This window comes from Ostrea edulis, chromosome 3 (genome assembly GCF_947568905.1).
Source record: "Ostrea edulis chromosome 3, xbOstEdul1.1, whole genome shotgun sequence".
Classification (NCBI taxonomy): Eukaryota; Metazoa; Mollusca; class Bivalvia; order Ostreida; family Ostreidae; genus Ostrea; species Ostrea edulis.
In genome coordinates this window covers 97,123,578-97,267,756 of record NC_079166.1, presented here as the reverse complement: position 1 = coordinate 97,267,756, position 144,179 = coordinate 97,123,578, and the positions used below count along the sequence as shown (strand labels likewise).

General features: G+C 35.3%; 5 protein-coding genes and 1 long non-coding RNA gene across 9 annotated transcripts in view; 4 read left to right on the top strand and 2 right to left on the bottom strand.

Moving 5' to 3' along the window:
* The first annotated feature begins 6,091 nt into the window (after positions 1 to 6,091).
* Positions 6,092 to 25,365, top strand: LOC125677545 (caspase-3-like). Of its 2 annotated transcripts, XM_048915654.2 has the most exons (10): positions 6,092 to 6,137; positions 7,708 to 7,743; positions 10,619 to 10,642; positions 10,795 to 10,815; positions 14,865 to 14,894; positions 15,109 to 15,201; positions 17,871 to 17,942; positions 21,220 to 21,482; positions 22,133 to 22,325; positions 24,550 to 25,365. In XM_048915654.2, exons 1-9 carry the CDS (start codon positions 6,125 to 6,127, stop codon positions 22,271 to 22,273), a joined length of 693 nt encoding a protein of 230 aa, XP_048771611.1. In that variant the 5' UTR covers positions 6,092 to 6,124; the 3' UTR covers positions 22,274 to 22,325; positions 24,550 to 25,365. The 2 variants fall into 2 exon arrangements, with proteins under 2 accessions (XP_048771611.1, XP_048771612.1); XM_048915655.2 differs by lacking the exon at positions 17,871 to 17,942.
* A 17,892-nt stretch (positions 25,366 to 43,257) lies between these two features.
* Positions 43,258 to 89,633, top strand: LOC125676074 (leucine-rich repeat-containing protein 15-like). 3 transcript variants are annotated; one of them, XM_056159663.1, is made up of 12 exons: positions 43,258 to 43,435; positions 49,937 to 50,008; positions 52,209 to 52,280; positions 54,904 to 54,975; positions 61,141 to 61,212; positions 63,168 to 63,239; positions 65,409 to 65,480; positions 75,928 to 75,999; positions 77,581 to 77,652; positions 85,414 to 85,577; positions 87,516 to 87,643; positions 89,039 to 89,633. In XM_056159663.1, exons 1-12 carry the CDS (start codon positions 43,284 to 43,286, stop codon positions 89,066 to 89,068), a joined length of 1,050 nt encoding a protein of 349 aa, XP_056015638.1. In that variant the 5' UTR covers positions 43,258 to 43,283; the 3' UTR covers positions 89,069 to 89,633. The 3 variants fall into 3 exon arrangements, with proteins under 3 accessions (XP_056015638.1, XP_056015636.1, XP_056015635.1); XM_056159661.1 differs by having other exon boundaries at positions 87,516 to 87,655; XM_056159660.1 differs by having other exon boundaries at positions 87,516 to 89,633.
* A 2,155-nt stretch (positions 89,634 to 91,788) lies between these two features.
* On the bottom strand, positions 91,789 to 96,774 carry LOC130053071 (uncharacterized). The gene is made up of 2 exons (XM_056159652.1): positions 96,128 to 96,774; positions 91,789 to 93,524 (listed from the first exon to the last, which is right to left on the bottom strand). Exon 2 carries the CDS (start codon positions 93,503 to 93,505, stop codon positions 91,844 to 91,846), a length of 1,662 nt encoding a protein of 553 aa, XP_056015627.1. The 5' UTR covers positions 93,506 to 93,524; positions 96,128 to 96,774; the 3' UTR covers positions 91,789 to 91,843.
* A 9,670-nt stretch (positions 96,775 to 106,444) lies between these two features.
* Positions 106,445 to 114,765, bottom strand: LOC125675254 (uncharacterized). The gene is made up of 2 exons (XM_056159653.1): positions 114,690 to 114,765; positions 106,445 to 108,183 (listed from the first exon to the last, which is right to left on the bottom strand). Exon 2 carries the CDS (start codon positions 108,162 to 108,164, stop codon positions 106,515 to 106,517), a length of 1,650 nt encoding a protein of 549 aa, XP_056015628.1. The 5' UTR covers positions 108,165 to 108,183; positions 114,690 to 114,765; the 3' UTR covers positions 106,445 to 106,514.
* Positions 114,766 to 130,007: 15,242 nt separating this feature from the next.
* LOC130053075 (uncharacterized) lies at positions 130,008 to 135,973 on the top strand. The gene is made up of 2 exons (XR_008801535.1): positions 130,008 to 130,265; positions 133,541 to 135,973. It is a non-coding gene; the product is annotated as an uncharacterized LOC130053075 (long non-coding RNA).
* A 5,180-nt stretch (positions 135,974 to 141,153) lies between these two features.
* LOC125675256 (uncharacterized) overlaps positions 141,154 to 144,179 on the top strand; it is a 4,004-nt gene continuing 978 nt past the window's right edge. Inside the window, exons 1-4 of the mRNA XM_056159666.1 lie at positions 141,154 to 141,436; positions 141,643 to 141,715; positions 143,498 to 143,710; positions 143,776 to 144,179. The exon at positions 143,776 to 144,179 is cut by the window's right edge and continues 978 nt beyond it. Coding sequence (XP_056015641.1) covers positions 143,517 to 143,710; positions 143,776 to 144,179 — 598 coding nt within the window. The 5' untranslated portion in view covers positions 141,154 to 141,436; positions 141,643 to 141,715; positions 143,498 to 143,516. The remainder of the gene's footprint in view (positions 141,437 to 141,642; positions 141,716 to 143,497; positions 143,711 to 143,775) is intronic.

Genomic DNA, 144,179 nt, shown 5'->3' with positions numbered 1-144,179 from the left:
GCTTTCTACCTTTCTGTGGAAAGTCCGATTGTTATTGTTCTGTTTATTAGGGCTTTCCACCTTTCTGTGGAAAGTCCTATTGTTATTGTTCTGTTTATTATTATTATTAGGGATTTCCACCTTTCTGTGGAAAGTCCTATTGTTATTGTTCTGTTTATTATTAGGTCTTTCCACCTTTCTGTGGAAAGACATTTTGTTATTGTTCTGTTTTTTATTATTATTATTATTAGGTCTTTCCACCTTTCTGTGGAAAGACCTTTTGTTATTGTTCTGTTTTTTATTATTATTATTATTATTATTTGTCTTCTTTTCTTTCCGCCGCGAGAAGCTCTTGACGTTTTAAGACTTATCGAAAAACAATGTAGACCATCATATTTGACATCTCGAAACATGCTCAGATCTCACCCTGCGTATTTGATCTTTGACCCCTAACGAACTTATGGGACTTTACACAAAAAACCCTTGTTATCGGATCACCTCGATAACCGCAAATGATAAGAGCATGAAACTTTCACTAAATTCTTTAGTCCATCAAGCTGAAGCGTTGTAGTGTTTACTTTTAAGTTTTCGGTGATCCCTAAAGGGAGTTAATGGCCCCGAAAGTTTACGATTTTTACGGAAAAATTCAAAACTCCTAAAATATAAGTCGTATAAAGACGGAACCAACTGGAATGGAATACTTGACCTTTGACCTTGAAAATCAGGTCAAAGGTCAAAGCTCAAGGTCATCTGGAAACTTTAAAAATAAGCACTTTTCATACAGTCTAAAGCATAGATAGTACAGATAAAGTGTTGTATGCACAAGTAGTCACAAACCAACTTATTCCAACGCATTGCATTACCACTCTGAACTTTGACCTTTCTTGAATTTACAGCGATTTGCGTAAAAACCATTGTTATCACTACAGTATGGAAACCGTAAATTGTACGAACACGAAATGTTCACTAAACTTATTGCCTGATCAATTGTAAAAGATGACTTCCGGTTTTTGATGGTTTCTCGATCTGTAACGGGAATTAATGCCCTTGAAAGTTTTCGATTTCGCGTAGAAATTTACAACTCCTAAAGTATTTGTCGTAGGAAGAGAGGACCAACTGAAGTGACATTCCTGACCTTTGACCTTGAAAATTAGGTCAAGGTCAAAGGTCAAGGTCATCTAGAAACTTTGAAAATAAGCAATTTTCACACCGTCTAAAGCATATAAAGTACAGATAAGGTATAATAGGCACAAGTAGTCAAGAAACAATTTAAGTCAACGCATATCATTACGACTCTGAACTTTGACCTTTGTTCGATTTACAGCGACTTGCGTAAAAACCATTGTTATCACTACAGTATGGAAACCGTAAATGGTACGAACACGAAATGTTCACTAAACTTATTGCCTGATCAATTGTAAAAGATGACTTCCTGTTTTTGATGATTCGTTGATCCCTAACGGGAATTAATGCCCTTAAAAATTTGAAATTTAGCGTAGAAATTTACAACTCCTAAAGTATTTGTTGTAGGAAGACAGGAACAACTGAAGTGACATCCCTGACCTTTGACCTTGAAAATTAGGTCAAGGTCAAAGGTCAAGATCATCTAGAAACTTTGAAAATAAGCAATTTTTATACCGTTTAAAGTATATAAAGTACACATTTTTTTGTATTCAGAGACATTGTTTGAATGTCTGAAAAGGTGGAAAGACCTCTAATTGTTCGCGAACAATTAGGATTACTAGTTATTATTATTATTTGTCTTCTTTTCTTTCCGCCGAGAGAAGCTCTTGACGTTTTAAGACTTATCGAAAAACAATGTAGACCATCATATTTGACATCTCGAAACATGCTCAGATCTCACCCTGCGTATTTGATCTTTGACCCCTAACGAACTTATGGGACTTTACACAAAAAACCCTTGTTATCGGATCACCTCGATAACCGCAAATGATAAGAGCATGAAATTTTCACTAAATTCTTTAGTCCATCAAGCTGAAGCGTTGTAGTGTTTACTTTTAAGTTTTCGGTGATCCCTAAAGGGAGTTAATGGCCCCGAAAGTTTACGATTTTTACGGAAAAATTCAAAACTCCTAAAATATAAGTCGTAGAAAGACGGAACCAACTGGAATGGAATACTTGACCTTTGACCTTGAAAATCAGGTCAAGGTCAAAGGTCAAGGTCATCTGGAAACTTTAAAAATAAACACTTTTCATACAGTCTAAAGCATAGATAGTACAGATAATGTGTTGTATGCACAAGTAGTCACAAACCAACTTATTCCAACGCATTGCATTACGACTCTGAACTTTGACCTTTCTTGAATTTACAGCGACTTGCGTAAAAACCATTGTTATCACTACAGTATGGAAACCGTAAATGGTACGAACACGAAATGTTCACTAAACTTATTGCCTGATCAATTGTAAAAGATGACTTCCTGTTTTTGATGGTTTCTCGATCCGTAACGGGAATTAATGCCCTTGAAAGTTTTCGATTTCGCGTAGAAATTTACAACTCCTAAAGTATTTGTCGTAGGAAGACAGGACCAACTGAAGTGACATCCCTGACCTTTGACCTTGAAAATTAGGTAAAGGTCAAAGGTCAAGGTCATCTAGAAACTTTGAAAATAAGCAATTTTCATACCGTCTAAAGCATATAAAGTACAGATAAGGTATACTATGCACAAGTAGTCAAGAACCAACTTAAGTCAACGCATATCATTACCATTCTGAACTTTGACCTTTGTTCGATTTACAGCGACTTGCGTAAAAACCATTGTTATCACTACAGTATGGAAACCGTATATGGGATGAACACGAAATGTTGACTAAACTTATTGCCTGATCAATTGTAAAAGATGACTTCCTGTTTTTGATGATTCGTTGATCCCTAACGGGAATTAATGCCCTTAAAAATTTGAAATTTAGCGTAGAAATTTACAACTCCTAAAGTATTTGTTGTAGGAAGACAGGACCAACTGAAGTGACATCCCTGACCTTTGACCTTGAAAATTAGGTCAAGGTCAAAGGTCAAGGTCATCTAGAAACTTTGAAAATAAGCAATTTTTATACCATCTAAAGCATATAAAGTACACATTTTTTTGTATTTAGAGACATTGTTTGAATGTCTGAAAAGGTGGAAAGACCTCTAATTGTTCGCGAACAATTAGGATTACTAGTTATTATTATTATTTTCCTGCCGTCAAAAAAAAATTTCGTCTTAAGATTTATCGAAAAACTTTAGAGTCCATCCTATAGCACTTCTTGAGAAACGAATACTTTTCACCCTGCGTCATGGAACTTTGACCCCTTACAGAGTTATCGGACCTTTTAGCAGAAATCATTGTTATCGCTACTCCTTTTTAACCGTAAAGGATAAGAGGATGAAACCTTTGCTGAAGCATAGAGGTCAATTAGTAGAAGCGAAGAATTTCAAATGAAGGGATTCGGTGTCCCCTAAAGGGAGTTAATGCCCCATCATGTTTTACGATTTGTACCCAACAAATTGACGACTCCTAAATTATTCGTCGCAGAGAGACGGAACCCCCTGGAACGGGTTGGGTGACCTTGACCTTGAAAAAGTAGGTCAAGGTCAAAGGTCAAGGTAATCCAGAATGGTAAGAAAATGGCACTTTTTATACGCTCTTTCCCGCTTCAGATAGCATCGAAATATCACATGGGTCAGCATGGAATTCTGGACTGGTCTCGGAATCACGAATTACAACTCTGAACTTTGACCACTCTGCGAATGTCGGCGACTAAGGTCGAAAACCCCGTTATCGCTACTCCTACTAGACCGCAAGTCGTGGAGACGCGAGACCTTCGCCGACGAATTCACGATAAACCCCCCTTGCACCGAGAAGTTGACCGAGGGAAATCGAAAACCCTTGAGCACAGTTCCCGCCCCCTAAAGTATCCGACGTCGTCCTTCGGGCCCATAACTTTTTCATGGATGTAGATAGAGACGCAGGACCACTTGCACGAAGCCCCGTGACCTCTCCGACCTTCGAAATGAGGTCAAGGTCAAAGGTCAAGGTCACACTTTCTCTCCCATAGGGTTTTTGATATTTGACTTTGAAAGTAGGTCAATGTCAAAGGTCAAGGTCACGCATCGAGGGGCGAGTCTCCACGAGTAAGGGAAACCCACTCATCACGCCTGTCGTCTCCAAGGAAGAAATTTCCCCACCCTTCAAGTTATCTGTCTGTGATCAGCTGTTTATATGTACACTATTTTGACCGGTCTCATGCCCAACAACAGGATTCTAGCTAATCTGACCTACACCTACACATCTGACCTACAGCAATTTCTTCCATTTCTTGACTTCCTTGTAAATCAAACATTAATTGCATTTGCATTCAAGAAAAGACATCAATGTCTGCCAGCATCAAAACAAAGATTAAGTTCAGTTTTTTTTTTTTTTTACGACAATGATGATGCAACTTTACTCGACAGTTGAACTCATTTACATTCCATCCCGACTGTCATTGTTAACAAATAAACACTTACCTGCAGGATCAGATGGGATGCAGTACTCCTATTCTCCGTTCAGATATCCTACATGCACTCAGAAACTTTCTAATTCACCGGCCGCCATTTTGGTTGTTTGTTGTCAAAGCCTAAATCCGTATATGCATGCCTCCTTGGGTGAAATGACTGAAAGACATTGTCTCCGTGAATTAGAACACATAGGATGAGCATTTACAAATTGTATATTAAATTCCACAATCCACAACACACACGGTAAAATCCAGTGCACAGACTCCTACCATCTTCTCAACATCAACATGAAGCTTAGACTCCCAGCATGCATGAGCAATCTCTGAAAATGTAACATCCGGTTTCTTTGCACCTCCAAATATCATATCTCCTACAAGCAATAAAAAATAGATTGTTGGGCAAACACGGACCCCTGGACACACCAGAAGTGGGATCAGGTGCCCAAGAGGAGTAAGCATCCCCTGTCGACCGCTCAAATGCTGTCTGATGTGTTTCATACCAATTGTTAGATGTTAGTGACACTGATTTTCACTACGGGTAACTCTGTTTACCTGATCAAGATATAGTGCTCATGGTGAGTGACCGGTCGATAGCGGATGGTTACTCCTCCTAAGCACCTGATCCCACCTCTGGTGTGTGCAGGGGTCCGTGTTTGCCTGAGTATCTATTTTGTATTGCTCATGGAATTTATGAGATTGATCTCTGTTCGTTATCTTCACCTTTTATTGAAACATTGATTCAATTATGAATTAGGAAATACATGTAGTCTAATTAAATTTTATTTAAAGCTTTGATTCTTACATGAACCAATGCGGTGGTTCAGAAATTGTTTTAATAACAATAGTGTTCATTAACCCAACAAGCAGATCTTCATTTGATTTTTATACGATGCGACTGAAGTTATAAGACTTGCTGAATAAAGGCTTTATGAACTGTCAATTTTGAGTAAAAAGTGACCGCTTCTCCTGGGCACCTGATCCAATCTCAAGGGTGTTTGCTCTATTCTTAATTTTGTACTCTTTATGGGAGTTATGAGATTGATCACTGTTCATTATCTTCATTTTTTACGAAGAAGTGAATTGAAAGATGACGTGAATATTTGAAGGTATATTTCTTGTATTTTAAGTTTCAAAATGGAAAATGGTGGGGATATTGAACAGATTAATGTATAAGTTCTACATTATGACCCCTGGGTCGAGGCCTCTGCTGGTGGACTGTTAGTCCCCGAGGGTCTCTACAGCCCAGTAGCTAAGTACTTCGTTACTAGTTTGAAAATACGGATGTATATTGAATTGCTGTTATAAAATTTAGAAATTCATTTCAAAATTAAGGATTATCTCCCTCATGCATAGCTCTTATCCTTGGACGAATTTGGCTCCACTTGTTTGGCACGCTGTTTTTGGCTATATTTAGATCTAAAACTTCATAGTTATTTCGGATTTCAAACATTTCGGTTGAGCATCACTGAAGAGACATTATGTGTCAAAATACGCATCTGGTGCATCAAAATTGGTACCGTATAAGTTTTACATTAATGTCATAAATCATGTAAAGAATAGAAAATTGCGATATTGGAAAGTTCAAAATCATTCAAAGTTATTTTTCCCTTACAGGGTTTAAAGTTTGGATGAACAGTGCTATGCAATGGCGAGAGGAGGTAAAAATAAGTAATAATAGTTTGAAGTACGTAAAATGAGTTAATGTTGAATAACGTTAAAGTTAACGTTAATGTGGCTTAACTTTAAGACTTCCAATATGCAAATGCAATCAATTTATCGCTTTTGTAAATTGCACATTTTAGAATTTTGTATCTTTGGGAAACACCACAATACTGGTAGTCTGGAGACAGTAAATTAACTACCAACGTATTGCATGTTTATGATTATGATAGAGATAAACAATCGTACTTTATATTCAGTTGGCTGAAATATCAAGACAAGGAAATGCAGAACGAATTGTAAAGCATGATGATTAGATGGGGGCATTGTTTATTAATGGCATCATATTTTTTTATTACTTGCTATTTCTATAGGTCTAGCTGAATTTCAAATTGCAAGTTTCAAACGTTTGTAGTTCATCATAACATCAACACGATAAATATCGTATGTACAGTAGTATATCCTGCTGTAACTAGAATTTAATATAGTTTATGCATTGAGGCACATTGTAGGATTACTGCAACAATGACTTTGTTACATGTATTTAATTAAAGTTTATTTTTAAATAAGTCGATATATAAGTTTTTATCAGTGATTCAGACCCTACCCGAGGTTAGAAAGAACTAAACAGGATAATCCTGGATCAACAATTACATTTTGAAGTCATATATTGTAAAAAATTTCGCAATTTTGCTAACCTTATTTTTTTTTTTTTTAGATAAAAAGTAGAATCCATTAGTAAATGATTATTAACTTCGATACTAATGTTAATTGAATAATTGCTTTTGAATTCAACATATTTTGATCAGGGGATAGTATAATATGTTCCTTGAAACCGCGCTTTAAAACGTCATATATTTCAAAATGGTTATAGATATCAATGAATAACCATTTCATATGTCAAATTACTTTATGTTAATGAAAAAATAGGGTTAATCTTCATTTCTCACACTTTAATCTCATTTGGAATTGCTCACAGGGTGAACATTTTTCTTTGTTTTGGTCTGTAAACATATGTTCCCCCGTGAAACACCAAACGTTTTCGTGTAAATATGCTAAATAACAATTTGTAATACCTGCAAAAAGGAATTTGTGTTCACAGGAGGGAAATATGCTTTTAAAATACTTTCCGTTTTCCAATGATTCCTATAGTGAAATTGCGGTACATAAATCGACAGTACGCTCTACTGTTGTTACTGAGAAGTCCTAATGAATGCTGTGACTATCAATGGCTTTGCAGGGGGCATGATAAAGGAAGATTTTTTTCACGTCAGGTATGATCGGTCAACAGGGATTGCTTACTTCTCCTAGGCAATTGACCCCATCTCTGGTATGTCCAGGGTCCATGTTTACACTATTCTTTATTTTGTATTCCTTGTGGAATTTAATGAGATTGATCACAGTTCGTTATTTCTGTTCTTGGCAAACTTATTGTCTTCACTTAATTCTGAGCAATATTTTAATTCTTGCTTTCTTCTACATACTAACTTAATTTTTGTTACGTTGTTCAGAGAATCCCACAAAAACGTCATTGCTAAAAGTGGTTTTTTTGTTGTTGCTTTTTTAAAGGCATTTTAAACTGGACTATCATGGATGATTCAGATGGTATGTATCAAATTTGCTTCCTACATAATCATTTAATTTTACATGTCACACACCTTTTCATTGGTTGAAAAATTATTGAAATATCGTGTCCAACGAAAAAAAAAATGACCGGAACTACTTTCTTTTGGAATGTTAGAGATTCCTCCGGATGCTTCGTATTTATATATAGATTAAGGAATCCTGAAAACAAAAACTTAACAGTTCTATCGATCTATATAAATTTATTATTGCAAGAGCTTGTTCTGGGTATAGTCAGTTTTTAAATCGAGGTAATCTACTGACAAACAAGTTGGTGGTACAGGGATTTCGACAGTCTCGATTGAAGTCAGCATTTCGCAAATTCTATGGTCGTTATAACGATCTAGTTCGTCAATACAACCTCTCATTGGGTCAAATGCTGTCTGACGTATTTCATACCGATTGTTAAGCCGTTCTTGGCACACTGATTTTGACTGCGGATAACTCCGTTTACCTGATCAGGATATGGGGCTCACGGCGGGTGTGACCGGTCAACATGGGATGCTTACTACTCCTAGGCACCTGATCCCACCTCTGGTGTGTCCAAGGGTCCGTGTTTGCCCAACTATCTATTTTGTATTGCCTGTATGAGTTATGAGATTGATCACTGTTCGTTATCTTCACCTTGCATTAAACAAAAGCAAATATGAAATATGAATAAAAATTAATTATGCAAAATGAAATAAGCATGGCTATTGGAGCCCCCCCCCCCCCCCCCACCAATATAACAACACACGTCTGCTTCTACAAATCCGGGCTGAAAGTTAAATGTATTCAACCGGGGGTGACAATAGTCCAAACCCTACATGGCATCCCACATCATGATTTCCGCGCATGTTCCACGCTTTCCTTTAGTACCGACATCGAACTTTGCACTTAATTCCAGTTCTACTCAACACAAGTCCAGCAATTTTCTCGCAACAAGACTTATCTCTAACTCATCCTTTTAAAACTGCATTCTTCAGTCCACAAGAAACCCGTTTGCTCAACAGTAAACAACAGTTCGTGGAAGTCGCTTTTAGGCCTAACGGATTTAGTTTTTTTTTTTTAAAGTTGTGTATTCACAGATTACTACGCAGATCTCGAAATGAAATAGAATGTAATCCAAGAATAATTCGTTAATTCAACCCAAATTATATGTTTTATGATATAAACTCAATGTTTTAAAATGTTAAATGATAAGGAATAAATTCATTATTTGGATGGAGGTATACCACGAAAAACAAAAGACGGAAAAGTTTTGCATCCTTAAATAAATGGTTATTACGACAGACTATCCGTATGCAGGGGTTTGTCTTGTGGAATTTTAAATATTTTACCCGATTGTGCAATGTTACTAATCACTGGTATTTAAAAAATCTAATTTGAAGACAAAACATTGAGTATTCACGATTAAACTATCCAGAAGTGAGAGTATAGAGTAAAAAAGATATATCGCATGGTAAGCAATGCTTGATTTAAACAAGTTATTTCATATAAAGAGATGTACAGTCTAAAAAATCTTAAAATCTATATGCGCTTCAATATAATGTCATACGATGACTGTTATAAATAGTTCACGAATGTTACCTTCATATGATATTATGTTGTGCAATACTTGATTGACAACGGCACACCTGTTTGCAATGTTTGTTAGAGTTCAATAGAAATATGATGGTATGTTGACCTTAACACAGTATGTTCTAGAAGAGGATTTTCTAGAATATCGCAGTGTAAATAGACTGTATTGTTTGGTAATAAACATTCTGCAGAATTGTTGATTCTATCAGGGGATTGGGCTGCATTGGAATTAACACTTAAAATGTTTGTATTATTATTACTACTGAAAAACCAGATGATGGTGCAAGGGTTTCAACAGTCTCATTTAAAGTCAGCATTTCGCATAATATATGTTCATTATAACGATGTAGTTCGTCAATACAACCTGCCATTGGTTCAAATGCTGTCTGATGTGTTTCATACCAATTGTTAGACTGTTTTTGAACACTGATTTCGATTACGGATTACTCGATTTACCTGATCAAGATATAGGGCTCACGGCGAGTATACCGGTCGATAGGGGATGCTTACTTCTCTTATGCCCCTAATATCACCTCTGGCATAACCAGGGGTCGGTGTTTGCCCAATTTAATTTTTATATTCACTGTTCGGAAATCGTCACATATTCATGTCCCAGTAAATTCTCTTTGGATCAATGGAAAAACAAGCGTAACACTGCCCCAGGTTTTAACTTTGACGCAACATGGGACCTCCGTTTTTCAGGTCATATCCAAAATATCCGTGATTCTCACTTCTAAATGTCGGGCGTTTGACGAAAAATCAATGAATACCAAGCTTTACGATTTAGGTTTGACGAAATTTCTGATCGAATGGGGTTCAAACTTACGACCTTCCAGTCACAAACCTAAAGCTCTTAGTACTGAAACATTGTGACGCCGTATTGACAAATATTGATAGATGAGGAAGAAATACATTGTGTTATAATGTATAACTTATACGGAACCAATTTTCATTCACCAGATGCGCATTTCGACAAATAATGTCTCTTCAGTGATGCTCAACCGAAATGTTTGAAATCCGAAATAACAATATACGTGTTAGAGCTAGGTGAAAACAGAGTGCCAAAAAGTGGAGCACATGTGTATAAGCACAGTTACGGCATGTGTTTTTCAAAAGTATATCCATATATATGGAGATAAAGTTATGCATTCTTCTTTACCACAAAAAGCTGCATTATATAAAATTGTAAAAGAAAATTCTGTATTTAAATCGCTGGACATTTTGCGATTATTTGGGGAAAATAGATATGTATACAGAAAATGATGGATAATTAAGATGCATATTCATTGTATTTCAGAGGACGATTCTTACTCGTACTCGGGTATGTTTTTGTTAAGCATTTTATTCAATAATTTAACCGGGTATTATACTTTTATTCGCAAGCAATTAATGAACAAAATTTCAGTAATACATTTATACCAAATTGATAAAAGATTATATTAAATTCTAATAGAAATGTTTTCTTTATTACAGTTAGTGAGGACATGTACGAAGGTGAGATAGTATCCATTTTCGTTGCATAAAAATAATGATCTGGTACACAACATAATAAAAAATATTGTTTGAATGTTTCCTTTATATTCGATGTTTTACTTATTTAACATATGATGACGACTTATCAGATGTCGACGATGGTATGTTATATCTATCATTATCGGTCGCATGTGTGTATGTGAGTTTGTGCGTGCGCGCATGTGTGCGTCCTTACATCCTTGATTGCATGCGGGTGTGGGTGTGTAACACATGTGTAATCTAGCTTCATCAGTTAGATAAAATATAAGCTTTAAATATCAAAGATTTGCTAAGTTTCGCCTATCTACGAATAAAAGGGAATACATATGACATTACCTATGTTAAATTATTTTGCAAGGAAGAGTTTCCAACAGCCGACGTCTAAAAGTAATTTTATCCTCAGGAAGCCTTGCATCCGGATTTAGTTTTTCATATCATAAATTTCCACAGTATTTCGTAGTGCCGCTTTCCATTGAACAGTTTGGTGAAGGATATTCATGGGTGTAAAAATGTCTATATATAATCTTCAGAACATCTGGGGTTATCGTGGTATCTATTCTCAGAAAAAGTCAAGTGTCAAGATAATTAATGAATATTTTCCTGTTTTTGCAACTTCTTTGAAGAAAGATAACTCATGATATTGAAGACAGAAATGTTTTTCATACATATTGGTTATATTACTGGATAGAACGCAATGCAACCCTCTCTCTCTCTCCTCTCTCTCCCTCCCTCTATCTCTCTCATCTATCTCTGCTCTGATCTCTCTCTCTCTGCTCTGATCTCTCTCTCTCTGCTCTGATATCTCTCTCTCTCTCTCTCTCTCTCTCTCTCTCTCTCTCTCTCTCTCTCTCTCTCTCTCTCTCTCTCTCTCCATATTTGCTGTGCAGAAACATCAGCAATCATAGTATGACAAATAAGCAGGTGAAACTGATGTAACCTGGAAATTTTTTCACTCGCTTTTAATAAATAATCAACAATCTCATAATATTACCGGGATAGATTGTTACAAAAGGATTAATTCATTATCAATACATATACTGCAGAAAACCCCCCATACATTTTCATGTCGTCACCTGAGGAACGAAGTACCCTATCTTTAAGGTCGCTCATGACACAAACATTTCTTTGATGACTCGCTAAAGCACATCGTATGACGCATGATCTTACAATCGAAAGAATGATACAAGCCCTGGGCCATTTTTAATGAATGTTTTCTTTTCTATTTCCGGACCGCCGCGGTGACCTAGAGCTTAGAGCGTTCACCCCGTATGCGGAAGGCAGGGGTTCGAATCCCGGCCGCGAGAGACCTAAGTCGTTAAAACAGGTAGTGACCGTTTCATCGACAAACGCTCGGCATCAGGTGTGAATGTCACGGGTCTTTAGAGATGACCTTTCAAACGGATGTCTCGTGTCACAGTAGATGTGGCACGCTAAAGAACCCTCACTGCTCAATGGCCGTAAGCGCCGAGTAAAGGTCTGAATTTATAGCCCTTCATCGGTCTTGGTGACTTCACCATATGGGTGAAAAATTCTCGAGAGAGACGTTAAAGAAGATACAATCAATCAATCAATCAATCAATCAGTCAACCTTTTTCCGAAAAGATAAAGTGGTTTGTTTGCTATCAAGAAAACATTATATTCAAAAGTTCGTTTTGGTTTGATGCCTGATATAATTATCTTATAAAACCTGCTAAGAACACTCATGTAAATGTTCTAATTATTTAAACAAAACAAATATTGATGGAAATAAAAAATTTTTTTTAGTAGTACGGGCTTAAATTTTCCAGAAACATGCCATTTGGAAAATGGATATCTTCACCTTTCATATTGTAAAACTTATACGGTACCAATTTTGATGCACCAGATGAGCATTTCGACAAATAATGTCTCTTCAGTGATGCTCAACCGAAATGTTTGAAATCCGAAAGAACAATGAAGTTTTAGAGCTATTATAGGGGAAAATAGTGTGCCAGAAAACAATGAAGTTTTAGAGTTATTATAGGGGAAAACAGTGTGCCAGAAAAGTGGATTCAAATTCGTCTAAGAATAAGAGATATGCGTGAGGGAGATAATCCTTAATTTTGAAATGAATTTATAAATTTTATAACAGCAATTCAATATACATCCGTATTTTCAAGCTAGTAACGAAGTACTTAGCTACTGGGCTATAGAAACCCTCGGAGACTAACATTCCACCAGCATAGGCCTCGACCCAGGGGTCATAATGTAAAACTTATACGGTACCAATTTTGATGCACCAGATGCGCATTTCGACAAATAATATCTCTTCAGTGATACTCATCCGAATATACATCTTCTCAAGAATATATCATACAATTATATATTTTAAAATAAATTGATAGAAATCAAAATTTTCTACAAATACCTATATTTCCTGGAACCAAACCAGAGAAAACAACGTACCGATTATAATCAAAATTTACAGAAATTACTAAAATTATAAAATTGTTGCTATTTTATGCACTTTTAATTAGGAAATTAGATTTCTTGATAAACTTATTTAATTTGTTAACTATTCTTAATCAAGGAAATGCTGTTTTCTGATTACATTGTTCTCTATAACCACTATGTGGCTCATCTGAGCCTAGAGCTCGTTTGAGGTATTCTGATCACTTTTTGTCTGTTTCTTCTATCCGTAAACTTTTCTTCACAGTATCCTCTTCTCTGGAACCACTGGGATATTTTCAATCAAACTTGGTAAAACTCATCCTCGGGTAAAGATGAATAAAGTTTTTCTCAAATAAAGGATAATATCTCCTACAAAGGGGATATAATCACGGAAATAGCACAAAAATGGATGGGGTCATTTAAAAATCTTCTCAAGAACTACTTGGTCAGAAAAGATCACAGGACCTCCCCACTTTAGCTGTAGCTTGTGTTCCATTTCTACCATCCTCTTTTCAAAGAAAAAAAACAAAACAAAACGATTTGTCAATTATATTTCTCGGTATATATTAAACACTGATCTCTCTCTATTAAGTGATACAGTATGGTGAAGATAACGAAAAGTGATCAATCTCATAACTCCTATAAGCAATACAAAATAGATAGTTGCGCAAACACGGACCCTTGGACACACCAGAGGTGGGATCAGGTGCCTAGGAGGAGTAAGCATCCCCTGTTCACCGGTCACACCTGCCGTGAGCCCTATATCCATGGAATATTGGAAGATAAGGGTAGAAAACTAAGTTTTAAATAGTCACCCTTAGTCTGAAAAGAACCAAATTACTACCAAAGGCCAATACAGGTAAATGAGGTATCAAACGTATCGTTTTTGTAGATTTTCAATGCATTTATTTTATGAATTTCATCACCAGCACACATTATCCTGTCTTGGCTTTTGGATATAATTCATTTTATTATAAAAACGACTTATAATAGAAAGGAGAAATCTGGACAACTTTGTGCTCGATATAAACAAAGGATTCAAAACCCGGTCATTCGATGAATATCAATAGAGATTTAACAATAACAGAAGACAAACTCAGCTTCAAAAGACGTCATAGCTCTTAATGTTAACGAAATTTTCAGTAAAATGAAATGCAAAACCTTTAAGTGTAGGTATTAATGCACTTCTTGGAACATCATAAATTAATTCGAACTTTGATGTTTTACTACTTCTTAGAACTATATATTTTTTCATATTCCTTTCAAAAAACAATCTAAAACATAACTAATTAAGGTAACCCTGCTTCTTGTTTGTTTTAATTCACATGCTAAGGGATATCAATATCTATCAGGGAATATTCAGTTTAAAATGGGTCTTTCGGATATGACATTTGTAGTCGGGGTAGGCGTTAAGGGACCCTCAGAAATTCTCGACGGGACGTAAAACAACTAACCAAACGTTTCAACCTCAATTCCCTATCAGTATGAGTATTATTTCACAAATGTCATTACTGGAAAATTAATGGAAAATTAAGATCTAGCAAAGTGTCGAATAAAGTAAATTATAAAGTGATACTAGTACTGGATTGTGGAAATTTGCAGTTTACCTTTCTCAATCTTAGATTTCAGGACCACAAAAGCGAAGAAAAAAGGTTTGTAATATTTATATAGTTTTAGATTTGTGAGAATAAGTCACATTTTTAAAATTCAGAATGCAGTTTTTCTTTCGCTATTATTTTACTGATATATTGTAGGGCACTTTCAAGCATACTGTCATTATTTTTAATGCGATCGTGCAAATGGGCAGATACATTGTGAGAAATTGTATATCATTCTGATTTGACAGTCTTTTTTTGCAAATATTAGAGACACAAACTCAACTTCATCATCAGGAAGAATATGAAGTGAACAACAGATTGCGGGATCTAAGAATGTGCGATGGTCCCTCCATGAACAGAGGTGAATTGATTTATTCGAACATTAACTATTGCATTTTCAAATAATGAAGTAAATGCTGTATACATTTTGAATGATGATGTATGGTTTTTCAGCAGTACACGACCATTCCTTACGATGAATTAAGGACAAGACATTTTGACATTAAAGACAGTTGCTTTTTCAACAAAAAATGGAAAAAGGAAATATTCACATGTAGTGATCAATTAAACACCACTCTGATTCTATGCACACTAAATACTCTGAAATTGATATCAATTTATCAATTGAATCAATTTATCAATATCAATAGATGCTTACTCCTCCTAGGCACCTGATCCCACCTCTGGTGTTTCCAGGGGTCCGTGTTTGCCCAACTATCTATTTTGTATTGCTTGTAGGAGTTATGAGATTGATCACTGTTCGTTATCTTCACCTTGCATCAAATCGATGCAGGAATTCATCAATGAAAGTGTCTTCGTACTATGTTAGAATTTCCATGGGCACAAACTGTACTCCTTTATTATCTGATCTGTTTTTATATTCTCACTAGACGCAATTTATTGAAAAGCTTCTACATGAGACACAAAAATAGTTTACTGTGGCTTCAACTTGACATTTAGATAGATTGACGTTACAGAAATAATTTTCATTCACAGGTCAGTTCAATATATCCTAATGAATGGCATGCTATAAGGTCCTTCACCTTTGTTTCATATTTAGACATTTCATTGAACATAGAACTTTGTTAACGGCAAACTAACAACTGAACTTTATGACAAACGGGGTTAGTTCAGCTTCTCCATCGTAAACTTCCAATATATTTGTAACAATGTTCTGTTATCACTTGCATACGATGTTTATATCTCTCAACTGATTCGATACGCAAGGACTTGGTTTTTAGTTCTGCCAACTGATTTGATTCAAGATCCAAGAACTTGTTCTGTGTATGAGCAGTTATTAAATCGAGACAGCTTACTTACACATAATTTGATATTTCATGGTTTCAACATTCTATGAATTCTTTAGATTGATCACTGTTTATTATCTTTACCATTTTAATATTCTTCATTGCATACATCTTCAAACATTGACATTTTTTTTTCTCGAGTACAGAAGGCCATCATTAGTCATACTGATATGCAAGGTAATGCAGTTTCAAGTATGTTCCAATACGGAACTTTCGGGATATGCCGTAACGACCGATTATATTTGACGTTTATACACCACGGTCACGTTATAATAACCAATTGTAGGGCAAAGTTGATATCGATACATATGGTGTTTCGCTAACAGACGGTCCGTAAAGAGCTATGTGCAGTCCCACGATGACGATCCAAGTCATTATTGGTGCTTAGTACCTAGGTGTAAATTAGATGGAAGGGAAAAGGCGCATTTAGACGCGTACCATTGGATGCAAGGCGTGAAGTTTTACCGATATCTTCAAGATATTCCCTAGATTTATTTCCCGCGCCAACTCACATAATATAATCAATTGTATTATCTTATAATATGGTTGTAGTGATTCCTTTCTTTCAAAGATAGCATTTAAATACAGGAAATTGATAGCAATTGAAATATTCCATGTTTGTTTACGTTGTTGTTATTGTAATCCGGAAGTGACATTCCCTACAATTACGTTCAACGCGCGATAAAAGTCAGAGTGGATCCGTATCTCGAAAGTCCCGTATTGTGATCGCAAGGGATAGGAAGAGGTCACAAAAGGGTATAAATCAATTATAGGGGAATACATGGATACTTAAATATTCTATTGAAAATACATATCAAAGGCAAACTCACAATCAAATTGATGGCAATTTATTAACCCTGAAATTAGGACGGAATATAATGTAATGCATGCATACAGGAAATAAACTATTTCGAGAATTCTTAAGAACAACAAGATCATGTTATCGATATTGGCATTGATGCACCCCCATTTTGTGTGAATTCAAATTCAATTATAACGTAACTATTGGGGCTAGGCTATGCGAGAAAATGGGTCCAGATTTTTCACGAGAGTAAATATTGCAAAACATCTTTTACAAATCATAACATGGCTATGGGGACGTAGCTGGACCATTGTCCACTTGTACAATTTACAACAGTTATTGCTATTGTACATTTATCACGTTAAGTAAGTAATATCAAATCTCCATTTCTGGTACAGAAAGCTGTTTTTGAGCTTTAGGCAATAATTGATGAAAGGTGGAGGTAACGAACAGTGTTCAATCTCATAATTCCTTTAAGCAATACAAAAAGACCTGGGCAAACATGGATCCCTAGGTATACCAGAGTGGGTTCAAGTGCCTAGGAAAGTTATCATCCCCTGTCCATCGTTCACAGCCGCCATGAGCCCTTAATATTGATCCGTAGTCAAAATTAGTGTGCCAAGAACTTCCTAACAATCGGCCTGAAAAACGTCAGATAACTTTTGACCCAATGATAGGATGTATTGGCAAACTAGATTGTTATAAAGACCACATAATTTGCGAATGCCTAACCGTAACCCTAACCCTAAATATGATTGAATAATTCATCTTAAAACAACATATATTTCAAGTTTGTGTGATAATTCATACTGAATTTTCATCCATGTGTTGCATCCAAAACATAGAAAATGCAATCAAATACAATTTGTGCATCAAGAACACGATAAACTGTATCCTTGTTATGTCTGTCTTGATTTGCAGGATATGTCTTGATAATCATCAACTATAGATTTCCAAACAAAGAACATAATCTTCCTAAAGGAAATGATATCCGTAAGTATCAATTATTTTCTATGAAGTGAAAAGATATAGTAAATCATATATCAAAGGGATTTCTTCCGAAATCCTATGATAGCTTCTTTTTGTAGAATAAACACAGTTTGATGTTTTTATTATTTTCCATGTTGCTAAACTTTATTTTAAGCAAAACTAATTATTTGTATGCCAAACTTACTTTAAATGTGTTTTAATAAAATATTTTGCTTATTTTTCAAACTTGAAAGCGACGAAATTCAAATTTCCCTATGCATGTTTACTTTCGATAATTTACGCGCTATTGTGTGTGACGTTATATTTGACCTCGATGGAGACGAATTGAACAGAGCCATTTCAGATGAGATCTTCACATTTTCATTTGATCGACAAACAAACCAATTACGTTCATGGCTCGAAGAAAGCAACGTATTAAGAAAATGACCGCTCGTACTTTGTGATTAAATAATGAGCTGATAATAACATATATAAGAAATTCTCAATCACCTGTGCCCAATCCTACAAAGTCACAAATTCGTAAGTTTATATAAAAAGAAAATGGTTAAAATAAGAAGAAATCAAATTTTCACAATGACAATAATAATAATGTAAAAGTTATACGGTGCCAATTTTGATGCATCAGATGCACATTTCGACAAATAATGTCTCTTCAGTGATGCTCAACCGAAATATTGGAAATTCGAAATACAATTTTTAGAGCTATTATAGCGAAAAACAGTGGGCCAAAAAAGTGGACTCCAATTCGTCTAAGGATAAGAGCTATGCGTGAGAGAGATAATCCTTAATTTCGAAATGAATTTCTAAATTTTATAACAGCAATTCAATATACATCCGTATTTTCAAGCTAGTAACGAAGTACTACTGGGCTGAAGAGACCCTCGGGAACTAACAGTCCACCAGCAGAGGCCTCGACCCAGGGGTAATAATGTAAAACTTATACGGTACCAATTTTGTTGCACCAGATGCGCATTTCGACAAATAATGTTTCTTCAGTGATGCTCAACCGAAATGTTTGAAATCCGAAATAACTATGAAGTATTAGAGCTAAATATAGCCAAAAACAGCGTGCCAAAAAAGGGAAGCCAAATTCGTCCAAGGATAAGAGCTATGCATGAGGGAGATAATCCTTAATTTTGAAATGAATTTCGGTATAGACACCACAATGTAAACTAGTTTATACAACTAATTGTACAATCTTCTGCTTCATACTTAGATGTTTATTGAAAGTATACATTAACGGCAAACTGACAACTCAACTGTATGACAAACGAGATGATTTCAGCTTCTCCATCGTCAACTTCCCATATTTATGTAGCAATATGCTATTATCACCTGCATATGGTCTTTATTTATCACAACTGATTCGATATGCAAGAGCTTGTTCTGCATATAGTCAGTTTTTAAATTGAGGTAAGCTACTGACAAACAAGTTGATGGTACAGGGGTTTCAACAGTCTCGATTGAAGTCAGCATTTCGCAAATTCTATGGTCGTTATAGCGACCTAGTTAGTCAGTGCAACCTATCATTGGGTGAAATGTTGTCTGACGTGTTTCATACCGATTGTTAAGCCGTTTTTCGAACACTGATTTTGACTGCGGATAACCCCGTTTACCTGATAAAGATATAGGGCTCACGGCCGGTGTGACCGGTCAACAGGGGATGCTTACTACTCCTAGGTACCTGATTCCACCTCTGTTGTGTCCAAGGGACCGTGTTTGCCCAGCTCTCTATTTTGTATTGTTTATTATGAGTTATGAGATTGATCACTGTTCGTTATCTTCACCTTTCCTTGTAAAGCTTCTAACGATTTGATATGAAACACCGAACTTTTACGAAATGTTTTCTTGTTTCTTTCCTTATTTTTATATGTAATATACCGACTACTGTGGATTTGGATATATATTGTTGGCTGACAACGTATTGATCCGTTTACCTGATCAAGATATGTGGCTCATGATTATTGTTAAAGGACGTATGGCCTATTTCCAAAGAATACGAAATTGTATGCATTTTGCCTTTTTTATGCTTATAGTAATTTGTTTTAATAGTTCACCGAAATATTGCGATGGCTAGCCATGATACGGATTTAAAGCCAATCCCCGATTTCAAAGTCTCCTTAATTAGTTAGGTAGTCACATGGTACAGTGACATTACATGCACCCTTCTTCGATTAACTGATTGTGAAAGCAGTGCGATATATTATTAAAAGTCAGCTTTTGGGGTCTTAATTCATTCACCGCGTAAAACATTTAAATAGATGTTGACAGATTTTGAAGTCTTATATGTTTTAGCCAGCAGGGCATACAAACAGTGTTGTAAATACCCAAAATGAAAGGTGAAGATAACGAACAGTGACCAATCTCATAACTCAAATATAACGAGGAAAGCGAGTAAGAAATCGGCAATATTGCGAGTAAATATGGGTCATTGTCTACACGCTATTCCTTTATACATCTGTAATTGGCGCTGTTTTTCTAAAATATAATCTATTTTTAGATTTGACAAATTCTGATACATTACATTGTTGACTACAAGTTTTAGCTCATATCACGGGTGCATTTCAGGAAGAAAGAAAAAAAAACCCAAATCAAAATAAAAAATAAAATTTGAAGTGGAAATCACAATACCTTATTTTAATAAATCAATCTTATTATTTTTGAATTCTGATCTGGACATCATTAGAAAGTGCGAGCATAGTGTTTAAATTTACCATCGTCTACTTAATGCACTTTGACGACTTATCGGCCATACATCCTGTGAAAAACCACTTTGCTAAAGCCTAATGTCATCGTCTAGCAGTAGGTACAATTCTGCATGACAAAAATGCACATCTGGTGCATCAAAATTGGTACCGTATAAGTTTTACATTATTACCCCTGGGTCGAGGCCTCTGCTGGTGGACTGTTAGTCCCCGAGGGTCTTTACAGCCCAATAGCTAAGTACTTTGTTACTAGCTTGAAAATACGGATTTATATTTAATTGCTGCGATAATATTTAGAAATTCATTTCAAAATTAAGGATTATCTCCCTCACGCATAGCTCTTATCCTTAGACGAATTGGAGTCCACTTTTTGGCACATTGTTTTTCCTTATAATAGCTCTAAATTTCATTGTTATTTCGGATTTCAAACATTTCGGTTGAACATCACTGAAGAGAATAATTTTGTCGAAATGCGCATCTCGTGCATCAAAATTGGTACCGTATAAGATTTACATTACACGATTCAGCAATGTATCTTTGTAATGATATTTTTTATATGATAGTTTTTTTTCCAGAGGAAATAAAACACATTTTCCGCAAATATGGATACGAGGTTAGGAGCTTTACTAATCTTACTCCTGACAGAATACTGGAGATAGTAAAGTGGTATGCCAGTAAGACGGATTCAAAAAGTTTCGTGTGCTTTCTTAGCAGTCACGGAGATTCAACTTCATTGTTGGGTGCTGATGGAAATGATGTCAAAATCAAAGACATTTTTGCAGCCGCTAACACGAAACAACTTAAGAAAAGGCCCAAAACATTTTTTTTGATGCCTATCGTAAGTGAAATAAAACTGTAATTTACAAATGAATTTCGAAATGAAATTCTAGAATTTGGTTACAAAAATCTCCACATTTTCAAAAGAAAACAAAAACTGTATTATTGATAATGAATGTAAAACAAACTAATACATTTTTTAATGAAAAGTATGAATATGAAACGCAGTAATTAATCTCATAAATCCTATAAAGAATATGGTTGAAATTGATAAGAACATAAATCAGAAACACTTGAGTTTTTAAAGAAAAAGAATCGGTGTATGAAAGGCTAAATCAACGTATATTCAAATATTTGTACCTATCTTCGAATAAAATAAATCAATACATCTTTAATTGACTTCTATTTTCATATACATGTATCGTCAATGTATTTGGAAATAAGTTCAACCATTTGAAGCTATGTACAAAAATGTGAAGAAAGGAACAATTATTTAAAGATAAGTACAGACAATTGAAGACAGGTACAAAGATTTGACTAAATTCTAATTTATTGTTCCATAATGGTGACCACTGGAAATTCATTTTCAAACATTTGGTTAAGTTACATGGAAAGGCGAACCATCTATTATCATGTTATCATAAAGGGTTTGACACATAGCATGACGTTTTAAAAATATGAAGGATTTACTAATTAATATTATTTTGATAGGTTCAAGTCAACGTAGAAGAATCAGAGATAATCATCTTCCGGATCTCCCAGCAGAATGCTTTTTTGTTGGATTTTCATGTCTGGCCTCCAAAACTAGTAAGACGGGAAACAATAGCTGTGGGGCTTATTTCGAATCACTGATAGCGGTGTTCCAGGAAAGTTTTGAATTTCCGCCAACAGACAAAAACAAAAGGTTAGCGAACACCGTCAGTACAAACATGTAATTTGTTCCTTTGAAAGAACTCTTGAGATCCTTCAAACCAAAGTATTCCTAAATTATTTTCAATACATTAACTCTAATAGAAATACGAAAAATATCATAAATCCTATTACGAACACAAACTTGAGAGCAAATTAACACAGCATGCTGGAAGCACGCACAGAGATCGGGATATGAAATGGTATAATCTCTTTTATTTTCAAGTTATATAATGCACCTTTTTGATATTATTCTATACTTTTCACCAATTTTGGCAAATTCTCAAAGTGGAGATAACGAGCTGTGATCAATCGTTGGGTAAACATGGATATATATGAGATTGATCACTATTCGTTATCTTCACCTTGCATATACCACAGGTGGAATCAGGTGTCTAGGGAGAGTAAGCATTCCTTGTCGATCGGTCATACCCGCCTGTCCTCTAGGAACTCCAGCCATGAGCCCTATACCTTGATCAGGTAAACGGAGTAATATGTAGTCAAACTTAATGTATCAAGAACAGCCGAACAATTGGTATGAAACACATCAAACAGCATTTGACCCAATGATAGGTTGTATTGGCAAACTAGATCGTTATAATGGCCAAAAATTTGCGAAATGCTAACTTTAAACAAAACTGTTTAAACCCCTGTAACGTCAACTTGTTTGACGGTAGATTGCCTCAATTTAAAAACAGATCATATGCAGAAGAAGCTATTGTGTATCGAATCAGTTGAGAGACAGAGACACAATATGTAGGTGATAATGGAATATTACTACACATACATGTACATAGATATGGGAAGTTGGCGTTGCCGTTAACATACATGTTGAATAAAATATCTACATGTGAAGCAGATGTGGGGAACTCTGTGGCGTACTTTATTTAGAATTCACTGGGATATATCGAATCAACATACATGTTTCATACTTAGATATTTTTTTGAAAGTAGATATTAATTGAGAACTAACAACTCAACTTTATGACAAACGTGATGATTTCAACTCCTACATCGCCAACTTCGTATATCCATGTAGCAATATTCCATCATCACCTGCATATAGTGTTTCTATTTCATCACTGATTCTATACGCAAGGAGCTTGCTCAGCATATGGTTAGTTTTAAATCAAGTCAGACTACTGAGAAACAAGTTGCTGATGCAGGGGTTTCAACAGTCTCGTTTAAAGTCAACATTTTGCAAATTATATGGTCGTTATAACGATTTAGTTTACCAATACCACCTATATTTGGGTCAAATGCTGTCTGACGTGTTTCATACCGATTGTTAGACCGGTCGTGGCACACTGGTTTTGACTACGGATAACTCCGTTAACCCGATCAAGATCCCACATCTTGCATATCCAGGGGTTCGTGTTTGCTCAACGCTCTATTTGGTATTGTTTATAGAAGTTATGAGATTGATCACTGTTCGTTATCTGCACTTTTCATGTGTGAATGAAAATGATAATTGTTAATAGATAATTGTTTGTCGACGTCGTCGATTTATTTAAATGTCAAGTAGAAGGTCAGTCAGAGATTTGATGTAAATATTTTCCAAAACGGTACAATTGGATGAAAGTATACGCAAAGAAAGTTTCATAAATCTACTATAGTGAAAGAGCTTTGATAGTGCCGCAAGAAGTTTACAGATATGTATAAAGAAAGAAAGGGCTATATTTTGAGATTTCGTAATGAAGCATTGGCATTTTTTCATGATTTTGTAAAAACGTTATATAACTCATGTTTTTAATATTTTACCAATTGTTCAACCACTCATGACACACTGCTTTTGACTACGGATTACTCCGTTTACTCGATCAAGACAGACGGCTCACAGAGAGTGTGACCAAACGACAGGGGATGTTTACTCATCCTATGGGGCTGACCCCACCTATGGCTTGGAGTTCTCGAACATTCTCAAACTTAAATTTAATTTTTCTTTTATTTGAGCAGCAAATATTTGAGGAAAATCTCAGACTTGGGTCCAAATTTCGACTTCACTTTATTTCGAGAAATCCAGGTCTAGTGTGACCAGGAATCCGTTTTTGCCAGACTCTTTGTTTTGTATTCCTTATAGGAGATTGGTCATTATTCGTTATCTTTACCTTTCACTGTATATGAAAATGTTCAGGCATTCTATTCTCCTCACAATTCTTGAATATATTATATATTGATGATTAGTATTTTTATAGTATATTGTTTGCGTTACATTTTAGGCGAAATATCACCTACCTTGTTCAGAAGGCGAATATTCGAGTAAGGAGAGACACGGGACAACAACCTGAAATGAGATCATCCATGGCAGGAGAATATTTTCTGCAAGGAGAGAAAAAATAAAACAAGCAAATCAGGAGAGAGAAAAAAATGAACAATAAAAATTCAAAGTCGTGATACATAATATGTGTTTTGCAAATGTTGACTTTTTGTGATTTAGATGGTTCATAGCGATCCTAAATTCTAATCAAATTATTTTCGTATATTAGTATATGTAAGCAGATTTTTGTAAATAGTCCTGTTACATCACAAGTTTAATTCTTATGCGCATATAAGAAAATCTGAGCTGGGTATCTCTATAGAATTGTTTTAGCCTGATGTATATATTATATTGAGTTATTATTCATCAAAATAGATTTGAGTCTCTGAATCTTTTTGGGTCTTTTCATCTGTTTTGAGATGAATAACGGAAGCGGTCAAAATGGCTGTGATAGTGATTGTTACAGTTTTACACTTTTCAGTCATTTTGAGCTATTACGGACTTCGGTTTATGAATTGTGGTAAGAATTTCAATTTAAAAATGATATCCAATAATTTTGTTCTATGTAATTACCTGTTTGTTTTGTGGTTCTTTGTCATGGCCAAGGTTAATTTAGACTTACAAATAATAGGCATTTTTCTTAATTCGTTTCGGCATATATTGGGAAGTAAACAGAATTTTGGATGAACTCTGATGGTACTGTAGATTGCTTATGTAGAAATAAAACAGTATGCACAATGTATGAATATTCTAGAATATATAATAAAATTGTATACCATTTCGTTTTTTTTTTTCATCGCCAAATGTGGTAGTCCTATATTTAGAGCTCTATACCATTACTATTTGCTAATAAATTGGAGACAAAGTGACATATTTGCCTATGGGAGTGATGGCAAAGCCGATCTTAAAAAGGCAGCGAAATGGGCATAACTTGCGCTTCGCCGATTATAAAGCGTAAACTGACACAAACCAGGTAAATCGTGGTATATTATTATTATTATTATTATTTTATTCATTTATAAAGCGCAAAATTACATACAGTTTCTATGCGCTGTGCAATGTTTGCGCTAATAATCATTGATAATATACTAATAAAAGACCTGCAAGAGCTATAAAGTAAATGCTAAAACAATAGAAAGAATTAAAATGAAACATGGCAGTAAAATGATGAAGTGGTTGACTTTGACTTGACAAGATACACTTGGTATACAGGTATTGGTATGCTAGATCAAAATTCAATTTGCAAGAGCTTGCACATGGAATCCTTGATATTGCCCTGAATTTTACAGTCACATGGCATATTCATGCTTGAACAAGAGTGTTTTAGGTTCTTGCGGAATGCTCCATGTGCTTCAATCTCTCAAAGTTCCAATGACAATTTCTATGATCGTTATAACGATCTAGTTATTCAATACAACCTCGCATTGGGTCAAATGCTGTCTGACGTGTTTTATACCGATTGTTAAGCCGTTCTTGGCATACTGATTTGACTGCGGATAATTCCGTTTACCTGATCAGGATATGGGGCTCACGGCGGGTGTGACCGGTCAACAGGGGGTGCTTACTTCTCCTAGGGACCTGATCCCACCTCTGGTGTGTTCAGGGGTCCGTGTTTGCCCAACTATCTATTTTGTATTGCTTGCAGGAGTTATGAGATTGATCACTGTTCGTTATCTTCACCTTGCATTCCACAATGTGCACTTAATGTTTTCATGGCTCTTGCACCGTATTTGTTTGGTGATTTCTTCACTACCAGTTTCCATTGGCCGGATGCTGATCGTAAGGTCCTAAGTGGCTGGTAAACAGGACATATCTCTCATGTATGCTGGTGCTCAGAAAGAGTGTAGTGACTTATGTATGTCTGTCAGCTCTTTAAACACAACACGACAGTCAGTGTAGTTGTTGAAGTACCGGCGAAATATGTTGTTTGTAGCATGTTCTTGTGAGACAACGTGCAGCGTTGTTCTGAGCCACTTGTAGTCGGTGCATGGGGCGATCGGTCATGCCAAGCATGAGGGCATTGCGATAGTCATGCTGGGGTATGACTGTTGCATTGATATGTCCCAAATTAAAGTTCTGTTCTTAAATGCAAGCACTCCCACAAAGTCTTACATGGTAATAGGTAGGGAAAATATTTTTCTCAAGACCGACAGGACCATAAATAGTCGTATTAATATATGGAAACATCGTCAGGCATTGCAGATTTAAGTTTGTTCAAATCATGGCCCATGTGGGTAGATAGAGCCTCAATAGATTATCAAAGTCTGACAGAATTATATCTGGTAGAACATTTCTTTTCAAATCCAGCAAGACCTTGGATGTATTTTCAATAAAATCGAAAGGAGAAATATCCGTATGTAGTGATTAGTACATTCAAATATTCCACACACAAGTATTTGTATTTTAAAGTTGAGATAAAGTATGCTGGAGTTCCTCATTGAGAATATTTTGATATTCTTTGGTGATCAGGTCTTCCAATAGTCTGTTGGAATCCCGAAAGGCACGAATCGTGCTCCTTTAGCAGCTGTGTAATGTAGCGTGTATATGGAACTGAGACAACTACAAAAATGAATTTATACGGAAACTATCTTTCATTGAGCGCAACACCTATTATTTACCATTCAAGTAGAGATTGTAAACAATATTAAGAGTAATTATAAAAGAACCAGAGCCACAAAGTACTAAAATGGCCCTTTCGCCAAAATAAATGAGACTTTCACAGTTGATGTTCTAGGATTTATAGGTTATAGAACAATTTTTTTTATAACTATATCTTTTCTAGTTTTCGTTTCACGGTCGTTTAAACTTTGTGGTGTTTTTCAACAGAAAAACTATATCACGTCATGATGTTGACGTTATGAGAATCACAGTGTAATATACACACAAAAAATGGACGCATAGGTTAATATGTATTTTTTGGACTTATTCTGATTGTAAATCACAACTGTTAAAATACTAGGAACTTGTATATTTTCTATTACGATGTTTAAATTTGTGTTATATTGTCCCCCCCCCCCTTCCCCACTACATAACACTTTACAATTTTTTCCCGCTATATTGGACATAATTGAAAAATCGTGATCAAAAATTAAAATTCCATGCAGTGAAAGGACCACAGCATATAATATTGTTTCACCGTCTATCTCAAATACGAGTTTATATTTTCAAGTTGCATATATCTATTAGTATCAATTTCCATTAAATTTATAATTGATATTAATTGACGATAAAAAGAGAGACAACTGTATAATTTTGGTTAAACTTGAGTAATTATAGTAACTAATTAGAAAAATGGATTTTTTAAACATCCGCCTCGTAAAGTAATTTTTAAAAAAATAAAACACGATGGACCTTTAAAATTGTCGGCACCTCTGAAGTCTTAATTTTCTAAGCGAGGTAGACCTTTAAGTCTACGGATGATCTCCGTGGATATCTGACATCTGTGCCTCCTTTGTACCACCGTGCACCTTCGTGTGATAAAACAAGGAAATAAATACTAAGCGAAATATTAGTGGGTGAAAATTAAAACGTATAAAACGGCGACTTTCATATATTCATATCATTTAATGATATTATACAATTATTGCTGTTTTTGAGGTCAATACGATGATTTAGACACCTTCGAAGTACAATATTCACCGAGCCCTCAGGTGTCTAAATCATCGTATTGACCTAAAAAACCCAGCAATAATTGTTTTATTATATGATTAAATGATTAAAAAAAACCTTAAAGATTATTCTTTGCTTTAATTGTAAGTTTCAACGACCTATTTTTGGTCCTATGTGGAAAAAATAATTCCTTATGTTCACCTGGAAGGTCACGTGCAGGTAAACATAACGTAGTATGATTTCTACATTGTTGGATCTCAGCCAATTAGAGAGCTAGGAATTATTCAATCATGTAATAAATATTATTGTAAATTTATAATAGTAATTTAACTTTAAAAATGTACCTTCACTGTCTATATTTAAAGAATTATACTGATTTGATAACTTACTTAAATTGTTTACATGTTGGAGTTTGCTATTCGTAACAATCCATCTTAACTACCCTTAACTTATGACGCCCGTTATGTATTAATTGTTTGAAGCAGATAAATTGTCTTTAAAACCCCCAGAAATAAAGTTAACTTATGACGTCCGTTCTGTATTAACTTTCCACGTTTATATGTTTGAAGCAGATATAGAGTGGACAGTGTCGGTAAATGGATTGTAATTATATCTAAGTAGAAACCTCAACATGTTTGTAAATCGGGATTATTTCTTGTATATAGATATATCAAGATATTGATATATATCCGTATGTAGACTTCCCCGCAGACGTTCACACCTTTATGAAACGCCCAAATTCTCGACATCCCGTACACAATCACCTGTATGTTTTAGTCGGCACATTGTTTCACAGCACGAGTTCACCAAACAGGAGAAGGGTCATTTGACTTTGAAAATGAACAAACGAATATCACATGGTATAATGTATACCAATTATTTCAATTTGATAAATAGCATGAATTATACCAGCTCAAAGAAATGGAACCATGCAATGACAAATAAAAGCATTGTTTTATTTGTGCGACTATTTTAAAAGATTGACATTTATATTAGTGCACCACATGTCTTTTAGTGTATAATTTTTATTGTAATTAAGAATATTAGATGATTTAGATCCGCTGTCTACATGTTTACAGGTAGTGTAGAAATATAAAAAAAAAGGTACCGTTGACAACGATTGAAATAAGAAAGCGGACGATTTTTGTTTATTCAGTGACTCACAAACTTACCCGTCTTCTGAATGAAAGTTGTAAAACAAACATACTATTTTTTGGTCAGTATAACACCCGAAAACGGTGGTAAAAATCATCTTCGCTTGCCATGGGTTTTGGGTCCATTGAACTCTTCGTGGACTGAATACATTTTGCTATCGAAGATGGAAAAATAATTTTTAAAATGCCTAGATTGTCCGCTTACATAAACATGTATTACGGTGGTAAAAAAATCTAGTAAATGCAAGGTGAAGATAACGAACAGTGATCAATCTCATAACTCCTACAAGCAATACAAAATATATAGTTGGGCAAACACGGACCCCTGGACACACCAGAGGTGGGATCAGGTGCCTAGGAGGAGTAAGCATCCCCTATTGACCGGTCACACCCGCCGTGAGCCAAATGTCCTGATCAGGTAAGTTGTAGTAATACATTCATTTGATTTTTGACTGAAAGGGCGTTAGATAGCTAGGCACGTAACATCGGTTTAAGAAAGGTAGGGGGTGGGGGGGGGGGGGTGGGGGGGGCAGTCCTAACTCGCGCCAGCCGAATAATTTAACACGGAAAAAAGGGAAACCAAATAAATATATCAAAATAAATTGGAATGGCTAATTAATAAGTAGAATATTGTACATTTTAAGATTTGATTAAACTCCAGGTACCTGTACAGTACTGTTGTATAGCGTGCATGAATAGAAGCAACTAAAATGCAAATCGTCAAATCATTTTTTTGTATATTTTTTGTGTGAACCAGTTGCATTTGACACCGAGATTTTAAAACATCCTTACAGTAGACTTGGATGGGTCCATGTGGCGACCTATCCACTGCACACTTAAAGAAATTGAATTCGGGAGGGGGATTGGGACAGTTTGAGTGGATGAAGACCACCACCTACCACCGCCACCACACACATGTACACAATTTAAGGTTCTGAAGATTGGACAATTTAAGCACAATTTCCTGTTGCTATTGTAGGCCGGATTATTAAATTAAGATATGTTTATTGGCACAACACATGTCCAGTTTATTAATTGGCAAAACACATATATAATATAGCGTTCAGTCCGTCTGTCATCATTTAATTTTACTTGTAACACGCAATTTGATTTGTTGAGCACGCTGAAAAAAATATTTGTTTATATTGTATAAATGTAACTTGGTATGGGGACATACCTCCTTGACAACCAAGACGACACTATTTTTCCTTTTCTAATTTTACATTGGACAATGGAACACTGATACGTTGATGGGCCTTCGAACTAGGCCTATGAAAAAGAAAATCAACGGAATTAAACATGCACAATGTATTGTTTTACCCCCCCCCCCCCCCAAGCAAAACGCACAGACTTTGTTTACAAGTAAAGTAATAAGAGTTTTTTGTTAATTTTTTTGCTAGTGAATGAAACTAAAATTCCATATTATTTTACACTGAAACCGCCGCGGTGGCCGAGAGGTTAGAGCGTTCGCCCAGCACGCGGGAGGCCGGGTTCGAATCCCGGCCGCGACAAACCTAAGTCATGAAAAGCAGGTAGTGACAGTTCCATCGCCAAAGGCTCGGCATCAAGTGTGTATGTCACGGATCCTCGGAGATGACCTTAAAAACGAATGGCCCGTGTCACAGTAGGTTTGGCACGCTAAAGAAATCTCACTGCTCAATGGCCGTAAGCGCGGAACATAGGCCTAAATTTGAAGCCCTTCACCGGTCTTGGTGACGTCTCCATATGAGTGTCTCGTTAAGCAAGATACAATCAATCAATCAATACACTCAATATTTCTACAATGTATATAATGGATTTTCATCATTTATGACACTTCAAAGTAAGTTTTCTTTTGTTCTTAAATATATTTGGGTTAGTAAAGATAATCTAAGTGACATATACTTTAAGTAGGTATTACTATGTAGTATTGTTGATATATCGCATCTTAATCAATATATTGATACTTATATAAATGATGTTTGAAATATATGGTCTGTGGATTTTGAAACCTTAACAGATATTGGAAATATTCATTCTTGAGTATAATTATACTTACTCTGATTACAAATACACCATTCATTAATCATGCTTCTTCATTTCATTTTTTCGGTACGAGTATTTAAATGTGTGACTATATTAAATATCTTAAAAATCAGGTTTCTTTTGTAGCTGTAACATTAGTACTAAGATGGGGGGGGGGGAGCTAAATCATACTGCTAAATTTAAGAATTTTAAACTTTATAACAATCTATATTGTTATAAAACTGTATAACAATCTGTATTGTTATAGAAAGTCTAGATTTCTTTAATTCTAAACTTTTCAGGTAACAAAATTTAACAGTACAATTGTTTAAAGTTGATCTGCCCAGCCCAAAATGTAGAAACCGCAAAAGGATTTTGTATTACTTATAAACTTGTAGATTCACATCTTAACACCACATAATATTTCTTTTTCATTCGAGAATTTGTAGTTAAAAGGTAAAAAAAAAAAACCAACAACCGATTATCATATAATCGAAGTTTTTTCACCTTTTATGTGCAGCGTGATCGCGATCTTCTTTTTTTCCTTTGACATGCTAATACTATCTGGGCCCTCAATGATGATCAGAGGGGTTAAAGGCTAAGACTAACTGTATACCATGCCCGAGTCTCCAGAATACACATAAAATTCCATAGGGTTCTTTACCAAAAATAGATACAGTTTATGAAGTAAAAAGTAAATGAATACAGTATGTTGCTTTCATTGTACACAGTATACTTTGAACCGATGGACCGAAAAAGTACACACAATAAAAGCGGAATTACTTCAATAATTGATGAATCTTCTTTTTCTTTCAATTTTTCACAAGTTCAACTCTCATATCAATTTCTTGTACATTGATTTAAAAAATCTCTGAAGGTTAGTTCATGAAAACATTAACAGTAGCTATACATTCAAATAACTTAAATTATTACTTTTGAAACTTTTTTTCTTACTCTCATGCATAACCTGAATTCTCCTTCATAACTGTTGGATCGCTTGCATAGGCTACGTCATTTTCATCGTATATTTGCTAAATAAGACACAAATCAAAGTCCAAATTTTGTATTCCTTATAGGAGTTATGAAATTGATTCTTGTTCGTTATCTTCATCTTTCATGTAATTTATCATTTTCACCGATGGCAGTAGCTATGTGTTACAGCGTTCGCGTCGTAACCGGGAGTTGGTGCGTTCGATCCCCGCTGATGCCATAGCCTCGTCAAACAGTAGGCTGTGACGTCATAGCCACGTCAAACCTCAGACGTCAAAATAGGTAGTGATTCCTGCATCGCCAAATGCGTGGCGATTTGAATACAATCTCAAAAACAGAGGTCCCGTGTCTTGACAGGCATTTGCATGATAACGAATCCTCACTGACATGGCCCTGAGGGCTAAACATCGGTCTAAATTTGTGGTACTTTACCGATAGCTGGTTACGTCTCAATATGAGGGGAAAATTCTCTAGAGGACGTAAAACAGAACAAACAATCAATCAGAGTTAACATGTGATTTTCAGGGCTTCTTACAGTAGTATATCACCCCTCAATTCCTTGTGGTTTTGCTTACAATAAAACTACATATGCAATGTGAATCATATATATATATATATATATATATATATATATATATATATATATATATGTTATATGTTGTAATTGCCTACTTCAATTGACAAAAAGCAAAGGTGTTATTTTTATCAGTTTTAACTCTTGATAGCCGACATTGTTGCCCCCCCCCCAACTTTTTGTATTAAAAATTTAACCATTATCAATATTCTACTAATTTATATTTGCAACCAAATTCCCTATAACATGCATTAGAAAAATACAGGTTCGACAATTATACCAAATTTGATATCAATTATAGCATATTAAGGTAACTATACCTATTTTGGTGCAAATAAGTGACATATGATAAAATGTCAGCATTTTCATCATTTTAAAACTTTTATGTTTTTATGCTCTGGGTACTGGTTGTTTATGTCAATGTCTCCATAATATCGTGCAATAAGTAGGTTTCATTCCATTGAAACTCAAGGATTTTGCAAAAAACCAAAAAGAATAGTAGTTTGTCTGATCTTTTATTTGATGTAGATCTAAAAATAGAAAGGGGAAAACAAGTGTTACTCATTGCCATGGTTACCCATGGAATGGAACAAAAATCATCATCATCAAGTTTCATATCCATTAATGATTATATCGTTAACAACCTCTTAATATTCTTAACGATGACATGCGTATTCTAACTTTAGTCCATTGTACGTTTCATCTGTAAATGTTATGCCTGTTTTAAATATTTTGCTTTGCTGTAAGGTTCCTTAGTGTAATGTTGCTAAAATGGGCGTTACACATGGCGTTGTAAGTATTCAGTAAACTTTTTAAGTGTAGGCAGAGTATAAAGATAAAGCACTGTATCGTATTGTATACAGACAGTGGTGAAACAATACTTACAGAGACAAGGACGGATGTACGAATAGTGCATCTCTCATTTTCGCTGGTCTATTTCCGGTAGCTATATATTTACTTATATATCCACTTAAGGAATAAATATAAAACTTATCAGACAAGGAAGATGATTAAGATTTTAAAAGTCTGCGGATCCCACACTTTCATTCCTTTAAACAACACAAAATGGATAGCAACATTTCTCACGGTGAAAACTTCTCGTATGTCAATTACGATCTAAACATAGTGCTTGCCAGAGACTACGTCTACGTAACGGTGGTAATCATTCTTCTCCTGATATGCGGGGTGATTGGAAATGCTATCGTGATGAAGATCTACTATTTCAACATAAAGGTAGATCCCCGGAGCGGCCGTGCCTTTATTCCTGCTCTAGCTTTTATGGACCTCTTCGCCTGTATGACTGGATCCCTCATTTACTTGATACAGAATATGCAAGCAGCTGCGTTCTCCGGAGATGTGCTCTGTAAGTTATATTACGTGCTGGCGTATTCCTGTACAATGGGAGCGTCGTTCATGTTAGTAATTATTTCTATTCATCGATACAGGAAAGTCTGTACCCCTTTCAAAAGACAATTTCCGTTATATGCGGTCAAGTTATCGCCCTTGGTCACTGGAGCAGCAGGTCTCATCTTAACTCTTCCTATGATACCTGTAGTTGGAGAATACAAGTATTTCCACCATTTCTATGGACAGCATGGCCAAAAGTGTACCGTTTTATATCTGACACACCTGGATATTTATTTCTGGATTTATTTTGTTGTTGTTGCCTCCGTCTTCTTTGCTACCTGTGTCGTGATAAGCGTTCTAAGCTATCTGATACACAAAACAATAGTAAGACAAATTAACTTCCGGCGGAACAGTTCTTTTAACAAATCAGAAACTAGCTTCCCTCTTAATTCACAACCATCATGTACAGAGGAATCGGAGTCCCAGTCAACATCCCAAAACAGCAGAGCTCAAAGAAGTGCGAAGGATAATATTGAAGGAACAGTGAATGGTACTTTACAAAAGACGTCAGCAAAAGCTCGACCAAAGCGAGAAAAACGAGAGTACGCCATTATGTTCCTTGCGATATCTGTCGTCTATGTCATCACGTGGCTACCAACCCTTGTTGTGAATGGGGTGAAGGTGCTTTTGAAAGGGGTAGAGGAGAAATCCACTCCCCCGGAATTCACGATTCTGAGGCTCTTCAATAGTTTGTTTACATTGAACAACATCGTCAATCCACTTATTTACTTTAAATTTGATAAGGATTTTCGTCGGCATCTTCTTTCTATGTTTCATTGTGCGGAAAAATAAAATTAAACAAAACAGAGCACAAAATCAATCTATTTTTGGCGTACATTTCTTGTGTAGCGAAACAATCCTCTTTATAATTGCAAAATCAGTTAATCATTTTGGACATGTTTAAGTTAAATGAAATTCTGTCACGTTGCGGATGAGGAAAATAATAACACTTGTGTTTTGTAAAAATGTCTTCGGATCAGGAAGTTATCTCAATATCGTGACAACATAGATGTCGCGGAAAAAAATAAATCATTTTCCTGGTATTAACGATGGAGAGGACATGGCAATTAAGAATACATATTAACTGTACTTTTACGAATAATTGATACGAGGGGGGGGGGGGGGTTAGAATGTTTTAGTTAGTATTAACGGCAAACTAACAACTCAGCTTTGTGATAAATGGGGTTACTTCCGCTTTTTCATCATATAAAAATTGTTAAAATTACTAATTAGTTCAAAATAATTCAAACCTTTAGCAATTCTTTTCAATAGATAACCGATATCAAACTGTCTTTCAATCATCATCGTCGTCATCATCGATTCTTTTTTTAATTATTCAGGCCTGTTTTCAATCCTTTTGCAAGGGTAAGGCCTGGTTATCCTGTCGAGATCGAAGTCTTTATCTCCATGCTTGGCGATCATGGATTCATAACACCCAATCCTCTAGATTCTAGGTCTCGTTTCACGATAGCCTTGGTCTGCCTATAGCTCGATATCCAGAGACAATCAATAAACAAACGTGTGATATTCACCTTGTCCTGCGTTCAACATGGCCTAACCATCGTAGCCTACATGTTTTAAGAACATCAGCGATGTTTCTGATGTCAAGTTGAGTAATAAAAGACTCAAAGACATTCACATCAGGATTCACAACACACATTCCTCTTATCATCGCTTTGTCATTGTGTATCAGTTTACCTAGATTAATGGCTGTTAATGACTATGTTTCAGAACCATATAGCAACACAGGTGAAATGAAGTTTGAATATAAACAGCCCCTGGTTGTGACTGCCAAATGTTTGTTCGTTAGGATTGGAAGAAGCTCTCTGAATTTCTTCCAAGCAGACGTACGTCGTGTTCTCACTACAGGTTCATATCCTCCCACCCCTTCCCCCCTGATGACCATCAATAGGTCGAGCGAGTAGATGGCAGTGCGACACTTGTATCTTGGATCATGTTTAAGAGAACAATTAATTCCATCACATTTCTTATGTACCCATGATGCGCAGCAAACAATTCCCGATCATCGTGTTTTGTTTTTTTTGATTTTGTCCTTTTGTTCCCAATAAAATTATATTTATTTTTTATTAAGAGCTTTGGTAGTTTGATCGGTTTAGAAGTTGTATACATGTATAGCAAGATTATCAGTTATTCACACTCTCCCAAAAGTAGTCAATTTTCTCTTCCTTTCATTATTTAAATAGCCTTTCTTCATCATTTATATTTTTTCCAGTTATTTTTATAAAATATACCTGTGGCATGCCCAATATATAACTCCGTTTACCTGATTAAGATATAGGGCTCACGGCGAATGTGACCGGTCAATAGGGGATGCTTGCTCCTCCTAGGTACATGATCCCACCTCTGGTATATCAATGGGTCCGTGTTTGCCCAACTCTATTTTGTATTGCTTATAAGTGTTAAGAGATCGATCACTGTTCGTTATCTTCACCTTTCATACATGTATTAGCGGATAAAAAAAAATATCTAGTTCAGTAATTTTATTTGCAGATTAATATACAAATTAGTGTGTTGCATTGTGTATATCATGTTTTAATGTATTGCATTGTACTTGAATTCAAAAATATCAAATCATACATTGTGTTCATTATGGTTGATACGAACAGCGACTGAAAATGAAGGGGGTTGCAATTTTAAAAAAACGTTTAATAGCGTTTATGACTGCGATTTGAACATATACATTCTTCACTCTTGCGACGTATTGAACGAATCGGGTTATACGGATATATTGAAATCACAAATCGCATTTTCCTTTATGAACCAACCAATATTGTTGCGCGACACAATCCATTCATATTGACTATGGACAAATTATGAAACAGTTGAAAGTACGCGAATGAGAGAGCGTAATGAGTTGAAAAAATACAACATCTGTTACAAAGATCTCGCAAGTCACACCTTTGGATTAAGATTGTGAACTTACGTGGATTCTCATCCCGATCTTGCGGTCTCCTACCTCCAAAATGCAGTGCACCTTGCAATGTTGATAAAAGGCAGGGTGAGACTAAGTGTGACGTCACGTCTATGGGTTGACGTACGTCACAATACGACTATGACAGAGGCGAGGGGTTCGTTTTATGCAACAAAATAAAAACAATGTAAACAAACGGTGTTGTACTAAATGAATATAAGTATAAGAATTGAACAGCACTTTTGCTGTTGCGATTCACAGAATTTGCCTCAAATCCAAATCCGTTCATATTGACCATGAACAGCTCAAATGTACTGTTTATTTCTTAAATGTCTTTGGAATGTTGGCCATATACACAAGAAGGAACGACGCAAAATGTCCAACGTATAGTTTTTTTTTTTACAGGCGATGAATCTGGTAACATCGCAGGCCAGAGTAACACATTTACGTTTTGCTGCTGTAAATAGTCAGTAACGAAGCTTGCGGTGTGCGATCGGGCGTTGTCCTGTCGCAGAGGGACGCTAAGATGGTTGTTTTGAATGAATTGAATGACATGTTCACGCAAAATATCGTCATGGTAACGTACGCCGGTTAAATTGTCCTCCATTATTACCAAAGGGGTCCCCCATGTGTTGTAATTTTACCCCAGACCATAACGCTCCTCTCCGACAAATTGGTGGTGCTGAATAACGCAGGTGTCAATGTAACGTTCTCTGGCACGACGGCAAGCCCGAACACGACCGTCACTGCTGTGGAGAGGAAGTGTCGACTCGTCCGTAAACAGAGCGTTTGCCTACTGAAGGGTGAATATAACGAACAGTTATCAGTCTCGTAACTCCTATAAGCAATACAAAATAGATAGTTGAGCAAATACGGACCCTTGGATATACCAGATGACATATTGCTCCCAAGGTAACAGGCGTCGGTTACAATTTCAAACTTCTCACCATTTTTACCCCTGTCATATGCCTACTATCAAAAGGAAAAAAAAATATTTTAAAATACTGAGGAGGTTAGTAATTTGTTAAAATAATTCTTTAGGGGTTGCCTGGAATACTAGAAGCTTCTTTTAATACCCTAGGTTAATAAAATATGGACCAAATATCAAGACAACAAATGGTATATTTTGTCTCCGCTCTAGAGATCTGTATGTTTCATGTATAGGGTTTGCTTCAGATTAAACACTACGATGAAAGGTTAGGGTTATTATGATGCCATTAAACACGACGATTAATCGTCTACTTTAGTCTGTTTAGAGAAATAGAGGTAGAATATTATTAATTTTTCGAAATCATTATCGTAACACCGTTATATTTTATGGGTGGAATGCCGATGTGAGAAGGATTTTTATTTGTAAGAGAATTCATTGATTTCCACCAGTTAGTAGAAATCTGCTGAGTCAGTAGGTTTTTTCTGACATTTTGTTCGGATAATTATCTCTCGATTTCCTTACAGATGCAACGCATGGAAGCTGAATATATCGAACAATGCTCCGTATTTTTCTAAAAATAGACCTTGCTTTGGCATTATCTGTTTTTAGTGTACGCGTGCAACCGTTTACAATGATGAACTAGTTGTCTGTCCAGGGTTGACTGCTTGTCTTCTAGTTAGTGTTTTGTTCGGGATGCTAGATTTATCATGTTTAAAAATTGTTTCATTGAATTATATGACATGCACATGTATCTACATCGAGGAAATCGTTCCACTGTACATTACATAATTTTCTCTTCATTTATTATAGTTTCCATCACCAAATAACCATATACTTAGTATTACAGTCCGTGCTTCTGAGAATATTCTAGAATTAGGACAACAGCATTTGTGTTATCCCTATTACTATAAGGAGAACTTCCTTGCCACTGAAATGATCCGGAACACATATAGCTGTGTAAACACTGCGGAAACATCTTCTTATGTAATAACAGAGTAACACCAGTGTTGTGCGCGTGTTTGTCAAGCATCGATGTTTGTCAATGAGTACATTGTTCAATAAACACGAAATGGGTTCTGGTTCCCGGAAATTAAATTTATCTTTGTTGCTCGATGAAACCTTTGTTTTGGATATGACATAATATATTTTGACAATTTTAGTGCAGGCATATGTACTTAAATAACGAATCGCGTATATGTGTTTATACCATAACTACAGGGCGATTTTTATCACTGTTACATGTAATATAGGAGACGGGTTTACATTCGCACTTGTTTCCGAATCATATTGCACTTAAAGACCCAACAATAATACCACACGGTTTCTTCATAGATCACTGGATGTGGGCGGAGCTCATCTATGGTCATTGTTATTTAGCTGGAATTACCTGACCAAAAGATCAGGGTGTTATGTATACTTTTGATATACACAGGACATGTCTCAGGGGCATCTGCAGAGTTTCAGTGCTGATAATGTTTGTATAATGGTTGTATCTCTAACGGTAGCTGGCACACAGTCTACACCCGCCACCCCTTTTCTCTCTCTTTCTCTTACTCTCATTCATTGGCTGAATGAATCCTTTTTATTTTATAAATATAGAGCTATCATAAATTGATAATATAAACAGATGTTGCGTGCTACTCAGGACAAGGTAAACTTCTGTTTCTATCACCCTGGAGTGATTTTTTTTTTATTTTCTTCTGGATAGAATATAGAATTCACTCTTGATTACAAATCAAAGTAAAATGAAATGTTGATGTACTCTCGATACAAATGATATAAATTTGAATAGGTAAATGCCGGTGATTTTGGACGGCCAGGAAATTCGGACGAAATATTTATAAGCCCCCATTAGATATATTAGTCCCTCTATCACTTGCGTTGTTTTCTTAATTTCGTTCCTTTCTTTTCGAAAAATGCAGAGAAGTCTCGAAAATGACACATTCGTGATCCTATAAATAGTAATATCTCACTAAGGACACCATATCGGTCTTTCCCCTCAAAAGCTACGAGCCTTGGAAAAGTTGACTACCTATCACAGTCATAGAAAACTTGTATTTGCAAGAAAACTAATTTTTTGAAATATTTGAAAAAATGGTTTATGATAAATTAGAATGTACCAGAATGCATTTGTTACATACAAACAAAACTTCACACAGGATGATGAATAAAATACACTTTGCTTACTCCTACTCGGCACCTGATCCCACCTCTGGTGTGTCCAGGGGTCCGTATTTGCCCAACTATCTATTTTGTATTGCTTGTAGGAGTTATGAGATTGATCACCGTTCGTTATCTTCCACTTTGACTTTAAAGTGTCTGAATTTACCAGAAAAAAATTTCTCATGATAATTTAAATACGGACACCCGTAAAGGTGTGAAATAAATCACTCCTTCAGGCATGTATGCAAATATTCAGATATATATGATTACGTTTGAACATTCCCATATCATATATATTGCTTTGTGTGAATTGGGGGTGTTGGGGGGGTTTCGAGTATAGAAGTTTAAAATAAATATTCACGGAAATCATGACCAGGATCAACGTAAACCTCTTTATTTCTTTTCTTTATCACATGGAATATATTGTTATCATACTTCGGAATTCTATAGATTTTTCAAAGTCTGTGTATTGTTGATGAGAATTACGTAGTCAATGGAAATGACTGAAGCATGATGATCAAAAATAATACGCAACCATGGAATATAGGAATACTTGTCTCGTGACAAATAATGTTCAGCCCAACATTTTTATTCATTGCGTCAGAAATGTGTTGCATACAATTCGCAAAAGTCATGTGGATATATTGTTTGAAAAAGCTATAATATCTAGCTACATATACATGCACATTCCTGAGGCATGATGTACAAATACAATTGTATTATTGAAGAAATCTTAACGAGTGTACTTTAACAAGCGTATTTTTGCACTTCAGTCGAAAACTTTGGTCTTAAGAATTAAGGAAGCGAGGTAATGTTGTGTACACCTTCCACTCAATTGACACCTGTGACCTATATTGTTTTAAAGCTTATGTTTACCTCTTCAGTAGAAAGATGACGTAATTGTTGCATCATTGGCTTTCAAGGTTGTACAAGAGAATTCATTCTTAATTTAACTTCACTGTGCGTGTTTATGGAAAAAAAACTCTTGTAAAACAAATTCTTTTAGCATGTTTTGTATTATTTTTCATAACTGGGGACTAAGATTTTGGAATTTACTATTTTGGGTGTGTATATTAAGTTCAACACGGATTTCTTTTTATATTTATGTTTCAACTATCGTAAGTTAGCATTTTACTATTGTTAGAATTTTTTTTTTAAATTATAAATTAATCTTAATATTTGTTTAATTGTTCTTTGCTAGTAAATCATGCTGCTCTATCATCAATGGTAATTTTGACCCATAACAGTGTACACCAACATAGATTTTAGCTGTTGTGTATCAATTTAAACGCATGTGTGTGTGTGTCAAGGGACCTGTGTTTGCCTAACTCTTAATTGTGTATTTTTATGGAATGATAAGGTTGATCGCTCTCTTCGCTGTTTGAGTAACCCTCGTTTAAGTAGAAAAAAAGGTTGATTTCATTATTTTAACTTTATATGCAGACCCCCCCCCCTAAAATATACATATTTAAAATTGTCCCCTAAAAACAATCAGTACTGATACACAGACATATGGAATTATTGAAGATCTGGAATACAACGCGTGTTGATGAGAGTTCAGTCAATTTCCCTTTAGTTTGTAAGTGCTGGTGTCCTGGGTTTGCATGACATTAAGTGTCCTCTTGTAACACATCTTAACGAATAGAAATCTTGTTATTGTGAAATTCCGCTTTTACAAATGACAGTCAGTCAAACATTTATACAAAGTCAATCTAATGCAAGTTTACTAAACAATTGCAGGGGTGTACATTTTCGATTTATGAGATTCCTGCATATTTACATGATAGGTAAACGGTTTAAAGTTTGCTCTTAAAACAATACAAATCATCTTATGAGGAAAATGGCCGTCAATGAATGATTTGTTGAAAAAAGATGTGTTTTTTAAGAAAGACCACAAAGCATGTTTGGAAGAAGTACATTTGACTTTCAAGACTAGCACAAAGCGTTTTGAGTATTTTGAATGATCAATTAAACTCAGATTCTAGAAATATTGTTAACATCCTTTCTTTTTCATAGCGTTACTTATTTTTTGACAAGATCTTCACAAATGATTCGTTTCCTCTACCACAAGGAAATCGACAAGGAAATCGACTATACCATTGATACACAAAAACACTCATGTTTGACTTATTAGTCTCTTCCTTCAGCATATTAAAAGTTTCTATTTGAAATTTCCGGGGTGCGACAATTTTTTATGGCCAATTGTTTCTCCGTGATCTCCCGCGTCATTTATTAACTTCCCGAAAGAGAACAACCTGCCTCATTTAATCGATATCCATTAAACGCCGTGATATATTACATCAAAACTTGCTTACGAACGAAAATAACAAAACTTCACCATCCGCTGTAACCTCATTTAAGTTTTTTTTTTATTTTGAAAATATTTTCTGATATATCGTAACATATCTGAAGTTTCTTCAGTATAATTAAAATCATTTTTTGTCTTCTTATATCTACCAATTAATTCTGGATATAATAAAAGGTGAATATAACGAACATTGACCAAACTCATAACTCCTATAAGCAATACAAAAAATAGAGTTGAGAAAACACGGACCCCTGGATATACCAGATGTGGGATCAGGTGCCTAGGAGGAGTAAGCATCCCCTGTCGACCGGTCACACCCGCCGTGAGTCGTATATCTTGGTCAGGTAAACGGAGTTATCCGTACTCAAAATCAGTGTGCCAAGAACGGCTTAACAATCGGTATGAAACACGTCAGACAGCATTTGACCCATTAGTAGGTTGTATTGGCAAACTAAATCATTACAACGACCATAGAATTTGCGAACATGAGATCAAGTGCAAGGGTCAAGTCGTTAGAAGGATAATTGAGTTCTTGCTTACAAAGAGAGATATTTGTATTTAGTGTAGAGTAGCAGCACTCTCCTTCACATAATGATGATGTTACTGGTGGTTTGGTTGTCTGTCATGCTCTCCGTGCTTTACAGCCAGGGGACGGTGGCTTGTCCTGACAAGTGTAGGTGTAGCAGATCACCTATCTGTAACGGGACTTATGTGGATTGTTCTTTGGGAAGTCTGAGCGGAGTACCGACTAACATCCCCACGGACACTTGTAAACTGTAAGTTATTCTAAACCTATCACAGTATACCCGGTGTATGATAAACCAAATACAAAGAAACGAGAACGGAGGTAATCATCTTATAAACCCGTGTCGTTCAACATTAATTACGCTATTTCCGCTGAAGCAATGTGTTTCAATGTCCATCTAGATTAAAATTTAAAGATTGCACGTTCACATCTAATGTGAAGAAACTGAAGAAAGGTGTATCGGAATGTGACGATTGTTAATAATAATAAATCTCATAAATTATAGAAAGTATACAAAATGAAATGAAAAGTAGTGGAAACCATAGGAACACTTACACCTGGACTTATTTTTCCTCATATTTTTTCTGGAAGCGATTTCTCGACGATCGATTTTGGAGAAATTCTAAGGGATGATGGATATTCACCTGAATTCGAGACATGTGTTTCCGATTTTTATTACGTCTCTTATTAGGCAAGATATTGACTTTTTTCAATTTTAAAGGGTCAGTTTGTCCTTAAGTGTTCTCAGAAACTATGTATGATATCAGATTGATATTTTCAGCAATTGGATAATTTAATTGAATTCGTAGATGCTATTAATTGCATTTAAATTCCCCTAATGTGAAAAGCACCGCTACCGGGGCTCAGAAAGGCTAGAATAACTCCACAACTGTTAGATGCAGAGTACTAAGTAATGACATTTAGGAAGATGTCTTGCATTGATGCAACACATTAGCAAAGAAAAACAAAATTTTCAGAAACAAATATATTTACAAAACAATTAAAATGATTCACTATTAAGCAACGATATGATAAGTATTATTTGAGTTATTTTTATTTTTGCCATATTAGGATATTTCAGTCAACTCTAATCGAAAGTTCTCAGACTCTAAAACTCCTAAAGGTAAAAAGAAATAAAACATCCCATATTCTATACTCACGGGGCACACCCCAGAAATAAAATATCCCATATCCTATACTCACGGAGTACACTACAGAAAGAAAACACTGCATATCCTATACTTACTGAGTACACTACATAAATAAAACATCACATATCCTATACTCACTGAGTACACTATATAAATAAAACATCACATATCCTATACTCACTGAGTACACTATATAAATAAAACATCACATATCCTATACTTACTGAGTACACTACATAAATAAAACATCACATATCCTATACTCACTGAGTACACTATATAAATAAAACATCACATATCCCATACTCACTGAGTACACTATATAAATAAAACATCACATATCCTATACTTACTGAGTACACTATATAAATAAAACATCCTATATCCCATACTCACTGAGTACACTATATAAATAAAACATCACATATCCCATACTCACTGAGTACACTACAAAAATAAAACATCACATATCATATACTTACTGAATACACTACATAAATAAAACATCACATATCCCATACTCACTGAGTACACTACAAAAATAAAACATCACATATCCTATACTCACTGAGTACACTATATAAATAAAACATCCCATATACTCACTGAGTACACTACATAAATAAAACATCACATATCCTATACTCACTGAGTACACTATATAAATAAAACATCACATATCCTATACTTACTGAGTACACTACATAAATAAAATATCACATATCCTATACTCACTGAGTACACTATATAAATAAAACATCACATATCCTATACTCACTGAGTACACTATATAAATAAAACATCCTATATCCCATACTCACTGAGTACACTATATAAATAAAACATCACATATCTCATACTCACTGAGTACACTACAAAAATAAAACATCACATATCCCATACTCACTGAGTACACTATATAAATAAAACATCACATATCCTATACTCACTGAGTACACTACATAAATAAAACATCACATATCCTATACTCACTGAATACACTATATAAATAAAACATCACATATCCTATACTCACTGAGTACACTATATAAATAAAACATCACATATCCCATACTCACTGAGTACACTACAAAAATAAAACATCACATATCCTATACTCACTGAATACACTATATAAATAAAACATCACATATCCTATACTCACTGAATACACTATATAAATAAAACATCACATATCCTATACTCACTGAATACACTATATAAATAAAACATCACATATCCTATACTTACTGAATACACTACATAAATAAAACATCACATATCCTATACTCACTGAATACACTATATAAATAAAACATCAGATATCCTATACTCACTGAGTACACTATATAAATAAAACATCACATATCCCATACTCACTGAGTACACTATATAAATAAAACATCACATATCCTATACTCACTGAGTACACTATATAAATAAAACATCACATATCCTATACTCACTGAGTACACTACATAAATAAAACATCACATATCCCATACTCACTGAGTACACTACATAAATAAAACATCACATATCCTATACTTACTGAATACACTATATAAATAAAACATCACATATCCTATACTTACTGAATACACTACATAAATAAAACATCACATATCCTATACTCACTGAATACACTATATAAATAAAACATCACATATCCTATACTCACTGAGTACACTATATAAATAAAACATCACATATCCCATACTCACTGAGTACACTACAAAAATAAAACATCAGATATCCTATACTCACTGAATACACTATATAAATAAAACATCACATATTCTATACTCACTGAATACACTATATAAATAAAACATCACATATCCTATACTTACTGAATACACTACATAAATAAAACATCACATATCCTATACTCACTGAATACACTATATAAATAAAACATCAGATATCCTATACTCACTGAGTACACTATATAAATAAAACATCACATATCCCATACTCACTGAGTACACTACAAAAATAAAACATCACATATCCTATACTCACTGAATACACTATATAAATAAAACATCACATATCCTATACTCACTGAATACACTATATAAATAAAACATCACATATCCTATACTTACTGAATACACTACATAAATAAAACATCACATATCCTATACTCACTGAATACACTATATAAATAAAACATCAGATATCCTATACTCACTGAGTACACTATATAAATAAAACATCACATATCCCATACTCACTGAGTACACTATATAAATAAAACATCACATATCCTATACTCACTGAATACACTACATAAATAAAACATCCCATATCCTATACTCACTGAGTACACTATATAAATAAAACATCACATATCCTATACTCACTGAATACACTATATAAATAAAACATCAGATATCCTATACTCACTGAGTACACTACATAAATAAAACATCACATATCCTATACTCACTGAGTACACTACATAAATAAAACATCACATATCCTATACTTACTGAGTACACTATATAAATAAAACATCCTATATCCCATACTCACTGAGTACACTATATAAATAAAACATCACATATCCCATACTCACTGAGTACACTACAAAAATAAAACATCACATATCCCATACTCACTGAGTACACTACATAAATAAAACATCACATATCCTATACTCACGGGGTACGCCCCAGAAGATTTAGAAAAGTTAGGGACAGCAACAAAATATGGAGAAAAAAATATGAGGAATGCTTTCTCCTATATTGCAAAAATAGTAAAGGGTATAATGTATGTATTTTGTGCTTAAGGTAAAGGTTGGTCGATCTGTTTTCAAACTTGGATTAAAGATGTAACTTGTATGTGGATTATTATTATAAACTAGTTTAAATACATTTTAGCATTACGTAAGCATCGAAACGTGAATGGTTACTGACCATGAAGTATATAAAAAGTTAATATATTGTAAAATTAAGCTAAGTGTATTATTACTTACACAGTTAGTTAGTGACCAGACACGGAAAAATACATGGTGTAAAAAAACGCGCACTGTCTCGCCCGATATGAGTTTTCTTTTCACACCATGTTTTTTATTTACGTATCAGGTCACTGACTAATTGCGTAGCGAATTTATCACGTCTAAGACCTTTAACTGTATATACGGGGATCTATATCATACAATTTATAGCTTCGCCAGCTGCAAGTCATACCCGACAATAAATTACTCGCTCAACACGGATTTTTCTCGCATTATACGTTTTTTTCAAGGCGTCATGTAACCAAGATCTGATCAATTATATTTCAACAATATTATCTAAGGCATGATAGGTGTTTATACAAACTAAAATGAAAGCATTTGACACCTTGTTGAATGTGATCCAACTTACACGGTACCAATTTTGATGCACCAGATGTGCATTTCGACAAATAATGTCTCTTCAGTGATGCTCAACCGAAATTGTTGAAATCCGAAATAACAGGAAACTTGTAGGCCCTAAGGGCTATTTTAGGGGAAAACATTGTGTACAAATTGTGGGGCGCACCAAAATGTTTTTATCTTATGTAGCGATATTGATAACGTATCAAAATGAATTGATACATTTTGAAATCGGAAAATAAAACTTATTGAATGAAGGGCTGAGGCATTTGATCATGAAAAATGAAAATCGAAGTGTAGGATAACTATGTATAAAACAGATATTATGATATAAAAAGATGAAAACGGAAATAAGAAACTCTTCAATAAAAGAAGTAAAATTAAAGAAAAGTGATTAAAGTCATCAATGGTATGAAGAATGCAAAATGTAAACACTAACATTTCTAAACACCACATCTGGGACTTGGTGTTGTCGAGAATAGTAAGCGTCATATCCTCCATTAACCCTAATCAGTCGCCAAAATCAGTATGAAAAGGTCACACTTACTAATCCGTCGTCATGATCAGTATGAAAAGGTCACACTTATACATTCGACTTAAGGACAGCTTCTATTCGCAAATAAGATCATTATCAAGAATAAACACTCTGCAAATCTCTGAATCTAAACGAGACGTTTATATTTCATCAGAATGTTATTCAGCATTGTGATGGAATTGAACAACAGACTATAATACTATGATTGTTTTCTATAGGGCAATCAATATACACATACAATTGGAGACGCTTTGAAGTAAAAAGTACACAATCATTTTTCATATAACAAAGAGAGAAAAAATGTTAATATTACTATTAAATGTAATCAAATAAGAGTTAAGAATAATCAATTTTCGAAAGAAATCGAAAACATAGATAACAAAATAAAAAAATAAAAATACATACGAATAAAGATAGCAGAAAATGGCCATTGCCTATCAACCTGACAATAAATCATGGAGACAAAAAATTGTTCAATTAAGTATATATATCAAAACGCAAAATCCCGAAAATTCAAGCAAGGGTTTAAAGAATGACAAAAATGAAAAGTGTAAATTAACTGAGGATTCACAGCTTAATGTCTATTTTGGGCATCCGAAGAGCACACCAGATCCGAAACAGAGAACCAGGTCAAAGATTTAAAAGGTCGTTCTCGGATAAGTACAGATCCGAAACAAAGAACCAGGTCAAATATTTAAAAGGTCGTTCTCGGATAAGAACAGATCCGAAACAGAGAACCAGGTCAAAGATTTAAAAGGTCGTTCTCGGATAAGTACAGATCCGAAATAGAGAACCAGGTCAAAGATTTAAAAGGCCGTTCTCGGATAAGTACAGATCCGAAACAGAGAACCAGGTCAAAGATTTAAAAGGTCGTTCTCGGATAAGAACAGAATGTTCATCCTCATGTGATAGTGTGCAATGTTTACAACAGAAACGTATCTGTTCAATGGCTGATTTCCTGTGATAATACATATGTGTTAAACTGTACAAGTGGAATGGCATGCCTAAATATGAAATGTTAGAAGTAAAGAGTTATCTTTTAGTTAACGAACGTTGCTTGCCGTAATTGTTCATTTTCTCTTATAAGTTGATAAGATGGAAAATTCTTACACGAAATTATCATCAGGCAAAATAATATATGATATTATATATATATATATATATATATATATATATATTGGATTTTATTTTTTGACTTCATATATATATATATATATATATATATATATATATATATGAAGTCAAAAAATAAAATCCAATACTCAAACTTTTATCTATAGCGTTTCACCCTGCGGGTTCGTCAGGAGATTTTTTTTAATTCAAAAAATTTACTGACGAGCCCGCGGGGCGAAAGCTCTATCGATACAAGTTTGAGTATTGTATTTTATTGTTTGACTTTATTCTACCCCGATACCAAGAAAAAAGAATTTTTTGAATATATATATATATAGATATGGATATGTTTATTATACTTGTATATGTACCTCCGCTCTATCTATCAAATTCTAATCATGTCATGACTTATTCCGTGTACAATTGTATAATGGCTATCTATCGTGAGGGAATTTACCTCCCACATCCCGAAATATTAGATGATAAGTATTCAAGATATTCGTGAGACCAATATTCTATACGTTACAATGAATATACACATTTCAGTGTTCATGAATTCAGATTAATCAAGATGTCTTTATTATTCAGGAATCTGGAATATAATCAAATAACAACACTACGGAATGGAATCCTTGACAATTTGGCGAATTTACAGCATCTGTATGTATATCTAAACGACTCATATTTACTGTACGGTAACATAATGATATCAATATGAAAGGAGAAGAAAACGATCAGTGATCAATCTCAATACTTGTATAGGGAATACAAAATTGAGAGTTGGGCAAACCAGATATAGGATCAAGTGCCTAGAGGGAGTACCGATAACAATTTCAGGAAATATGTGATCAAGAACTGTTTGGTGTGAAAATATATGGTCTGTAGCAAAGCACAATATAAGAGACACAAACTCTATATTAACTCTATCTTTATCTCACCCCATCTCTCTATCACTATATAATTACCTCAAGAGACTCCGTAAATGAAATCGTCTCTTTTCTAAAAAAAAAAAAAATATGATTGCTTGATTATTGTGCTTCACATCATTGATACTATAGCTGACAAAATGTTTTGTAAAAGGAAAGTTTGAGTTCAACTTCGCTGAGGGTTTCGTCATACAAGCTCATACTCTGATATTTATAATTCATTGCGTACTATCACTATGTGAAAAGTGAAGCTAATGAAGAGAAACCGATCTCACAACTCCTAGAAGAAATACAAAATAGAGAGTTGTTTATCAAAATTGCATCAACTCCACTTTTGGTAATCACTTATACTCCAACTACCCTTTCAAAAGATAAAATTCTTCCAAAACAATGATTCAGTTTTAGACACATTTGATATCCCAGTCAATGTGTTGGATGAATATGAGTTACCGTACCTATACTGGATTCCTAAACATCATAACTAGCCTTACGAAGAAAGATACATTGCTAGAACCTGTAAGTGCTCTATCAAGCCGCTATCTTTGCTCCTCACGAAAATATTAACATATGTGAAGAAGAAACTTCAAACGTACTGTGCGACTAGATATGCAAGAATTGGTGTAAATCAAATGCAAACTCTAAAACATTCTGAAGAACTGTTAGTAAACTTGAAATGGCAAACATTTTCTCAAATCAAAAACATTAACAAGGATGCGTTTTGACTACCTTAAACGAACATTCCTCATAATATATTAAAAACTAGATTTTATTTAACACACCATAGGTAGTTGCTTATTCAGTAAAAAAGTGGAAGTGGAAATATTCATATATAATGATTAGTCATCCCCAAAATTGCTATGATACAACACACAAATACTCTGACGTTCAAATGAAAATATGCTGGAGTTCCTCATTGACAATATATTCTTAGTCTTTGGTTATCAGGTCTTCTGAAGGTCTGCTGGAATTCCCATGTGCACGAATTATGCTCCTTTGTTAGCCAACCAGTTTTTGTATTCCTACGAAGCAGAATTTATTCAAAAAGTTCTACGTGAGAAGAATAAATATCTTGCTGTGGAGTTCAATGCAACATTTAATTATATCGACGACGTTTTATCTATTAACAATAACGTCCATTGATGTGTCGATCGATATATATTTATGTGAACTCAAATTAAAAGACACCACAGAGTCGTCCACTTCTGCTTCATACTTGGATATTTTAATGAAAATATATATTAACGGCAAACTAACAGCTCAGCTTTATGATAAATTGGATGATTTCAGCTTCTCCATCGTCAGCTTCCCATATTTATATAGCAATATTCCATTATCACCTGCATATGGTGTTTATGTCTCTCAACTGATTCCATACGCAAGAGGTTGTTTTGTGTATGATCAACTTTTTAATCAAGTCAGGCTACTGACAAACAAGTCGGTGGTGCAGGGGTATCAACATATTCGATTAAAGTCAGCATTTCGCAAATTCTTTCATCGTAATTATGATTTTTTTGCCAATTCAATTGGGTGAAATGCTGTCTGAGGTATTTCATACCAACTGTTCAGCCGTTCGTGGCACATTGATTTTGAATAGGATTGCTCCGTTTATCTGATCAAGATATATAGCTCACGGTTGGTGTGGCTGGTCGACAGGGGAAGTTTACTCCTCCTAGGTACCTGTTATCACCTCTGGTATGTCCAAGGGGTCCATGTTTACCCAACTCTCTATTTTGTATTCCTCGCAGGAGTTATGATAATGATCACAGTTTATCTTCACCTTTTCATAGATAAAGTCGATCTCACACTTTGGATAATGTGGTAAAAGTATTAAAGATACAACTGGAAACAAGATTTTAAAGTTTTATACGTAACAACGAATTTTATCAATTCAGTGTTTTTGTATTTAGGTTAATCATGCTATCTTTATCATTCAGAAATCTGAGACGGAATAAACTGACAACCATTCCAGAGTTAATTTTTGAAACTTTGGTGAATTTACAGTTTTTGTAAGTATTTCTTAATAACTCATATTTAGTGTTCATCGTTAAACGTCAGCATTTTGCAAATTCTATGGTCGTTATAACGGTTTAGTTTGCCAATACAGCCTATCGTTGGGTTAAATGCTATCTAGCGTGTTTCATACCGATTGCATGGCTGTTCGTGAAAATATGCAAATAATCGAAAGAAAACAGTTCATTATAAAACCACCAAGCAGAGCAAAATCCGATACCATTTTATCACCCTGGGTATTTCTAACAAGTGCAGAGACACGGATATCCCTGTCCTCGTTCTTTTTTTCTTTTTTTTTGGGGGGGGGGGTATATCGGAATAATTTATTTGTCTTGTTACATTTGTATGATCAAGTTTCTCTTTTTGAATAAAAAAACCTATTTCATCCAAATTCTTTATCGGAACTGTCTGCGTAATGCAAAGACCAAACTGTGTATAACTTGCATATTCTAAGCAAATTCCAGGGTACTTTTACCACAGTAGAGGTAAGCTAATCTGGGTATTTGAAATAAAGATTTGTACAAGTGTGGAAATCGTCGGGGGCAATTGAAATATGACAAAAGAGTTGTTTACATCTTTTGTCTCTCAAAAGTAAATGCAGTTTTCTATAGCTTTAAGACTAAGGCAAATGCAACAACCTAATTAAAATTGGATGTTAGATTCATTGTTGATTATTACTGGATTTAGTAATTATTTGCTTTATCTATTCATTTACAGTGTATATGTCTGATTTGTTTTTCAATCTATTTCAATCATATTTTGATTGTTTCTTTTTGTTATGTATTGTCCCATCTTATTGAAGGTAACAGGTTCTAATCGAATGGCTAATTTGAAGTCTAGATGCAAATAACCCCCTCCCGCCCGAGAATATGTTTCGATCTTACCCGACAAGATTTTTTAAAATTACTTTATCTGTTGTCATACATGTATGTAAAAATATATAGGTTTTTCAACATCTCTTTTGGAGAAGAGACCTAGAATATACAAATTGCACACGTGTTTTAACGGCACTCAGATTGAGTGTACAAAAACAGCGCAACAGGTGCGACTTCTTCAATGAATTTAATAGAGCAACGGATGCATAACGTTGAATAATCAATATTCTATGACGATACAATGTATGCATCTTTTTCCTTTATTTCCGAAATGGAGAAATATTCAATTCCTATTATTCCAACGTGTTCATAAGTCATTAAACTATTCATTGTTTAAACTTACCCCATGATGAAACAAATGATGCCGAAAAAAACAAAAGCGTGCAGGCTTCGTGCAGACTGTTCACAACCCCCTCCTCGCCCAAAATGTTTCAATCTTTCATGGCGAGAACTTTTTTAAAATTATCTTATCCGTTTTCATATTCGTACATATCTATATAAAATGTATAGGTTAATTTAACATCTGTGTTAGGGAAGAGGCCTGGAACACACAAATTGCAAATGTATTTTAACAACACTCAGAATGAATGTACAAAAATAGCGGAAGAGGCGTTATTCAGTTTTAACGAATTTAATAAAGTAATGAGTCAATAACATTTCATTAATCAATATACCGTGACGATACGGTTTTTGAATACTTTTCTTTTATTTGCAAAATTTTAAAACATTATCATTATCATTCTTTCTCAACTTTTTTTAATATCTAGAATACTGCCATTATATTGAAACTATTTGAACCAAATAATACCCCAAAAAAAATCAAAGCGTGAAGGCGACGCCTACCATTTCGTACAGGCCGTTCACAAAGCGTGCAGTCCATGTCTACAAAGTGGTCAGCATTTCGTGGAAAGCGTTTTCTGCAAACTGTTCACCGTTCCGTGCAGATCTTTCAGTGTTTCGTACAAATCGTTCACCGTTCCGTGCAAGAATCTTTTCGTACAGATCAGTGCTAGTGGTGTACTAGTACGCTTCACTGTCTATATGAAATCAAACATTGTTCTCAACGATACTGTGTCTGGTTAATATTTTTCTCTGGTGCTTTTTTTTGCCCGGTTGCGTTCGAAGAAACTTCACCAGGTTTACGTTCTCTACAATATGTAGATCACCATCACTGGGTGTATCAAGTTTCCGGAGCATATCCTATTCTTTGATGAAACAGTAGTCCTTAGGGAACTGAAAGAAATTCATGTTCAATGAAAAAAAAAATTATAAAACAAAGTTATAGCACGGCTTTGTTGTCTTGTGATATATTTTTGTTTTTGTGTCGGGGGACCATAAATTTGCTATTTCCCTAATTTTCAGGAATTCCAAATTGAGTAAGAAATGTTCAACAAGATAAAAGAAATAAAATATTTAAGTTTACGCTCACATCTAGCTATTATAAATGAAAAGCGAAGATAACGAGCAGTGATAAATTTCATACTCGTAACTCCCACAAGCAATACAAAACCGATCATGATGGAATGTATCTCCCTTAGACGTCTTCATATGATTGACAAATTCTCGTGCGTAATGTTAAACAATATACAATCAATCAAACTCCTATACGAAGACTTATTTGATGATAGGTGTTATAGATATGATTGGGATTCCGATAGTCAAATTTAATTCATAGTAATGTATTTTAACAATTTTGTGTTCATGAATTCAGGTTAATCAAGATACTAGTATCTTTGTTATTCAGAGATCTAAGATGGAATCAAATAACAACCATACCGGATGGAATCTTTGAGACTTTAGTGAATTTACAACATCTGTAAGTATCTCTATCTTAGTTGCAGTTACTGTATGATAACTGAATATTATATATATATATATATATATATATATATATATATATATATATATATATACTGTTAGTCCCCGAGGGTCTCTACAGCCCAGTAGCTAAGTACTTCGTTACTAGCTTGAAAATACGGATGTATATTTAATTGCTGTTATAAAATTTAGAAATTCATTTCAAAATTAAGGATTATCTCCCTCATGCACAGCTCTTATCCTTAGGCGAATTTGACTCCACTTTTTTTGGCACGTTGTTTTTGGCTATAATAGCTCTGAAACTTCATTGTTATTTCGGATTTCAAACATTTCGATTGAGCATCACTGAAGAGACATTATTTGTCGAAATGCGCATCTGGTGCATCAAAATTAGTACCGTATAAGTTTTACATCATTATATTAGGTCCTGCATGCATAGATAATAATGATAATTATGTATTTTAATTCTGACACTATGAATATTATACTCATATGTATGTACACATCGATTTTGTATCATTTTTTCTCTCACATTTGTAAAGCAATTTGGAGAACTAATGTTGAGAGGACGCTATATAAATATTTCAATTACAATTATAATAGCATATCTTTGTCGCTTTTCAATAAATGTTTATACCTGTTGATGTGGTTGAAGAACATTGGATAGTATGCCTATTAAAGTATTTTCATGAATAACCTTTTCTGAAAAGTGTTTGAAGCATTCCTCTTATGAAAAGGTTACGATAAATAATCGTAACCCATGTCATTCATCCTACAAAAATAAGAACTGAGCAAACACGGAGACCTGGATGTTTATATATCTCAACTGATTCGATATGCAAAAGCTTGTTCTGGGGATAGTCAGTTTTTAAATTGAGGTAAGCTACTGACAAACAAGTTGATGGTACAGGGATTTCAACAGTCTCGATTGAAGTCAGCATTTCGCAAATTCTATGGTCGTTATAACGATCTAGTTCGACAATACAACCTCGCATTGGGTCAAATGCTGTCTGACGTGTTTCATACCGATTGTTAAGCCGTTCTTGGCACACTGATTTTGACTGCGGATAACTCCGTTTACCTGATCAGGATATGGGACTCACGGCGGGTGTGACCGGTCAACAGGGGATGCTTACTCCTCCTGGGCACCTGATCCCACCTCTGGTGTGTCCAGGGGTCCGTGTTTGCCCATCTATCTATTTTGTATTGCTTATAGGAGATATGAGATTGATCACTGTTCGTTATCTTCACCTTGCATAAGCATTCCCTTTTGACCGGTCATACACGCCGTGAGTACTATATCTTGATCAGCTAAAAGAAGCAACCCGTATTCAGAATCAGTGTATCAGAACGATCTAACAATCGGTATAAAACAGTTCAGACAGCATTTAACCCAATGACAGGTTGTATTGGCAAACTAGATCGTCATAACGGCCACATATTTTTACGAAGTGCTAATTTTGAACGAGACTGTTGTAAAATCAACTTCTGTGTCAGTACCTGGATATAACTGAGGTGGGCTCAGTTGCCTAGGAGGCGTAACCATCCCTTATCGATCGGTCTCACACGCTGTGAGCTCTATATATTGATCAGATAAACGATATCACAATTCACGTCGAAGCAGCCTACTGACGAACAAATTGATGTTACAGGGGTTTCAACAGTCTCATAAAATATACAAGAAGCCAGAAGTAAATTACATTTGTAATTTGCGATGCCATCATGAGATGTTTACTCCTCCTAGGCACCTGATCCAACCTCGGATGTGTCCAGGGGTCCGTGTTTGCCAAAATCTATATTTTGTATTACTTGTAGGAGTTATGAGATTGATCACTGTTCGTTATCTCCACCTTATATATATATATATATATATATATATATATATATATATATATATAAAGCACTATTTTTTGTATTTGACCTTGTATCCATGTTGTGGATCCGACATTTTGAGGTATCGGGTGTTGTTGGAACTTTAGTGCTTTTATATATATATATATATATATATATATATATATATATATATATATATATATCTTATAATTAATCCACCTACATGTTCTTGATCTTTCAACTATAGTCCAGCTGTATGATACTGGTGATTTGGATAAAGTTAAAACTAAGGACCTCAAATCATTTATTCAAAAGTTCCTGAATTCAGAGAGTTTCTGTTGTTCAATTTGCGATCGATCTTCATCCCCAGTATGCAATATGCTGAATATTATGCCAGACAATGGGCTAAAGATAACTCGATAATTTGTAAGTATCCATTAAAAGTATAGAAGGAAAATTAAAATCCCATACTAAACACATCAAAACAAAAGTATACTTCGAGTTCGATTTTTACGATAGAATATTTGAACTTCTTTCATGTCCAAAAATCATTCGATGATTTATTCCGTTAGATATTATGATCAATAATGTACTTTAGAGTTTTTACATTTAATACATTGCTATGGGCTTTTACGAATCAGTGTTGATGAATTCAAGTTAATTAAGATATCTTTATTATTCAGATCTGTGGGAGGAAATCAAATAACAACTCTACCGGGTGGAATTTTTGAAAACTTGAGGAATTTACGTTAGCTGTAAGTATCGATATATAATTAAATATACTTGCTTGACAATTTAATAATATCCACACATTGTGAATATTTTTTGAATTTATTTGATCAAGAACCTTCAAGTTTCGAATGTGAAAGTTCATTTTGAATTACCATGTGAACGACCAAAATTCATTTTTGTTCTCCATCTCTTATTCTATCACTTCAAAAACTTTATCAAATGGTACTTATATATTTTGTCAATAATTTTGATATCTTCATTATTACATTGCAGATTATTTATATTAGGTTTAATATTCGAAAATGACATTGTTTGTGGAAACTTAATTTGAATTCAACTTAAATGTGCGATTTATTTTGCAAGCTCATTGCAAGTTATTGATAAATAAATGTACACTACCATTCTGCTAATCAACAGTAATCAGTATATTATAGAATGCTAATCAACAGTAATCAGTATATTATAGAATGCTAATCAACAGTAATCAGTATATTATAGAATGCTAATCAACAGTAATCAGTATATTATAGAATGATGTGTAGGATGTTGTTTATGTTTGATATCCCCATCCGTGATATTGTGTGCTACAAAATCACAATTAAGGTTTCTTTTCGCATCATTCATGTCGACTTTCTTGGTATATCCTGTGGTTGAAATATAACCCCCATTGCATTTGTGTCCATATAGTATAACATTTTGCAATAACAATTTTTTTCATCCATGCAGAAGTGAAACTCGGTCATGACACTTTATCAACTATTGCCAAAAAAAGGAGACCTGCATATCACTATCAATGTGTAAATGAGTTGTTATCTTATAATTTATAATTATAATCCGTTGGATTAAATTTGTGCTGTTGAAAGAATATTAATGTATCGCTTCAGTAAATGTAAAAAAAATAAACCACAAAAATAGTCAACATTTAAAACTTATACGGTACCAATTTTGATGCACCAGATGTGCATTTCGACAAATATGTAGCCTCTGAAAATCTGAGAGAATACCTTAATATTCAATCCTTGTGTTACATAATAGTATGTAAGATTTATACGGTACCAATTTTGATGCACCAGATACGTACTTCGACAAATAATGTCTCTTTAGTGATGCTCAAGCTAAAATATAGGAAATACGAAATAGCAATAAACTTGTAAGAACTAAGAGAAAGAGTGCCATAGACTGGAGTCAAATTCGTCTGAGGATCAGAGTTATGCATGAGGGAGATAATCCTTAATTATGAAATGAATTTTTAAATTTTATCACAGCATTTAAGTAAACATCCGTATCCAGTGAAATAGAACGTTGCTCTAATTTACTATTTTTCCAAAGACATGAATACCGCACGAGGGTTGTCCGGTAATGTCATGATACCATCGTATTGTTAGGCCGTTCTTGGCACAGTGATTTTGACTACGGATAACTCCGTTTACCTGATTAAGAAATAGGGCTTACGGCAAGTGCGACCGGTCAAAGGGGATACTTGCCCCCCCTCCCCCGCGTCCTTTGTTCTTTTACAGAGGAAGTTTGAAAATACACTGAAAGCCATGTCCACGTTCTCTATCTGAATAAGTTGTAGTGGCTTTCGTTTATACTACAGGTTACTGTAGCATAGTGATGTCATATGGAGTGTTTACAATACATTCGCGTGTTTTGTGAACCTAAATATTGCAATTCCGTTGCTTTATCTAAGAGGAGGTCACGAAAAGCTCCCTCTAATTAAAATAAAACGACAATAATAGCATTCCATTTCAGTAAAACACCAAATTTCTTAATTAGCTCCATGAAAAAATGAACTGTTGGAATTATGAAATCCATCGTGTTTCCACTAACCCCAACAATCATCATTTATATCCATTGTCCCTGATCTTCCTTAAGCATAGAGATGATTGAAGGAACGTTTGTTCTCTCTCAGTTCACAACTGTAATTACTTTTTACGTTATTTGAATGAAAGGTGAAGATACCGAACAATGGTCAATCTCATAACTCCTACAAGCAATACAGAATAGAGAGTTGGACAAACAAGGATACCTGGACACACCAGAGGTGGGATCGGGTGGTCACACCCATCGTGAATCAAATTATATTGAAAAGTGAAAAGTTGTAATAAAAATTAGTCAATCGTGTTGAATATGTTAATATATTTACAAAAAAATGTTTCTTTATAAAATGGTGTTTGGGAAAAATAAAATATGATTTATTATCTACGTAAATACCCTAATTTTGACACGGTAAATATTTTAAGGAAATTGATTCAGTTAAAGAATTTAGAGTAGAGTACTACATGGGGGATATGTTGGAGAATTGGGATATTCATGTTTAGATACAAATTTTAGATATTAATTTTATGTTTGTGTATATGATTTAATGCAGGACCACAATGGAAACTAGCTATATGCTAATTTGTGTTATCCTGGATAAATAAAGGCTATTGTTATTATCATTATTATCATAGACTGTAATAACTAGAAAACAACATCAACTATGTCTGTAGATGTCATTTGGAAGGTAACATCAATTTGTTTTCTCCCTCACATAGAACGTTTGAATAATTTGTGCAAGAAACAAGTTTTTAAGCTTAAAGAAAATGATCGCTAATGTTCGTGTGCGTTTTGATCTGAAATCTGATAACACTGCAATAATGCCACGACCGGAAGGTACTACTATAATCAAATCTGATAACACTGCAACAATGCCACGACCGGAAGGTACTACTATAATCAAATCAATGTATAGTGAAGGGGCTATGCAAAACGATGAATGGAAATAAAAGCAAAAATTGTAATAAGAAGTGTAAAGTGGGGCCTTTCAAGTGAAACAAAATTGTTAAATTTGGAAACGAGGCAGGTTTTGAAACTTGGTTACAGAAAAGTGACATTTAAACACATCCGTAGTACTGGTATTTGATTGTTGATATACAGTTTTAATCTGTAGATATGTGTTTATTACGGATTATCAAAGAATAAAACTGAAGAAATTATACGACATTCTATTACATCAAATCGCCAATGTGTAACATTTCTTTCGATAGTTTGGTGTTGAAAATAATTTATTGGAAAAAATCGAGCTCTTTTCGTCTTTGTCATTTCTAGTGGACTTTCGATTATCTTAACTTCTGACGAAACATTAAACCTTACTATTAAGAAATACATCACCAAGGTAATATTTCTAAAAAATGGTTTTGGACGTTATATGTATTGATGAACTTCACACCATAACATTTTAATAATTGTCCGTTTTCTTCATGAAAGGCGAATGTAACGAATAACTCCTATCAGCAATACAAAATAGAAAGTCGGACAAACACGGCCCCCTGGACACACCAGAGGTGGGAATAGAATGAGGTTAATCATTAAAAGAGAAGTATTGTTGTCCCCCTGACATGAGGTGGAATACATAGTAAATATATATGTACAGCTGTATCGGCATTCTAATTATTCATGATGGAACTTAAGTAATCATTCGATGATCGATGATCTTTCTGTTCAATACTATTGACACCAAGGTCTTTATTCAGAGTTTCAAATATTATATATTGCAGTGTACCTCAACAATGCATTGGCGTTAAATTCAGATTAATCAAAATATCGTATTTTTCAGATACCTGTGGGACAATCTAATATCAACGTTACCAAATGGGATGTTTGACGGATTGACGAATATACACACCCTGTACGTCACACTGTATGAATTTCACACATACTTACAGGGGCGACAAGTCAATATTGTAGCATCCACAAGCCAAATCGTACATCAAATATTTGCAATTTGCATGACATATCAATTTGAAGCATAGAGAAAGTATGTTAAAAATTATATTTTGAGGGTTACCGGTCGTATGTAGTTACTAAAAATAGATTTCGAAATTTTATGGCTGTGGTGTTGTTCTTGACCACTTTTCCACAGAACGTGATATCAAATTAATGGCCATTGCATCTAATTCCTGATGCAACTCTGTAAATACTAAATCGTTATCAATTGTTAAATTGCCTAATATTGATTGAAACTTGCAAAGTATTGGAATGAGTATGTATATAGTATATTGTATACACATATTGACAATCTAATGACACTGTGTTCATATCATGTACTGTTATGCTAGCGATTCACTAATGCATAAAGTATTTGAAAGAAAACACAGAGTAAATAATTCAGTCATGCGTTCATTTTTCCCATTGTAGAACTAACATGATAAGTATTCTAGACGTTGCATATTACACATTTGTTTTAGATATAAACATAATTTTCGTTTCACATATATTCACATATTGCTTTACATCCCATTAAAGAATTCTTCACTCAATTAAATATATAATTTCGTCAGATGTTGAATAAGTAAAGTTTTCTTAAAGTAGGTCAATTCAAGGTTACACGGTTAGAAGCTTTGGTGTCAAAACCTTTTGTCACAAGAAATGTATATAAGAAAAATAAAAGCACTATCACTCGTCATTTAAAAGCTATGGGTAGGAATAAAGGTTTGAAATTTTGATCAAACGCCAAGGTCAAGCTCAGAGGGTCAAATCATGTAAGAAATGTAAGGTCTCACAATAGTAAATATATTAGCAAACAATGAAAACCATATCTTATATAGTTCTGTAGACACATGTATCAGATAGGTTAAGTTTTCGTTAGAACTAGTTCAAACTCCTAAAACTAAGGCTAAAATGTTGGTACCAAAATAAGATCTATTCACAAGGAGTGTGGATATGTAATATGACAACCCAATTACTCACCATTCCAAAGTTAATGAGCTGGATTAAAGTTTCGGACAAAACTATATGACTGCACAAGACTGTAGTCGCAGGACATAACAAGCTGAATTCACACAACTTGGAAGCATTTGCATTGAAATATCATTTCGTATAGTCCTGCTACCCTGAACAAGAATTTGCTTAAATTAATACTATGTATATTCCAATTTAAAACTTTGATTTCCTATTGTGGCTCCACTCTATCCTATAAACCCCTGCATTGATTAAACTTGAATTTCCTTTACCAAGGATGGATTCTACCAAGTTTGCTTGAAATTAACCCATTGGAAACTTCAACTAGAAGCTTGAAAGTGTTGTTCCCCTTTAGTATTTCCAGTGGTTACAGTAAACAGAACTCAGAACAGATTTCGTAAGCTTGACACATATAACTTCACACATAATGGCTCGTAAAATATCAAAGTAAATATACATATCGCAAGATTTTAATTTCCTCTCTTTTCAAACTCGAAAACTACGCAAAATATTTCATTTAAAACGTATCTAAAGTAGCTTTAGACATAAAAATAATTTATTTTGCTGCAAAATTAAAAGGTTCAGTAATATGCGATATGTCCTTTAATTGTGTAATGTGATGTGCATGTTTATATGCTGATGTTGATCAGATATGTGGTGCTACCATTTGAATCTAAATTGAGAGGAGAGGAAACGATTCAAAATGTGGACATAATTTTTTTAAATGAATAGTCTCAGATCTACGGTATAGATGAAACATATACATTAAATTGTTAGAACTTCGTTTACAGTTGTATGCAATTTTTTTCTTTACTTTAGAGTTTCAAAATTCACACATTGCTATGACATTCTAGCATTCAATGTTGATGAATTCAGGTTAATCAAGATATCTATCTTATTTAGAAACATGGGAGGCAATAAAATAACAACATTACCAAATGGAATTTTTGACACCTTGGTGAAGTTACGTGAGCTGTGAGTATGTTTATAAAATTATACGTACTTGTATGAACATTTACCAATATCCATAATCATTAAGAACATGTTAGGAAATATATGATTATATCTTTGTCAACACTTATATGTGCTTAATTATTGCACTGCATGTTATTCATGAGAAGGTGAAGATAACGAAAAGTGATATTATATTTGATATAACAAAAATATTGCTTGCGGAAGCTTGCTTTGAAGTCAACGTAAATGCGCTATTTATTGACAAGCTCATGATATGCCATTGATAAATAAGTGTGTCTTGTGAATTAACAATGCTATCTGTATATTGAGAGTAAATCAGAACATTTAAATTTCAATATTTTATCGTATCTTTCATATCACCATGTAAGTAATAACAAAATCAATTTTAGCACTGGTTATCTTTAATATCATTTTTTATTTCCTTACGAAACTCCATAAAATGACAATCATCTCTGATCCCAGCAATCATTGCCCTGCAGGTCATTGATATCATATTGGATATTGCAAAAGGACATTGGTTAAGATAGCTTAATTTGAATACAACTTCGCTGTGTATTTTTTTTTCTGGACAAGTTCACTTGTTGGTGTTGATAAGCCATTTTAATGCCAATATTTGAAGAAAGTGTAATGAGAGCATTCGGATGTATTGTCCTCATCACCCTCTGTATAAACGGCTGACGTACAACCTTGGTATGCTACAGAATTATCCCATAAATATGTTTCATATCTCCTTTTAACAATATGATGTTGAAGTGTGTTAAACATCTATAATTGTTGACATCGATTAAACTGAGATAAAACTTAGGAATGGCAATACTTTTCTATGCTCACCTCCGCTAAAAGAAACTTTATTCTCTTCCAATGTAAACATCAATGTAAAACGAATAACCAACATTATCAGCTGTATCTTCACTTGAAAGGCCTTTGCTATTAACTTTCCATGGATGTTCTCTCTGAATATTTACTTTAAGGTAGGCGATAAGAATGTTTGAACAGTAGTATGGTATTTCATATGCGTATGACTTAAGGCTAGATACATGAATTCTCTGTATAGGATTATTGAAATGCATGATATCCATTGAAACCTCTCTTGTACATTTTTGAGCATGTTTATGTAAGCAATGGTTATTTGTGACATGCACTACGTAGGTTTGACTATGACGTCATACTGTGACGTTATTCATTGCTTGCTAAGAAGAAAAACAAACTATGTCAACAAAACGACTTTGGCTGATGAAACACACGGGATGAAAAGATGGACATTGACAGTAATCAATCTCATAACTCCCAAAAGGAATATAAAATAGAGAGTTGGGCAAACATGAACCCTGGATATACCAGAGGTGGGATTAGGTGCCTAGGAGGAGTAAACATAATCTCTGTAGGCCGGTCACACCCGCCGTGACCCAAATATTCCGATAAGGTAAACGGAGTAAATCTGTAATCAGAATCAGTGTGCCAAGAACGACCTAACAATTGGTATAAAGCATGTCGGTCAGCATTTGACCCTATGATGGGTTCTAAAGATAAATTAGATCGTGATAACGACCATAGAATTCAATTTGCAAATATGCTAACTTCAAACGATGTTGTTGAAAGTCCTGTAACATCAACTAGTTTGTCAATATCCTGTCTTGATTAAAAATTGATCATATGAAGAACATGCTCTTGCATAAAACAATTCAGTATGATAATTTCGATCAAAATTGAATTAGCAAAGATCTACAATAATTACTAAATCATTGTATTGAACTATCATATAAAGTGAAAGGTGATTATAACGAACAGTGATCAATCTCATAACTCCTATAAGCAATACAAAATAGATAGTTGGGGAAACACGGACCCCTGTAGACACCAGGGGTTGGGTCAGGTGCCTAGGAGAAGTAAGCATCCCCTGTTGACCGTCACATCGGGCGTTATCCCTATAAATTAAATTTTGCAGCTTAATTTTGTACAATTCTACACAATCCTCTACTTATTATTGATCATGACGAAATGTACCTCTCATGCCACGATTTTTTAGATGATGAGTAATTTAGATATTATGGAAATCAAAATTTTCAAATTTCATTCATAGCAATGAAAGGTGAAGATAACGAACAGTAATGTATTTCAACAATTCAGTCTTCATGAATTCAGATTAATCAAGATATCTTTATTATTCAGGTCTCTGGGAGCTAATCAAATAGCAACTCTGCCGAATGGGATATTTGACGCTTTGTTGAATTTAAAGACTATGTAAGTATCTGTATATGGATTGTATTTACTTTGATAACAACTGAATAATGAAAAGGTGAAGATTAGGAACAGTTACCTACATATTGCGGGTAATGTTCGGAAATATGTGATCAAGGTCGTTTAAATATCAAGTCTTGAAAGGGATAGGGACCCTCGTATCTTTTTCTTCACCTCACTCTATCCCTATGATTCCCTTTACAAACTTTATAGATTGATAGTGAAAGCTTGAATCATATCTTTTGTCTCTAATTATTTTTGCTTGATTATTACGCTTCACGTCTTTGATACTATATCTATTACACGCATTATTACGTTTCACGTCTTTGATACTATATCTATTACACGCATTATTACGCTTCACGTCTTTGATACTATATCTGTTAGACGCATTATAAGACGTCTGCGGTGTCTGTTGTAGAAGATAAATTGAATGTAACTTGATTACATATTTTGATTTTGATAAGTCAGCGTGTACTACCGTCGCGGTATCTCAGTGATAGAACGTTAGCGCCGAAATTGGGAAGGTCGTTAGTTCGAGCCCTGTTTACTCTATGACCGTATCAAACTTAAGACGTAAACATACAAAGTTATTGCTTCATCGCAAAACGTTCGGCATTTAGAATTGAGAATCAGTGGTCTTTCGGATCACCTAAAACACGAAGCTTTCACGTTGTGGCAGGCGTTGCCACGTCAAAAATCCCTCACTGCTATGGCAATAAGCTCCAAGCTAACCCCACCTCTAATGTGTCCAGGGGTTCGTGTTTATCCAGCTATCTAATTGTATTGCTTATAGGAGTTAAGAGATTGATGACAGTTCGTTATTTCGACCTTTCATATGTCTAAATTTGTCACGTTTCAATATCCGTGGACAATTTTGGACGGGACAAAACACCACTATGCGAATCAACAGTAGTATTATGAATTATCACATCATACCTCAAGGGAATGATATAACGATTATTGAATTACTACTCGGGTACGTTAAGGCAGGTTATAAAAATTTTTACTGGGATAAAATCTGCGAAACAATGTGACGTCATAACTGAAATAAGTATATCACTAAGTATATATTAAATTCCGATTTTATTTTTTATTTAAGTTTTATTTATGCATAAAGTAAACCATGCAGTTACTAAGATCCAACGAAATTCGAAATGCTATACTGCTGTTGTGTAATTTCTGTCTGATCGATATGAAAGTAAACTGATGACGCCATGACTATACATCGAGTGACGTTGACACATGCAAGGGATTTGTTTATGTGTGCCATGCAAATGTCGACAAAATGTGGAGTATTTGAAATATATGACATGGGATATATGGAATATATATGTGAAACGCTGAGAATTTATTGATATTAAGAAGGTATGTTGATATCATTCATTGACAATTTTGTTTAAGGAAGAAAACATTCCATTTAGCATGTCGATCCGATTTTACTCTCACAGACTGAAATAAAACTGCAAAAGTAGCACATTAGGCCGCATACTTTTAGATACTTTTTATACACCGTTTGAAAGGTCATAAACTAATGTACACGGCAATTACTGATATAATCGTCTGTTAAGAAAACGTTTAAAGAAAACTGCATAGCATCAGTGCAAAATGTAAAACATGGGCTAGACGGTTTCGTGTTTAAATGTTCAATAATCATTTCTTATTGAAAGTGGTAGGATTCTATCAGTAATTTTGATGCAAGGTGAAGATAACGAACAGTGATCAATCTCATAACTCCTACAAGCAATACAAAATAGATAGTTGGGCAAACACGGACCCCTGGACACACCAGAGGTGGGATCAGGTGCCTAGGAGGAGTAAGCATCCCCTGTTGACCGGTCACACCCGCCGTGAGCCCCATATCCTGCTCAGGTAAACGGAGTATTTTACCGTCATTATCGCCAGTTAGACGAATATTTAAATCTTGGGATAATGTGCTACTTTTACATTTTCTATTAAGGTACCTCCATGATCTATTTATAACAGTCATGCAATGACGTCATATGGAAGAGCATGTTTGTCATGTTGTTATGATACAAAATGTTCTCATGTAAATAACCAAAATAGTTTTTAAGAGTTAGTAGCTCCCTCTCCCTGTGTAAGACAGATTTTGAAAATCATGCAGTTTACGTGCATAAATGAAGCATGACCTGCCTTAACATACCCGCGTATCGGTTGAACAACTCACGTGACAGAACCTACACCCATCATATACCCCTTTTCTCGATATGTCTCAGGACGTCGTGTATGGCATATCTCGGGGGACTTCGGCTACTTTCCATAAACCGAAATTATTGTGACGTCACAATGCATCCAAGTCATATTTCTCGTACTTTGCAAGGCGCAGAAGGATTTATATACATGGGTATCTAATATTAAAACGTTTTAACACCGATTGTGTAAGTAATAAGCGTCCAGGGAGAAAATAAACTAATAAAGGCTGTCATCTCACTTTATTTCGTTGCTTGTATATTCTAATACGGTACGATACGGTGTGTTTGTAAGAGAATTGAGGGGAGACAGGGTAGTTTTCGCAATTTGAATTGAATTTCTGCAGTCTCACTTTGTTATGGTATAATAAACAATTTCTTGCATGAATGTTCAGGAGATATGGATATTTATTCACCCAAGAAAAATTATGTTCAGGGGTTGTCCTTGGGGAATATGATTTTTCTGGGGTGAGTAAATCTTTATATCTCCCTCACTATCAAAAAATGTACATGTATATTATTTTTCGTCCTTAACTATACTGATATTGTAATGATATTGTATTCTTATCACAAAATGTCATTTTTTTTTCTTATCTTCACTTTTCAGACGTTTGAATCTCTTGAAGACTATATTGCAATAAAACAATCATCAATAACTAATCTTAGATAATAATTGTGAAAGAAAATGATGATGTCTTCATTCTTATCCTCTCCCAAGAACAACTAACAATGATTTATGCCATGCAATCAAACACTTGTATTTGTTTACAATGACGTCATTTACGTTTACCTGATCAAGTTATAGGATACGGGGTCACGGTCAACAATGGAACATTGAGAAACGTCTTTATGCATGTCAGTCCGTCCTATTGTCATCTCCTTTTAGTTTGTCGTGCTCAGAACGACCTTTTTGGTATACAGAAGCATGTGTCAATGGTAGAATGTTTACGTAATAAGCTATAACATATCAAACGATCAAATATCTCATGGAAAAGGTTGGCTGCCCAAGTATGTTTATTGGTATTGTCCGCCAATTCCACGATGGTACGATGGCCTTAGTCCTGGATGACAGTGAACTTTCCGAACCGTCTCACTGACAAATCGGGTTAAACAAGACTGAGACTTGGCCCCGACACTGCTCAGCATGATTCTTAATGCTGTCCGACGCCATCGGAGACACTGATCCTGGCATCAAGATCAGGTTCAGGACAAATGGAAAGATTTTTAAGCGCATGCAGCTACACACCGTCATGACAGTGAAGGAGACTGTTCTCCGATACATTCTGGTCGTTAACGACTGTGCCTTTAAAGTTAGTGATGAGCAAACGGAGTTGGACAGCTTCTACAAAGCCTGCGACACCGTCGGTTTCACCATAACAACCAAACAGGCCGAGCTGATGATCCAGCCAGCCCCAGGCAACCAGTACCACAAGCTGAATATTATGGTGCGTGGACAGATACTACAGGTATTTAAAACCTTCATTTACCTCGGCAGTACCCTCTCTCCCAACGCCAACATCGACGATGAAATCAGCAACAGTATTGCAAAACAAGCAGCACCTTTGATAGAATACGCAATAATGTTTGGGAGAAGAGAGGGATCAAACATGAGACAAAGTTGAAAGTCTCTCGGACAGAGGTTCTCACCAGCCTCTTCTATGTCTCCTAGGCCTGGACATCATACAGACTACACAAAAACTCACTCAATCACTTCTATGTCTCCAAGGCCTGGACATCATACAGACTACACAAAAACTCACTCAATCACTTCTATGTCTCCAAGGCCTGGACATCATACACACTTCACAAATACCCACTCAATCACTTCTATGTCTCCAAGGCCTGGACATCATACAGACTACACAAAAACTCACTCAATCACTTCTATGTCTCGAGGCCTGGACATCATACAGACTACACAAAAACTCACTCAATCACTTCTATGTCTCGAGGCCTGGACATCATACAGACTACACAAAAACTCACTCAATCACTTCTATGTCTCGAGGCCTGGACATCATACAGACTACACAAAAACTCACTCAATCACTTCTATGTCTCGAGGCCTGGACATCATACAGACTACACAAAAACTCACTCAATCACTTCTACCTCAGATGGCTCCAAAGCTCTTTTATATCCGCTGGTAGGACAAGATCCCAAACACGGAGATCCCGAAAAGAGGTAACTTGCCAAGCACCATCACCACCAACCGAAAAGCGAAATTAAGATGGGCAGGTCACGTCTCCCGAATGCTAGACAACCCCATATCAAAACAATCCCTCTATGGCCAACGCAGTGAAGACAAGCGCAAAGTTGGAGGGTATCAGAAGCGCTCTAAGTTTCACTAAAAGACTTCAACATCAGCACCGAGACCTGGGAGTCAATCGCTTCACGGAAGGAGCCAACACATCAGAGGAGCGTAAGTCCCTTCAATCTGAGTAGAAACGTTCATATTTCTAAATTAGTTACGTCTCATCCTTGATAATGTCTTTAAAAAAATTCGATTTTCTGTACAACCACTCCATGCAAGCTGCGCAAATTATGTTAGTTACAGCAGTGACATAACGATTGAAAAAAGATTAAATCTGTAGAATATCTAAATAATTACAGTTTAATGCATGTACATATTTAGACATCCTAAAAATACTAGAAGTTCAGTGGTAGAGTGTTTGCTTTGTAACCGTGAGGCAAGGATAGGTAGTGGTTATTCTTTCTCCAAACGTGCGGTATTTAGAAGGTAGAATTACAGGTCTTTCGGATTTGACCTTAAAAATGGGGTGCCGTATCGCAGCAGGCATTTGCACAGGAATGAACCATCACTGTTACTGCCGTAAGCGCCAAACATAGGTCTTGCACTTCACAAACTACTGGATGAAAAATTATCGACGGAACAAAAACCAAACAACCAACGCAAGAATATTAATCTTTCTATTCTGCTTATTCAAGCAAAATTGATGTCTGTATAAAGGGGTTCGATTTGAAGTAATGTCAAAATTTTTGGAGGTGTATTTTTGATTTCTACATTAAAAGAGAATTAGGAAATAAAAACAAAAACTGGGGTCGCAATGCTTGTTATTAAGCTACAGTGTTCTGAACATGACCTTTTGGCACTCAAACTATTCGTTTAAACATGAGTGTCAACACAGCATATGCTACACAAATCAATTATTACATAAAATAGATACATACTCATGTCTTCTAACAATAAAATAAGAAGTTTAATGCTAGTAATGGAAATGAATAATGACCTTTTTGCACTTGATATACTAAAACATTCATGATATCAAATTTGAGAGTTTAAAGGCATGTCAGGAGTCAATTTATAAAATTTCACAAAATTTCAAAAGTCCTGTCTAAATATTTCAAAGGGACTTTAAAAAAAGTGGGATTTAGAGATCAATGCAAGGTGCAAATAACGAACAGTGATCAATCTCATATCTCCTACAAGCAATACATAATAGATAGTTGGGCAAACACGGACCCCTGGACACACCAGAGATGGGATCAGGTGCCTAGGAGGAGTAACCATCACCTGTTGACCGGTCACACCCGCCATGAGCCCCATATCCTGATTCAATCATTCGCAAAAATACTGAATTTGTATACAACATTTCAAGTAAATTGTCTTAAACCTTTTTTTAAGAATCGGTGTTCTGTTGGGAAATTGTTTCAACCAAATTGATAAATTACAACATTTCAACTAGGTTTAAGTCTCAACTACTTGTATCATAAATTGTAAGACTGAAATAAATGTACAGGAGTATAAAGATAAAAGACACATTGCTTATATGAGTTATGAGATTGATCACTGTTCGTTATCTTCGCCTTGCATTGAATGAAACAGAAACTGTAATATCATGCAGATTTATAACTTTTTAATTAATCAATCATTCCGCCACAAAATATAGTCCCTGTAAAACCCTTTCAAAATTTGAATTGACATAAAGCATTCAACTGGATAGGTTCAGTTATAGATTCGTAATATGTTTGCACCAATGATATCGGTATCATAAGTAAATACATAGTTGTAGCATCCTGCGCAGTTATGTTCAAAAGCTCAGGAGCTAACTTCTTTAAAACAAAATCGCTGAAAGATTATGCTCCATTTCATTCTATGTAGTATCAAAATCTGTCATTATTCGTGACAGCTACGGTCGAAAATTACTTGTTGAAAAATAAAACGCGAACCATTTCTTCACGACCTTAACCTTAACGAGATAATTTAATAAAATACTTAAAGACCCCAAAAAACCACCGTACGGTTGCTCCACGGATGACTGAATGTGGGCGGAGCTTATCCATGGTCAATGTTATTTACCTGGAATTTACCTGGCCAAGAGATCGGTTGTTGTGTATATTTTTATGATATACACAGGAAATTTCTCAGGTTATTACAAATTATACTTAGTGTCTTGATTTGTGCAAAATAAATAAATAAATAAAATTTCTACCTACATGCATACCGCATTTCTAATTCCCGTAAACCTTCAAACTTGGTCATATTTATGTATTGCAAATGACAGGTTTAGCCCATTTCTAAACATTTGCTTTTTAAAACTTCTAATTAAATTGGTATATATCGTATATGAATATTTTCCTAAATATATTATTACCCGGCGTTTCCGGGCACTTCCTGGTGTCCTGGGAGTTCGCGGTGTCGTGGGTGTAGTAGGTAAAATATCCATGTTTCGAGAGAATGAATAAATCCAAGCAGATCTGTGTACATGTACAACCAAATAAAGAATGATCAAGATAACCCTCAATATGGGCCGTCTGTAGGGTTTCTGTAGCTGTAGTGTTTGCGTAATGGTGGTATCCCAAACAGAAGCTGACACGAAGTCTCCCCCCCCCCTCTCTCTCTCTAGGGTTTCTGTGGACGTAGTGTTTGTGTAACGATGGCATCAAAACAGAAGCAGACACGAAGTCTACACCCCCTCCTCTCTCTCTCTTTAGGGTTTCTGTGGACGTAGTGTTTGTGTAACAATGGTATCCCAAACAAAAGTTGACACATAGCTAGTCTACCCCCCTTTCTCTCTCTCTCCCTTACTCTCAATCATTGACTAAATGAGTAATTATTGTCATACGTATGCAACACTAAATTGCCATGCCATATCATTTCATCTATATTATTGCTACAGTTTTACACATCTCTCTCTCTCTCTTTCTCTCTCTCTCTCTCTCTAAACATAAAACCGTGATAAATTATAAATAGCTCAATACTCTCTCTCTCTCTCTCTCTCTCTCTCTCTCTCTCTCTCTCTCTCTCTCTCTCTCTCTCTCTAAATATAAAGCCGTGATAAATTATATATAGAAATATCTCAGTATCTCTCTCTCTCTCTCTCTCTCTCTCTCTCTCTCTCTCTCTCTCTCTCTCTCTCTAAATATAAAGCCGTGATAATTTCAAACAGAAGCATTTTTTAAACTACTGTAACAGTTTTACGCATGGGCAATATAACCATTATACATGTTGATGTGCTGCGCCAATAAAGAATTGTTCATGTTTTTATAAACATAAAGCCACAATAAATCATTAATAGAAAATATTCCAATAACTAATGTTTTTTTTTATTATTATTTATTATTGTTTGATTTCTGATTGTTTAATCTATAATACATGTATAAAGATGGAGAGAGAAAATACGATGATAAATTGCATTGTATAGGGACGTTAGAAATTAAAATATTCTAGGTGCGAGTCAATGCTATCAAAACTCGGTATACTGGGGCTTTCCTCGAGATCTGAAGACTGCCGATCATCATTAGCCATGATTGTTATCAAAACATCTTTCTCAGGTAGCTGTAGACCACGGTCTCTGCAAACGTCAATCAACCTAAGCTCTATTGTTAAAAGTTTGATTGACCAGCGGCTTATCATTGATCGCGACACAGGTAAAATTTGGGGGCGTTAACTTAAAGTTGGGTCTTTAAGAGCTGCGGTTTTTTAAGTTTCAAGTTTTTTGTTATTGAAAATTGCATCCAAACTTTTTAATTATAAACAAACGTTGCAGTGCTTAGATATAGACCATCTTATACATAATACACCAACATGTTCTTGTTCTTCATCTTCTTTCAACTACAGTCCAGCTGGACATGTCATTACTGGTGATGTTGATATAGTTGAAAATGAGGACCTCAAATCACTTATTCTTAAAGGTCCTAAATACAGAGAACGTCGGTCTTTAATTGGCGACAGAACTTCATCTCTATTATGAGTTCTGTCAAAGATTATGCCAGACGATGGGCTAAATATGAAAAAAGAAGAACTTGATACATTGTCAGAATGGGTTAAAAGCATACGAGGGATATTGAAATCCCGCATTAGACACATGAAAACAAAAGTACGTACCATCTATCCTTCTGTGTTTAGTAAAGCAGAAGTGATAAAAGAATTAGATAGGTTACATGAGGAATATGTTTTGGTTCCAGCTGACAAAGTTAGTAACAACATTGTCTTTGTTTGTAAGACTCATTATTAAAACTGTATTTTAAACGAACTTTGCATTAATTCCACTTTTGGTAGTCATACTTATACCCCAACTGCCCTTTCAAAGATGAAATTCTTCAAAACCATGCTTCAGTTTTAGACACATTTGATATTCCAGTCAATGGGTCGAATGAATATAAGTTACCGTGCCTATACTAGATTCCTAAACTACATAAGAACACTTACAAAGATACATTGCTGGATCCAGTAAGTGCTCTACCAAGCCCCTATCTTTGCTCCTCACGAAAATGTTAACAGCTGTTAAGGGGAAACTTCAAACTTACTGTGCGACTACATATGCCAGAAGTGGTGTTAATCAAATGTGGATTCTAAAAAATTCTATAGAACTTTTAGTAAACTTGAAATCACAGAATTTTTCCCAAATCAATAGCATTAAAACCTATGACTTTTCAACACTAAACATGACCATTCCTCACGATAAATTAAAGACTAGATTTTTTAACATCATAGACAGTTGCTTCTTCAACAAAAACGGAAAACGGAAATATTCATATCTAGTGATCAGTCATTCAAAAACTTTCTTTGTTAAACACCACTCTGATTCCACGCACAAGTACTCTGAAGTTGAAATAAAAAATATGCTAGAGTTCCTCATTGACAATATCTTCGTGGTCTTTGGTGATCAGGTCTTCCAACAGTCTGTTAGAATTCCCATGGGCTCGAATTGTGTTCCTTTGTTAGTTGACCTGTTTTTATATTCATATAAAGCAGAATTTATTCAAAAGTTCTACGTGAGAAGAAAAAAATATATCGCTGTGACCTTCAATTCGACTTTTAGATATATCGATGACCTTTTGTCTAATAACAATGATAGCTTTCATTCATATGTCGATTTGATATATCCCTGTGAGCTCGAAATAAAGGACATCACAGAGTCGTCCACTTCTGCTTCATAGTTAGATATTTATTGAAAGTAGACATTAACGGCAAACTGACAACTCAATTGTATGACAAACGGGATGATTTCAGCTTCTCCATCGTCAACTTCCCATATTTATGTAGCAATATTCCATTATCACCTGCATATGGTGTTTATATATCTCAACTGATTCGATATGCAAAAGCTTGTTCTGGGTATAGTCAGTTTTTAAATCGAGGTAAGCTACTGAAAAACAAGTTGATGGTACAGGGATTTCAACAGTCTCGATTGAAGTCAGCATTTCGCAAATTCTATGGTCGTTATAACGATCTAATTTATCAAAACAACCTCGCTTTGGGTCAAATGCTGTCTGACATGTTTCATACCGATTGTTAAGCCGTTCTTGGCACACTGATTTTGACTGCGGATAACTCCGTTTACCTGATCGGGATATGGTGCTAACGGCGGGTGTGACCGGTCAACAGGGGATGCTTACTCCTCCTATGCACCTGATCCCACCTCTGGTGTATCCAGGGGTCCGTGTTTGCCCAACTATCTATTTTGTATTGCTTATAGGAGTTATGAGATTGATTACTGTTCGTTATCTTGACCTTGCATTGGTCAGACAGGAGAACCTAATGACCAATGTACCCTTGTAAATCAGAAATTAAACTAAAAACATTCATCCGAGATTTACATTTTGTTCCAATTAATCAATTCTACAGATACACAACATAACTAGAAAGTGGAAGCAAAGAAAAACTATTTATTCAAAAACATAAAACTTACCTAAATATATATATATATATATATATATATATATATAAACAATGATGATGAATTGTGGTTAATGAAGATGTCATTATTATTCAGAAACCTATACAGCAATGAAATAAGAAAGTTACCGAATGGGATCTTTGACGCGCTAGTGAATCTACAGGACTTGTAAGTATGTTTATATGGATTTTATTTACTTACATATCTACTGAATAATACCTACATGAAAAGGTGAGGATTGAAGATAGTTTAATATTTCGTTTAAATGTCACATTGTTTAACGTGTTTCATGATACCGTAGAAGGGACACATAATAAGTATTATTATATATTTATCTTTCTTCACCTCGCTCTATCGCTTTATGATTCCCTTTAGAAAGTTTATCAGTTTTGTCACCAACCATAATTGCTAAATTATCATCTTTTACCTCACTGAAACTACATGTATATTTGATATCCCAAAATGGTGTTGGTTGTAACAGTTTAAATTGAATGCAACTTGATTTTGATATTAATTAGGCAGTGTGTACTAACGTCGCGATAGCTCAGTGGTGGAGCGTTCGCTTCGAATGGGAAGAACTTTAGTTCGAGCCCGCTTGTGCCATGGCCCCGTCAAACGTGAGACGGAAACATGGGTAGTGATTGCTCCATCGCCAAACGCTCGGCATTTAGAAATGAGAATCACAGGTCTTTCGGATTTGACCTTTAAAAACGACCATAAGCGCTACACATAGGTTTAGATTTGTAGTACTTTACAGCTGGTGACATCTCAATATGAGTGAAAAATTCTCGACGGGACGTAAAAACAAACAAACATCCACTATGCCAGTCAACAGTAGTATCACAACTAATTATTTTATTTTCGTGCCTAATAAATCCACGAACTTTACAACAGTAGTAATGATATTGTATGTTCATCACAAAATGTCATTTTTTCAGACAGTTCCATCTTTAATAACTTTGAGTCAAATTATGTCTGATGTGTTTCATACCAACTGTTAGGTCGTTCTTGGCACACTGATTTTGACTTCAAATTACTTTGTTTACCTCATCAAGATTTAGAGCACACGGTGGATGTGACCGCTCAATAGGGGTTGCTTAATCCTCCTGGGCACCTGATCCCACCTCTGTTTTGTCCAGGGGTCTTTGTTTGCCCAACTCTCACAGTTCATTGTTTCCGCCTTTCATGACCAAACTACAGATTTGATATTTGATAGCATTTAAGTATCATTCAAGAACCGTTAAGTCCATCCAATGGTTTATATTTTTACCTCTATCAATATATGTGATAAAGTTAAGAGAGAGATGAATATAACGAACAGTGATCAATCTCATAACTCCTATAAGCAATACAAAATAGAGAGTTTGACAAACAAGGATCCCTGGACAAACAAGAAGTGTGATCAGGTGCCTAGGAGGAGAAAACATCCCTTGACTGGTCACAACCGTCGTGAGTCTTATATCCTGAATGTAAATCAATTTAGAATGACACTTTTGATCAAAATTGATTTAGCAAATATCTATAAATGTATCTTTACTAAATATCTGCTTTTTGAATTATTATATAAAGTTAGTCGTGTAGTTCATTTCGTGTACAATCCTACACGAATTATTATCATAACGTTGACATTTATAACGCATGAAAATATTCATTTGATGATAATCATGCCATATATTATCTGGATCAAGATTTTCATATGGTATACTTATTACAACATATTTTAACAATTCAGTGATCTTTATTATTCAGATATATCTACCGTAATCAAATAGCAACGATACCGATTAGGATACTTCACCTCTTGGTGAATTTACAGACATTGTGAGTATCTCTATATAGAACAGAGACATTATAAGTATATCTAAATAGAACACAGACATTATAAGTATCCCTATATAGAACACAGACATTGTAAGTATCTCCATATAGAACACAGACATTATAAGTATCCCTATATAGAACACAGACATTGTAAGTATCTCCATATAGAACACAGACATTGTAAGTATCTCCATATAGAACACAGACATTGTGTATATATCTATATAGAACATAGACATTATAAGTATCCCTATATAGAACACAGACATTGTAAGTATCTCAATATAGAACACAGACATTGTAAGTATCTCTATTCAGAACTCAGACATTGTAAGTATCTCCATATAGAACACAGACATTATAAGTATCTCAATATAGAACACAGACATTGTGTATATATCTATATAGAACATAGACATTATAAGTATCCCTATATAGAACACAGACATTATAAGTATCCCTATATACAACACAGACATTGTAAGTATCTCAATATAGAACACAGAGATTGTGTATATATCTATATAGAACATAGACATTATAAGTATCCCTATATAGAACACAGACATTATAACTATCCCTATATAGAACACAGACATTGTAAGTATATCTATATAGAAGACATACATTGTAAGTATCTCCATATAGAACACAGACATTATAAATATCTTTGTATAGAACACATACATTGTAAGTATCTCTATATAGAACACAGACATTGTAAGTATCTCTATATAGAACACAGACATTGTAAGTATCTCAATATAGAACACAGACATTGTAAGTATATCCATATAGAACACAGACATTGTAAGTATCTCAATATAGAACACAGACATTGTAAGTATCTCAATATAGAACACATACATTATATATATCTATATAAAACATATACTTTATAAGTATCCCTATCTAGAACACAGACATTATAAGTATCCCTATATAGAACACAGACATTGTAAGTATCTCTATATAGAACACAGACATTGTAAGTATCTCCATATAGAACACAGACATTGTGTATATATCTATATAGAACATAGACATTATAAGTATCCCTATATAGAACACAGACATTGTAAGTATCTCCATATAGAACACAGACATTGTAAGTATCTCTAGATAGAACAGAGATATTGTAACTATTTCTATATAGAACACAGACATTGTAATTATCTCTAGATAGAACAAAGATAATGTAAGTATCTCTATATAGAACACAGGTATTGTAAGTATCTCTATATAGAACACAGACATTGTAAGTATCTCTAGATAGAACACAGACATTGTAAGTATCTCCATATAGAACACAGACATTGTAAGTATCTCTAGATAGAACACAGACATTGTAAGTATCTCTATATAAAACACAGATATTGTAATTATCTCTATATAGAACACAGACATTGTAAGTATCTCTATATAGAACACAGATATTGTAATTATCTCTATATAGAACACAGACATTGTAAGTATCTCTATATAGAACACAGACATTGTAATTATCTCTATATAGAACACAGACATTGTAAGTATCTCTAGATAGAACACAGAGATTGTAAGTATCTCTATATAGAACACAGACATTGTAAGTATCTCCATATAAAACACAGACATTGTAATTATCTCTAGATAGAACAGAGACATTGTAAGTATCTCTATATAGAACACAAATATTGTAATTATCTCTATATAGAACACAGACATTGTAAGTATCTCTAGAGAGAACACAGAGATTGTAAGTATCTCTATATAGAACACAGACATTGTAAGTATCTCCAGATAAAACACAGACATTGTAAGTATCTCTATATAGAACACAGATATTGTAAGTATCTTTGTATAGAACACAGACATTGTAAGTATCTCTAGATAGAACACAAATATTGTAATTATCTCTATATAGAACACAGACATTGTAATTATCTCTAGATAGAACACAGATATTGTAAATATCTCTATATAGAACACAGATATTGTAAGTATCTTTGTATAGAACACAGACATTGTAAGTATCTCTAGATAGAACACAGATATTGTAAATATCTTTGTATAGAACACATACCTTGTAAGTGTCTCTAGATAGAACACCGACATTGGAAGTATCTCTATATAGAACACAGACATTGTAAGTATCTCTATATAGAACACAGATATTGTAATTATCTCTATATAGAACACAGACATTGTAAGTATCTTTGTATAGAACACAGATATTGTAATTATCTCTATATAGAACACAGACATTGTAAGTATCTCTATATAGAACACAGATATTGTAATTATCTCTATATAGAACACAGACATTGTAAGTATCTCTAGATAGAACACAGAGATTGTAAGTATCTCTATATAGAACACAGACATTGTAAGTATCTCCATATAAAACACAGACATTGTAATTATCTCTAGATAGAACACAGATATTGTAAATATCTCTATATAGAACACAGATATTGTAAGTATTTTTGTATAGAACACAGACATTGTAAGTATCTCTATATAGAACACAGATATTGTAAATATCTTTGTATAGAACACATACCTTGTAAGTGTCTCTAGATAGAACACCGACATTGTAATTATCTCCATATAAAACACAGACATTGTAATTATCTCTATATAGAACACAAACATTGTAAGTATCTTTGTATAGAACACAGACATTGTAAGTATCTCTATATAGAACACAGATATTGTAAATATCTTTGTATAGAACACATACCTTGTAAGTGTCTCTAGATAGAACACCGACATTGTAATTATCTCCATATAAAACACAAACATTGTAATTATCTCTAGATAGAACACAGATATTGTAAATATCTCTATATAGAACACAGACATTGTAAATATCTCCATATAAAACACAAACATTGTAATTATCTCTATATAGAACACATACATTATATATATCTATATAAAACATATACTTTATAAGTATCCCTATCTAGAACACAGACATTATAAGTATCCCTATATAGAACACATACATTGTAAGTGTCTCTATATAGAACACAGACATTGTAATTATCTCTAGATAGAACACAGATATTGTAAATATCTCTATATAGAACACAGATATTGTAAGTATCTTTGTATAGAACACAGACATTGTAAGTATCTCTAGATAGAACACAGATATTGTAAATATCTTTGTATAGAACACATACCTTGTAAGTGTCTCTAGATAGAACACCGACATTGGAAGTATCTCTATATAGAACACAGACATTGTAAGTATCTCTATATAAAACACAGACATTGTAATTATCTCTAGATAGAACACAGATATTGTAAGTATCTTTGTATAGAACACAGACATTGTAAGTATCTTTGTATAGAACACAGACATTGTAAGTATCTCTGTATAGAACACAGACATCATAAATATCTCTTTATAGAACACACACATTGTAAGTATCGCTATATAGAACACAGATATTGTAAGTATCTCTATATAGAACATAGACATTGTAACTATCTCTATATAGAACAGAGACAGTGTAATTATCTCTATATAGAACAGAGACATTGTAAGTATCTCAATATAGAACAGAGACATTGTAAGTATCACTATATAGAACATAAACATTGTAAGTATCTCAATATAGAACACAGACATTGTAAGTATCTCTATATAGAAGATAGACATTGTAAGTATCTCAATATAGAACACAGACATTATAAGTATCTCAATATAGAACACAGACATTATAAGTATCCCTATATAGAACACAGATATTGTAAGTATCCCTATATAGAACACAGACATTATAAGTATCCCTATATAGAACACAGACATTGTAAGTATCTCTATATGACACACAGACATTGTAAGTATCTCCATATAGAACACAGACATTGTAAGTATCTCTATATAGAACACAGACATTGTAAGTATCTCTATATAAAACACAGATATTGTAAGTATCTCTATATAAATTGTGTTTCCTTGACAATTGAGTTATATACCCACGTCAACGATTTTCCTTTTTAGAAACTTTTCACTGAAAATTTAGTGGAAAGGAAAAATATGAAAAATATTTCATATTTCATTTTCTCATTTCGACCTACACTTAATAGGTTAATATAAATTATTTGTACTATGTCACAATGATACGTTCTAAATGACTCCCTCTGTATTTTGACGTCAATATATTGTTATAGTCATAACCAGATAATTTGTTTTCATAATGTAACCGTCTGAAGATTTTTTTTAAATGAAAGCGCCTACATAATTTATCGATTTAAATGTTTATCTATTGAATACCGTACACTGGGGGTTATATATATATATATATATATATATATATATATATATATATATATAAAGCAATAGAATGACCAACGACATGAACAATTGGAATTGTCAAATTTTCGGGACAACCTGTCCCTTCGTCAGGACGTGAAAGGATTACATTATGGAGAAAACACAAATATGAGTAACAATAAGCACTAAAGCTACACTACAAAACTAGCTAAACACTTTTCCAGCGGATTACATGTTGCAGGCTTTGTTATTGACTCAAAAAAGAATAACAATCAGGGTGTCTAGTCACCGTGGTATCAGTCGGTAAAGTGTGAAATTAATTAATGGAAGAACTAACTTGGCCGATCAAAAGGTGAAACAGTTAATTCGTACATCGTGGTATTCTCCCCTAGATCAAACTATTGAAGATCTAAATTTTAGATAATAGTAAATGAAATTGGCGTAATGTCTAAGCTATTGGTTACTTGTAAAAAACTAAAAATGGAACTTGTTGATGATGAGTGCCAACGACGTTGGCAGTGCTGGTACTGCTATTCATCCAGTTGGTGAAGCAAGGCGACGTATCGTTGGTAATATGAGGCGGTACGCAGATATCTTAAGAGAAATAAAGTTATGAGAAATAAACCGTTGTCGTTTATCAGAGGGAGAATAACATTGTTATATCAGGAATAGGTTTAGCCAATGTTCATTCTGGCAAAGTCAATAATTTTGTTCATGCCGCTAGGACGGAATGACTTTAATCTGTGCATCCAGAATTTTTCTTTTTTCTTTCTATCTGTGGAGCTCCAGGTTTGGTTGTGATCAATAACCACGACAATCATGTCTTCCCATTTGTGGCCATCTAGGTTGAAATGTTCTCCAACAGGTTCAGTGATTGTTTTGGTTTTGATGGTCGACCGGTGGTTATTAATACGTTTGCGGAGATCTCCTGTTTCACCAACGTATTGCTTCTGGCATGCTTTGCAGCTTATGAGGTATATGCAGTTGTTTGTGTGGCAGGACGTGTTTCCGAAGATTGGAAGACATGATTGTCGTGGTTATTGATCACAACCAAACCTGGAGCTCCACAGATAGAAAGAAAAAAAAATCTGGATGCACAGATTAAAGTCATTCCGTCCTAGCGGCATGAACAAAATTATTGACTTTGCCAGAATGAACATTGGCTAAACCTATTCCTGATATAACAATGTTATTCTCCCTCTGATAAACGACAACGGTTTATTTCTCATAACTTTATTTCTCTTAAGATATCTGCGTACCGCCTCATATTACCAACGATACATCGCCTTGCTTCACCAACTGGATGCATAGCAGTACCAGCACTGCCAACGTCGTTGGCTCTCATCATCAACAAGTTCCATTTTTAGTTTTTTACAAGTAACCAATAGCTTAGACATTACGCCAATTTCATTTACTATTATCTAAAATTTAGATCTTCAATAGTTTGATCTAGGGGAGAATACCACGATGTACGAATTAACTGTTTCACCTTTTGATCGGCCAAGTTAGTTCTTCCATTAATTAATTTCACACTTTACCGACTGATACCACGGTGACTAGACACCCTGATTGTTATTCTTTTTTGAGTCAATAACAAAGCCTGCAACATGTAATCCGCTGGAAAAGTGTTTAGCTAGTTTTGTAGTGTAGCTTTAGTGCTTATTGTTAATTATATTTGTGTTTTCTCCATAATGTAATCCTTTCACGTCCTGACGAAGGGACAGGTTGTCCCGAAAATTTGACAATTCCAATTGTTCATGTCGTTGGTCATTCTAGTGCTTTATATAATTATTTTCCCTGACCATTGTATCTATTTAATATAGATCCGACAGTTTTGGATACTGAATGTTGTTGGTTCTTCAGTGCTTTATATATATATATATATATATATATATATCCAAATTGTGTTTTTAAAAAAATCACAGTGTCCGGTATAAACTATTAAAAGAAATAGAGTAAACAGTACACAAAGTTAAAAATTTAACGCAAGCGCTTTCATTTTATAATCCTCAGGCGTTACATTTTAAAATAGTTTTGAAATGGTTTGACGTCATAAAGGCGTCCTAACATTTCACGTACATAACGACGTCATAAACGAATGAAGGGAAAAGGATTTTACGTTAAGCATATTATGACGTCATAGATAATAACAGTAAACATATTTTACAGTAAGCTATTGAGAGCCGGTTTTAAAGTCTTAATAAAGTGTCTTTCTTTTTCTCGTCGGGAAATAGTATTTTCTGTATACAGTTTATAAAACGGAAATACACTGAATTGTCCGTGGCCACACACATCTATATGTTCACTAACTTTAATTTTTCTGTATTCGGGTGCTGAAATGTGTTGTTTATGAACTCGTATACGAGTTCGCAGAGTAGTTCCAGTTTCACCGATATGATGTTTTCCACAGCCAGCACATGTTATAACATAAATTAAATTTTTGGTGGAGCACGTCATATCTGAATTTACCGTAAATTCCTTGTTGTTAAATTTGAACGAACTTCCTTCCCTTAAGTATGGGCACGTTCCGCATCGCCGATCGTCACATTTGGTAACGGTGAAATTTTTGTTGTTGGACTTTTCCTGAAAATTAGATTTACATAACAGTCTCCTAAGATTTTTCGGTTGTCTCTTGCTGTTATGTAAATCTAATTTTCAGGAAAAGTCCAACAACAAAAATTTCACTCGTATACGAGTTCATAAACAACACATTTCAGCACCCGAATATAGAAAAATTAAAGTTAGTGAACATATAGATGTGTGTGGCCACGGACAATTCAGTGTATTTCCGTTTTATAAACTGTATACAGAAATTACTATTTCCCGACGAGAAAAAGAAAGACACTTTATTAAGACTTTAAAACCGGCTCTTAATAGCTTACTGTAAAATATGTTTACTGTTATTATCTATGACGTCATAATATGCTTAACGTAAAATCCTTTTCCCTTCATTCGTTTATGACGTCGTTATGTACGTGAAATGTTAGGACGCCTTTATGACGTCAAACCATTTCAAAACTATTTTAAAATGTAACGCCTGAGGATTATAAAATGAAAGCGCTTGCGTTAAATTTTAACTTTGTGTACTGTTTATTCTATTTCTTTTAATATATATATATTTAAAAGTTCATTGCAATCTTTTTGCTTTATCGAATATTTCAAATGTGTGTATCTTGTATTTGGTCATCTCAAGTGTACGTTATAAAAATGTCTACCATTACCATTCTCAATGACTCTCTAGCGAGTAACATCTTGACGAAAATTACATCGTTATTGGAAGCAAGTTATAGACTTGCAGAGATGGCCAATCGGTCTACCTCACTGGTTACATGTTGCTACGCAATTTCGTTCCGCAGGTTTTGAGTTCAGTGGTGGAAGTGGGTATTCATGTAATAGTGATTTTTTTCTGTGCCTTATACATATGCTTTTGATTTCTCTCACGGAATTCATTTCTCTCTTTCATCTCTACAAGATTTCTGTCTTTTTAGTGCATTGGAAAGGAACCCTCTTCGCTGCGACTGTCAGTTGGTCTCCTTTCTCAGGTTTGCCGAATCGAGAAAGCTCTTCAGAGAACCTTCGTGTCAAAGCCCTCTTCATCTGAATGGAACACTACTAAAGGCCAAAAGACTCCATGACATGGTTTGTGATTCAGGTAAACATTACTCTTGGGGCTGTAGATATTGGTCGGGTCTCTAAAACAGACAGGTTTCTTGTTGACATGATAATGAAACGTGAAGATAACAAACAGTGATCAATCTAATAACTCCTATAAGCAATAAACATAGATAGTTGGGTAAACACGGACCCCTTCATACACCTGAGGCGGGATCGGGTGCCTAAGAGCAGTAACCATCCCCTCCTATCGACTAGCCACGCCTGCTGTGAGCCCTAGATCTTCATCAGGTAAACGGAGGTATGCATGGTCAAAAAGAGTGTGTCAAGAACGGTTAAAAAATCGGTATGAAACACGTCAGACAGAATATGTCCCTATGATAGATTGTCTCGGCAAACTAAATCGTTATAACGACCATAGAATTTGCGAAATGCTGACTTTAAACGAGACTGTTAAAACCCCTTTACCATTTATTCGTTTGTCAGTAGCTTGCCTCGATTTAAAAACTGACCATATGCAGAACAAATTCCGGCGTATCGAATCAGTTGAGAAATATAAACACCATATGCTGGTGATGATGGAACATTGCTACATAAAATCGGTAGTTGATGATGGAGAAATTATGTCATAAAGATGAGTTGTTAGTTTGCCGTTAATGTGTAAAACTTATACGGTACCAATTCTGATGCACCAGATGCGCATTTCAACAAAGAATGTCTCTTCGGTGATGCTCAACCAAATTTTTTAAATCCGAGATAACAGTAAACTTGTAGCTCCTAAGAGCTATTTAGGGAAAAACAGAGTGCCAAAAAAATGGAGTCAATTTCGCCTAAGGATAAGAGCAATGCATGAGGGAGATAATCCTTAATTTTGAAATGAATTTCTATTTTCTATCACAGCAATTAAATATACATCCGTATTTTGAAGCTAGTAACGAAGTACTTAGCTACTGGGCTGTAGAGACCCTTGGGAACTAACAGTCCAACTGTATAGGCCTCGACCCAGGGGTCATAATGTAAAACTTATACGGTACCAATTTTGATGCACCAGATGCGCATCTCGACAAATAATATCTCTTCAGTGATGGTCAACCGAATTTTTTGAAATCCGAAAATAGGGATGCATATTTAATTGTTGTGATAAAATTTAGAAACTCACTTGAAAATTAAGGATTTTCTCCCTTGTGCATGGCTCTGATCCTTAGACGAATTTGACTCAAGTCTTTGGGACTCTGTTTTTATTTAAGTTTATCGTTATTTTGAATTTCCATTATTTCGGCCTCAGCACCACTGAAGAGATATTATTTGTCGAAATGTGCATCTGGTGCATCAAAATTGGTACCGCATAAATTTTACATTGTATAAAGCATCTGCACTAGGGGTATAAGACAATTACATATACCAATATATAGTGGGATGAATTGGTAAAGGAATTTTGAAATCAGAACTATTGGTTCAGGTTTTTTTTATATTTTCATTTGTATTGATGCATTTTTACCTGTCCTTAACATGACAAGACGTATTCAATTTCAATTTCTAGTCGTAAAGAAAAGAAAATTTTACAAAAATACCAATGTATGTATTCCAAGACCTTCTTTCCCTAGCTACAAAAAATCAGTGTATGAAAACTGAGGATAACGAGCAATGGTCAATCTCAGCCAATGTGTGGCTTTTCTTAAGTACCAGTTACTTCATTTTCAAAGAATAAACGACAGAGTTTTCAGCTTTCACATTTGAAATAAACAAGATAATATACTAGTTGTTTTGAAAGGAAAACCAAACTTATTTAGCGATGTGATTTTTTAAAACTTTAATGCGGACAGCAAACTGAAATTATCCACGGTAGGCATATCTACAGCTCGTATACAATTTACTATTGTTGCAAAAGATGAAGAAATAATGGTATTAAACTAACTCACTAATTATCAATTATTCCATGAAAGCGATGAATTCGATATATCTTGTACTACCTCTTCAGATTCTACAACCGGTTCTGACCTCAGCACTACACGCGCAATCATCGATATTCCCGGTAAAGAACCCAACACTACTGCTACTGACGTCATCACTACCCACCCAGAAATCACCACCACAAAGATCACTAAAGTATTCAATGAAGTAACCATTCCAGATCAGTGTTCATTCATTTATGCTGCTCATGAATTTCGGTCAACCTTTCATGGGAGAAAAGCGTTCATAAACCTGCATTCATTTGTTTTACTACAACGACAAATGTAGTCTAAGATTTAAGGATACTGAACGTGGTATCCTGGTGGCCAGGACGCTTGCTTCCCTCTGCTTTGAAGATTTAAGGATACTGAACGTGGTATCCTGATGGTCAGGACGCTTGCTTCCCTCTGCTTTGACGTTTATTGGGAATATTCTTTTTTTACCTTAGTTAAGCGTTATATATTGAAATGACATATCCAAAAGATCCATGGTTTTCACTTTACGTTTAACACCGCGATGATATTCTAGATATTTTCTCATATTACTTTGCAGTTGTCAATTTTAAGTGTTGGCTTACTAGTATATATTGGCATTATTTACCTAAGTTAGAATTCTATCTACTAAAACAGATGATGTAGTTGCTTAATTGTTATTGTTTAACTTCACACTAGAGTATTTCACTAATATTGAGATGTCACCATTACCGGTGACAGACTGTAAAATTTAGTCACATGCTCGACTCTTACAGCCTTTCAGCAGGGAGAAATCTTTATCGTGTCACAACTGCTGTGACACCGGTCCTCGGTTTTAATTATCTCATCCGAAGGAAAGCCTTATTCCCCTCTTACGACAAGTAAAGGGTACCACTGACTTATTCTAGCCCAGATCATCACTGGACTATAAGGAACTCTATCTGAACTTCGGCTCTCGGGTTGATGTGGGGTCACTCGGCCTGATATGACATACGACATGGATTTTTGCATGATATATTTTCTATGTATTTCTTCATAGACATAGAAGATGTCAAGAATACACAGGAGAACGTGAAAAGTTTTCACCCATGTTTTAACTTCATTATATTGGGGGTGGGATAATTTTTATTTATTAACTCAAAAATTAAAGTGGATCGCACCTCGGTTTTGTAGTTTTATAATTTTTGGAAGTATATCTTTATTTCTACGCAGAATGAGTATTATGAAATTAAAAAGAAAAATTGGAGCCATGGCGATTCTTACCGTGCACACAGCATTAAATTTGATCTTTTGGTATTATGTACTGACAATGTCTAGTCATAGACTCTATTTGTATGTTGGTGTCAACACGACATAAGCAACACAAACCAAACACCATGTTTTATAGGAATATCGATCTTAAAAAGTTTAATACCTGTGCATTGAAAGAAAATAATGACTTTTTTATACGTAGCATACGGAAAAGTTTGAATTTGTTGAAAATGTGTTTATTGTAACCATGTATGACTGTAATTTGAAGTATAATTTTATATATTCTATACTCACTTTTAATATGATCATTATATTCAATCTATTAAAGGGGGCCCATCTATACAGAGAGAGATGTTGAAGTTGGCCAGACAGGACGTTGCCATCAAGCGGAAGATGCTCCAAACCTTTAAAGCGTTTGTGGCTCGCAAGAAAAGAAAAAATGGAAAGAAGAGCAAAATGTCGAGCAAATTTTGAGTTGTAGTTTGTGATATGTATAATCATGTTTTCATTTCTTTTGTAAACTTACTATCTTCTATAGAATCATACCTTGTTGTCACATATCTGCGGGAAGAGGCTATTTCTGACATGTTTTTATTCCAACAAATTAATCCCATTACCAAAAAAGTTTAATTATTGATTAATTAATATTGCAATCAAAGTCCACACCAGAAAATATTTATTAGAGGTAACTTTGATCCAGCATACGAATACCTGTATGCGAATTGTATCTTGTCAAGTCGAAGTCAACCACTTTGTCATTTTACTTCCATGTTTTATCTAAATTCTTTCTATTGTTTTATCATTTCCTTTATAGCACTTTTATCCGTATATTATCATTGATTGTTAGCACACACATTGTACAGTGCATATAAACTATATGTAGTTTTGTGCTTTATAAAGGAATAAAATAATAATAATACCACTTACGAAATCGTTTAATTGAAAAAGCCTGTTTTGATTCGATCTAAGAGAATTGCACTTAGATACAGCGTCTGGTAAAAATTATTTTTTGTAAACTTTAAGTCTGCAATTTGGTATTGCATAGTTATTTCCATAACGGAGATTATATGTGGACATATTGTTTTATTTTACTAGGTATTGTTTCTTTCAGATACTGTGGAACCTCGTTCTTATCAATCTTGTACATGTTAACTGATCATGTTAGCTAGTTATACTAGAGGGGTCGGGAAAAATTTATCAATTTTCTTCTCAGAAGTTCTGTAGTTCCGCACACCTGAAAGGAAAACCGAATGCATAGTTATGTTGAGCAGGAAGCCCCCTATCAAACAAGCTCATGACCTCAGGGACAGGGGTCAGTCTTTAAAGTGCAGCCAGAATAGGCAAACTGTATTAATGTATACAACTCCTGAAAAGCTTCTTTTCATCTGTTAACACTAATTAGAATCTGACTGCACATTTAAGAGGATCAGGGAGCTTCTGTCAAAAGAGAAGGTATACTAAGGGTCAATTTTGGCCTATCTTCAGAAGTTGGTAATGTTGTGCCCTAAAACTATATAGGGTATGTGCTTTCTATCTATAGTAATTATACCCATGTATCACCTATATTATTTGTGATATGGAGTAGCAAAGTTGGCATAGTTTGCGAGTGCGAGATTCAACGTTGCGTCTTGGATCTGTGCCTGACGGCGTTCTCTCAATTCTTATGTACAGAAAAAAATGCTACTATATACCTTGTTAACTAAAATGTTTTGGATATTTTTTTAAAGTTATTGACACATACGCACACTAAATTCTTTTCAATAACATTATACAAATATCATATTCAAATACTATTTACAATTAACGTGTATTTGAATTGTAATATGAAGTAGAAAAGTTGGCAAGTTTTACGAGTGCAAGATTTAACGTTGCGTCTTCTATCCGTATCTGATGACATTTTCTCAATTCTTATACAGAAAAAAAATAATATAGCTTGTTAATTAAAATGCTCTGGATAATTTTTAAGAAGTTGTTGATGCACACATACAAAAATTTTGTTCAATAAAATTATAGAAATATCATAATCGAAAACTATCTAAAAGATAACATGTATCTATATCAATCATGACCATAGCCATCGAAATCCTTGTTTGAAAAGTTAGTTCTAAAAAACTTTTAATGGTATGAGCTCTGAATATCTACGAGATCTTTTTTTCAAACTCATGATTCCTATTCTATGCGTCCTGAATTAAATTATAATCTTTGTTTACCAAAACATCGAATAATTTAGTTTCAAAAGCGTTCTTTAATACCCAGGCGTATATGTATCCAAGATTAAAATGCTGATATTCAAACCCGTACAACACATTCACCAATAGATGTGTGTAAAGACGTTCCTCCCAACATTTATTAAAGCCTCACTCGAATTGAAAACATCTGTTAAGATGACTCAGTACACCAACATTCTATTTGATAGCTTATTTAAGCATGTCATATGAAGTATGATTTCACCATCAAAAGCGTGATTCAAATTCTCTATTATTTTATGTTTTCGTGGTATTTTTCTTCTGGGTGATAAAAAATAAACTTTGTAAATTTCATAAATATTCTTTTTAATTTAAAAGAATCAGAACGTCTACATGGCACAGGGGTTTCAACAGTCTCGATTGAAGTCAACATTTCGCAAATTTTATGGTCGTTATAAAGATCTAGTTCGTCAATACAACCTATCATTGGATCAAATGCTGTCTGACGCGTTTAATACCGACTGTTAAGCCGTTCTTGGCACACTGATTTTGACTGCGGATAACTCCGTTTACCTGATCAGGATATGGGGCTCACGGCGGGTGTGACCGGTCAAAAGGGGATGCGTACTCCTCCTAGGCACCTGATCTCACCTCTGGTGTGTCCAGGGGTTCGTGTTTGCCCAACTATCTATTTTGTATTGCTTGTAGGAGTTATGAAATTGATCACTGTTCGTTATCTTCACCCTGCATATAAAAATTTGTGGGAATGGCTTCTTTTTTTATGAATAACATTAAAACTTACCCATTGTCCAACTGTTAATTATCACATTCGGTTTAACGATTTGCGTTTATCGGGGTGATAAGTAATCTCATCAAATTTAAAACAACATACTTAATTTACACAATTTATTGCATAACAAAACATTTTATGCGAAACACCATGCAATTCATTCTGTTCTTTCCTCGAAATATTTTATTCTTTTAGCTACACCGTTCAAGGTTTCCCCAACAAAAATTTCCCCGTCCCCGACAATGCACACGCCGCGTGGGAATTTAATCCCTAGATCTGGAATGATGTACCTCAGGAATCGCCCGTCCTTGTCCAGCATGTGAATCTTGTCACCTTTAAAGTCAGTAACGATAACGTGACCGGCAGGATCAGTAGTGACGGCGCATGCGAAAAATGGCTTGTCCCTCCCAGAGTAAGAAAACAGAAATATTCCTAATCTATCGACAGCAATCACAGCATTTTTCGTCCAGTCTGTTACAATGATGTCCCCGTTAACATTCTCAGCGATGTAAGTTGCATCTCGGTACAGAGGCTGGCCCTGTAAGTCGTACTGGATTTCTTGGAGTACGGTACCGGTACGGCTGTATCGCACGACTTTGTACTGGTCGTCTTTACGGAGACAGACTAGTATGTCATCTGACGCGGTGCTTGTGATACCGAATGGCCTCCATTCCGCGGTTGTAAACATCGTCTGAATCCTTTTATCGTCAGCTACTCTACACACAGTACTGCTGCCCGATACTGTGTAAATCACGTGTTTGTTGTATACAGTCAAAAACAAGCCCTGTGTTGTGATGGAGACCGTGTCGTGGAGGTTTCCCTGGAAATCAAACAACTTGAGTTCGTAACTTGCTCCTCCCATCCACACTCTGTTATCATCGATAACAGTAATATCGTATAGACGACTGTTATTTTCACAAGCAGGAAACCCTGTGTCTATAGCTGTGATAACTTTCGGCATCTCTAATATTTTGTGGTTCGAAATCACAGCGTCTTCAGATATCGATGTCCGCAGAGAAATCTTTTTTTCTTGTATATTCTCAATGTACCCGAAATATGATTTCAAATAGTTGTCGTCAATTTTGCATTTACAAAACACTGGAAACGAGTAATGTGTAATCTCCGAGGGAGTGGCTTGATTTTGAATTAATGATATGCATTTCTTCATTTCTAGTACATTCTGTGAATTTTTCAGTTTCATTGTCGTGGTGTTTATTTCATCAACTTTTCCTAAAATCTCTTTCAATTCTCGTTTCTGTTTCTGGAGCAGTGATTCGTGTTTCTTTTGCATGTCGTCCAGTTCCTGGTGGAGCGTCTTCACGGTTTTCTCTATCTGTCTGTGCCACACCTCTCCTCGTGACGTCACTTCATCCTTCTTCTCTTGGTAAATTTTAGATAGTAAAGGCAATCTCTCTGTCGTGTGATCTAGACGTTTTTCAATGTCACACTTATATTTTTGAAGTCGATCGTTTTCTTTCATGATGGTTTTCATCAGTTCTTCAATTTGCTCAGAAAGCTCGGACATTTCGTGCGATTTGTGTTTGATGGAAACACAGACCAGGCAGATCGGGACATCACACGTCTGGCAGTACAACGAACACTCGTTCAGTGGATGAAAATCGCACGTAGGTGTGTGAACATCATCTCTACTGGCGTAATCCACAACGTCATGTCCGGTCTTGGACTTGATTCGGAGATGTACCGGGACACAAGGGTCGCAGAGATTGACCACACATCGTCTGCAGAAGAACGAGACTGGTTGTTCGCAAATGTTACATTCGACAACATGTTGACCTTGGGTTTTCTCTTCAGGTTCCATAATAAGAATTTTCTTTGACCTGAAATAAATGTAGGTTTGTACTTGTAATAAACTACTGTATATCGACATACTAATTCCACTTTATAATTTTAGATATACGATAAAATATACATAAAAGAAAAGGGATGAGGTCAGTGGCGGATTTGTGGTGGGTAGCACAATTTAAAATTTCACAGTCTATCGTAATTATAAGTCCTTTATAAGAATAAAATTTACTCAAGAGAGTTTATGGAGTACATAAAAAATGTGGATCAAATCATTGAAACACCGTGTAACGAGTATTACGGTTTGATGCTTTTTTGCGAAGTTAACTGCATTTCCCATTTTTGCGGTTGCATCATACTTAAATATACCCATATCATATATCTAATTTTGGATTGCAACTTTTTGGCTTTTTGTTGATTTTTCCTATCCTAAAAAAAATGGACAACCGCAGAAAATGTCCGCTATGCGGTGTTACTAATCTGAAATACTGAATCCCCCATGCTGCCATTTATGTTATGATTGTGCATGTTGTGTCCCCTAAAATATGATTGATTGTATCTTGCTTAACCTCTCGGTCGAGAATTTTTCACTCATATGGAGACGTCACCAAGAACGATGAAGGGCTTCAAATTTAGGCCTGTGCTCGGCGCTTATGCCCATTGAGCAATGAGTGTTCTTTAACGTGCCACACCTACTGTGACACGGGACATCCGTGTTAATGTCATCTCCGAGGGCCCATGATATTCACACCTGATGCCGAGCGTTTGGCGATGAAACTATCATTACACGTTTTAACGACTTGAGTCTGTTGCGGTCGGGATTCGAACCCCGGCCTACCGCATGCGGGGCGAGCGCTCTAATCTCTTGGCCGCCGCGGCGGTACCCCTTAAAGGAAAACCCTGAAATAAATTTCGCGTCGTACAAACCCAGGGGCGTAGTTAGGGGCTGTTTAATGAGGAAGCAAAAGAGCGGCAGACCACCATACCTCTCACATACAACCACTGCCAATCACCGTGATCGAACATGGGTCGCACCTGTGAGAAGCGAGCGCATTAACCATTACCTCACCCGGACACTAATCTTTCTATAAACATGTTTTATATATCGGATATAATTAAAGCTACAATCTGATAGAAACATAGATATATACAGCGAATATCACAAATGAATGAGTGAAGATAACGAACAGTGACAATTTTTATAAATCCTATAAACAATACAAGGTCAAGTGAAGGACAAACACGGATAAATAAAATCTATTAATCCGGAGTGCGATAATTATTTTCATGACTGAATATTAATGAGAGGGGTCTGTACATTTCATATTGGTTTATAGGATTTTTTTCAGTCAGTGTGTTTGTGTGTGGGTGGGGTTGGGGGTGGGGGTGTGTAAGCCTCTGCAAACCAAATCACGGCAATGTTGAAAATCCATTTATCATTTAGCTTTACTATTTATAGATAATTTACCCACGATTAACGGAAGTAAATGCAACCATAGAATTCGATTTTAATTTTAAGAAAATCGTGGGAACGAATTTTATTTCGTGGGAACAAAGTCTGTTTTGTGGGAATGATATTCCATTTGGTGGTAACAAATTACTTTTCGTAGGTACAAATTTTATTTCATTGGAACGAATTTGAAGAAAATAAAATTATCTTGTCCACCTTTCCTAAACCAGCCATCGTACTTATAAGATTTAACGCGAGGATTTCCCCGTTGAAAACTAACGGTAAATAATGTTATAAGTATGAGGCTGTTTTATTTGACAACATAATATGACATTCCTGTGAAGCAATTTGAACAGGTTCTGCTTCATTCACTGAGACTTGTAACCTGAACATTGTAAGATGGGGGTTGAGGATATGTATGTGTATATGGGGGGGGGGGTATACCAAGGACTGTGAATGGACATACGAAACTGTTAGAGAAGAGATTATGAGCTGAACAGATACTCTGAATAAGACACCAAATAAAAACTAAAGGGCATTGCTACTATACTCTAAAATATTTTTTTCTTCGACTTTAGCTATTAGATATTAGCTCTTATCCTTAGACGAAGTTGACTCCACTTTCTTGGGACTCTGTTTTCTCCTAAAATAGCTCTAAAACTTCATAGTTATTTCGGATTTCAAACATTTAGGTTGAGCATCACTGAAGAAACATTATCTGTTGAAATGCGCATCTGGTGCATCAAAATTGGTACGGTATACGTTTTACATTATGACCCCTGGGTCAAGCCCTCTGCTGGTGGACTGTTAGTTTTTCATAATGGGGTACGAATATGCACCCCTTGTATGGACAGGCCTCAACTTATTATGAAACAAGGAATTATGATATATTTGCAAACTAATGAAAACTAGATATTTTGATCCGCCTTCAAATTTCATGGCGTAAATTTAGTTTAATTGATTTAACTGCTACATATGTACAATAAGATATACTGAAAGAGAAGTTGTTTCGCCATTGTATCTGACATTAATGCAAAATATCCCCTTGTACACCAAATTCTCGTTATTGCGTATTATTTATCAACTTATCCAACAAACACACATCCTGAAGCCAGAATACAAAGAAACTTGATGTTTTATATAGATATATCATTTTTTAACAGCCTGAAAATGTTACTTCAATCTTACCTTCTTCATACTGTGTACCGAGTTTTACCTGTCTGTCGGCCAAACCTGGCTAGATATTGAAAACAGTACAAACCCGGCTAGATATTTAACAAACTGCATACCTCAGGGGCCCCGAGTCAGAATATATTTTAATTTTCAGTACTCTTAACAATTATGAATTTAAACTTCAACCAACTAAATGTTGTCTAACAATGGATGTGTATTTCTATATTTGTTAGCATTGTTTAAAGATGAGCGATAAATTGCTATTGTAATGCGAATCCCCAATTTCCCCATCCATTTGTAAGTTCTACCCTTAGTTACAAACACTGTAAAATGATCTATGTCACATAATATAAGGCGTACAGATATTTAAACAGACGAATCAATTGTTTCAAGTTATTTAAAACTAGAGCACAGTGCACTTACTGTACCTGTTGTGTTAGACAGAAAACCAGGGGAGGATCCAATAATTTCAAATTCACATAATATCAATGAGCTATCGGATATTGTGGTGTTGAAGTTGATTTTCGTTACAAATATACTCTACTCATTCATTACCCCACCGGAACATCGTAATAACACCATTCCACACTCAATAATTACATAATTCATCAACAAAACCTGCATATATAATTAATATGCCTTAAATAGACACGATCTTTGTATGAAATTAAGCATATCCTTTGTTTTCTGGTCCTCTTTCTTTTTTTAAAAGTCCCGTCAACCCCAACCTTCCTATCATTTAATGACTTTTCTATATATAACTTTATTTTACCCAGTTTAGTTTACAAATCACATCGAATGCACTTCATATCCCCCCCCCCCCCCCACAGCTTTATTCTTTTTATAAATGAAGGGGAGGTTTTTTTTTCATGCTTTATTGAGATGGTTTTTAATCAATAATTATGAAACTTACATTTTCCACATTCTCTGCTACTATTGCATATAGTGAAGGATTAGAAGGGCGTACGGGCCTGCACTAAACCTGAAACACCGTCATTTTTGTAAAAAAAAAAAAAAAAAAAAAAAAAAAGAGAAAGAAATGAATCATATGACAAAATCCGTGATTGCAGAAAAATACTATTGCAACCGGGTGTAATGATAACAGAAAATCTGGTTTTGTGGGTTATTTCTGTATTGTGGCAATGTAATTACAACATGTAAAAGTTATTTCGGTAGTTATTGCTGACCCTGAAATGCAATCAAAGTTAGGAATACAAGATCATTACTCTGCATAACAATTTTACAATCAAACTTATCAAAATATAAAAAGATAGTTTAAAATACATAGAAATTATAAATTACAATAATTTCTTAAACCAATAATCTTTCCCTAAGCTTAGCACGAAAAACCTTTTCATAAAAAGAGTTTATGAATGGTGGTATAAAGTGTTGAAAATTCATACGTTTTGATGTTGTTGATTTGAGAAATTTTTTGGAATTTCAAGTTTACTAAAAGTTCTTTAGAATTATTTAGAATCAACATGCAATTGACACCACATCTGGCATATGTAGTGGCACAGTATGTTTGAAGTTTCTCCTTCACAGCTGTTAATATTTTTGTGAGGAGCAAAGATAGGGGCTTAGTAGAACATTTACGGGATTCGGCAATGTATCTTTGTTTGTAAGGGATTTTATGAAGTTTAGGAATCCGGTATAGGTACGTTAACTCATATTCATCCGTAAGAATCTATAAGACAATTACAAAACTACACATTTTCTATTTTCCTCTGGTATGTGATTATAAGTTTTGATTAATATAATCGTATCGTTTATTCATGATTAATTAAATATTGTGCATTTACAATTTGATACAGTTTTTACAAGTAGTACTCCTCGGAACTGCAGTGTGTAAAATATTGATTAGATAAACAGCATTTATATGGGTATATTTTGGTTACTGCTTTGTGTACAATCCGTGACGTGTAATTCAGAGATGAAGACGTGCACATTTTAGCGATCCCAGTAAATTTTATCGTCATCATTACGTGACGTAGATCCTGAGGTATATCTTGCCTCTGTATTCTAATTATAATACTTCAACATTAATTTATACATTGTGAACACTCATAAATATCAATATGCTTAGCCATTTCTGCTGCCTTGATACAGGAACCATGAAACCATTATATACTTAGGTATTTTAATGAAAGTAGACATTGACGGCAAACTGAAAACTCAACTGTATGACCAACGGGATGATTTCAGCTTCTCCATCGTCAACTTCCCATATTTGTGTAGCAATATTCCATTATCGCCCGCATATGGTGTTTATATATCTCAACTGATTCGATATGCGAGAGCTTGTTCTGCGTATAGTCAGTTTTTAAATCGAGGTACGCTACCAACAAACAAGTTGATGGTACAGGGGTTTCAACAGTCTCGACTGAAGTCATCATTTCGCAAATTCTATGGTCGTTATAACGATCTAGTTCGTCAGTAGAACCTCGCATTGGGTCAAATGCTGCCTGACGTGTTTCATACCGATTGTTAAGCCGTTCTTTTTGACTGCGGATAACTCCGTTTACCTGATTAGGATATAGGGCTCACGGCGGGTGTGACCGGTCAAAAGGGGATACGTACTCCTCCTAGGCACCTGATCCCACCTCTGGTGTGTCCAGGGATCCGTGTTTGCCCAACTATCTATTTTGTATTGCTTATAGGAGTTATGAGATTGATCACTGTTCGTTATCTTCACCTTACATTCATTACATTGGATCGTAACAGTCCCTGTATAAGTACCCCTACAAATACGGTATTTATCTGATTCAGAGACATCATAAAGCTGACCTGAATCTGTAAGCTCTATCTCTCTCTGATGCCTCTTAATCCACTGAGGTACATTTATCACAGCATAACTTAAGCCTGTCGTGGTTCACAATAGTTATGTTACCACGCAACTTGATTTTATATAGGAAACTACTCAATTTTCCCACAATTAATCCTGGCCCTGTCCAGGTAGTGCTAAGTGTTTTGCATCGTCCTTTGACTTGAACAGTATCCAAAACATTCGCTAAGTCTCCTACATTATACTCTTTGATGTTGACCTTAAGATCATAGTTTTTCTTCATTATCTCCTGTGTGGTTTTTATGTTTTCTCTAGCTGTTTCTGAAGCTAGTTTAGTGTTCTGTACTAGACTCTGGGTCTATTGATTCTGGAGAAAGTTTAAAAGGGGAAACTACATCTAAGGGTTGTACTCCCTCCATTCCCAACGTATTAGGGGTATAGTCAGTACTACGATTAACCGCCAATCGTAAAACACCCGCAATTTGTGGTAAATAATCATCCCAAAAAGTAGGTGTCTTACTAACGAAGCACCTCAATGCATCCATTTAAATGCGATTGAATCGCTCTACCTGATCTGGCGGAAAGATGTTGCCTTAGTTTTGTGAATTCCCATCCTTTCACATAGGCTTTTAAAAAGAGAAATCTCGAAGTTTGTTCCTTGATCTGTAAGAATTTGGAAGGGATAGCCAAAACGACCGAAGAAATATTCTACTGCAGCTTTTGTTGTCAACTCAGCAGTTTGTGATGGCAAAGGTATACACTCTATCCACTTGCTAAATTGATCCACTCTCATTAATATGTATCTATTATTATTTTTAGTTTCCATAAGAGGTCCTCAAAAATCAAGATTAACCTTTTCCATTGAAAAACCTGTGTGAAACAATGTAAGACTACTCTTAGCATGCATATTTGACTTCTTATTGTTATTTCATATTGAACAAGACAGAATAAAGCTTTTAACATATATATTCCTCCCATTCCAATAAAACCGAGACTTGATTCTACCCAGGGTTCTATATACATATCGATGCTCTGCAGACGGTATGGAATGACTCAGTCTCATAATCTCCAATTCTAATGAAGACTAGAAGTAACTTCTCTTGGTCATGTTTATCTCTCTTCAACAAGGCATCATCTGAATCAAAAATAAAAAATTCTGTATTTAACCAATATGCTTTAGATGTTGGAATCGACAAACTGAGTACGTTTTCAGATGGCTGCACATCATTCTTGCACCAATCTAGAATTACAGACAGATCCAGGTCAGCCTCTTGCGACATCTTAATATCCTCCATTGAATAACCATGATCACACAGCACATCTCTGGACTCAATATCACTTACTGACCCTATCTACAACTCGAAGATATTTGGTTCGAAATTAGTGCAATCATCAACCTGATGCATAAGCTGTCTAGGTTCATGAGGATTGTGGCGAGGTGAAGCATCATCAACCTCTTCATTAAATTGCCCCATTTTTTGTGTGCTCTAGTACAATAACTGCACCCATCACAAGGCAAGTCTGATAGTTCAATATGTGACCTATAGTGGAGAGATGAGTTACTTTGCAGCCTTGATAACGCGTCTGCAGTACAATGATTCAACTGATTCGATCTGCAAGAGCTTGTTCTGCATATCGTCATTTTTTTTATATCAAGGTCACCGCCTGACAAACAAGTTGATGGTACAGGGGTTTCAACAGTCTCGACTGAAGTCAGCATTTCGCAAATTCTATGGTCGTTATAACGATCTAGTTCGTCAACACAACTTCGCATTGGGTCAAATGCTGTCTGACGTGTTTCATACCTATTGTTAAGCCGTTCTTGGCACACTGATTTTGACTGCGGATAACTCTGTTTACCTGATCAGAATATAGGGCTCACAGCGGGTGTGACCGGTCAATAGGGGATGCTTACTCCTTCTAGGCACCTGATCCCATTATTAGATTGATCACTGTTCGTTATCTTCACCTTGCATTGATCACTGTTCGTTATCTTCACCTTGCGTGTATATTCACATTTGTAACGTGCGCCGAATACACAAATATATCGATAGCGAGTTCAACTGACACGTTTACAACAACACCAATGAAAATGATCTGAAACTTTTACAAATTTTAATTCTACATAATTAATCACAGATATGTAAACATACAATGATGCAGAAGTACACAACACGGATGTAAAGTTCTACTCAATTTGTCTATAGATATTCATCAGGGTGTCCGTGAACCAGTCCAGGTATCCTCACACACGCGATAATTATACGAATTCCAGATCTCACAAATGTGCAATTTCAGGTAGATGATCGGGCCAGGCACTTCCACGGACCAGCCGATTACGAAGTGCTTCCATTTTAGCGAGACTACATCCATGTTCTTCTCCATGTTCTTCTCCAGACAGAACACTACTCCTTGCAGACGATCACGCGCTCTACCCGCCACGTCCTCCGATCACACACGAAGTTTTCCAAGTGACGTCACAGATACACAAAAACAAAAGAGCTGATGCAACAGTTTAATTTGAAACTAGATATTGTGACACCTCCCCACCTTGAAGAAAAGTTTGAGAGTATATGAAAACTTTTAAAGAATAACAAATGAACATGTCATTAATTCACATAAAATTCAACATCAAAAAATCATAACATATCACTCTGCAGGTACTATCGAGAGTGCATTTGCAATGTCTACATTGCATATGATTAATGACAATGTTTTGTTCTTACAACTCTAAACTCCACCTCATTTATTTCTGATTCTTGTTTTTCATTTTGTGTACAAAGGTAAGAGGATCATGGTTAGTGAATACAACAACTGAATGTACAGATAAATATAAATATGCATCAAAAAGCTATCTTAACTGGTGTGTTCAGAAGTAAACCAACTTCCCAATTATTCAAATTCTTGTGATCCAAATATACGATATATCGCTTTTTAAAATTATCCACAAAGTTCGATTGTCCCGGACGAGACCCCAATTTGTAACGTGCGCCGAATACACAAATTTATTAATAGCGAGTTCAATTGACCAGTGAAAACGATTTGAAACTGTTACAAATTTTAATTCTACATAATTAATCACAAATATATAAACATACAATGATACAGAAGTACACAACACAGATCTAAAGTTCTACTCAACTTGTTTATAATGATCAGCGTCTCCGTGAACCAGTCCAGGTATCCTCGCACACGCGTTAATTACACGAGTTCCAAATCCCACAGATGCTCGATTTCAGGTAGATGATCGGGCCAGGCACTTCCACGGACCAGCGGATTACAAAGTGCTTCCATTTTTGCGAGACTACCATGATCTTCTCCAGACACAACACTACTACTGCAGACGATCATGCGCTCTACTCGCCACGTCATCAGATCACACAATAAGCTTTCCAAGTGACATCACAGATAGACAAAAACGAAACAGTTTAAATATATAACCAAATATCGTAACACATGTAAAACTTTGATTCCCTATTATGACCACATCCTACCTCTAGGGGCCATAATTTTAGCAAACTTAAATATGCACTATGTCAGAAATCTTTTAATTAAATTTTCTGGTCTACTGGTTCTTGAGATATTTAAATGACCCCATTCAATTTTGTATCTTTGGGATTACCTCCCCTTTGAAGGGGTCTATTCCTTTATTTGAACAAACATGAAATTCCTTTACTATAGGATTAAACATTCTTTTTGAAGAATTTATCGATGTGTTAACTCCGGACATTTTACTCACAAACTGAATAAAAGTGCGAAGCACTTTTATGTTAAGTTTATGAGTAAAATGGCCGGAGTTGACACATCGATAAATTCTTCAAAAAGAATGTTTGATTCTTATAATTCCAATTCATTCACTTCATTAACAATTGCAAAAATTTGAATAGTCTCCCCACACTAAGTTGTTTGTTTTCAGGCGTGTATGAATACATCGTATTTTCGGATTTATTGATGTGTAAACTCTTGTTCAGCTTTATTTTTGTCCAATCAAAACAGTTGTAATAAATAACATTGGAATTATTTAAGGATAATTTGTGCCACGTTTGGTTGATATTTGTCCAGCAGTTCTGGAGAGGAAGTTAAAAATGTAAAACGTTTACTAACGGACAGACAGACGGACGCCACACAAAAAGTGATCAGAAAAACTCACTTGAGCTTTCAGCTCTGGTGAACTAAAAAGGAAAAAGCTCTCTAGTTCTACATGTTTGCAGTAGTAGTATGAATATATTCATATTCTGGATAACATCACCTGTACACTTAGAGTGGCTGATTTGTTGCTAAAAATATCGAATTAGATTGAAAGTTCCGCCAAAGCATTGATATATATTAAAATAATAAGGCCTGTTCATGACAATAGAAAATAAGTATTTTTGTTGAATAGAAAAAAAAATATATCGCCACCTATTCATTTGTTCGCAGCTAGAAATAAAGATTTTCTTGTCATCTTTCGACGAATAAAATTGTTACGTAATACATGTAGTCATCATAGAATAATCGTGTGTAAACCAGATATTTTATCAACTTCAGTTTTGCGGATTTTGATAATTTATGATCGTTAGGTTTAAAGTTTGGAAATAATAGGCCCATAACATTTCCATAGATACTAACTAGTTATAACGAGATAACTAACTCGTTAGAACGAGTTAAGATATTTTTTACTTTATCAAAAATGGGCCTAGCCGGCTTTCGTAGAAATTATTGAAAAAGCCAGGGTTTGACAAACAACTTTTCAAATACTATCGCCCTGTTTCAAAGCTCTCGTTCGTTGCGAAAATTCTTGAAAAGGTTATAGTAAAACGAATCGAAGCTCATCTGGAGATGCATCAACTGCATGATAATTTCCATTCCTTGTACAGACCTGGACACTCTACAGAAACTGCACTAATGAAGGTACATTATGACATCGTATGTGCACTTGACAATAAGAATTGCGCTATCCTTGTATTGCTTGACCTATCTAAGGTTTTCGATGTCAAAGACAACAATATTCCATTGCAACGTATGAACAACATGGTTGGTATGACTGGATCTGCATTGAAATAAATTGAATCCTATCTTAGTGATATATATAAAGGTGTTGCCGTCGGTTCATCGTTGTCCGACGCTTATCCCCTCGAATGTGGTGTACCGCAAGGCTCAATCCTGGGTACGAGACTCTACTGTCTTTTTCCCCCAAATCCTTAGGGGAAGTATGCAGACATTATGATATGACGTATTATATATACGCCGATGACACCCAGATCTATATCATCGCTGAACCTGGTGAGAATTGGACCAATATGACTAAAATATTTTCAAGTTGTTTATTGGACATACATATGTGGATGAGTATCAACCTCCTCAAACTCAATGAAGATAAAACTGAACTTGTAGTCTTCGCACCAAAACACAGACTCAAAGATATGAGCAGTTTTGATCTTTAATTTGGTGACTGTATTGTAAGTGATTCATCTTTCGTAAAAAAAATATGTAGGCGTATTCTTTGTTAAATCCCTTACCATGGGGAAAACACTGTCTCTCTATTTCCCGCTCAACATATGTAAACATTCGCAGAATTGGCTGTATCCCTCCATTCATCAACGATGAAGCATGCAAAACTCTAGTAAACTCGTTAGTTACCTCCAGATAATATTTCGGAAATTCATTGCTTTACAGTGTTCATTCTCAACACACCAGCAAACTTCAGAGGGAACAAAACACAGCAGCAACAAAGTTAAGAACATGATAAAAATAATCCGACAATATTATTCCTGTTCTAATAGATCTTCACTGGCTCGCAGTTGAATACAGAATTCAATATAAGATTCTTTTTTCATACTATCATATCTTTCAACAACCTATCTCCAGTTTACAATAAGGATACCCTTACAGTTTACAATGCCACACGATCACTAAGATCCGAATCTCTGCATCTTCTCCAGGTACCTCGGACACATACGAAAGCCTATGGGAATCGACGTTTGGATAAGGCCGCATCGAGTCTCTGGAACTATCTGCCTATCAAACTCGGACAATGTACTTTACTGTCTAGTTTTAAGGCAAGCCTCAAAACGCATCTTATTACATTAGCATTTTTTGTGATTTTTAAAACATAATCAATGTTTTTACATTACAGCTCTTACAGTTTTTTACAACAAAACACCCAAACCAACCAAACAACCCCCCCCCCCTCCGCCAAACAAAAATCCTTTAGTTTCTATTTGAACTGTAGTTTGTTATTATACTTAGGTCATTTCTATGTACATATTCAATTATTCCTATGAGTTGTTTTAAATTATTTTATATGTTATAAGAGTATTTATGTCATTACATTAGGCGCTATCAAGTAATAATAATAATTTTGCAATTTAATTCTGACACTATGAATATTTTATTCACATGTATGTGCACATCGGTTTTATCTTTTAATTACAATTACAAAATGTAAATAGTTATTTGCGTCCTTTCTTTGACGCTTGCATCAACGTTTCCTGATATCAAATGTTTGTATTTTATGTCAATTTCAATTAAAACAACAGTATAACAACTCGCCTCCATATGGATGAGTAATAAATTATGAAAATTAAAATGAAAAAGAAAATACAGCAAGAAATCAATTTCCCTTCACATCACACATTCAATTAGGCCACTTGAAATCAGTGGCGGATTTAGAGTTGAAACAGAGACTCAAACACCCCGCCCCCTATTTCGCCACAAAATTACAAGGCGTTCCTGATAAATATAGATCACTATACAATATAGCAACAAAATGCTAGTTTTATAATATAATTACTAGATTGATATTCCGTCTGATTTTACAACATGTCGGATCTCTAGACTTGGCACCCAAAACGGCGGAGTATTTTGGCTAATACCAGACTTTCACATGTGCCCCCACTTATCGGAAATCCTGGATCCGCCACTGGAAATGTCTTTCTACTCAAACAATTAAAATGATGTCGATTATACCCAATAGCTCCGATCGCATTTTATACATTATACGATCGCTTTGTAAGCAATTTGTTACGCTGCCGACCGCCTCTACTTTGTCAATTTTTCATAGAAAAACCATTTCTAGAGGTTAATAAATTCATGTTTTGGTGATGTATGAAAGACGAAGATAACGAACAGCGATCAGTCTCATAAGTCCTACAAGCAATATAAAATAGAGAGTTGGGCAAACACGAACCCTTGGATAGATCAGAAGTGGGATCAGACAAATATGAACCCCTAGATATACCAGAAGTAGGATCGGACAAATACGGACCTCTGGATAGACCAGAAGTGGGGTCAAAAAAATACGAACCCTTGCGTATACCAGTGGTGGGTTCAGACAAACACGGATCCCTGGATAGACCAGATGTAAATCGTATGCTACTTTGATTGTCATTAGTATACTGCTCCTGCAAAATTTTAAACGAAATAAAGCATTGACACATGAATGACGTCAACCCCCCACCCCCCAACCCCCCACCCCCGTCAAATTGATTGTTACCTATCATGTTCGAGTCAACGATCTCGCATTTACAGGCACGATAAGTAATCTCACATAATTAAAACCAACATGATTAATCTACACAAAAATTTATTCCATAACAACATATTTCATGCGAAACAACAGACAATTCATTCTGTTTATTACTCCAAATATTTTATTCTTTTCGCTACACCGGTCTTACATTCCCCAACAAACATTTCCCCGTCCCCGACAATACACACGCCGCGAGGGAATTTAATCCCTAGATTAGGAATGATGTATCCCAGGAATCGCCCGTCCCTGTCCAACATGTGGATCTTGTCACCTTTTAAGTCAGTAACGATAACGTGACCGGCAGGATCAGTAGTGACGGCGCATGCAAAAAATGGCTTGTCCCTCCCAGAGTAAGAAAACAGAAATATTCCTAATCTATCGACAGCAATGACAGCGTTTTTCTTCCAGTCTGTTATGATGATGTCCCCGTTGACATTCTCAGTGATGCAAGTAGCATCTCGGTACAGAGGCTGGCCCTGTGAGTCGTATTGGATTTCCTGGAGTACGGTACCGGTGCTGCTGTATCGCACAACTTTGTACTGGTCGTCCTTACGGAGACAGACCAGTAAGTCATCTGAGGCGGTACTCGTGATGCCACGTGGTCTCCACTCCCCGGTTGTAAACATCGTCTGGATTGTTTTATCCGCGGCTACTCTATACACAGTATTATTGCTGCCCCATGCTGTGTAAACCACGTGCTTGTTGTATACAGTTAAGTACATACCGTGTGTTGTGATGGTGACAGTGTCGTGGAGGTTTCCATGGAAATCAAACAGCTTGAGTTCTGCACTTGCTCCTCCCATCCACACTTTGTTATCATCCATGACAGCGATATTGTATAGACGGTTGCTATTTTTACCAACTGGAAACCCTGTGTCTATAGCTGTGATAACTTTCGGCACCTCTAATATTTTGTGATTCGAAATCACAGCGTCTTCAGATATCAGACTCGGCAAATTAATCTTCCTTTCTTGTATATTCTCAATGTATCCGAAATGCGATTTCAAATAGTTGTCAATTTTGCATTCGCAAAACACAGGGAATGAGTATTGTGTAATCTCCGAGGGAGTTTCCAGCTTTTCAATTATTGGTATGCATTTCTTCATTTCCATAACATTCTGTGAATTTTTCAGTTTCGTTGTCGTGGTGTTTATTTCATCAACTTTTCCTAAAATCTCTTCCAATTCTCTCTTCTGTTTCCGGAGCAGTGATTCGTGCTCCTTTTGCATGTCGTCCAGTTCCTGGTGGAGCGTCTTCACGGTTTTCTCTATCTGTCTGTGCCACTCCTCTCCTCGTGACGTCACTTCATCCTTCTTTTGTTGGTAAATTTTAGACAGTGAAGGCAATCTCTGTGTCGTGTGATCTAGAATTTTTTCAAGTTCATTTTTATGTTTTTGAAGTCGCTTGTTTTCTACCATGATGGTTTTCATCAGTTCGTCAATTTTCTCGGAGAGCTCGGACATTTCGTGTGATTTGTGTTTGATGGAAACACAGACTAGGCAGATCGGGACATCACACGTCTGGCAGTACACAGAACACTCGTTCTGTGGATGAGAATCGCACGTAGATGTGTCAACACCCTCTCTACTGGCGTAATCCACCACGTCATGTCCGGTTTTGGACTTAATTCGGAGGTGTACCGGAACACAAGGATCGCAGAGATTGACCCCACATCGTCTGCAGAAAAACGAGACTAGTTGTTTACATAAGTCACATTCAATGACATATTGACCGTGGGTGTCGTCTTCAGATGCCATACTAACAATTTTCTTTGACCTGAAATGAATGTAGTTTTGTACTTCTAATGAGCCACTGTATACTTACATACTAATTACACTTTAGGCAAATGTCATCATTTTTCAGGGAAGGGGGGGGAGGCAGCCGTAAGAAAATGTCTAATTTTGGGGGGGGGTCATATACTATACCCGTCTAAAATATTTTCAAGAAAACGTCATTTTCTTACACAAGGGGGGGGGGGGGACTCCTGCTTTACTAAAATGGTTTTTATTCATAAGTTTTAGGATTTCATTTTTCACTACTGAAAATAGTGGAGAGGGGGGGTTACACTGGATCTAATATGATAGCTTTAACATCGACCCTCATTTTCGTAAAAATAACAAACTTATGACTACATGCGTGATTGAAAACAAAATACAACCAACTTTGAATACAATTTTAGATATACGATAAAATATATATCGAAGAAAAGGGATGAGGTCATTTTCAGATTTGTGTGTGGGTATGGGGGTAGCATAATTAAAAAATTTCCAGGTTTATCATGATTCTGTGTCCTTTATAAGAATAAAACTTAATTAAGAGTTTTTGGAGTACTTAAATAATGTAGATCAATTCATTGAAACACCGTATAACGAGTATTTTCACGGTTGAATTTTTTTTGCTATGTGATCTGCTTTTCCAATTTCTGCGGTTTCGTCATACCTAAATATACCCAAATTATATATTTAATTTTGGATTGTGATTTTTGTGGATTTTTCCTATCCTCAAAAAATGGAAAACCGCAGAAAATACCCGCTATGCGGTGTCACTATTCTGAAATCCTGGATCAGCCCATGTTGCCAATTATGTTATGACAGTGCATGTTGTGTCCCGTAAAAGAAACTTCGCGTCGTACAAACCCAGGGACGTAGTTAGGGGCTGCTTAATGCGGAAGCAAAAGAGTGGCAGACCACCATACCCTCTCACATAAAACCACTGCCGATCACAGTGATAGAACTCGGGTCGCAGCTGTGAGAAGCGAGCGCATTAACCACTACCTTACCCGGTCACTAACCTATCTTTAAACATGTTTTATACATCGGATATAATCAAAGCTACAATGTGATAGAACCATAGACATATACAGCGAATATCATAAATGAATGAGTGAAGATAACGAACAGTGATAAACTTAATAAATCCTATAAACAATATAAGGTCAAGTGAAGGACAAACACGGATACATAAAATCTATTAATCCGGAATGTGACAATTGTTTTCATTACTGAATATTAGTGAGAGGGGGTCTGTACATTTTGTATTCGTTTATTAGAAAGTGTTAAGTCAGTGGGTTTTTTTGGAGGGGGGGGGGGCTATGTACGCCTCTGCAAACCAAAATAACGGCAATGTTGTGTCTGTGTATGCTGGAGATGATAGTTTTACAAAATCTGACTTGGTTTGAACTATGGTGTATATATCCCGTGTTTTCCGTACATAAATCAATAATTTTGATCCATGCAGAAATTATTCAATTTTCAAATATCGCATACATTAACGAAATTTCAATTGTTTATTTCATTAAGTATTCCTTAATTTAAATACCTTGTGAACAAGATACACTGAACAGCCAAGTTACTAAGCATTCAAAGAGTACACGAGGTACCGGATATCCTGTCTACAAGCTTCTGTGGTGTATAGATCAAGACGTTTCTGTATTTTTGAAAATCAATAAAGTTGATCCATGCAGAAATTATCCAGGTTCCCACGACCTCTTACATTAACGAAATTCCAATGGCTGTACTGTTCTAATATCACAATATCTATCGAGATCAAAGACATTTATATTTTTCTATTTCAGACTTCTTTAATCCATTGAATACTCCTTAATTTAGATATGTTGTGAACAAGATACACTGAATAACCAAGTTACTAAATATTAAAAAAGTACACGAAGTACCGGAAATCCAGTCTACAAGCACCTGTGGTCGCGACAGGAGATGGAATTAGCGCAGCAATCGTAAAGAAAGGGTTGCGACTTTCTCAGAGATTTCTAGATAATTATTAGGTGTGACATGCGGTGGCTGGTTTAGGGCAGGTGAATGAGATTTATTAAAAAAAATCGCTGAGTGTTCCCAAGAAATAAAATTCTTTACCTCGAAATGAAATGAAATTCGTTTTCACGGATTAAAATCCGTTTCCTCCATGAAATAAAATTCCTTTCCACACAAGATTTTCTTAATTTCCACTGATTAAAGGACCACTAAGCTTCTAAAGATCACTGAGTTAATAACATTTGACCACTAGTCGAAATAAAATGTCAGAACTAAAAATCTATTTTGCTTCATTATATATCAATCAACCTTTGAATCATCAAAGGAAATATCCACATATCGGTAGAATAATCCTTAGGATTTCGTGGTAACATATTCCTTTTCGTGATAGCGAATTTGTTTCATGGAAACGGATTTCATTCTGTGGCAACGAATTTTATTCCATTTCAGAATTAAGGATTATCTCCCTCACGCATAGCTCGTATCCTTAGACGAATTTGACTCCACTTTTTTGGCACACTGTTTTTTCCCTATAATAGCTCTAAAACGTCATTGTTATTTCGGATTTCAAACATTTCGGTTGAGCATCACTAAAGAGACATAATTTGTCGAAATGCGCATCTGGTGCATCAAAATTGGTACCGTATAAGTTTTACATGGCAACGAATTTGAAGAAAATAAAATTATCTCGTCCACCTGTCCTAAACCAGTCATCGCACTTATCAGATTTAAAGTGAGAGTTTTCCCACTGAAAAGTAACGGTAAATAATGTTACATGTATTATATTTTTTATATGACAACATAATATAACATTCATGTGAAGCAATTTGAACAGGTTTCTGCCACATTCACTGAGACAGGTAACCTGAACATTGTAAGATGGGGGTTAACAATTTGTGTGTGTGGTGGGGGATACCAAGGACTTTCCAGGAGGGGTGTCAATATCTAGGACTTCCTAGAATGGGGTGTCAGTATCTAGTACTTCCCAGAAACGGATGTGAATGGACATACGAAACTGTTAGAAAAGCGATTAAGAGCTGAACAGATACTCTGAATAAAACACAAAATAAAAACTAGAGGGTATTGATACTATAATCTAATAGGGTCTTGTTCTTAAATATTGGGGTACCAATATACACCCCTCTTTCTACGGGCCTCAATTTATGAAACAACGAATTATGATTCATGTATATAAATTTGCAAACTAATGAAAACTAGATATTTTGATCCGCCTTCAGATTTCATGACCTAAATTTAGTTTAATTAACGTGGCTGCTACATACAGTGTGTATGTGTTAGAAGATATACCGAAAGAAAAGTTGTTTTGCCTTTCTGTCTGAACGTAATGCAAAACATTTCCTTGTACACCACACTTTCGTTATTGCGAATTATTTATCAACTTATCAAACAAACACAAATCCTGAAGCCAGAAGAACAAGAAAGTTTTTATTTTATATAGATATATCAATTTTTTCAACAACTTAAAAATGTTCCTTCAGCCATACCTTCTTCCTATTGTTCAGGTTTTACCTGTCTGTCGGCAAAACCCGGCCAGATATTGAAAACACTACAAACCCGACCAGATATTTAAAACGCTACAAACCGGGCCAGATATTGAAAACACTACAAACCCGGCCAGATATTGAAAAAACTACAAACCCGACCAGATATTGAAAACACTACAAACCCGGCCAGATATTGAAAACACTACAAACCCGGCCAGGTATTGAAAACAGTACAAACCCAGCCATATATTGAAATCACTACAATCCCGGTCAGATATTGAAAACACTACAAACCCGGCCAGATATTGAAAATACTACAAACCCGGCCAGATATTGAAAACACTACTAACACGACCAGATATTGAAAATACTATAAACCCGGCCAGATATTGAAAACACTACAAACCCGACCAGATATTGAAAACACTACAAACCCGGCCAGATATTGAAAACACTACAAACCCGACAGGATATTTAAAACACTACAAACCCGGCCAGATATTGAAAACACTACAAACCCGGCCAGATATTGAAAACACTACTAACCCGACCAGATATTGAAAATACTATAAACCCGGCCAGATATTGAAAACACAACAAACTCGACCAGATATTGAAAACACTACAAACCCGGAAAGATATTGAAAACACTACAAACCCGACAGGATATTTAAAACACTACAAACCCGGCCAGATATTGAAAACACTACAAACCCGGCCAGATATTGAAAACACTACAAACCCGGTCAGATATTGAAAACACTACAAACCAGGCCAGATATTGAAATAACTACAATCCCGGTCAGATATTTAAAACACTACAAACCCGGCCAGATATTGAAAATACTACAAACCCGGCCAGATATTGAAAACACTACTAACCCGACCAGATATTGAAAATACTACAAACCCGGCCAGATATTGAAAACACTACAAACCCGACCAGATATTGAAAATACTATAAACCCGGCCAGATATTGAAAAAACTACAAACCCGACCAGATATTGAAAACACTACAAACCCGGCCAGATATTGAAAATACTACAAACCCGGCCAGATATTGAAAACACTACAAACCCGGCCATATATTGAAATCACTACAATCCCGGTCAGATATTTAAAACACTACAAACCCGGCCAGATATTGAAAACACTACAAACCCGACCAGATATTGAAAACACTACAAACCCGGCCAGATATTGAAAACACTACAAACCCGACAGGATATTTAAAACACTACAAACCCGGCCAGATATTGAAAACACTACAAACCCGGCCAGATATTGAAAACACTACAAACCCGGTCAGATATTGAAAACATTACAAACCCGGTCAGATATTGAAAACACTACAAACCAGGCCAGATATTGAAAACACTACAAACCAGGCCAGATATTGAAAACACTACAAACCGGGCCAGATATTGAAAACACTACAAACCCGGTCAGATATTGAAAACATTACAAACCCGGTCAGATATTGAAAACACTACAAACCCGACCATATATTGAAAACACTACAAACCCGGCCAGATATTGAAAACACTACAAACCTGACCAGATATTGAAAACACTACAAACCCGGCCAGGTATTGAAAATACTATAAACCCGGCCAGATATTGAAAACACTACAAACCCGGCCAGATATTGAAAACACTACAAACCCGGCCAGATATCGAAAATACTATAAACCCGGCCAGATATTGAAAACACTACAAACCCGGCCAGATATTGAAAACACTACAAACCCGGCCAGATACTGAAAACACTGCATATTTCAGGGGCACTGGTTCAGAATATTTTTTAAATGTTCAGTACTTAAAAATGGACACAAAATTCAATCCACTGAATTGATCTGCCAATGATGTGGATTTCTATACTTAATAGCAATATTTAAAAATGCGCGATAAATTGTTATTGTAATGCGAATCCCCTTCCTAAATTATACCTTTTGTTACAAACGCTGTAAAATGATCTGTGTCACATAATAAAAGGCATTCAGGTATTTAAACAGACAAATCAATTGTTGCAAGTTATTCCAAACTTGAGCACAGTGCACTTACTGTACCTGTTGTGATAGACAGAAAACCAAGGAAGGATCCAATAATTTCACATTCGCATAATATCAATGAGCTATCGGATATTGTGGTGTTGAAGTTGATTTTCGTTACAAATATTCTCTACTCATTCATTACTCCACCGAAAAATCGTAATAACACCATTCCACACTCAATAATTACACAATTCACCAACAAAACCTGCATCTATTTAATATGCTTGAATAACAACGATCTTTATTTAAAACTAAGCATATCCTTTATTTTTATTTTTTAAGGTGGCGCTGACCCCTACTGCCACCCCTTTCTGTCCATTTTATCATTTTATTTTATTTTTTACATATTATACCCATTTTCTTACATATCAGATCGACTGCACTTCATATTTTCCCTAAACTTCCTTTTTCTAAATCGTCGGGAATGGGGTTTTCATGCTTTGCTGAAACTGTTTTACTTCTTAACTTTCGAAATTGTATTTTTCACATTGTCTTCTACTATTGAATACAGTGAAGGGTTGTGAGGGGGTACGTGCCTCCAGTAGATCTATATGAGAGAGAGAGAGAGAGAGAGAGAGAGAGAGAGAGAGTCGTTCCAACCCTTTGAGATGAACTAATTTGGTCTAGCTTCCCCTAATTATTTATATTTATCAGTTTTACACTTACTACTTTCTATTCGCCGTCTACTTCTTTTTATAACAGCACCATCAATCGAATATTTCCATTTTCTTCCTAATTCATGATTTATCAATTATGAATATAGATGAAAAAAGCGCTATAAAATGCCTGACTCGTAATACTACTAATTGTATTTAGGTAGACGTCCCCTAGCCCGTACGCCTACATCCATCATTACGTATTGATCAACCAAAACAAAACCAGAATAACAAAATATTTTCAATTTTGTAATATTGATTTACTGAAATTGTACCTTAAACTATTACTTCAAACTCACCTTCTTCATTTCTACTGACAGCCTAGCCTGTTTGTCGGCCAAATGCGGCTATATATTGGTGACACAGGATACCCCAGAGGCCGTGGTCAGGAATTTTTAATACTTTTCGTATTTTATGAATTATGAATTGATATTGAAATAAAAATCCGGTATCTGAATTATGTAAATACAATCATTATTTATTTTATTTTATTTTTTGTATTTTCTTACAGTGTTGAACATTATCCTATTAAAATAATATCCCGTTTGATACCACGTGGCTATTTTTTCCCTACACTGTATATAGGTCTGCTTTCTGTGTGATAGGTGGTATGGGGATTATTTAGACGGACAATTGAATATCTCGAGCGATTTAAATCAAAGATATTGTACACCCTCAGAGGCTCTGGTTCGGATTTTGTCAGTGCTTCATACTTCAATAAACCTAAACCAATATTCGAATACAAATCCATTCCACTAAATGATCTTTAAACAATTGTGTAAGGTTACATTACTCGCTAATGTTGTTAAAAGATGCGTGATAAACTATCACAATTCATCAATGTCCAATTAATGTAATTCTCATAGTCATTTAATGTCCCCGCTAATCATTCATTTTTAAATTCCAACCACACACACACACACAGTTAAATGGGCTGTTGTATCATACATAGGACGGTGGGTTTTTTTTAAACAGATAAAAGAATATACCCTCCAAGTTATTAATTAGTGAGATTGGAATCTATCAACTAAATTAGCTATATACAAGGAACAACAGAACGGGATCTCATCATTTTACATCCACACTGTAAATCAAGCAAGCAATACTAAAATAGTGGACAATTTACTCTTCACTAAGGTTAAATCATCGTCGGAACCCACGGGTTTTCCCTCCTTTACGATGCATTCAAGAGTTGAATGAAATGGGGAGAAACCCGTGCAGGTTTCCGACGATGGGGTTAAATTTGTAAATGTCTAATTAAGATGCCATTATATTTCTTGCTATGTGAAACGTATGACGTGTGTTAGAGTGTGTTAAAGTGCCTATGTTTCCTCCTACAATTAGATGTCCTTGTATTTTGGTAGCACATCCAAACGAAACGAGAAAAGAAGGATAACTCTACATTGCCATATTATATGTGGTTGTTTCGAGTCTGAATTCTCATACTCCTATATATAAAGTTTGGAATGCTATACGGAAAATCTAGAAAAAAAAAGTTTCGGTAAAAATTATCAACATCTGAAGGTAGGAAACAAATGATCACATATAAGCCCCCGAGGGTCTCTACAGCCCAGCAGCTAAGTACTTCGTTACTAGCTTGAAAATACGGATGTATACTGTACTCTGGATTTCATTTCAAAATTAAAGATTATCTCCCTAATGCATATCTCTTATCCTTGGACGAATTTGGCTGCAGTTCTGGGCACTTAAGTTTTCCTTTTATCTCTTACAACTTTATTGTTATTTCCAATTTCCAAAATTTCGGCTTGAGCATCACTGAAAAGATATTTTTTGTCAAAATGCGCATCCGGTGCATCAGAACTGGTACCGTATATATTTTACATATAAGAAGGATATGTCTAGCACTATAGAGAATACGATTTTTAAAAACTCTTTATAAGACAACCTGAGCCCAAATTTTATTGCGAGGAAAAATACAGATGTACTAAAAGCTTTGCATTTTACATTTGAAAACAATGAAACTTATAACATACCATTTATTGATGACGAGTTCCTAAAATCTGTAGAAAAGTCTCATGGTACGGCTGTACGTCAGGATCAGATCCATTATCAAATCATGAAACACCTTCCTAAATGTTTCAAATGTCTTTAACATGACCTGGGAATGGGTTAATTTCCCATCTTTAAAGCCCAAACCATGGAAAGGATTATAGAGAGTTTTTGGTGCAGGGGTTTCAGCAGTCTCATTTAAAGTCAGCATTTCGTAAATTTTATGGTCGTTATAACGAACTAGTGTAACGTATTTATCTAATAAATGATCAGAAAATTGATGAGTTCGCTTAGGTTTCCTTCCTAAGAAATTAAGTTCAATTATAATACACTTACTGTCATGTATCTATCTTCGTTGCAGACGGTCAGGAACAATAACATTGACGTTAATAAATAAACCAGGATAGGCTAACTGACTAAAACTCGGAATAATATTTTCCTTGGTCCTACTCGGATGATCATTAAACAAACCATGAGCTAATAGTAAAAAAATAATCAGACTAATCGATACGAGAAATCACAAATACATGTATAACTTAAGTAGCTACAGACTGAGTGGTATAACAAACAATTCTGTTGTTTCCCGACACAGTCTGCAGCCACCTAACCTAAGCTCTCTACCGTCCTATCACCCGGGAAAGTCACCGAGACACTATCCCTGAAACAAGTCACCATTTATCGCCCCCCTCTTTGTTAACATATCTCTTTAATTTAAAAAGGGAGTTTTAAAAACATATACATGATTCTAACTTACCTCTGGGAATCCTCAAACCTTGTAATGAAATACCACCATGGGAATTACTAAAACCAAAAGTAGACACATTACTTTCTGAAAGTAAACAAATGTAAAAAATAAAAATATGAAGCAAAATTCATACCAAATAAAACAATGTAAGCATTCTACAATTGATATTGATGCAGATGGTTCAAACGACCGCTGATGCAGTTATCACGAACAAAGTTTTGTCTGTACGACTTCCTAATGATGCAACAATATATACCGTCCAAACAAAGGCTATTCAGCTTGTGTTTGAGTACAGTAGTTGGGTTCAGCTGGATTGCAAGTCATATTGGCATCCATGGTAATACCAAAGCAGACAAAAGCCAAATTGCTCTTCAAGGTGGTATTGTATGCTTGAAAATTCACTTTACTGATTTAAAATATTTCAAATATAATAATATTTTTCAAAATATATGTAAATTCCCTTTGGCAAATATTTTGGGATTTCTGTCACACAACGTAAAGTTATTCCAATAAAGCCAAAGTAAATGGATCGTTAAACATCGTGATGAAACGCCTAGACGAAGTGATTATTTGAACAATACACAGCGAACACTCAAAATTGACATATTCTTACTTGCTTAACAGAGAACCTAGCTGGAATGTATATCTTGTGACGATCCATTAACTATACGTCACAAGTGATTTTACGAGCATACGAAAATATACTTTTTAACAATGCGCAATCAGTGCAAAAACTTCTTTTTTTTTTTTTTTTTTACAAATATTGACAATCATACAGAGTATGCTTATGCAATGTTTACAAAAATGAAAGGTGAAGATAACGAACAGTGATCAATCTCATAACTCCTATAAAGGTGAAGATAACGAACAGTGATCAATGTCATAACTCCTATAAAGGTGAAGATAACGAACAGTGATCAATGTCATAACTCCTATAACCAATACAAAGCAAAGAGCTTGACAAACACGGACCCCTGGACACCCATAGGTGGGATCAGGAGCCAATTAGGAATAAGCGTCCCTTGTCAACCGGTCACACCCACCGTGAACCCTATGCCATTTCTACAGAACAAATTGAATATTTTTGTATTACAACTGCTTATATTCACAAAATCATATATATATCGTTTTACCTGTTTAGATATTTTGAACTGTTATATATTATCGGATTGAACGTGAAAGGGTGCCCCGTGTCAAGGATCGCTACCCCTTTGGCACGCAAAAGGTCGTTTTCCTGATGTTCAAAAAAGAGTAGGCTCACTAGGGGTCGTCAGGGAAACTCCAACACTCACAAACAAATATATTTCAATTAGTTAACCGTCATGAAATGTTTGAAATATTGCGAAAATACCGTAAAACCATCAACAACCAATCAACATTGACCTTTCTGTTGTGATACATGCAAGGTGAAGATAACGAACAGTGATCAATCTCATAACTCCTATAAGCAATACAAAATAGATAGTTGGGCAAACACGGACCCCTGGACACACCAGAGGTGGGATCAGGTGCCTAACAGGAGTAAGCATCCCCTGTTGACCGGTCACACCCACCCTGAGCCTCATATCCTGATCAGGTAAACGGAGTTATCCGCAGTCAAAATCAGTGTGCCAAGAACGGCTTAACAATCGGTATGAAACACGTCAGACAGCATTTAACCCAATGGGAGATTGTATTGACGAACTAGATCGTTATAACGACCATAGAATTTGCGAAATGCTGACTTCAATCGAGACTGTTGAAATCCCTGTACCATCAACTTGTTTGTCGGTAACTTACCTCGATTTAAAAACTGACTATACCCAGAACAAGCTCTTGCATATCGAATCAGTTGAGATATATAAACACCATATGCAGGTGATAATGGAATATTGCTACATAAATGTGGGAAGTTGACGATGGAGAAGCTGAAATCATCCCGTTTGTCATATAGTTGAGTTGTTAGTTTGCCGTTAATGTCTACTTTCAATAAAATATCTAAGTATGAAGCAGAAGTGGACGACTCTGTGGTGTCCTTTATTTCCAGCTCACAGGGATATATCAAATCGACATATGAATGAAAGCTATCATTGTTAATAGACAAAACGTCATCGATATATCTAAAAGTCGAATTGAAGGTCACATCCCATACCACACATGCTTTAGTACTTCCATAACGGTACGTCACGCGACAGAAATCAGGTCACGATTGAAACATACCAGCAGCTGAAACGATTTCATACGATACTACCAACAATTAACCTACTTTAAAAATTGTTTCTCTCCACCATAAAAAAAATGATTAGAGAATTTGAAAAGTTACATTTAAAACTCAAATATTCACATTTACAAAGCACAAAATAGAATTATAGGGAGCAACTTTGTCTTATTGATTCTTTTTTCCCTTAAGAATGGTAGCTTTAACGGGAAAGTCTTCTACAACAAAAGATAACAACCCCTATTTATTTGATATTTTTTTAATATTGTTTACATAGTTCACAAAATGATAAACGATCAACGAAATATTTTAATGAAATGGTTTAGCTACAATAATATTTTAACAAATTAGTATTAGTATTAGTAGATGCCTTGAACGGATGGCTTTCTAATGCCGTTCCGACAAGTCGAAATTCCTCTGATTCATTATCTAAATGTCCACTATGTACTTAACATTACACATGCATAAGGAGTTTATAGCTTTAATAATATGAATAATATTAGAGAAACAGAAATTGTGAATGTAGAATATTGATATACTATTCCCGTCCAGGGGTCTGTGTTTGCCCAACTATCTATTTTGTATTGCTTATAGGAGTTATGAGATTAATCACTATTCGTTATTTTCACCTTGCTACAACATACAGATTACTGCTTCAATCAGGTAGAGCACAATCTCTTTCCAAAACTATTTAGACTGCTAATATTTTGTATAAAAATAGAAATATCCATCAAACTATACACTTCAGCTTACTTATCAATTAATCAAGTTTGCCCGTACTGATATAGCCAATCTGTAAAATGTATTCGAAAGCATGTATAATTAAAAAAAGATGAAGAGGAAATTCGATCAAGTAGAAGAGGTTATATTTTATTTCAAAATGTCTGGCATAACTACTTCATATTATTTTCGGATAGCATATGATATTAACCAATCAGTAAACATGACTATTTAGCTAAAACGCACTTAGTTCACATTTTACAGACCCATATGTAAAATGGATCTATGTAAACAAAAGATTAAATATTCAAGACAAATTACATCCAAGACAATAGTAACAGTCTAAACTACATAAGCCGACGCGTAGTGTCTCCATGAACATTTCTTAACCATCAGTTCATCTCACTGCGCTATATAAACGAACAAATTTTATTAACCTTTTCCGTTGCGAAAATCCTGCATGTAGAGTTCTCTGCAGGACGCCATTTCGAAATGGCTACGGCGGTTACCTGACCCCAAAACGAGTGATCAAAGAGTAGCAGGGGTGGGGACCAGACTATAATGAACAGTGACCAATCCCATATATTCCATTATCACCTGCGTATGGTGTTTATATATCTCAACTGATTCGATATACAAGAGCTTGTTCTGTGTATAATCAGTTTTTAAATCGAGGTAAGCTACTGACAAACAAGTTGATGGTACAGGGGTTTCAACAGTCTCGATTGCAGTCAGCATTTCGCAAGTTATAACGATCTAGTTCGTCAATACAACCTTGCATAGGGTCAAATGCTGTCTGACGTGTTTCATACCGATTGTTAAGCCGTTCTTGGCACACTGATTTTGACTGCGGATAACTCCGTTTACCTGATCAGGAGGTAGAGCTCACGGCGGGTGTGACCCGTCAACAGAGGATGCTTACTCCTCCTAGGCACCTGATCCCACCTCTAGTGTGTCCAGGGGTTCGTGTTTGCCCAACTATCTATTTTGTATTGCTTATAGGAGTTATGAGATTGATCACTGTTCGTTATCTTCCCCTTGCATTTTAACACTAGGTAAATTCATGGTTTTCAAGGAATAATATAATCATAAATTATATATATTCTAGAGTGGTACAAAATGCAATCAAAACATGACCTATAATAATCTACCTATTAATTATAACATGAATATCATGAACTATTTAGTATTGCTATGATAAACTATCTAGAGTTAGAAAGAAGTAGAGTGTACAAATATCGGTTGCATTAAAATGCACTCTAAATCCAGTGGAGACGTAGGATTAATTAGACTAGAGTTCTAAGAGTTTGATGGTCCATTGATTTGTTTATGTTATCTAGTTTGAGTCCCTGTTGAACTAAAGAGGTTTTCAAATATTTGAGACGATGGGGTTTTCTGTGTCTTTTAACTTCCTTGTAAACATGGTAAAATGAACAGTCATATACTGTAAGGGTCGACCTGTGATCATTTACATTTTGATTAATCATATGCTGTCGATTTGAAACAAATTGCAGAAGAAATATGAATTAACAACTCAAATTACATTAGGAACTTCCTGAGGTGTAGATATATGCATGTAACCATCGCAAAATATTTGTGTCCATGACTGTTCAAAATCAGCCTTGAAAAAATTCCATGTGCAATCTTTGAAATGAATCAGATAACTGATGCTATCACAATCATATGAAATGATGAACTGCTTTAATTTTTTCTTAAATTCAAAGACATTTTATCTGTGTTTAAAGATTTTCTGTACATGAATTAGTGGATTCATTAAAAATCAAAGTACTGAAAGTACTGAGAATAGCTAGGCTTGGCTTGTAATGATGCTGTATGGATATACAAATTACGCTAGTACTATTACGGTAGCGACGGATAGCAACCTTGTGATCGGTAAAAATGGTGTATTTTCACGTGAATTTATTTTCCGGAATTCCTTACTCCGTCATAGAATATTCGATAAACAAAACGGAGTTTCGAAAGTGTTTTGTTGCTGTGAGTGACTCGCCTAGAGAAAATCAGCACATGTTAATGTCTGTAATAATGGTAGATCAAATGTTTCATCTGTGTGAAACATTTTGCCAAACGAAATGTTAAACCAACTACATTTCATAAATATATATGCGCTACGTAAATAAAGTTGTTAATTGATGCATCGTAATGTCCGAGTGCTGCATGCTGCGAGATTAATTAGTGTTTATACAGTTATTGAAAGTCTAAACAAAGTTTCTTGCAAGAACAGGAATTTGGTGCATACATTCAACTTGGACAACGAAATCAGTTTCGTTTGGTGAGTGAAAAAATGCCATAAATTTGTATTCAATAGTTCATAGTTTCGTTTGGAGAGTGAAAAAAAATGCCATAAACTTGTATTCAAAAGTTCAACTCACATTTCCTCTGCTATTTCACAACGCCATTTATAATAACATCTGTAAGTTTAAACACACAACATACAGTATATGTATTATTTTGTATGTATATATGTATTCCAGGTGTGCTTAAAATATAACTCCCACCTCTGCATGTAATTGTTAACGCATGTCATGTATATGTATACCACATTTGTAAACATGGGCTCTCACAAGTTTGTCACTTTTATTATGAAAATAACCGTTACGAAAATAACACACCTTGAACTACATGTATACAAGTAATGAAAAACAAATATCTGTATAGACCTACTATCTAGGGGTATGGTGGAACCGGAGAGAAAGTGGAAGGGGCATGTGTTGAATTATAATTCCCTAGGCTATAGTATACATACTATTACTTTGAGGTTTCAGTGACCTAGGAAATATATGAAACGTGAGGTTTCGTGTTTCACACAAACATGTAGGTTGGCAAAACCTTTTTAAATATAATGTAAATTAATCACAAGTCTGCATGTGGCCTCTCATGGGCAAACGTATGCATTGTATGTATAAGTAAGATATGTATACTAGACGTATGTCTTCTCTTAACCCACATTTTGGAAATAAAACAGATATGATGAGTCTATTGCAGTTTATGAAAACATATATGTCATCTCATATTGCAATTTATAATTTTGAAACATCACTATTTAAATTTTCACTGAATATGTGTTGAGACACGATTTTAAAATTCACATTATCGGTCGCAGTCGAATTACTCAATGGTATAATATAGACATAACTGCAAGTATCAATTATGATGATCTTTTTTCAAGGCATCAGTCTGACGACCAATGGAGGTTGGATAGGAGCAGTGCAAGTTGAAGTGGGTTTCGAGTCAACAAGTTCAACAGCAAGAGAGGTACTATATTTTCTTTAGATAATATTTTTTTCATTTTAAAAGCAGACAGCATTTATAAAGACGATTCTGAGTATACCAGATATTCATCTTTTTTCAATATCTAAACATATACCTATATTTTGAACAAGTATTCCATTTGCAGTGATGATGACATATCCTCTGGACACTGTATGACAAACGGGATGATTTCAGCTTCTCCATCCTCAACTTCCCATATTTATGTAGCAATATTTCATTATCACCTGCATATGGTGTTTATATATCTCAACTGATTCGATATGCAAGAGCTTGTTCTGCGTATAGTCAGTTTTTAAATCGAGGTAAGCTACTGACAAACAAGTTGGTAGTACATGGGTTTCAACAGTCTAGATTGAGGTCAGCATTTCGCAAATTCTATGGTCGTTATAACGATCTAGTTCGTCAATACAACCTCACATTGGGTCAAATGCTGTCTGACGTGTTTCATACCGATTGTTAAGCCGTTCTTGGCACACTGATTTTGACTGCGGATAACTCCGTTTACCTGATAAGGATATAGGGCTCACGGCGGGTGTGACCGGTCAACTTGGGATGCTTACTCCTCCTAGGCAGCTGATCCCACCTCTGGTGTGTCCAGGGGTTCGTGTTGGCCCAACTATCTATTTTGTATTGCTTATAGGAGTTATGAGATTGATCACTGTTCGTTATCTTCACCTTACAGTCCATGGGTCTCTTTCCATTGATATTGATTTTTTATTGAACTATGAGTTATCTAAACATATTTGATGTATTATACTGTATAGTGATATAAATTTTTATCAAAAAAATGTGTATAGGTAATATATTACAAGAAATTGTATGAAAAATAACTAAACATTTAGGCAATCATTGTGAGTGCAAAAAAGTCAACTGCAACAGCACACACTATAGATCATTCTTAAATGGCTCGTAGAAACTTCTAGTATTGTGATGTTGAATGTTCAAAGAGATAATTCAGAGGCACCTGGATTTCTGTCAATAAGTCGCTCAATAAAGCCAAAGATCGAAAAATCCTACCCCCTCTATATACAAATATACAAGGTGTGCAATGCCATTTTGACCCCCTCGTTGATTCGGGCTTCGATTAACCATAGAAATCGGATATGCCTAACGGTTTGCGTGTAGCACTGGGTTCAAATATGATTGTTCTCACTATTCATGCCTTCCAAACTTTTAATTCCGACGCACTGATAATGCTATGAACTTAAATCCATGCAAACTTCCAATTTTTTTCCGAGGCTCGCTCACCATCAGCTGACGTCACTAAATAGTAGCTCCGCGCTGAATGCTCTACTACATTATTTTTTTAAACAACAATTATAAATTTATTTCATCAACAAACTGAAATCAGAAAAAATAAATGAACCTAACCTTTATGTTGTTTGTTATCCTTCAGATTATATAACAATTACTTAAAATTTGAAATATCAAGGGCAAGTAACTCTAGTTTAGAAGCGGGAACTTTTCAATTTGAAGAAGCTAACGACGAAGAATGAAGAAAATGAATTCGACTTTCGATGCTGTTCTTTGGTATGTATAAATGGTTTAGATATAAATTTGAAATGCCAATGGACCTTAAATTTGAAATGCCAATGGACCTTATCAAATTAATGCATTTTACTGACAATCAATAAATTACAATCCTATATGCATTTAATATGAAAATTTTCTTTTATAGTATCATAATACGTGCGAGGTTTTTTTTATTATTATTTTGGACTTAATAGATCTATACCTTAGTAAAAATTGTACCATATTCATAATGTCACCAGTGGAAGAGTTATATAATAAATCACAGAAGTTGGCAATTTCATCAATATATGGATGAAATAGAGTCTACACAGATAATAACAGCGTTTTGCAGGCATATTGTAGAGATACTTTCTATATCAACTGATAAAACTGCGAACTCCTATGATGAAATATTTTTATAATACCTGCCCCCAAGATCATGAAATATTGTTGTCAACATTTCAATAAATTATAAAAGCACTGGTGTGAAAGTGGGGAGCAGGATCGAGTATCTTTGCCACCACCCCACAGTTTCTATGTAATTTCTTTAATAATTTTAACTCTTAGGCAGTGTACTAATTTCTAGGACTGATGCATGATCACAGGACAGATAATATACATGAAAAAAAGATGATATCAGCAGTGTTGTTGAGATCTACTGGTCTGAAGGATTTAACCTGTACAAATACCTTTAGAGCAGACTAGAATCTTGATTTTTGTTTTCAAATTGTGTTCAAATTGAAAAAAAATTACAAAAAAATAAGATGCAATATTAACCTCTGTCACAGTGCATTGATCTGCATAGAGTCAAGAATTATTGTCATGTTTAAATTTGATCATATGCCAACTTTGAGCATTTTGTCTGCATAGTACATCTTTGAAAATTTTACATTTTGATCAATGAGGTCCAATAGTCAGACAGCTCACCAATGTAATTGTTTTTATTTAGAATGGAAAGAAATGCAAATATATTGCTTTCAAGAAATTGATTTATGTATGAATTATCAGAACAATGTAATTTGAGTTGATTAAATGTTACTAACTTAAAAGAACAGTCTACTACATTAACCCATACTTCTAACAAATCAGGATCAGACAAGAGAACATTTCTGCACTTTCCATGAAGGTTTTCTATGTTCAAATGTATGAATCCAGGTGTCAAATACATTTGAAGGATTTCATTTGCTTTGGAGAAAAATTGATATAAGGAATCACTGACAATAAACAATCCTCTGGAGGCATTCTGTTTTTGCAGAGTCTCTTGCATACTAGGATCTTGGGAATCTGCACTTTCTTCACTTATTCTCAGTTGCTGTAATTCACTTTGATTTTTGATAGGAGAGTCTCCGACCCAACTTGCTGTATTTAGATAGCTTTTCAATAGATCTGACGATAGATTTATGCAATCTTTCTGCAATTTTGTAGATACAAGCTCCAGCCAGATATCTTATTTTACCTTGTGCAACTGCTGAGGGGGCCTCTACAATTCTATCAGAATCTTTAAATGCCTGTTGCTGATCTTTAATGATATCTGTAGATTTCTTTGCAATTTCACAATCCATTAGCCAACACACAATCCTAGTTAAAAATTTGTTTTGGTGGCGATTAATTGGTTTGCTGTGGAGGAGCTTTCCACACAAATGTTCATGATAGTCACTCATTAAAAACTTGTTCAAGTTTTTATAACCATCCACCCACTTTTCTGATGTTTCTGTTTTGTTGCTTAAAATATTCACAATTGGCTGTATGTGGGCAAAGAATGAAAAGCAGTCTACTTCCACACACTGCAGAGAACTTCTGCCTTCTGTATTCCATCTTGGTGTAGAGTGGTGGCACCCATCCCCAGCTGTGTGCTTTCCATACCTATTGTTGCTGTCACAGCAACCTTCTTTCTTGGAGACATTAAACTTTATTAGTTTCCTGAAAATTGATAATACAATATATTATCTTTTACAATACATGTATTTACTAGAACAAAATTTTGTTTATTTCAGGCTTTCCCTAACTACAGACACTCTCCTCCGGGTCGTATTAAACTGGACAGTATTTGCAGTAGATTAAGTGTCTTTTTTAATGAGCATTACATTCCGGTACCTACCAAAGATGTTATTTCAAAACTTGTGCCAGCCCTGTTTCAGGCCAGTAGGTGTCTTGTGTATGAACGAAGTATGCAGTACACAGCATTTGAAAACCTGGAGGAAATAAAATTGGATCTTTCATCACAGAGTACCAACCTAGAGATTCCATCATACTGTACCATGTCATACACCATTTCACAGGAGTTACAGATGAATTGCCAACTAACAACATGCATTAATGGGAAACAAGTATCATGCAAGGTGAAGATAACGAACAGTGATCAATCTCATGACTCCTACAAGCAATACAAAATAGATAGTTGGGCATGTTAAGTAATTGATGTTAAGTTCGTACAGAATTATTTTGAACTCTCAGTTATGGGACTTGTCTTGAAGAGTGGATTTTCTGTTCCTGTTACACAGCACAGCATTGACAGCGTCCTACATTTTCTACATGTCTTTCAATTTTGTAAAGGAACAAAGAAAAAGTTTCCAACTCAAACAGGTTGTGTGAAAGAAGTGTGTTCTCTTTATGATGAGAATTCCTCTGAAAACTGATTTAGAAGCAAAAAATGCCAAGTTCTGCTCAGCTTCCTCCAATCCTCCACTGCTTGTTGTGCACAATGCTCTAATGCAAATAAAAAAGCAAAGAAAATACATCTTAACACAGTAAAGGAACAGCAGTTGAATATTGACCCTCACAATGACAGTGCCAGAACACATAATGGAAAACCTGAAGATACGTTCATGGTTCTTAACAAAGTAGATGACATTGACATGAAGGCCATCCTAATAGATTTACTTTCAAAACAACAAGTTCCTGCTAACCTTCATGTTTTAATGGAAAACCAATTAAGAAACTCCCAGAACATGGATGCTCGCCAAAGAAGATGGGACCCGGAAATTATAAGTGTTGCCTTAGGCTTGTATCTGAAATCACCCAGTGCTTATGAACAACTAAAGAAAACAGACTAGTCCTCCCATCAAAGAGATTGCTGCAATATTACAAAAATTCAGTGAAGCAACCTATTGGTTTCAGTTCTGATAACTTACAGTGGATGGAAATGTAGTGCAACAGACAATCCATTCCAGATTTTGGGAAACATGGTGGTCTGATCATTGATGAGATGAGCATACAAGATGACCTTGTAATAGAGAGAGCAGGGGACTCGTGGAAGCTAGTTGGAATGGTAGACATGGACGAACCTAACAACACCGAAGTGATATGTAAGAAAGATAAGAAAGTAGAGTTGGCTATCCATGTACTACGGCTCGTCTTCCATGGCTTTACCGAATTTAGGTGAGTGTCAAATTACTTTTTCATTTTCAGTTATGTTGTGATCGTTTGCGGCTAGGTTGGGGCCAAAATAAGCGGTCAAAGTTTTTCATGGGAATAAAGATTGAGGGCCTCTTGTTTAATGTATCTGTTTTCATATTGTATAAATCCTATGGAATACACGTACAAGTAAATTTGATTTATTCATTTGCAATATACAGGTACATGTATAAGAATGGAAACGTATTTTGCAGATGGCCTGTTGCATATTTTGGATCGAACCCTGCCACGGCTCACCAACTTTATACAACATTTTGGGAGTGTGTTGATGTGCTATGTGAAAGGGGTTTTACCATAGACTATGTTATGTTGGATGGTGCCTCTACCAACCGAACTTTCACTGGCATGCTTTTCAATGGTCATCCTGCTGAGAGTAACTGGAAATTCCATGATATTTTTGACAGACATAACCAGATCTGTGTTATCCAAGACATTATGCATAGCTTAAAAAAATCGGAATAACATAGAGTCCAGCAAAAGTGAGCACAAGGCGGCACCAGGAAGATATCTTACTCTGAATGAGAAACCCATTATATGGAATCACTGGGAGGCTTGCTTTCACTTCAATTGCCAAAGTGGTTTCAGGATACATCGCCATCTCACAAAGGAACATTTAGAGTTAACCTCTGCATCAAAAATGCGAAACAAATTAGCAACCGATGTATTAAGTAGAGAAATGTTATACCTGATGAAGGCATACCAGCAGACATTAGAGAACACTACATATCTGGCATCTTCCATTGTATTGCTTGAACATACATCTGTGCTGATTGATATTTTCTGCAACAGAAACAGGCCCATTTCACAGGTGACAGACACAAGACTTACCGAGTTAAGGACAGTTAGCCAGTTCTTTAAATCCTGGAGGACAACTGTGGAAGAATCTCCTTTCCAAGTGACCAGCAAACACTTCCTGACTCGAGAAACTGCAGAAGATTTACAGTCATCTCTAGTGGGATTTTTATCTCTGTGTCAACTACACCTTACCTCAGGAAACAGCATCAATCCAGGGTACATCAATTCAGACATAGTAGAATTTTTTTCTGTCAGCAGAGAGGAATAAGGAATGGCCTAAACACAAACCCAACCCTGTCTCAGTATGGACCTGCTAACACAGCAATTATTCTTGGACAATCTACTTTATCCAGCAAGTCCAACTCTGGAAACACAGCAACAAGCAAGAGAGCATTGAACCCTACTCATAACAGGTCAAAGAAGATGAAGGGAATGAGAATATAACTCTACACCTTTAAAAGTACATGTCATCTTAATAAGAAATAATTGTGCCATGCAGGGACGTAGCATCGTTTTTAAGGGGGGGGGGGGGCTCTAAAAAAAAAATAGGGAGGGTGGCAACGTGCAAACATTTATTTACCAGGGGAAGAAAAAAGTTCCAAATCTAGTATAGTTCAAAAGTGGGGGGGGATTAAGCTGTACTATTAAATACTATAGATATGCCAAAAAAGTGGGAACAACCCCAACCCCCAAGTTGTTACGTCCATGCCATGTTTGTTGATAGGAATCAATTATCAACTATGAATATTAAAGTTAGTGGTTACAAACAAAGTATACCTCATCAGATAAGTTTTCCCTGTTCCATATTGTCCAGCTACTTGACAACTGTGTCCATTTTCCATCTTGGCAAATGCTGCGAAATGTTCCGGAATTTGCTATCTGTAACATTCATTTTTCGGTTTCATTTTTATGTAGTAGAGCATTCAGCGCGGAGCTACTATTTAGTGACGTCAGCTGATGGTGAGCGAACCTCGGAAGAAAATTGGAAGTTTTCATGGATTTAAGTTCATAGCATTATCAGTGCGTCGGAATTAAAAGTTTGGAAGGCATGAATAGTGAGAACAATCATATTTGAACCCAGTGCTACACGCAAACCGTTAGGCATATCCGATTTCTATGGTTAATCGAAGCCCGAATCAACAAGGAGGTCAAAATGGCGTTGCACACCTTGTATATTTATATATAGAGGAGGTAGGATTTTTCGATCCTTGGCTTTATTGAGCGACTTATTGACAGAAATTCAGGTGCCTGAGGATAATTATAGAATGTTTAAACATTTGAACTATAGAAAAGTCAGTAGTTTATCTCTGCTAACAGTTCTCCTAAAATGTATTTCTGGAAAGGAGGGGATAGAATTACACATGTCGAGAAAATTTCAGATTTAACCTCATTTGGTATACATATTTTCAATGTTTTAGATGTTACTTGCCTTATTGTAAAAATGAAATAAAATCAGAAATTTTATGAGCAGAATTATTTTGTGGTCAGAAAATTTATGCTCGATAGTGTTTGAGAAACGCCATATTTAGGGTAAACTTGGCCAATTACCAAGTCGAATCATCCCAATGTTTTCCTTAAATGCATTTTGAATTTGTAATTAATGTTGATTTTTTATCTGTTTGTGTTTAGTTTACATAACTTTATATGACAAACAATATTCCTGGTGTCAATAACATTTTTATTGGCCTCTGTGTTATTTGCTAAATTTTTGGCATTTTTTGTCTTGGGGGGCTCTAAAAGAGGGGATTTCAATCTCGCTTTCCTAACATATTAACCTGATTATCTACGTCAATGTTTATATATGTTTTAGGATAAAGTCCAAATATTATAATAAATAAAATTGAGAAAAATTCAATGAGTGGTTTTTAAGGGCTAGCTATCAGTAGCTACCTTAATGGGATTCGCTTGTCTCAACGGTCACACCGTAAACATATTATCATTAAGCGTAATTGTTTCAATAGTGGTTTCTACAATGCAATGAGTGAATTTGTGCGCTTAGATATTTGTAAAAATAGTCCAAGTGATATTTCAAACATAAATACATTCAAAAGGAACTTTGACATCCAGTGGGATTTGACAGTAACGGAATTCAGTTCACAAAGCTCACAATGCCACTACGAAGATCTCGATCAGCAACTCGAGAACTTACCACAACACACATAATTGAAAAGATTGCTTGAAATGTCGCATGATTCCGAAGAATTTGTCATGATATAGATCGTACTTTGTAGACACCATTCAACAAAATGTATAATCGCCTCGCTACACCCGAATGGATGCAAAGTTCTGAATCAGTGTGACGCCCACGCAAACAGTTTGGTGTACATAGGTAAATCCACTGCAGACGATGTATCGCCCCAAAACTCACAGAACTTGTTTCCTCCAGAAATTAATGGAATACCGGGTTCCAATGCTGGAGACGATGAAATATCGCACCTGGTGCATCGAAATTGGTACCGTATAAGTTTTATATCAGATAGTTTCTTTAGTGTTACATACAAACGAGAGGCACGGTATATACACTGTATCACAAAACAGACAGCTTACGACGGTATATAAAAACTGTTTACGAAAGAAAGGGGTACAATATACACATTTAGCACTTTTTTTAATCAAAGGGGAAATGTACGGTACATTTGGCCAAAGTCAAGATATAGTGACGTGAATATTCAAGAGAATTACGTAAAATATCGCACACGTGACAAATTTCTAAACAATGGACTTTTATTTTTATTTCGAATTTCAAAAACATCTATCTAAAAACACAGTTTAAAAACAGAGTTTTCGAAACTTCATTTCACACTAGGAATTCAAATCTGTGCTTACATTTACGATTTTATGCCAGGGCCGTAAATTACATGGAGGCGGAGGAGGCAGCTGCCTCCTCCAACTTTTGAGCCAAAAAATATTAAAATTTAAAGTTCATTAGAATTTATGTTGTTTCCAATAACTAAGAACATGATACCTCCCTTAAAAAGCATTCCAAATCTTTCTTTTCGAATGAGTTAGTCAAGTAACATCTTAGAAGGCCCTAGAATCAAGGATTTTGCACGAAACGTGTTCAGTATGCACAAAATGTGCTCAGCGTCTGGGGGCCTGGGCGGACCCAGACCCCCGCCTAATTTCCTGACTCCTCCAAATTGAAGGTTAATTTACGGCCCTGTATGCCGTTTTAAAAACGATTTTTCCGATCGCCTGTATGATCGTCTATACATGCACCTCCCCAGAGTACATCAAAACAGAACTAAAGCGCTCCTCTACCGTTGACCTATTCTCATAGCGCTTGACCTTTGACCCCTCTATCTAGGGGCGTTATTCTACTATTGTAGGCTCTTTCTGAGAAGTGCTACTCCACGTGTTGGATGTACACATTGAGGAGGAACTTACGGATGAGCTAAATTGCCCGCAAAGACCGATGTTTTGATGAGTTTGTCTGCATTGTTATCTATTGGGTCGGAAAGTCTCGTCATGTCACTCGTGAGAAATAACGTGAAATCGTACTTCCGGGCAGTTATCAAGATGGCGTTATCATATAATGTACTAGACTAGCTACGTTGAAACCCACACAGAGCCTACTACAAACAGCAAAAGAGCGCTGAATAACAACAGGGTTATATCTCTCTCTCTCTCTCTCTCTCTCTCTCTCTCTCTCTCTCTCTCTCTCTAAGAATGATGTTTGCATTGTTGAACCACTGTTGACGAAAATCGGGGAATGTAGGCAGCAGTAGATATGATTAAAGTACACGAAATAACCACAACTACCCATATCGGCAAGACGACACGAGATGGTTTTCCGAGAGGAAAAGGGGGTTGGATTTTGAATATTTCCCACGACTCTTGATTGTCAGGGTCAATTTCGGCGCAATCAGCTAACAAGTCGAAATAAGTTGACCACTCTAGGGACGATTTGTGCAAGTTGAAATTAAAATATTTTACTTTTGTTATGTTGGTGTTTGTAGTTTGCCAAAATTTCTATCCAAACTGGTCAGGTAATGCTTTAGGGGATCAGTTATGATTTAATGAATTGATTATGATTTAGAGGAAAAGTTGTTTGATACACACCCGCTGCATCTTTTGTTATTACAAAAGGGAAGCAACGTATAGTGTCGAGTTTTTTGCTATTTTCAATGGTCTGGTTTATCAAGAAACCAACCGTTATGCGACTAGGATTAAGTTTATATTACTCGGTACTGTAAACATTTAAAAACCAAGTAGTATTTCGTATAACACTGCGCCTGTGTTTATTAAGCAACTATTTTGTGTGCGGAGAACACTGTTTATTACTTCTTACACCCATTTTCTACTTGCGCAGAAAAAAAATACAAGCAAAAATACAGGTGCTAATATTAATACTAAACTTTTTTTACCGCAAACTTCAGCTGTTACTATGCAAAGATTTATTGACTGTTTTCATTTCCATCCCAATACAACATGCACTATTTATTCTATTATTTTGTATTTTACAGATGGAAAGAACTCAGCACAGGTGTGAATATAAAGGATGCGACAAAATTTACCAACAAAATGGGAAACGGACTTTGCATATGAAAATTCAACATAGCTTTAGTGACATCGGTGACTTACTTGTTTTGCTTTTGTTGTTTTTGTTTGGTATTTAACATTAAAGAGAGATTGCTTGCGTATGGTATCTGGTTATACCTACTTCCGTTCATATCTATCAGCATTTTACAATCTGAGAGTTGTCCCTTCTTTATGCTTTCTTCTGAAACATTTAAAAGCAAACTTTACAGTAGGGAAGAAATTTCACTTTGTATACACGGATGTTTCGAGTGATGCTTGTGTCAACATATTGTGTCAACAATATACTGGGGTTATTTCAATCCTTTTTCCAAAAAATCTACTAACTCCGGTGGTACCATGGACAGAATTTACTCAAACCAACTTTGTGATAAACTACATCTCAATTTTTGCAAATCAATACATGGTGTACATAAGTCTGCAACAAACTTTACCGTACTGTCGGAGTTCACTTTGACATATTAAAAAGTATGTTAAGTTACTGGTACAGACTTGAAAATCTTGGTCAGTCATTTCCACTATTGTTTGATGCATATCGAGAATCAAAATTGCTTTTTGAACAAAACAATTCATCATGGTTTGGTTCTATAAACTGTTTCATAACCAATATTAATGGGATTAAATATTTGCCCTTTAAAGGGGCATACCAGTTTAAAAAGGCTCTTAAAGACTGTTTATTCAAACATTACATCAAAGAATGGCATTCACACCTTTCATTAAATTCAGATAAAAAAACTAAGTTGCTTTTCTACTTTTAAACAAAACTTTGGTTTTGAGAATTATTTGAGATCAATTACAAATTTTGAGCAAAGGAGAAGTCTAACACGTTTCCGTATATCAGCTCATAGACTAAACATTGAAAGGGGACGTTACCAAAAAATCCCTCGACAAGAGAGATTTTGTCTAAGATGCAACAACAACTCAGTGGATGACGAAAAAAAAAAATTTATTCTCATGTAGTCATTTTTCAGAAGAAAGGGTTATTCTATTCCAAATGATAGACAAATCATGTAAGAATTTTGTAAAGTTGGACAGTGATCAGAAGCTTATCTGGCTAATGACGAATGAAGATGAAAATATCCTCATCCAAATTAGTAAGATGATTTTAAACAGTGGGATATAATACTACAAATGTTACATTTCATTGCATTATGCACATTTTCTTTCTTCATCATATTCTACACCTGTAGGCTGTCTTGGCTACTGAGAGTACAAGACCAACAGTCTGGTACAACAATTTACTACCAGATTGTTAACAGGCACTGTCACTTGGTGCTCCCTGTAATCAGGTCAACATATCGTGTTTTTATTCTCTCATATAGCGCTATTATCTTTTATATAAGTATTTTAACCTTCCTGCTTTAGACATAAAACATTCAGAATAACTGGATCCTACGTGTACATATGTAATATACTTGCATACTGTATTCAGTAAGATGATTTTGAACAGTGTAATGTGATACTGCAAGTACATGTCGTTGCATTCTACACATTTCCTTCACTTTACACTTGTAAGCTGTCTTGGTTACTGGGAGTACAAGATCAACAGTCTGGTACAATGAATTAATTACCAGACTGTTAACAGGCACTGTCCCTTGGTGCTCCCTGTAATCAGGTCAACATATCGTGTTTTTATTCTCTCATATAATGCTATTTTTCTCTTTTATGTAAGTATTCTAACCTTCCTGCTTTAGACATAAAACGTTCAGAACTGGATCCTGCATGTACATATGTAATATACTTGCATGCTGTATTCAGTAAGATGATTTTGAACAGTGTAATTTGATATTACAAGTACATGTCTTTGCTTTGTACACATTTCCTTTGCTTTACACTTGTAAGCTGTCTTGGTTACTGGAAGTACAAGACCAACAGTCTGGTACAATATATTTACTACCAGACTGTAAACAGGCACTGTCCCTTGGTGCCCCCTGTAATCAAGTAAACAATTCACGCCTTCTTTAACACTTCGTGCAATTGATCTTACATGTACATGTGTTTTATACTTGCATACTGTTCTTACTGAAATATATAATTATACCGATTTGATTACAATTGCAATTTTATATGTGTTCACACAACACTATCATTATCTGCTATCCCAGAAACTGATGTGTGAAGCAGTTGGGTTATTTTATTTATCATGTTGTTAATTTAAATCTTGTCTGTAATCAGTATTTCATATATAATTATAGATATGTGCAGTGCAGAAGTGTGAACTATGTCAGTATTACCAGTAGTACTTCTAAATGAGTGTTAATTATTTTCATTGTTATAATAAATTGCCTGTTAACATGTGCATGCCCCCCCCCCTCCCCCCGAGGGCCCTTGATTGGTGAATAAACTAATAAATTAATAAATATTGTTTTACGGACTGTTATTTCTTTGCATTTGAAAAATCGGTATCAAATATCAGATACCTTTCTTAATAGTAGTTTAGAAAGAAAACGTTTTATAGTAATGTTTTATATTTTTTCAGAAAGAAGTAGGTTTTGTAGGGCATCTACTCTCGCAATCATCTTAACAAATCTGATTTAGAGAAACAGCAAATCTGGAAGAACTCTGCCACGTTTGGTTAATTTTCATTCAGTGGTTCTCATGTGGAATTTAGTTAGCGGACAACAGACGCCAAATGGTGACAACAACTAATTTGATCTTATAGGTCAGATGACGACTATTCCGAATGTCCATTTTTGTTAGTTAAGTAATTATTGTACCACGCTCAAAATTAACTAGTATTTTATTACACATTAGTTTCTGACACGTAATTAAAGAGTTAAGTCCAAGTCTCTGCGGCTGCAACAACCTAGAGTCGTTTATTCTGTAACCATCATGTTGCCTGATGGGTTGTTCTCTGACATGTCGATTTGGTGCATTCGGTAAATATATGTTTTGGAGGCAATCTCTGCCTAAATGGTCCCTGTCAAGTATAGAGAAACATGTTATCATAATCACAAGACCATATCATGACACATGTAGTTTCCATGCTTATAAATTCATCCTAAAGAGTAAATTGACAAAGAGCGACACCTACATGTATATAGTGTAACATATACCCCCCCCCCCCCCCCCCCCGCGGTAGTCTGCCTATGACCTATGCCCCTTTAACCTATTTACTAGGAAATCAATAGATTTCTATATCCTAATATGAACTAAATTCCTTATATACTTTAACATTTGGTGTTCTGGATTTGAAGTAAAGTACTAGACCAGAAAATGCAAAGTAACAACATATTCTGTGCAATATCATGTAGCGATTGTTGGACCGTTCTTGGCACACTGATTTTGACTGCGAATAACTCCGTTTGCCTGATCGGGATGTGGGACTCACGGCGGGTGTGGCCGATTGACGAGGAATGCTTACTCCCCCTAGGCACCTAATCCCACCTCTGGTGTGTCCAGGGGTTCGTGTTTGCCTAACTCTCTATTTTGTGTTGCTGATAGGAGTTATGAGATTGGTCACTGTTCGTTATCTTCACCTTTCATCAAGAAAGCATACACGTTGCCTAAGTATTTGACAATTAAACGTCATGCATAAGTATTTGACATTTACATCATCCGTTATCTCGTGGGGATCCGGGTTAGAATAGGTCCTCAGTACCCCTTGCTTGTCGTAAGAGGCGACTAAATGGGGCGGTCCTTCGGATGAGACCGCAAAAACCGAGGTCCCGTGTCACAGCAGGTGTGGCACGATAAAGATCCCTCCCTGCTCAAAGGTCATAAACGCCGAGCATAGGCTTAAATTTTACTAGTTACAGAGCTGTAGCTCTCTGAAAAAATATTTTGACGGTACAGAGAGCTACAGTTCCACCCCTAATAAAAACCTTCGATTTACGGCGCACAAAAAGCTGCACACGGTTGAGGTCTGATATCGTTGTATTCTTGTGTTGCTGTCTCATAAATTTAATATCAAAAAATTCTTAACATATTTTTCTACTATTGTTGTGTCCAAACACACCTTCAACTATTCATCAAAGCCCCATACGACCCGAAAACTCCCAGCTTCAAATAATTTCGTTTGTTGACGTAGCTATTTTAGGTAGCCGGGTCAAACGCAACCTTTCGAAATGAAACGAAACAGATTGTATCACCGAATTCTTTCGATTATAATAATTAAAAATGGTATCTTAAGCCCCTGTGAAAGTTACCACACATAAATAAAATTCGCCTCCCCTTTGATGTAGGCTTTCGGCTTGAATGATACAAATTTTAAAAGTTGGAAAGGGGGGTGAGTAAGCACCAAGTACATATCCGAAGTTGATTAAATACCATGTACAATTAGTTTCCGATCCATAAATTTCAGAACAGATGGTTACAATCTTTACAGGTACCCGATATTGACCCTGGCCATCGAGAGTCGTGAGAAATTTTCAACATTCAACCTCCTTCTGCTCTCGGAAAATCATCTCGTGTCGTCTTGCCGATTTAGATATGGGTAATTGAGGTTATTTCGTGTACTTTAATCATTTCTACAGCTGACTACATTCCCCGCTTTTCGTCAACAGTGGTTAAATTATTATAAACAATTAAAACTCAGATCCACCTACCTGTTGAAGCGGCTGTTTTTCTTATTTAACTCATAACCGGAAACACTCCAAACAAATTTTCTTGCATAACCGTTACATTATAATTTAGGACATGGCTAGCCGTGAATAATAAATACATACCCGTTACATTATAATTTAGGACTTGGGTAGCCGTGAATAATAAATACATGAAATTGTGAACATTTTGCCATAAGGTCGATTTCTATCTGACGATGCTCACTATACATCGAGTTATTTCTCTTTGACTGCTTCTCTCTCTCTCTCTCTCTCTCTCTCTCTGTCTCTCTCTCCAGATGACATAGGATCTTGCATATTGGCCGTGGTTGGCGACGATGGGTGTGTGTGTGGGGGGGGGGGGGGTAATGTCATGTTTCTCGTTGTCTGTAGTTTTTTAGGCGGTGTATATGCAATTTTACATGACAACATAATAATAATGTTTCTCAAATGATCATTTGTAATTTAGTTTATTTGATAGTATAAAAGTGTACAATATTTTATATATAGTATATGCGTCACGACAGTATCGATTTTACGGAGCGACCTTAATGGACATCGGCATTTGGAATATACATGCAGAATGTCAGTTGTTTGTAAACAACGACATGGCTCCGGTAAAGGATGGCGATCGGTTGCTGATGTTTTGTGTGAAGCCATGATCGAGAGGAAACATGTAATCTCTGTGAATCTAGCTAGGAGAAGTGAGATTTATTTTGATGCTTGTTATAATCGATCATTGTGAATAGGGATAACAATAAAAGAAGGATCATCACTACTATATTTTAAAATATTCTTAATTTTGTCTAACTAAGGAACATCTGCAAGATCTTGTCGATATAAGTGTCATTTATACCACAGGGGCTAAGGCCGTTTTATTTATGATATCACAGAGTTCGGCCCCAAAACGGGTTTAGCCCCTGTGATTTATACTAACTCAGTAACTTTACGTTGATTTGCCCCTCCTCTAGATCCGCCACTGACCGGGCTTTATATTGTTGCGACGGTTACAGTTGTTTGCCCAATGACGTAAACAAACATCAAACTATGGAATAATCTAAAAGCAAATTCATTTCAAAGATGTGGAACGGGCTAATGAAACATGGATTTTATGAGGAAGCGGGACCGTGAAAAACTCACCGGGAAATTGAAGATGTCGATAGTGCATTGGTGTTTCCTTGATATTGAATTTAGAAGAAAGAAACAATATCGTGATAGATTTTAATATTTGATTTCAAAGGTAGACATCCATAAGGTTTTGTGTCTATGGTCATATTATTTAATATCATTTGATAAAATTATTATTTCATCTGAACGTTGATCGGCAGCTTGATCCATATCTCTTCATAGTATAAATGATGAAATAAGTCAGGTGAAAATGTTCTCCAAGAATACTCGACAAATAAATATAGATATCAGCTATAAAATGTGCTCCAACAATACTCGACAAATAAATATAAATATCAGCTATAATTTTTTTAACTGGAATTGTATTTTATTCAGTAAAGCTGCTCAATATACAATGTTTGTTGGCATGGCAACCAATTTAAATTTTACTCAAGATATAAAAAAGTGCTATTGTTTGTGTTTTAAAATAAATTTTCTTTATCAATTAATATAATGTGATAGATAATACTCTTTTTTAAATTTCAACTAGCTTTTTTTTTTTACGTAAATGAAATACGTTTTTTTTTTCTTATACTTTTTTGAACATTCATACTTTTTAGCAGTTACAAATGTATGAGCATTCGAGCAGTGGAAAATGTTATCTACGTTATTTCATCTGACATTTCTAGAATGCACTCCCTTAGCGATTGGCTAGTTCCGAGCAAATAAAAATCCCCGACTGAGTGGGTACAAGATGGTGTCCTGCTGATAAGTTTCAGTACTTGATATCTGTATTCTGTACACCAAAATAGTCTCCATGCCCGACTTTATTTCCCTGTGTAGCGACATTTCTCAATACTATCAGTTTTTGCTCCGCAGTAAGACGCGTTTTTAAGATGTGGTACGGATATATTTTTATCATCAACATCTTATAAAACGGCAAAATTTGTACTAGCGGTAGTATCTATATTTATAATTAATCTCAGCTGTGTCTTTATTCTTTATCGTCTTCCCCTATATCTGTTAGCTTTTTCATCCCTAGTTCGCCATCGTTCATGCACAAATACAGCAATTGTCGCAAGCTCTCTCTCTCTCTCTCTCTCTCTCTCTCTCTCTCTCTCTCTCAGTTTTCTGTTGGATAGGTTGGGAAATTGTTGGGTTTTTTTCTAGTTTTTAACCGAACGGAGATATCGATTTCGCACGACTACCATTAACGTCACCCTTTCACAAATAGGCACTAGAAAGTTATCATTTTCTCATTACATTCATTAGAGCAGTACTCCTGTAAGGTGGATCAAAATTATTAGATAAAAGTCAGAATTAATAGTTTGCCACATTTTTTTTAATTTTATTCCATGAATAAAATTCCTCTGAAATATATATTTCTATCATGCGCAACATCTACTTAAATAAACATTTTGCAAAAACCTATGGCATCACATGGGGATCTATCAACCTTAATACCCGCATATAACGTATCGATATTGTCAAATCGTATCACTTTTCATGTGGTTTATTTAAAGGGGGTTGCTTGTCAAGAAGTTTAGACAATTTACCTCCTCCTACCGTTACTCCCTACTTACATTTCACCCCCCCCCCTTTTTTTTCAAAATGAGGTTACGGTATTTGGCGCCACGCCACCATTTCTAAAATAATTGAGTCCTCTCCTGTATAATATAAGCGTTATCATGTCAACATTTCTAAAATTATTGGATCCTCTCCTGTATTACATAAGCGTTATCATGTCAACAATTCTAAAACCATTGGATCCTCTCCTGGTTTCTTCCAATCACACATACCGATTTTATCCTATTTCTTTACACTGTACTAATATCAGTCTGCTTCCTTGTGTATGACACAGGTTAGAGTACTGAGGGATGGAATGGGGACTGATGAGGAAATTATGTTGTTATATTGTGCTACATTTTTATGATTTATCAACACTATTTCCGGTTGTAGAAATATGCATGCCACTTAAATCATTTAATGGCCTGAAAGTTGTATTTTAATTCAAATCAAGCATTTATAAAGTACTGAACATCACAGAGTTTTGAAATAGGGCCTCTGAGATGTGAAAAGTCGTTAATATGTTGCCGGATTTGGCCGACAGAATTGCTATATAATGGAGCAATAAGAAGCCGATTTTCCAGAGTTCTGTAGAGTAGATGTGTGTAGGTAAGTCAGTATTTTGGTTGTATTATCCAGTATTTGTTTGTTTGAATACCTAATAAATAACCAGCGACGATAGTACGTTATACTGTTTATTGAGAATACCATACACACGTAAACCAAATGTTTTGATCTTCACTTTTACTGTAAGGCATGGAGGCCAGATTCTTTTCGCAAGTTTATATGATGTGCAACCTGTTTTGTTTTTTTAGTTCTGACTGATGAGGATGTGAGGATGTAATTAATGAAGATGAAGGCTTGAAGTTGAAACTGATGAAGATGAAGGTACGTGTATACACGTGTGTAAATGTGACTAATAAAGATGAAGGTACGTGTATATACATGTGTAAATGTGACTGATGAAGATCAAGGTACGTGTATATACATGTGTAAATGTGACTGATGAAGATGCTTGACGAAGCTGGAGATATACAAGTATCACTAATTATTTCATACAAAGAAGTACCAATATTATTCTGTACATTCAGCTGGGATGTCATCATGTTCTTTAGCGCTTATCTAAATGCTAACTGAAATTCATAGTATTTCGTCTTAGGTCGTTCATTATCGCCACGTAATGGTTTTTTTTATTTTGACACTGTAGAAAACTATCACGGTTGAATGTTTAACGCCATACTAGATCTCGAGAATGTCACTATAACTTATTTTATGCCTCATTCACACGCATGCGCATTTATGCCTCGTTTACATGGATCCGCATTAAATTTGATGCGAAGTTTAATAATGCGCATTAAGTTAATTCGAATTAAATAGCGTTCACGGTGTGATAATATTTAATGCGAAGTAAATTAATGCACATTAAATTCGTATGCATTTCTATTTTAAAAGTTGCGCGAAATGAATTAGAGAATTTATTCAAATATTTCATTATTGTGTTACAACTAGGATTATGTACGATATTATTAATATTGTTCCGATTTCCTCTTCTGAAATATGCCATCGCTACAGGTGGATTATTATTTTAAAATAGATAGTTCAACATAAGGGGGGAGGGGGGTCCTCGCAAATAATGTATGTGCAATAGTTTTAAATTTTTCGATTTATCTAAAATTATCATTATAAATATTATGTACGTAAATGACGTAACGAGGCCAATCGTAACTACTCGGATATTTCCGTAACCACAGATGAACCGGTTACGGAAAAGGACGAGCGCGTGATCTGATTGGCCTCGACAGGGAGTTTGTTGAAAGAGAGAAAAAAAAAGTCAAAGCTAAATGTGAAGTCACAATGCACGGTTTACGTTGGCCAACGTTATATTCCCCGCGGTAAATGAATAGGCGAATCCTATAATTATCCTCGTGTGTCCGAGTAGCGCAGAGGTAGCGCTCTCGCTTCTCACCGCTGCGACCTGATTTCGATCCCGGTGATCAGCAGTGGTTGTTTGTGAGAGGGTATGGCGGTCGTCCACTCGGACACATGGGTTTCCTCCGGATACTCCGGTTTCCTCGCACATAAATGACCCCCTAGCGCAAACATCCGTGCATCAAAGGACCCCATTGGAAATAATCTTTCGAGCTTTCATGGGTTATCCTTGGTATCTATGCATGTATGTTTGTATGCATGTACATGTATATACCGAATAAACATTTATTTATTTATTTTATCTGTTTATCCTCATACATTCCCCCTTTAATATTTAGATGTTATTGGGCGTTCAGCGCGAGGGAAATTCAATAAAATAGATATATTAAAGTGAATTCTAATTTGCCGTACTTAATCGAATTATGAACGCCAATGACCATGTCATGCTTCGCTAGGTCCAGCGGTTCCACCGTATATATTAATAATAATAATAATGATATATGTATCTGTATAGCAGATGAGATCCTGTGATGTGTATACATATTTATACTCAATAATATATACATGTACCATTGACTGTAACACACTCACTGACTGTTTAATATTCTTATTTTGTATCTAATGTCTAATTATAACTGTTATATGTTCTGTCCTTTAATTGAATACATATTTGGAAATATTTTATTCGAAAATGGAACATATGGTTTAAAAATAGATTTATCCAAAACATATTTATTTCAGGTCAAATAAAATCGCTATCATGGCATCTGAAGACATTACCCAAGGTCAATATGTCATTGAATGTGACATCTGCAAACAACCAGTCTCGTTCTTCTGCAGACGATGTGGGGTCAATCTCTGCGATCCTTGTGTTCCGGTACATCTCCGGATTAAGTCCAAGACCGGACATGACGTGGTGGATTTCGCCAGTAGAGATGATGACGACACCTCTAAAATTGAAAAACTGATGAAAATCATTACGAAGGAAAACAAGCGCTTACAAAACTATAAGTTTGAACTCAAGAGAATCATACGTCAAAGCGTCTGGACAAACCAAAAGTTTCTGGATTTGCAAAAATAACACAACAGAGATTAAATTCCTTATCCAAAATTTACCAACGGAAGAAGGATGAAGTGACGTCACGAGGGGAAGAGTGGCACAGACTCATAGATAAAACCGTGAAGACGCTCCATCAGGAACTGGACGACATGCAAAAGAAACACGAATCACTACTCCGGAAACAGAAGGGGGAATTGGAAGAAATTTTAGGAAAAGTTGATGAAATAAACGCCACGACAACGGAACTGAAAAATACACAGAATGTTATGGACATTAAGAAACTTATTGCAAGAATTGAAAATCAGGAAACCCCCTCGGAGATTACGCAGTACTCGTTCCCGGTATTTTGCGAATGCAAAATTG

Excerpts from the sequence above, each read along its gene's own strand:
- LOC125677545 (XM_048915654.2), top strand. Across the intron at positions 10,816-14,864 it reads TAGTGAGGACATGTACGAAG|ATTTCAGGACCACAAAAGCG; the intron begins GTGAGATAGTAT and ends TCTCAATCTTAG. Across the intron at positions 17,943-21,219 it reads TCCTAAAGGAAATGATATCC|AGGAAATAAAACACATTTTC; the intron begins GTAAGTATCAAT and ends TTTTTTTTCCAG.
- LOC125676074 (XM_056159660.1), top strand. The coding sequence starts at position 43,284 with ATGCTCTCCGTGCTTTACAGCCAGGGGACGGTGGCTTGTCCTGACAAG. Across the intron at positions 54,976-61,140 it reads TTAGTGAATTTACAACATCT|ATACCTGTGGGACAATCTAA; the intron begins GTAAGTATCTCT and ends CGTATTTTTCAG. Across the intron at positions 77,653-85,413 it reads TTGGTGAATTTACAGACATT|TGCATTGGAAAGGAACCCTC; the intron begins GTGAGTATCTCT and ends CTGTCTTTTTAG.
- LOC130053071 (XM_056159652.1), bottom strand. The coding sequence starts at position 93,505 with ATGGAACCTGAAGAGAAAACCCAAGGTCAACATGTTGTCGAATGTAAC.
- LOC125675254 (XM_056159653.1), bottom strand. The coding sequence starts at position 108,164 with ATGGCATCTGAAGACGACACCCACGGTCAATATGTCATTGAATGTGAC.